Raw genomic sequence first — 144179 nt, forward strand, 5'->3', positions numbered from 1 at the left:
GCAAAAGCTCAGCAAATGATGAAGCCTGTATCTGAGAAACCATCCATGGGGATGTATGGAGTGACTGGCAGGAAAGCCCTCTCAGTCAGACCCAAGCAATGCAGTCACATCCCAAGGACTGGCCCAGCACAGGGGATGGACATGGCTGTCTCCCATCTCCTTCTCATTGTGATGCCTTAGGCATCCTTTGAGTGTGGGGTTTTCTGTTCCCAAGATGAATGATAAAGTAATTATTTGCTTCTTCAGTGCACACCTAATTTCCCTTTTCTGAACCACAGTTCAAGTCCCTTTTTGATGTACCCTTGATATCAGCACAGCAGTCTAAATACAGACAGTCCTAACTTTAAAACAAACTACATCAATACTGTAGAAGGGATAGGATTCAGTTTACATGCCAGATACATATGCAAGTATGTATGTACTTTGCAAAAAAGCACTGGAAGTTAATTAGTTTTTTTAACTCATAGGCAGATATTTCAATTATTATTTTTTTCTTAGGAGTTTGTTGCTTTTCAGTGCAGCAGTACCGTACCCTACCGTGTGAACAGTATCAGACTACTCAGGTTGTCCAGAATGCTCTGATAAGGCTCCTGTGCTGAACACGTCCCGAGGGGTCTCTCCTCCTGACAAATCCCAGGAGAGATGGATGTGCCTCAGCTCCTCAGAGGATTTGTTGTCCCATCGTGCTTTGCAGTAGGGAGACAGACTGGAGTTGCAGTTTAGTCCTTCAGATCACTAGATAAAAGTCATCTCTGAGCGTAAGTCCTGTGCACCACCTAAGGTCCTCTTCTGGACTTGAAATCAGGATGTAAGATGAATACAAATGGCACAGAGATCTGACTCTGGTTGCCTGCAGAGGGGTGAATTTCACCTACTAGGAACAGCTATAGCCAGGTTTCTGAACCCATGTGAAAGTGCTGGGAATTTGCACCATTTACTGGCTTGGCTGGGGAATGAAGATTGCTCACAGGAAATGTTTGACACTTTTGCAGGAATTTGGCTTATTTTGTACTAGAGAACAGATATGCTATACCTGAATTTCTAAACTTACTGTACTGGCATCAGAGTAACTAGAAACCACAAAACAAAACAAAAAAAAAAAGAGTAGACTATGTATAGATATATTTACATCTACATACATCTACATAGAGAAGCTTCTGTTCATGGGAATTCTATAAGCCACTGCCTGCAATAGCATCCATCCTAAGGGAATTCTAGAGATGAATCTTAAGAGACTGAGGAGATGGGGTTGTGAGGTGAGCCCATCTGTGTCAGCACCTTATCCAGCCATTGCAATGGTCCATGCAGGTGGATCTCAATCCAGCAGGGCGTGCTTGTAACATCTTGGCGATGATACTCTGCTCCCCAGCCCTATAAAAGGACCAAAAAGTGAGGTGGTTTTTTTTAAAAAAAAACACCCAAAACATTAAATCACAACTCCCGTGCTGATAGTCTAACACAACTACAGATAGTCCACCACCCGAGTTCCCAAGATTTAATGCTTTATCCTAAGGATAATTTTCTCTAGAAACTTTGCTCCTTTTTAAGGTCACTGTTATCATAATTACCAGGGACTCTATGCTATTAAATTAAAAATCTCAGTCACACTTCCAGGTGCTGAGAATAACTGGCATGGAAAGGCCTGTTTCCAAGCTTGGCTGCCTGCAAACAGCCCATGGGGAATGGTCCCTGTTGTTTGCCTCCCAGAGACATGCCCAGGAAAGTCTGGCAGACTGCTGTCTGGCACAGACAAAAAAGCAGGCCGGACTCTTTCATTAACAGGAACTGGGAATGTTCCTGGGCAGTGCTTCATGTATTGGTAGAGATTCATCCTGTGAGTCTGAGGCCTTAGAATTTCTAGATATTTATCTAAACCTCTGGAAACTTCCAGCAGTTCCTATGTACCATACTTAGCCTATGTATAAATATTTTCCATAGGTTTTCTATCCTTGAACATGTCCTCTTTCCCAACAGGAGTTCCCGGCTGTCTGCTGTGGGAAGTAATTTCTCCAGCTCTTTTGGGGAAGATAAGGGATATGAAGTATCTGAGAGAAGATGAGGATGGGGTGCTGGCAAGGAGAAAAGAAAACCTGAAGTACCCATGCCTCAAGGGGCAGGTTTAAGTTAGGAAAAGGCTTTTCTTCCAGTGGATGGTTGGGCACTGGAACAGGCTCCCCAGGGAAGTGGTCACAGCACCAGAGTGACAGAGTTCAAGAAGCATTCAGGCAATGCTTGTGGACACACAGTGCGACTCTTGGGGATGGTGCTGTGCAGGGCCAGGAGCTGGACTGGATGATCCTCATGAACCCCTTCCAACTCAGCTTATTCTATGATTCAAGCAGGCACGGTGTCTAAGCAGTGCTAAGCAGGCAGCCTGATGTCACAGCAACACAAGGCATGCGAGTCACAGCCCGCAGCCTTGCAGCTCAGCAGCTGTCTCACTGGCAGAACTGAACTCAGATTTCCATAGGGCAATGTGCAAAACATGGTCCCACTACAGGATGAGGATCTTCATTTGTGGGATGCTGATCAGACACTGAGTCGTACCTGTCATTATGATAGTCAGGCAGGTTGGTATTCTTGTTTTGAAAAAAGGACATGGATGTATATTAAGACTGATGGGCTGCCAAAGTCACCAAAATTTTAGAGTGCTGAGCAGTTCAGACAACTGAGGCTGCTAGAGGCCACTCTTTAGATGATAGCTGGAAAACTAGGATCAACACGAAAATGAGATGTCACCATAAATGGTCTGGATACAATCCATGTTAATTAATGAAGAAAAGGGGAAGGAAAGCAGAAGAGTAAGATATGGACCCACCAAAGCCCAAAGAGTACTTCCAAACAGGCAGCATTTTTCTGAACTGCACAGCATTTATCAGACTAGAAAGGGCCTGTGGTCACAGAACCTCGGATTGATGTTCTGTAAATGATTACATAAAATGCCAGCACAGTCAGACTTCTGAGATGGTGAAGTCACAAGTACTCAACTGCAGTGAAGATACAGAGCCAGGAGAGCAAATGTCAGAGAAGCTGGTGCACCTTGCTGACAGGCAGGACAGAAAATCCAGAGGAACAACAATTACAGGATTCAAGCACAACGTGCCAGATTTGGGGGAGCCTGGCAGGCAGCTGGCCATCTCCCTCTGCTGGCAACTCCCAAACACTCCCAGTGATGCTATCTCTGGCTGGAGCACCCCCAGGGGAAATGCCAGGAGGGCAAGGACCCTGGTTCTCCCTGTATATCATTCTTGGGTTACAGGTAGCCTCCTTCACCCCAAGGCTGAAAGGAGCTCGGAGCTGGAGTTCTCTTAATGAGGGAATAAAGTGAGTAAACTCACAAAGCTGCAGTGGTGTTTTGCACAGAGGGTGGGAAGAGGATACTGGTACCCCCATGGGTCCTGCTGCTCCTGCCAACACTTCCCACCTCCTGTGGGCAACAGCTCTCTCCAGCCTAGGCTCCATGTCCCAGAGTGCTGAACTTTCAAGTCTGCTGGGTATTCCCCTTAGCCTCAAGACCTGGGGGAACGAGGGAGGGATTGTGCTGGGTTCAGAACTCAGCTTGGAGAAACTCTCCATCTCTTCCCTTTGTGCTTCAGCTGCCTCAGCTGTGGAGAGGTGACAAGAGCCATCCTGCTTTGGTTATCAGCAGTGCTCAGTGGATGGAAGCTGTTCTCACTGATGATATACCCACATTTGAGCTCCTCCCAGCTGCTTGTGTGCTGGGCACAAAAAGGACATCAGAGGGGACAAGACCTTCCCCCCCCCTCTGTCCCATGCCCCGCATCCAGAAGGTGGCACGGTCCTGGCAAGTTTCTCATGTCTTGGTCCCTTACCCATCCCTACCTCCCTTGAGCTCAAGCATTGGTGGGGTCAGAGGCAGGGTCTCCAGCCCTTTGGTTCCCCTTGCCCTGTGGGCTGTAGGTGACCAGCAGTATCTGGACTCAAGTCAGCAGGGAAGCCACAGCACTGCCCTGCACCCAAGGGTTCTCTTGGAATGTGGCTCTGACAGACAAGATGGCCCTCTGGGCACTGTGTCCCTAACACCCAGGGTCACTCCTGACTCCAGACTGAAGACAGGAGGGCTCACATATTTGGAGGTAAATATTTTGGGAAGACTGAGTACAAGAAAGAGTATTTGCAGGCCAGGAAGAAAGAGCCTAGATGAGATTTGCATAGCAATTTTCCAGACGTCATGGGAAAGAGTTTAAAATAACTCCTTGCACTGGCCCTCTGGTGCCTGAGGCACTATAATAGCTACCATTATTTCAACAAAGCAAGGTGATAATATGGCAGCAGCATTATATAGTGCATCAACAGCACCATTTCTGCTGCCATGCTGGGCATGGAGGCAGATAACACATCAAAGAGCCTGACCTCGAGTTGCTGAGATAATGAAAATATTGTGTAACTGGCTACACTGCCTTTACAAACAACGTGCCCATTCATGTCTTCCATTAAAGAAAATGCTGTTTGTTGGGTTTCTTGCTTTCTTTTTTTTCCCTAATGCTTGCGTGTGAGCAAAATGTCAATTCCTTCCCAAGAACAAAGCACCAACATGGGCATGGGCATGGATATTTTGGCTTGGACTCTTGGGAGAAGTTACAGAGCACTCTTAATGCTCTCAGAGACTTAAGAAGAGGGTCCCCAAGGATGGCTAGAAAAAGTCAGACCAGAAAGATATGTGGGACTCAACTCATTGGCTCTGCAGAACATAAGGAAACTGGGCTCAAGTCTCAAGCAATTTTTTGGTGTCTTAGATGTAAATTCAATTATCTCAATTCAGTAATTTGTATAGAAACAAACCTGCAAGACAAAGGAACATACTCAAGCCATTTTTATGGTTCCTAGCAGGACCACTGGCTCCTAATGGTGCAACTGCTCTAGTCTGCAGGCTCAGCATTGCTGCCAGCTCTCCCCAGCAGCACTATAGCAAGTTGGTCTAGCATCATCTGGAAACTGTCTAGAAATACTCGTCATTCTTTGGGGGTTAGGTGCTGCAACAGGCACGTAAGTAAATCCTAAGTGCTAAAAGGAGTCGAGAGATCTCTTTCTGGTGAGAAGGCCATTCAGAAGATTTGAGAAAGTCACACAAAGACTGATAGATTTCACACAGAGCAGTCAGACTGTGGAATTCGGATATGAAGGACATCAGAACAGTAATGGCTTTGGTGGCCTCCTGTCTCTTCCAAATAACAGGGGGAAGGTCAGATGTTCTTTTGGATTTTTTATTCTGCTTGCAAGAAGCCCTTCTGGTTGTGTGGCTGGCCAGAGTGAATGTCATCAGAAAGTAAGACAATCTTTTGCCAGGGATCAGGCAGATGCCAAACAACAACAATTATCTGCAAGCTCAGTGAGGGATGAAAAGGACCCAGTGTTTCTTGATTGAGACCATATATACCAGTCGGTCGTACTGATAAGACTTAAATCAGCCTAGAGACAAAAGGGCATTCTTTTCAGATCTCTGGCTCTATCAAGCTCTATTGCACACCAGCAACAACAGGAGAGATCACAACTGCCTAAGATATGTGCTACAACATTTATATGTTGCTAACCCCTTCTGAGTTGAACTTTTTGAACAATCAGTGGGGAAACACCTGCCTATTCTCTGCCTATTTTCCACAGAGAGCCTATGAAATACCTAAATTTTGTAATCTAAGAGATTTTCAGGTTGGTCACAAAAGCTAATGATTTTGACCACCTGTAAGTTTAAGGCAATACTGGAAAACAGGCTGTCTGAATTGCCATTCAAAAGCTGGGTATCTAAATCCCCACTTGGAATGGATTTGATGGGATCTAGTTTTGCACCAAAGCTAGCAGGGATGCAAGGGAAAGCAAAGAATCCTTACTTTAACAAAGCTCATTCGAATAGTACACATCTTGGTCAGCTCATACACCACTTCAAAACCATGATTGACTGACTGGGCAAGCAGCTGGGCAAAGAGCTGGTTGTTGAAGATCTTCAGGCTGCAGCCACTGGGGATCTTGCAGACAGTGGCTGGGTGAAAACCATGCTGGTAGTTACAGTTGCGGCTTTGCACAAAAATACTGCTGTCACTGACACATTCGGCATAAACCTCCCCACCGACGTAGTAAAGATGAACACCTAGAAAAAGAGAATAAACGTGTATTATTTCTCCATTGTTCACAACACACTTTATGCCAGTAATTCATTATTTTACTGGTTTGGGCATACAAGCCCAGGATCCTTCCAGAGTCTTTGTTTCTCAGTGCAGGTTGCTTTACTTCTTTTACCCAACAGCATAGTACTTTATGGCAAGATACACATACATAAACATCAAAACCATTTCAACCATATACTAAACATCAATCAAAACTATCCAAAAATCACTGTTGCATTACACAGCTAAATGTTTTTTCGCTATTAAGCAAATGCACACTGGCCAAGACCCACTTCACTGCATGCTGTTGTTTTACTACAGGGTCCTACTGTCATACAGTTAAAACACAGTATGGTGTGTACTTAAAATAGCTTTTCTGTATTTTGCTTTATCCACCACGTCAGAACCATGTATTTGCATTTACATGATGTGATTTACTCATCAGATCCTGTTCCAAGTGACCTTTAGCAAGAAAATGACTGATGTTCTTCTGAACTTTCAGTGCCCAAGCGACTTACCAATACTAACTCAAATTTTGACTGTGACTTGGGGAAATTAAGGTAGAAGCACTTCTATCCCTTCAAAGACTCTAATCCACCAAGGATATCTGCTTGCATGAAAACATACCTAGGTTGGTGGGAAGCTTTATCTTAGCCTAACTTAGCAACCTCAAAGTTAGGGATCATCTGTAAGATGATAACTGTGTAGATGCCTTCTCTAGCTGATAGATGGGGAGAGGCACTGTGACCAGATGATTCACTCCATCTGCTACAGAGTGCAGGCTCAGAGCCAGCGTAAACCCGTGGAAGTCTGTGCAGGTGCTGAAAAGGCTCTCGCATTCCCTGCCCCTGCTGGCACACCTGCTTTCATGCTGGCAGCAACAGCTGAAGATTGGGCAGCTGTCCAGGCTGAGGAACTGAACCAGCTAATAAACTTAAAAACAAACAACCCAAAATTTATTTTCAGTGAGATCTCATGAGATCTTCATCAGCGCAAGTGTGGCAATGGGACAGTGACTGCTGGAACATGAGCATGAAGATACAACAACCTGAAAGGGGCCAAGTCATCCTGTGAAAATGCCCAGACAGTCACCCTTCCCATGGCTAGATTAGGGGAAATCAACCTTTCCCATGGCCAAGAGAGGTGGAAGAACTCAGTTCTTTGTTCTTGTGAAAACCACCACTAAATAAAAATAAAATCCTCCTCTCTAATGCCAGGTATGCCGTTCAAACACACACAGATGTTCACAGAGCCTCAGTAGACTGCCTGCAAAGCTAGTGGTAACCGTGCTTTAATAATGCAGCTGTAATTAGTTTTATTCCCAGTGTCTTTCATACAAACAAAGACTGGTTACGTATTCCAGCTCTGTTCATCATTCTGCAGTCATAACAACAAGGGGCAGCAGCACATCCTTAGGACAAAACCAGCCTCTAAACAGAAGTGGGAAAGGCACGGGGGAAAGCAAGTTTAGTGGGAAAAGAATCTGGGAAAAATACTCTCTCCTATAGTCTTTCAGGGTGACTCAGATGGGAACCTTTAAGCCTGTCTTCAAGCCATCACTTGACTTCTGTGCACCCACAAGAGCTCAAATGAGCTGTGAGTGGCAGGGGTGTGGCTCAGAGCACACTCTGGTACTGCACTGGGAACAGGAGCGACAGGAAAGCATCAGCTCCAACTGCACCAAGCACCGTGGGTGCTGCACACTGTGGCTGCTGCTAGTTGACCTTCCTTTCCATGGAAATAGACAAAAGGGAAGGACTGAAAAGACTTAAAGGAGTCCATATAACTTTCTGAAATAATCAGATGAAGTGAGAACAGAGAGCAGGGAGAGAAGAATGACATAAATGTGCACCACATTTAAATCTTCAGGTGTAGCTACTGATTTAGGGTCACCACAGGGGCTAAGGTGAAAAATTTTAAAGGCTGGGTTTTCAAAGTATATTAAGTAACCCATTTTCTGAAAAAAAAGGAGAATGCTTTCAAAGGCATTGCCCAAACATTGTGCTATAATAACAAAAACACCAATGTCACTTCTGAAAGCAGAGGTTACAAATAGTTTTTTCCTTGTGAACTTTTAAAAAACAATAAATACAGCACTAATCAGTGTGTATTCCTCTTATTCTAGTATTCATTCACCAGAGAAAAGCACCCTCAAGGAAACCAAGCAGCTAAATACATATTTGTAGAAGACCAAACCAAAGGTCCATATGTTTCAGTGGTATTTCATTGCTCCCTGCAGAAACTGAAAATTCAGCAGTCTCCAAGCTTCCACATCTTTTTGACACTGATCAAAAGTTCCTTTTTTGTCCTTGAAGTCTGACTGCTGAAACAGGTCCAATTGCTCGTAGATGTTGCATTGTGTTCTGGATTGTTTTCAGCTTTGATGTGGTATTTCCAGGAAACGGTTTCACGCTGATACACTAGATGACAATTCAATCACATATCCTTATCCTACTGAGCTAATCTTGTTTACTCACTCTTTTTTCTCCCGTGTTAACATGTGACAATTGTATCCATTTCAGCAACTTTCATCTGTCCACCATGCCTTTGAACTGCACGCTTCTGGAACTGCTCTGTGCTCTTCTGCGGGCCTGCACTGGTGACGCTTGTACTCCATTTGTATATGGTTTTTTAGGATTTGTATAAACAGGGAAGAGAAGTAAAATTAAAGATCTCTGATCTATTAAGCTCCTCTCTGGGCAACCTGCTCCTTCCCTTGAGCACATTCCTAATGTAGGACTTTAAAGGACTTTAAATCAATTAAGATGGATCTTCACATTTAAATGGATGAAGACCATTAGCATTTACCTAACTTTATTTCTGTTCTGTCTCTTCCTCTTTTTGGGGCAGAAAGTCACAGGCTGTAACATCCCCAAATGACAGCTAGGATCTTTTATCATTCTTCTTTTAGGGCCAGGCTCAGCTTTTATCTACATCTCTTTGGCAGCTTACACAGATAGGGTGTAAAGCTTTGCTTTATTTTCTAAGTAAATTAGAACTAGATGTACAACACATTTGCACTCCTCACAATGAACCACTGTGGCAGACACTTGTAGCATCTGCAACATAAATGTTTTCCATTTTGGGGAAAAGTGCAAGAGCTTAGCACTACATTCTGTGCACCAGCTTCAGGTTCACTGCTGTTTGCAAAAACTGTATCACATTTGTCTCAGAACTTCCTCGTATTCAGTCATTCAACACTAGACTATCAAGAGCCAATTAAAATATTGCTCTAGGCCTGGGAAATGAGGTGAGGTTGACAAGATAATAGGAGTGGAACAATTAGAGTTAATTAGCCCAGTGGGAAATGCATTCCCAGGCAGCTACTGGTGAGAGGCTGAGTTGGCAAGATAATGAGTCTAGACTGGATATACCAGAACCGGCAAAGCTTCATCTGCACGGAGAAGTGGCTGGCACAGGGCTTCTGACTCACCACCACAAACAACAGTAAGTTCTGGGAGAATATCAGGCCCTACAGAGCCCTAGGGAGCTGGGACAGAGTGTGTGTGGCCATGCGTGTCCAGGTGTGGTCTCCTCGTACTCGGCACCAGCAGCATGCTGAGGGTATATGTGCACCAGCGGGGAGCATACAGAGCTGCAACAGCAACCACTGCTGGGAGAATCCAAACCTTAGTTTTACTGGTGAAAAGCTGACAAAGCAGGGAATTGGACTGGTGGAGGGGGGGAAGGAAAGCTACAAACACAACTCTACCATAGTTCTTCAGCTAAGTAACTCAACTACTAAGTGTTTCATCCATCTTCCTTTGTTATTTGGTGGGAGGAGAAGCAGCCCTGAGGCACCAGCAATTATCCTTTTAGTGGCATTTCAATGGCAATATTCCCAGTTGCCAGAAGCTCTAATAAATAAAATGAAAATACATACTGCTAAATTAGAACACACAACTATAAACAACATTTTTCTCTTTGCTGGCCAAGTAAATAGCCTTTGTAAGGAGTTACTCTGCTGATTGTTATCCAGTCAGAAAAGAATCCTCTGCTTTTCTTCTATTTCAGAAGTAATGTCAGACCTTTTGTTTTAAGGCAAGCACATCTGATGAATCAGCTACGTTTGTTAATGTCATGCATGGATCTTTTGAGCTCTGAATATTATTCCTGAGGAGAGGGGATTTCCTCTTACCTTTTCCTATGTGTCTCCTGGTGTTTTCTATAGTAGAATTGCGGTTTACATTTGAGAGCAGACCCAGGCAGAACCTGTTTTTGTTATTTGAAGGATCTGTAAATCCATCTATAAGGATACTTCGCGAGGAAGCCTGGAAAGTCTCTCCTACCCGGTTGTTGAGTTCATAGTAGGCAACTGAGCACCAGTGTTGGGGCTCCTCATAACAAACAGGCCGAAAGTCTGTAGGAAATAAAGTTAAGCAGCTACTCAGGTTTCAGCAATATTTTTTAAACAATCTTTCTCTGTTTTCTTTCATTCCCTCCCACTCTCAGTCCCTCATCTCTTCATCTCAGTAGTCACTTATGTCATGCTTTATCCCAGCAGCAGCTTCCATTGCTTCTTGATTTTATGACTGAAGTCCCGAACATGCAAAAGGTTGGTGCACCAGCTTAACTCTAAGCCTCTGAGGAGCCCCACTTCTTCTTAAAAGTGGAAACTCCACTGCATTAAATCAAGCACACTGACAGTCCTTGCTGAACTGGGGCCCAAACTATACACTGAAAATAGTAAGGGATACATCTGCTCTGCACACCAGCAGGAGATAGGGATGACAGATGGGCTCAAAGCAAGCCAAAACTGAGCCAAGTTTTTGGTATTAGGCCTTCAGCCTAATACCAGACTCTGTGGTTCAGAAGTAATAAATCAGTCCAATTTTTGCAGGCTTTCAGGCTTTCTGCTTCCATGTGGGACTGTAAGCAGAAATGTCAACAAGGTCATTTCTTTTGGATCTATCCCTGCCCAGGTTTTCTAAGTCAGAGATGGAGAAAGACTCAAAAATGTAACAGAATCTCTGAGCCTCATTTGTCCTATAGGAATTAGTAGGAAACTTTATCCTGCCTGCTCACCACAGGCATGTGAGCCCTCCTGCCCCCAGAGTACCTCTGTGCATAACCTCTAATAAACCTCCAACTAATATTCACTAGGATAGTGATCAGGGATGGTAAGCTATGATAAAAAGATTAAACTAGCTTGACAATTTATTAAAAGTATTGGTGTCTGATAACTTGTTATTATCTGGCCATTCTGTATCCCCATCCGTAATTAGCACTATCCCCTCACACTCATTCTGCTCCAGTTCCATGCTACATACACACTCCTTGCTGTTTCAGAAGGCTGGCAATATTTTTTTAATGTGCATACGTGTGCAGTGCTCAGTTCTCGTTCTAGAAATGGCATCTCTTTAGGAACACGACATGATGGACTAAAAGAACAATGGGGATCTTTCCTTTGCAGCAGCAGGAATCCAAAGCAAAAGCCAGCTCCCCATTCCTACCCTGCAGCAACTGGCTGTGAATGGTGGAGACATCATCTGCCAGTACTGGCCCAAAGGTAGCAGAGGCTGTGCTGGAGAAGTCACCAAGTTGCTTTGAGGGGTGCAAGGAAGATCCCAGATCCTTTGACCATTCATGCCCCTTCCACTAAAGAATTCTTATAAGATGACAAAGAGTTTGATCTTCTGTCAAAATCTCCTTGTATTCCACTAGAACATGTCCTTTCCTTTTCTAGCCAGCCAGTAATGTAACATTAATACAAAGACGGCAGTAAAAGGTCCCTACCATGAGGCTTTAAAGTACTTGAAACCCAGAGGTGAAGGTGATAAAGAAATGAGTTCTCATATTGATAATGCTTTTGTGTGTTATATTGCCCCACCAGCCTTGGTTTGATGTGTTTATCGTTACAATGTAGATAACAGCATTTGCTTTCATTAACAGCTTTTTAACTGTAATAGTCCACGCATGCAAATAAGGTCTAAACTCTGTAACTTTGCACATGATTCATGGAAATCTTACATCAACTTATCCTGCTAGCTAATGGATGGGTCTAGCACACAGCCTTACTGAAAAACTGCCTGAAACTTATTATTACCGATCACTAAACCTTCTTGTACAAATAACATTTTTTTCTTAACATTTTTATTTAAAGAATAGTACAAATGGTTATTTACTTTCAGCTTCTCCATCGGCAGATTTACCTCCAGTGGGCAAAGACAGCACTAGTTGACTTTCAGCTATTGCATCCATTGACCGTCCATTGTGGATTCCTGGAGGTTCTCTTGCATGGTAGGGCGGAGGTGGAGTTTCCACTATAGAAAGAAAGAAAAAAGAAAGGAAGAAAGAAAGGAAGAAAGACACCTAAGTCAATATGTTGGTAAATTCCTCCTGTTTTTTCCTGGTGAATATTTTACTACTTCAGCATTTTTTGGATAGAGAGGACTAGAAACAGCACAAATATGAATCTGACCTCCATACAGTCTCTAGATTAAGACCATTGCATGTTCAGGAAAGATAGGAAGGAAAAGCTGTCCTGTTGGACATGCAGCTCTTGAAAGAGAGAGGGATGGTCACAACAATGCCTCAGGCCTAGACCCATGTCAAATCAAGTCCTCTGTTAACACCAGTTATTACCCTAAGAAAGTAATGCAGTTTCATCCTTTAGTTCCAGATTTCTCTCTTTAATTTAAAACTTGAGGAGGATGATTTAAGTGCGGAAGCTAACTTTATTTGATCCTTTGGGAGAAAGCTCTTGTTCTTCATAATCTGTAAAAAAAGCCTGCGGAAAGCTATAGAAATCAGACTTGGCAAAACTCCCTCTAGACTTGTTCTTTTTTACTCTGTCCTACAAGGGAAGTCTGTCCCTTTCCTGGTTTGCTCAGTCTCCCATCAAAGAGGAATGGATGTCATGAAAACATTGGGAGGAAAAGTATCAACTCACAATTTCCCACCTCCTGATTTGTTTCATTTACAGCAACACGAGCTAGAAAACAGAAGACGACTCTGTAATGGGATTCTCCAGAAAGGCTGGAGGCTCTAAAAAGCCAAATTAAAAAGGACTTCATTTTCATGTCATAAAATGTCAACATTCACTGCATAAGCACTAGAAGTGTGCAGTTTTGTTCATTTGAATAGAAATTCAATGGTCTTATGTGCAAATTATAGCCATATCCAAGCTTGCAGGACCAAGGGCCTCTTTAAGAAGGGTTTAGCTTGGTTCCAGGCTGAAATTCCCTCCTGTGTTTGGGGTGTGTTGGCTGCCCCTCAAAATGGAGCAGCTTGACCTGGAGTGGATAACTGTGAACTGTCTCATGAGACAACCACTGAATCTTCCAAGTAAGGAATGTTATTCTATTCTATTTAAGCACTGCTCAGGACGTAGGAATTTCATACACTGTATGAAATTTCTAACACTTAGATCACATAACCCTCCAGCAAAAAATAGTAAAACAAAATCAAGAAATAGTGTAAGAGAAAACAAGTTACAGAAAGTAATATAGTCACTGAATCACGTGGTTATATGGATATTTTTGATGTCTATGCCTAAGCTAGTCACATTTAGGTCTCCTTATACCCACTAAGGAAAAATAGGAACCTGTAGACACATATACAAGAAGATGCAATGAATCTTGTTCTAGGAGTGCCTGTTTTCCTCCACTGATTACAGGGAGAGTACAAACAATTCCATGAGATGCAAAAATTTGCATTGTTGACATCTCTCTCTGGTGACAGCAATCCCTCTGAAGGTTCTTGATGTAACTCCAGTTTGCTTTAGATAGCCGTCCATCCCTGATTGTTACACAGGCAAATTATGCTTATCAGGGTGCCATAAGCTGTGATATACTGAAGCTCAGGTTGAGCCACTTCCATTATTAAGTAGCTTTTCAAGGTCCCAAGTTCAGTTAAATGCAGGAGTCAGAGTCAATATACAGCTGGAATGGGCCTGATTTAACTGTCAGGACCAGCTCCACTGAATCCAGCTTGGTTATACAGAGGTGAAAGAAAAAATATTGGAGAAGACAAACAAGTCTTACTACTTGATGACATGTTTCAGTGTTGCTAAATATGATTTAATCAGAAATACAGATCTAGAGAAGAAATGAATGAAGGCACATTCAGTGAATGAAGAGGGAAGGAAAAACATCACACTGTGTTGGAAGTATTCAGCTTAAAAGGGAGTTCAAATGCTACAAACACCTTGTAAAACAAACATCTTTCTTGCACTCAAAATGAAATAGGCATATCATTAAGGACCCAAATTTAAATGCTTCATAGTTGAGACACTAAAATCTTAAATTAAAATATTCTGACCTGAATTCATCTTTATGAAAAAGCTGACATAACTGAAACTATTTGAAAGTTAAAGTGCTGAAGTGAATCTGAGCCATGTTTTGAGACTAAAACTAGCTCTCAGCTGTGTTGCATTAACAGCAAAAGTGCAGTTAAATTTTCAGGTAATTGGAGCTGTACTAAGTCAAGAGTTCACAACACAAACAATCTGAGTGACATAAGCCTGCTAATTTCAGAACTGTGGACAATGTTCCAAAGTCATAGGAACTTGCCTGGTGACTTCTCCAAGTGTTGGGCCAGATTGTTAAACACCTTTCTGAAATTTATGCAGTCGGTGGGATCACCATACACTTAAAAAAATTTCTGCACGCCAATTTCCCCATATTGTCCTGTCTTTTGATGGAGTTCCTAAAGGTTCCTACCCTGACCATCTTAGGTCCCTAACTTAGTTCTTGCAAGTACTCTTTTCCATTAATTGTACCAGAAGCTTGCATGGGTAGCTTAGGACAGAATTTGGCCTGGCACAACTGCTTCTCTCCTCAACTTTTACCCCACGGCAATTATGAAATCTCACCCAGGCACTTCTAGGAGTGGGATGACTACAGTTCTTAATCTCTTGAGCATCTGTCAGAAGGACTGAGAGACAATACACAAGAGACAGTCACAAGAAATCACATTCCAAGCCCATTCTGTCCAACAGTTCAAGCTGTAGTTACAGTCTGGGGGGAGCACAGAATTGTTACCTGGCCCCAGGCCTGGCAGGAACTTCAAATGCCTCAGTCAGGGTGTCTAAAAGCCCATTCTTACCTGTGAGCTGATAGGGACTTCCTGGTCCAGAAGAGCTTTCTGGTGAGTTGGGGTAGCTGATGCTGTTAGGTGACTGGGAGAACATGTGGCTGGGGGATGATGGGAAAGGGGTGCATGGAGGATGCTGGAAAGAATCGGGATAGGTGGCATTGTGCGGCATCAGTGGCTCGCTGTGCAGAGAAGTGTTTCGAAACTTGGCAAGGAGGCTGAGGTGAGGGTTAAACTCGCTGTGTCTTGGAACGAGTACAGGAGGTAGGACTGAAAACAAAAACAACAGCAGAAAAGATGGTTAAAACTGTATTCTTGAAAGTATATCTCGGTGTAAGTTAAAAAGGGGCATATTCCATGCTGCTCAAATATCACTGTCTTCATGCAAGTCATTGAAGAGCAACAAACCTGTCCATACCCAAGATCAAAAGCTGAATTCCTGGAGATTTTTCTCCAGATCTGCAGCCAGTTACAGCAGTTCTACATGCAAAATATGGAACCTTGGCTCGCACAAGGTACCATAAAATTCACAGGTACAACATGAAGAAATTCAGGTGGTACATCTCTCCCTTTCAGAATTAACTATTCCTTCCTTCTTCAGAGACTGAACATGTCAGGAGTTTTCTAAATATTATCATCAGGATGTGCCAAATGCACAGCCAAGTTTAATAGCAATTAATAGTGCAATATACTGCATAGTTTACTACCAGCATGTTACAGATGGGCAAAAGGAAGTACAGACCGGAAGCCAGACACCAGATTGAAAATGTTGTCAGGTACTGGAAAATGCTGCCAGACAGACAGTGAGATCTTTAAAAGGAAATGTAAATGGCAATTCAAGCATTGCAGCAATATCAGTTTAGCTCTTGCAATATAGTTAGAAAAGATCTAGCGTAAGAAGGCACATGTCAGTGGCTGGTATTTAAGACATGAAAAATGCAGGTCAGAAAACTGAAATCCGAATTTACCCATGTAAAAATTAGTCTAGTGGAAGATACTGCCTCTCCACAAACTCTCTTCACTTTCATCTCACACTGTCAGTGCTGTTAACAGCATTGCCCCTCTGAGAAGCCCAAAGTTGATCCAAATTATTTGGATTCTGATATATGAGGAGCAAGAGTAGAATTAAGAGTCAAAACACTTTAAAAATCCTGGCTAGTGAGATACCTGTGAAGATGCAGTTCCTAGGATAGAACACAAAGAGGCTTGCTGAATAACTTTGCATATGACAGTTCAACCTGAGGCTTTAATTGTGTCCTCCATAGTCCTTGGTGGGGAGAACAGCACCTACAATGTACCCCAAGATCTTGTACCCCAAGATCTCTCTATTAGTTACTAGCTCACATATCTAATTATCTTACTTAAGGCTTTCAACACAGCTAGGGAGAATGAATTCCCAGTTGGTACTGTGCAGATCTGAAAGCCACCAAAGAAGATAAGGAGGCAATTTGAGTTATTGTGAGAAGGATGAATTGTCCCAGCATCGGGGACAATTCAGTGATGCCTTAGGTTTTAACTTTTGATGTTTTTCAAATCCTGTACTGCTTGGTGTGTAGCTCTGGGGTTCCTTGTGGCCTGTTAGCTGCTGTTCTCCCATGCTGGTTAGACATAACAAGCCATTCTAGGTTTGCTCTCCAAGGACACCTAGATTGTCCCAGGCCCCAAAATATATAAACTAAAGCCTCTGAAGAGGGGAGCAACCCGGGGGTAGTTACATCATTAACTGGGGTTGTAATTGGAGAATTAATCCTGATGTGCAAATGGACCAAGCTTATAAAAGTGTGAAGAACTTGTGACTTGGCATCCATCTTGGGAGTATCCTGGGGACTCTCCAGGGTGTACCTTTGAAGGCCCTTCAAATAAATACCTACCTTTATTCCCTTACTCCTGTCTAGTCTCCGTTTTTTAGGTGGCCATCTCAGGCATCATCAGCAGGCTCGTATTGACTGACCTAGTGTCCAGAGTTCCTCTGGCCTAAAACCCAGCAGTGCGTCATTTTCCAGTCTATCCTTACTAGTTTATGGAAACAAATAGCAATGTGTACTCTTGGTTTTAAATGTTGATGGGAATATACAGTTTGGACATGTTTTAACATATGGCTTGGGCCCAAAAGCTTTGTCTAGGTAAGGCAAATACTTTTTAGGTAGGTTAGCTAACAACTTTTAATTAAAGCAAACTCATTTATGCAGCTTAATGAAAGAGTGGAATAATTGCTATAAAGCAAATAATGTATAGATAATGCAAAACATGTGCATGCAAAGAGGCTGCAGGAACTCTCCTTGTGATGCACATCAGTCACTCAGAGAGCTGGGGCAATTACAATGCCTGGTACCAACAATGAGTTTACAGATTCTTGCTCAATGTAGCACTATGCTGCAGTTGGGGCAGGGTCAGACCACATGTCTGCCCACCCACTGGAATATACCATTTGGGAATTTGCTAGTCACCTATGACGTGAAGAACTGAGCCCTAAAACTATGCAAAAGATTGGACTGATGGCAGGGAGATGACTGCAGAAGTTATTTCCTTACCTGCCTGGAAACACAGGCACTGGGATACACATACATGCTTCTCTGGCCCAATGCATTACTAATTAGCCTCTGGCCAAGACAAAGATGGTGCTCTGGAGACTACTTTCTTTCCTTCTGCCTCTCATATGCCCCTATTTGTGGCACAAAGATTCTGCTGCCACTTTCTTAAGTCCTTTGGTAGAGAAAGGTATTTCTGCTTCTTTACTGTTTCTTTAGCCTTAGACTTCCAGGTAGGACTCATACAGGCAATGCAAGCATTCACATCTGACATGTACTGCCCAGTCCCCTGTGGATCTCTTCATAGCCCCTGGAGAGAAATAAAGTCTTTTATTCTGCTTAAAATAATTATCATTATTTTAAACTGCTATATATTGGGACAAGACCGGTACCATCACTGCAGATGTGGTTTTGGTGAGCTGTATTCCTCCCATCCCATGCTCCTCTGAACAGCTCCAGACTGTGAGCTGTTGCTGCTTCTGGATTTTTATTTTGCTGCTTCTGGAGTTTTCCTCAGCTGCTCCATGAAACTGGTATGATGCTTGTCAGGTTTGCTGCTGATCAGCTGGCTGTGACCAGCAGCCTTCAAAAATGAGGAGCTGGTGATCCCTTTGCAGCCAGCAGAGGCGCTGAGCAAGGGACAGCTGCGTGCAGCAACGTTGGGCGGTGTTGAGAAGCTGACACCTCACTGTGGGTACCACAGCTAAGGGAGCTGCTTCCTTCAGCCCTGTGAGGACTCAACTCCTCTAAATGAAAGCTGGATGTGTGAACAGTGCTTGCCAGGGAAAGCCTTTGTTGCGTTGAGTGAGTCAGCAAGAAGAATTTTCAGGCCTTGAACTCCTTCCCAGCTCTGACCATGACACTCTTAATTTCTGCTCTGCTGTACAGTTTTTGCCACTTTACTCACTCTTTCCACTGACTGTTCTGTGACTGCCTAGAGGGCTAAAGCCTCTGAGGTGGTGAGGCATTCAGAGATTTTCTTGTTTGTGGCTTAGAGTACCCCCGAGGGCCTCGTTCTCCTTGTTCTTTTGGTAACATGTCACTCTCCAGGGCTCAACGAGTCTGAAGGAAGTGTGACCAGAGGCATAAAACTGAGTAACTGAGTGTGTTGGGACCTGTCTGTCCTGATAAATTGTTCACGTTTTCTCCACTCATTGGGGTCCTTTTCTTCTACCTGCCATTTTCCACCAAGAGCCAGAGGCGGGTTCTTCCTTCTATGTGTGCTCAAGTGTTGATGGTCTTTGTTCAACTGAAGACAAATATGGTCATGTCCCAAGTCCTGCCACTGCCTTTCATGCCTTTCTCCCATTCCCTTTAGCTTCAACAGTTATTGCTGGGAGCCTGGCTGTGCCCAGAGCCTGTGACTTCAGATGCTAGCAAGCAAACTTACCCACCTCTGTTTAATTTCAGGTACAACATCCACACTGCAATTTCTCACACATAAGTCCACCTCTGCATAGTTTACTACTTTTGGAGACCTACTCTCTGGTGAGATCCATCTGTTTTCTGTGCCCATGACCACTCCCAAACACATGGACAATGGTGAGGCCATCAGGTGGTCTTCCACCTGGAAGGCTATCACATCTTGGTCCCACTCAGGCTTGATGAAAGCAATCAGTTAGTCTAAGTCAAAAATCCTCTTGTCTACAGCACTGGTGCACCCTCAGATTTGCAATACCAACATATGAATGATCTCATTTAAAAATAATAGAGTACATGTTTAGGCAGCTTCTTCTGACAACAAACCATTCAGACTTCTGAGAACCTCTTTGAAGGCAACAATGAAGGGGGAAGCAGAGAATAACCAACATATCTGTTTCCTTCAGGCTAGGTGGCCTAAGTCCTCTCTGCAGTGGGATGTGGCACACATACAGGAAATATTTTCTGCTTTTTTTTGAAGTGGCACCTGCTACTCAGCAGATGTGAGAAGAAATCTCCTGGGGATACTTGTAGCAGCAATAACAGCCATGTGTAATCTGTGCAGTATCAGTAGCAGAGCCTAAAACGAGACTGGGCAGCCTGAGGACACAGCAGAGGTAATGAAATCCCTGAATCTCTGACCAGAGTTCAAAGCTGCACTCTAGTAACAGAGGCCTAGGGATTTGCCAGGCCATCAAAGAAAGGATGAGACCCTCGCATCTTTGACACAACTCATTCATTCTGGATCAAAGTTAGTGGATCTGGTCAAAGAGTGGTTGACTCAGCAAGAAAGACTGCAGTGATGTAAAATGATCCCCAAAAAGATGGATATTTTAATGAAAATAATACTGGTATATAGATTATAAGAAATGCAGTGCAGACTTATTTCATGGGTGGATTCTTTAGCTCCATAGGACGAGACTCAGTGAATCTCATAGAAGCCTGAGATCACCATCAGCCAAGATGCAGATGATTTCCTGCAGTTAAAAGAAGCAGACCGGTACCTAAATCAACCACTCCCAGCCTTTTCTGTGGTGATCTCACTGCTGCCACTTTCTAATGAAGCTCATTTGTTCTCTTGCCTTGCCAACACCTCCTTGCAGCACTGCTTTCTAACTGGAGCTGCATTGCATCTCTTGCAGTGGTGCAAGTTCTCTCTCCTGCTGCTGCCCCAGCACACCTGAGTGGGTTGCACTCTTTGCTATACTATACAAATATATACTATGGCTGTGAGCTTCAGCTTCAAAGTTTCCCTGTAAGAAGAGTTGTAGGGGTGAATACAACAGGCTGAGAACAATTCCTGGGTCCTGTGGAGAACTGGCACAGCACAGTTTGCATCCTCTCAGCTGCACCTCACTTTCACCTCCAAAACAAGGTGGCCAAGTCCAAAGTGCCCAAAGTCCCTTCTGTGGGCTAACTTTGCACTCGGAGAGCTGCTAGTCCACGAGTCCACATGGGTCAAAGCTATGCCTGGGATCATGCTACCAATCCAGCTGTACCCAGACCTGCACCTTTTCCCCTTCTACTTTACTAGCAGAGATACTGCCAGTCTGCTGCACAGACAAACAATACAGACATTGTTCACAGCTGAAAGCTTCTGAGTTTCAGGATCAGAACAACAAGCTTTGGCAGCCATTTAGCAGCTGCTGGACTGTTCCATTAGTAGTGTTTGTTAGCTGGCACTGAACAGATGAGAAAACCAGGGTTGAAATCAGCACTGTGCAGTGCTGTCAACTACTGCACTGAGGAGACTCCATTAGCTACTCCAAAGTCACACCAGAAAAATTGAGAAGACACTAAAGACTGCAGCCTGCAAATAAACAAATGTAATAAACACAAACCAGGATATTTTATGAGCATCTTTTCTTAAATTATTGAAGAGTTTACTTTAGCAAGGTGTGAGATCAGTTCTTTCCACTGAAAACTGTTGACAACAAGCATCACTCGGTGTAGCTGTAAAATTTAAAAGTTGTGACAATCTTTACAGCAGTTCGGATGCAACTTTGCGGTGACAGCTCTGCTGCACTGGAAGGATTATCAGAAGAGGAAGCAGGCCCTGGTGTTTAACAAATGTTAACAAATGTCTTTCCTTTATTTCATCTGTGTGAAAAGAAACATCCCACAGTTCACTTATCTGATCCTAATGTCACCTCAGAGTAAAATTCATGCCAGACAAGGAGTAATCTCAAAATAATAAGTATACACTTACCAACAGTATCCATTAGTAAATTAAATTACTATGATTTTTGGCAGCAAGGGAGAGCTAGGTTAGACATTAGAAATAATTTTGAACTGTAAGAATAGCAAAGCAATAGATTCACTTGCCTGGGGATGTTGTAGAGCCTTTATCACATGGGATTTTTAGAGCTCATTAGGAAAAGATCTATCAGGAATGTACCTGGTAATTTGGTTTGGTTTGGGAGTCTGGGCAGAGGGAAACAGGATGACTGCTCAAGACCTTTGCCAGCCCTGCTTTCTAAGATCTCTGTAGAAGTCAACACCAAACACTACAATTTTTTAACAGCTGTTTCATTGACACAAAGCCCAACTGAATGACCTTTCAGCGAGGTCATCAGTTTTTAGTGCAGTCCAAAGAGGATTAACAGTGGAAAACTTCAAAGTGGTATGGGAACTTGGTGGATTTATTTCACATAAACTCTCAATTTAGGTAAGTAAATCCCACTGCAGGCAGACCACCAGGCATTTTAGGGAAAATCAACTGACCTGGTTTCATATTCACTGCAAAACATGCCATCTTAATGCAACTCTTATCTTTAAAGAGAGAGCTAGTGTTTCCTGGGGGCTAATGAGTCAGTTGTTGGTTTGCAATGTAAATCTCACCACGGTGGTAAGGCCAGGCTGGTGCCCAGACTTCATGCAAATGGCCACCAGCTCACACGAGGAGTATTCAGCACCCAGGTCCATGGAAGGGAAGCTGCTTTCAGCACCTTGGACAAGATCCGGGTGCCCTCAGGGGTCCAATGGGATGCAGACCCCACCGGGAGAGGGGCTCCTTATTCCCTCCTTAGTCCTGGCTGCCAGACCTATGATACCACCAGGCAGGGTAAGACCCAAGATCCTCCCATCAGACGGAGCCTGCCTTTTCATGTTTCAGAGCACAACTGTAGGATGCACCAAGACTAGACCTGCCAGAGCAAGAGCTGACACAGAGATGCGAATCATTTACAGATGACATAATTACCTGGGGTTTCCACCCGCCGGTAATGGTAGGGGTTGATGCACACTTCTTTCTGTTTTGAGCCAAAAGGGAACTCACAACATTCCAATGGTTTCAACTCATGGTGAGATTGTAAATCAGGCCAGCGCCACACTCTGCAATATATGACGTGGGGAAGCCCCTTGCGGTGAGACACCTGCAGCCGCCCATCCAAGGAACGTGGGATCGTGACGCATTTACTGGGCTGACCCGGGCAGCTCAGAGCCCTCTCCAGTTCTTCCATGGCTCCTTTCTTCTTCTTTAACTTCTTCACCAAGGAATCAACAGCTTTTTCTGCCCACTTTTCTTCTTCATCTCCTTGTTTCCAGCCCAGCAGCCTTTTCACTGCAGGGCTGGTGAAGGAGAACAAGGAACTGATAGGGGTGCTGGAGTGCATAAGAAGCAGAGATTATGCACAAGCGTCAACGGAAGCACAAACTGCTCTCCTGCCTTGCAAGGCCTGCACGGAGTTTCCACAGTATTGTGATGGACACTTCCTTCAAGGAAAGGTTCTTTCACACATATGTTTTTGTAGTCTTAGGCACTGGTTACAAGCAGTCCAACAGGGTGAGTCTCAGAACTTTCCAAACATCAAGAAACTGCTGATGAGGCCTGGAACAGCAACACAATACATAGTTAGGCTTCACACACTATTTCCATTGTTCCCCCAATAAAATATTTTGAAAGAGTAATTATTCAAAATGTGTAGTTAATTTTCAGTGGTTTTCTGTTTGGTTTTTGATGTTTATTTTGGGCCCAAGCCTCTCCTCCCCACTACCCTCCCCACTCATTTTAGAGTTGGACCATGGAAATTGTTAAGTATCCAGTCACTTTAACTTGTGTTTAGAGATTAATGCACCCAGCAAATGGTTTCAGAACTAAGATTATTTTTAGTACAAAAGAAAATTTACCCTCTGTTATATATGCTGGTAGCTGTAGGTTCAGCTCAAGCATATTCTATGAAAATAAATCTGTAATACCAAATTTATGGAAACAATGAGTAGAATACTGTTCTGATTTCAACTTCCTCTCTGCCACTCCGATCTCACTGTACTGTCAAGAGTTGTACAGTATTAACTGCAAAATTAATTTAAAATTAAACTACTTGCAGATTTCATTTAAGGCCTTTCAAAGATCTACTAATATTCTCTAAACTTACTTATATTTTCTCACATGGAAGAGAAACACCTTTTTTGCCCACACAGTCTGTTTCTTTCTCTTCAACAGTTCACAGCTTTCTGGATCCAAATCACAGACTTTTGGACATGGTTTGTGCTGGATGGATCCTGAGTTATTTTTGCTAAGAGCTGCTACATCTGACAAAGTCCAACAGAAAGAGTTTCGTTCTTGAGAGCTTTTCCTTTTTTTTTTCTTCATATAACTGTAGCCAGTCTAATTTTAGCTGAAAATTACATATTTCCACTGACTGGAACTCTGAGGAAAAACATCCTCATACATCAAGCTATTTACTGCTTTAAATATATTTCATGGACCCCCTGTGCATGGCAAGTCGAAAAGTCTGAACTACACAGAGGGCACTTAAAACAGGAGATGGGGACAGCTTCCAAATGGATGTCTCTAGAAAAGCAGCTCCACAACTGGCCTAGTCCACCCTTGTGGGCTTTTTTGCCCCCACCAATGAAGGCCTGCTCACAGTCCTCAGCACCACTTATGTGCAGCCACTGAGGAGACAGATGTTGCCCAGCAGCGGGAGTGGCAGAGCTCCACAAACTGTATTTTTGTGCAATTTCCTTAAATGCACCGATCTTGTAAGAGTTCAAAGGGCACCTGGGGACACCATGTGCAGGTGCAGGTACAACACAGTGAGGCAGGAGGCCAGTCCCAAAGACTGGTTCCTTGGCATACTTGGATACCCTCAGCACCACGCAGCACCACGCAGCTCTGAAGCATGCTGCAGAGTGAGCACAGCCCAGGGCAGAACAACCTCCTGGACAGGCTGCGATGTTTACTGAGGACCAAGGACTGCCTAGAGCTGTTTTTCTCCCAGCTCTTCTGTTTTGTTCTCATGCCCATCCCTATGCCCCACTCCATCACCCTTTGAGATGCCCACCACCCTGAGAAATGCAGATACATGGAAACATAACAAGCTTTTTCTCTTCCTCCACAACAGCAGCAATGATAGGGGAAGGGGCTCAAAGTTCCAAAAGCCTTCCACTGCACTAGGAAGATGGAAGCACTCGGCCCCACAGAAGAGAAAGCATAAAAGCAACTCTTTGGCAGCAGCAGCAGCTGTTCCCCAAGACTTTCATATTCCAAGCACCATTCAAATATGCACAGAGGGACTACAAAACTGGAAGGCAGAACAGGCACACCTTGCTCCAGGCACCCACCACAAAACTGAGCTCTGGCTTATGCAGTTTCTACATTATCAATCTATGTATGTGTCCATTTGTCCTTGACTGTCAAGAGAGGCTCTTGACAGGGCATGGGAGAAACCCCCTTGCTCATGCCCTTCATCAGCCAAAGATCAGTTCCATGGAACTGCCCAAACCTGTCCCACCCTACGAAGAGAAACTCCAGATTCCAGATTTTTTCCCTGTTCTGTATTACTAGAAGTCCAGTGACCTGGAGTATTTAACTGAATAATTATTAATTCCTCTAGACAAAAACAAAGTCTATTCCAAACACTTAGAGGGTACACATGAGAATGAAGTAAAATCAGAGTGATTCATCACAGAAAAAAAACCCCTCAATCTGTTGTAAAACATAATGTGGATAAAATTTAGGCAGTCAGGCTCCAGCCTTTGCAGGAGCAGGCTCAGCCTACAGAGCCCAGCACCAGCCCCATCCAGACATCCTGTGCAGTGGAGGTGTCTGTCCCTCGCTGCCCTGGTGAGAACCTGTGGAGGATCCATCACCACACTGCTGTCATTGCCTGGCAGCACCAAACCCCATCCTCACATGAGAAAATAAAACAGTGCTGGGATCACTGTGGATCAACCCTGAAAGCAGCAACAGGAAGCAAGGAAAGCCTGGGATGAAAGCCCACTGGACCAGTAGCAATGTAGAAGTCTCTACTCTATGCTGAGAGGGAAAATGGCTCACACTTCTTATCTGAAGAGGTCTCCTGGGCAGTGGCATGCATAAACAACTGCTCCTGATAAGTTAATGCAACATTACAACCATCAGATGTGAAAATATACATGTTCATATAAAAGTATTGTCCCGAGATTTTAGTTTCCATTTTGACCAAGGTTTTAAATAAACACATTAATCTCGTTCAGTCAAATTAAATAACTCAACAGTGACATCAGTATGAGTCTGAGCACTATTGTTGCTAGTGGGAGAGTCGCCAAGACTATGTGTATAAAAGCAAAAGCCGTGCTTTGCAGACCATGTGATGTAGTCTCAGATAAGTACATTGCACAATTTCCTACCGCGCTCCCCCCAGTTTCTTCTAAAATCTTTTTCCCCCAAATTCAACTGACATATAAAATACAAATGGTGTTAAATAAACTAAACAGCTTTCAAAAAATATTATCAGAACATCCTAGTTTAATGTTATTAAATTACATAATACTGCACACTGTTCAGCAGACTAAGCCCTGTGTTGCTACGCTTAGATTCTCCATTGTGAAATAGGGAGGCAGCCACTCTGCTCCAGGACTGCAACTACAGAGATGTCAATTCAATTTCATTTTAACAGTCTTTCAGGACAGTGGTTGCTTGAGCCATATGCCTTTGGTAACAGGCAGCTTGCCTACCCAACTGGAAACTTTCAATGCCGAAATGTTTCAAAACCACACTTGATGTATTTTCTGTGCTGGTGATCCATTGTGTTTCTTGATGCTCAATGCAGTTTAGAGTGGCAGTAGGGAGGGAAGTGTTTCAGTTTTGATCCATATTCCCAACACATGTCCATCATACGATGATGGAAGTTCTGGTCTGTTCGCCTCTGTCTCCCTCAGTGACAATGTGATGTGCTATTGTGAGGATGAGTCAGGCATCATCCAGGATACATTCCTAACAAGATTCCCTCCTCTGGGACTACAAGGAAGGCTTTGTCTATCTGTCAGCTAAGTGACTGGTCAACACTAAACACAGTCAGTTTTCCATGCTGTAAATCTTTATTCCATTATTGCGTTTAGCTTAAGGTCTGAAGCTTGATTTAGGGAAGAGCCAAAAGACATATGGGATGAGTAGGTCAGATATGGGTGAGCATGGACCCACCCTTTTGTTTCTGTGGCCTGCAGGAAAGGGTAGGACTGGAAACGTGTCAGCCCAGTTCACTGGCTCCATTCTCCCTAAACATATGGTTGTCTACTACAACTGTTGCTGTGGCATAACAGTGGTGGGAAACATCTCTGGGCACAAGAACTTGATTACCTATAGCATGTTATTACCACAGCATCTGGAATGGCTTTGATCTGTGCCAGCAGCACTCCCCCAAACCACTCTTGTGTGTAGTTCAAGAGCTAGAAGGGAACATGGGTCACTCCTAATAATAAGTCAGCAAAGATCCACCATGTTTTGGAGGGTGAGACAGCCATTGCACAGGAGTAAGCCTCAAGGCCAAGAGCAGTATAAGGCATGTTTAATTTATTAGTATAGAAGCAGTCTTTTAGTAGAATTTACTTGGCCACAGAAACACATCCAAATTTTTGACACCCATATCTGACCTACTCATCCTCAAGTTCCTAAATATGTATTTGAGAAAAATACATGTGTACATGGCATGGACCACTCCACCTAAAGGTAAACATCTAGAAAAAAAAATTAGCAAAATTAGGCACTGCATTCAGCTAATGCTGTGTGAGATGAGGCACCTCAAGTCTGAATGACTGTAAGGCTAAGAGCCAGCAACATGGACATGAAGTGGAAGGGACTAGGATATTATCTCCTACTCCTATGCCCATTTTTCACCTTCCAGTGTAGAAATAGCCTGTAGGTCCTCAGGTCAGCAGGAGAAATGCGTAGCTCCAGGAGCCTCACTTCAGTAATTTCTACAGTGCTACTAAAGAGCCTGACACACCAAGAGCAGAGGAAAGCCCATCATAATTGTGGGCTTCCCATTTCCTAACCGGAGCCAGGTCCTGCTGAAGTCAGTAAGAGGGGTTCCAGAGCTCATGGAAATTAAACATGCCCTCCTCTGTGTCTCATGAGCCAACATGCTGACATCTCCACTATGGAAAGATTTTGTGAAGTTTAGATTTCACCTAATGTGAAAAGGATCCACTGTGTCAGGGGAGACTCACGTCACACCTCAGCAGGATTCCTGTGCAGTCCAACATGCTGATGAAGTTCCCTCTAATTCAGTTGCCATAGAATCACAGAATCATAGGATATTCTGAGTTGAAAGGGACCCACCTGGGTCATCAAAGCCAACTCCTGGCTCAGCACAGGACCACCCCAAGAATCACACCGTGTGCCTGAGAGCATTGTCCAAATACTTCTTGAACTCTCTCAGGGTTGGTGCTGTGACCACTTCTCTGGTGAGCCTGTTCCAGTGCCCAGCCACCCTCTGGGTGAAGAACCTTTTCCTGATATCCAGCCGAAACCTCCCCTGATACAGCTTCATACCATTCCCTCAGGCTGGGGGAATTTCTCTCCCATAGGCACAGCAGGGAAATTGTACCAGCCTTTGTTAAATTTCACTCTAAGTTTTCTGCAGAAGTCAAAAACGAAAATTACATGGATGCTAACAAAAACAGACTTAAAACACCACTGTGTAAAAGCAAAGCATACAGCCTCCCTCAGAAGCATATCTATGTATGTGTGTGTAAGCACAGGCGTGAGCAGATGTTTGCTCCTTGTCTTGGAATAAATCTTCAAGGTGCTGCCTCCACTCGAGCACTTGCCTGGGCAAACTGCACAGTGAGAGGCATGGCTATCTGTCTGGAGAATGCCTGACATCATCAGTCTCGGTGTCACTGCAACAGCTAAGTAAGGCCACAGAGGGAGATTTCTCAGAGGGTTGTCTAGACATAAGCTGTGCAGTTCTTGGAGATGCATGTGGCTGGAAAACAGAGCAGTGAGACAATTATAGCTGTAAGTCTGACACGCGGCGGCTAAATCACAACAGTACTAGAAGGGAGAAAATTGTTTCAGTCGATCAATGTGAAGAGGAATGCTGTGAACATGCTCTTGGTTAGTTATTTTTACCTAGCACTGATTCAGTTACTCCTACTTACTATGAAAGAGAGAAGCATGTGAGTTTTCTTAAATTAACTAATTCTTGGTGTGTTTTCAAATGTGCCCAGCTGGCAGCAGCCAGCACACACCCAGGGCTGGCAAGGAACCTCCCAGGTCACATCATCACTGCCACTTGCTGTGGGGATCTTCAAAACATCCGCAGAGAAAAGGGTTTTAAAACAAACAAACAAACAAACAAACAAAAGTGTGTAGAAATACTTGGGCCTCAAATGAATGACGAACCTCACCAATCTTGCCTCGGGCCTCATGCACCAACCCTTTTTGGTTTTTTTGCCTGCACAGCAACTTGGAACTGGGCAGGAGATGTTTCACATATACACCCATTCCAGAAGAGCAGTGTGAAAGCACACACCTGATTACAGTCCAGTAATCAGCTCATGGCTCAGGAACAGTGGCCACATGTTATTTTTGAAGCATGTAAATCACTTGTACTACTCATGGCACCCTCAACATCATTTGGGATCCCCCAAGGCTTCTTGTTGCACTTGGGACCCACCAGACAAGGGTGCTGTTATTAATTTATCTGAAACCACAGTCTTTCACACCCAAGAAAATATAGTGAATGAATTATTCATTACAATGTTACCAACTTGGTCCACAACCACGGAACCTGACACCTAGGGTTTTAATTTAATAAAATGCAAAGAAGGCTGATTTTTCTTTTAAATTCAGAAATGAAATTTCTTCCCAGTTTGACCCTGGACTGCTCCAACTAAAAACAGATGCAATGATAGGAGGTAGAGTGTTTGAGGCTCAAATTTATCCATGTTTCACAGAGCCCTGGCAACATCTCTTTGTTTATTCCTATAAGCTTAAATGAATAATGCAAGCTTCTGAAAATCATTTTCTTGAGTCTTTTTCAAGGTTGTTCTGAAAACCCTACTACAATAAACTTTATGTGAAGGCATCAATATCAAAGAGCAAATCTCACAGCACCTCATGCTTTTCCAGCCACCCATTCACCCTGTGGAGCCTTCACCTGAACTCATTGCTTCCCAAATAAAGTAAGAATAAAATTTGATGTTAGTGCCTAAAAATTTGTGATGTCCAAATAATTTTTCTGAGCCTGTGTAACCACTCAAATATTACCTCATCTATTCAGCAACTTTTAGCTTCTCCTATCAGGAATAATACATTCTTATTTGATATAAAGATGGAAAATTCAAATATATAAGCTGCATGCCTTAACATAGCTGCATGCACTTCTATAGGCCAAACATTGTGGAAGGGTTTCAGAGGCATAAATTCTGTCACAAAAGAAAATTAAGCACCCAGGTCATGTTTGGTATGCCCATGATGCCTGATAAGGAAGGGATGTACCAATTCCTTCTGTGGGACTGCTCTGGATGAGCACATTGACGGATGCTTCAACAAAGCTTTGTTAGTGTGACATCAGATGGAGAGAACAGAAGTGCATGAACATGGTAACAGTACCCCCATGTAGAAAGGCTGCTGCAGACAGGATAGGGGCAATCCATCTTTCATGTCCACTTGAAGAATCAGGGAGAGCTTATGAGTAGGATAGATACATGTTGGGATAGTTGCTGCTGGAAGTCTGTGAGTGCATTTTACACGGCTTGCTTCAAGAATAACTGTGCTGGCCTTGGGGAGGAAGAAGGGACTGGAAAACCCCTTGAGATGAGCCCTTAGGACCCTACATCCCCTACTACAACCAAGCAAAAGAGCCCCTCTCTTCAGGTGCAGCACTGGGCTAGCATGGCTACATTGGCTTTGGCCCCTGGGCTACTTGCATCCAGCTGCTGAGGACAGAAACCTAAACCAGAGGGCTGGATGCTCCCACCAATTTTTGCCTTTGAAAATCTCCCACAATATCTGAAGGCACCCCACAAAATTACCACAACCAAAGTCTATGTAAAAATATTAAACTGGACCAATTTATCACCATGATCTCTCTCTGACTGTACTTCCTTCCTCGGTATTAATTTTTAAAGGAAACCAGTGACTGTGATGTTTATGAAGAGTGAACTGCACTGTTCCCTGTCTGGGCCACACCGAAGTTTCTAAGATGCAATCCCACAGGGACACATCCTCTTCTCTGCCTCACACCCTGCTCCCTGCAGGCAGGAAGAAGACCCATTCACCCAGTCCCTGCCTTACCCCTTCCTGTGGCTGCCTTGCTCAGACTCAGACTGGCATCTGCAAGGAAGAGCCCCTCTCTCAGCTGCTTTCCTCCAGCAGAGCTGAAGGCTAAGGAGCACTCATGCCATGGAGGAACTCTGAGGATGTATCTGTGGGAGAAGTAGAGGCAGTGGGGTGGTGAGGAGGTGCATCAACCTGCCTTAGGAAGCCAACATGTCTTCTCATGGCTCTGGCTATCCCCATTTTATAGCCAGTCAGTCCTGCATTCCTCACATACCCACCATTCCCAGAGAAACTGTAGCAAAGCCCATTGGTGTTTCTAAAAATGGAACGGTTAGAAATACGCAAAAAATAGAATTCCTGCTTTTAAAATAAAAGCTGACTCGTCTCTAATACAAAGCATGCAGCCAAGTGCCTCCAGAACAAACACTTCACAAAGGAAGAAGGGGACTTGAAAAGAATTTCAGCTTCAATGCTGGTCTAAAGTTTATATCCACACTAATCAGATCCTGCAATCCTCATTATCAATCACTGGCATTCTTGGAGTCATTCCCAAATACCCATTTTAGGAAAAGGATTTGCTTAGATTTAGATGTTAAGAATGTTGTGACAAAGGATACATCTAAAGAACGATTTCTTCACCAAGGATGTGGCACTCTAGTCTGATGAGAACCTATTCTGGAAGTTTAGTGTCTTAAGTTGTTAGAAGAGAATATACTTTTGGAGACCTGGTTGTGCCTTTACAGTGCACTCAGGGAAAAAGGATAAAGCAAATGTTCTCCTCATATTGTATGGTAGCACATCCCACCTCAGGGAAGTCTGCCTTCTTACCTTACTCAGTTCTGGTGTTAACACAGCAGACAGTTTAGCATCTCACAGCTTGGAAAGTGAAATACAGATCAATCGATCATATGGATCATCAATAAAATACTCAAAAGGAAGAACTTTCAGAAGCGCTTCCCCCCTGACTGGCAGCAGGCCTGGAGAGGGAGCAACAGTGCTGCTGGCCATCTCTCCTTCTCTCCAGGTGAGGCAACCTGGCCAACTGCATATGGGGGATAGGTTTCACACAAAAACCCCTTTCTGTATACATCACGCTAGCAGTTTTCCATGGAATTGCATTAGCATTTCATTGTGTTCAAACCATATCACATTCAAATCTGTTTTTCCTAAAAGGCTTCCATTGTGCATCACTGTGGGAAATTGCTAATGCAATAAGATTGACATATAGGTTCTCCTGCATGAACATCCGCAGTAATCTGTGCTAATTGAGCCCTTGGTGGCTTGTGAAATGCTGCAGGGGGGAGGAAGGGTGGAGCATCCACAGGGCCTACATCTTGGAGAACTGCAGCAAATAACCATGTGGAGGACAGGTAAGCACTAGTATTAGTGTGCTTTATCCATGTAAAGATCTGATTCAGTGGCAGGGAGTGCCTTGGTCAAGGGACCAGGATATTTTCTATGAAAAATATCAGGATGTGCTTGGGCTGTCTGTGGAAGTTATTTCCCAGCGGCAGGGCTAAGAACAAAAGGAGCAAGAACTTGCCTATCTAATTCCCTTCTGTGGGGGAAAGAAGGAGATAGCTGGCCATTCCCAGTGACTTCAGCTGAAGATGTGGGTGCTCAGATTCTCTGTAAGACAGAACACTTGCTTATGAGATTAAAAAGGCTTCATATGCCTACTTTTGAGCCTGGGAGTAAATAACAAGTGCTGGATTCTCTTTAGCATGTAAGATGACATGTCATGTTAACTACCAGCCTCAGAAAATGCTGAGCAGAAGGCACAAATCAGGCCCTGAGTCTTTAAAAGAAATATTTTACTCTTCTGAAAATCCATCTCAGGATTCCAAGGAATACCCCATCTCTTCAAGGCTGTTTCTGCCCTTCCTCCCCTCTTCTAACACTTAGCTCTGACCCATGCAGCCCCTACAACCCAAGGCTCTCAAGGAGGCTACCACCAAGAAGTCTGAGGTGGTCCCGTAGGACCATGCAGCAGGACAGGCATGGGAGCTGCAGGCTGCAGCCTCCCACAGGAATGGATTTTGGTTTCTCTATTCTAGGTGTCTCTGTGAAAGCCTCATGCCCTGTGTGAAGTAATTCCAGATCTGTTGATGAGAGAGAGATAAATCAGCTACCTCATATATGCTGCAGGGTAAGAAACTGCACATTGGCAGCTGGGCCAGAGTAATTTGACAGAGACAAGTAGGTTTGGATAGGCAAGACCAGCAAGTAACCATGAGAGTCTTGAAAAGCCACATGAACTCCTTGTGCCTCCGGTCAGTTTTGTGCCTACTGAGCAGCGTGTGGGATCACTTCCTGCCACAAGGCCTCAGGGTAAATGGCTTTCCCTCAGGTGCCTCGACTTCTGCATTTGTCACACAGGTACCCTGACACAGATGGCTTTGTGAAGCATGATCAACTCTTCCGATGAGGGATGATGCAAAGGAATGCTTAAAAAAAAAAAAAAAAAAAAAAGGTTTTTTCTTTCGTTAAGGGAAGGCACAGCAAGAAAACACACATAAAAAAAAGATTAAGTATTGTTGAAATGTATTGACCTCAGCTGCAGGGTTATTCACATTATAAAGGATTCTTCATTAGGTGGAGCTTTGCTGCTTGCAGACAAGGCCTTCTGGAAAGGGCACCTCCATCACCAGCTCCTGCCTGCTGTTCTGCACAGCATGGCTGCGTGACCCAGCACACCACCAGGCAGAGCAAACACAGAACCACCGTTATCAAAAAATGGCCAATCTGGCTCCCATTGTAGCCAGGTAATGAGGGTGAAAGGAAGCCTGAAGCAGAACAAACTCTAATGACCCACGGGTCTGTTAATTTTCTTTCCTCCTCATTTCTCTCTTTTAATGGATGGTGAGTTTGAGGCCAACAGTTGTGGGGAACTCAGGTTGTGGGGACTATTTTCAAAGCCTATACAAAGGCCAGGCATATAGAGATACTCCAGAATGGGAGATATTTCAGAAGCAAAAGAACCAGGATTTTGGCAGGGGTCATGCTGACTGGGAGCAGAACGTAGGTGGGAGAAGAGAGCTTGTTGGGAAATGGGAGGTTGCAGTATCAAGCTGGAAGGTTGCCACATTGCAGACTAATGCTTTAGCAGCTGCAAACAAAAGGAAGGAGGAATGTAAGAAGTAACACGAAGAAAAAGTGTCAAGAGATATCTGGAAGTACCAAGACCTGTGAGGAAACAGAAGAGGCAAAGATGATGCTAAGTTTGGCAGAGGGAGGATGGTGATGCTACTGACAGGGAAAAAAGAGTGGGAAGGAAACAAGTTCTGGAAAGACAGATGTGGGAAAGGATAAGGCTTTGCTTCTCCCAGTCAGAAACACATCTCGATCGTAACGCTGTCTCAGAAAAACAGAGATCAACTATCAGATTTTCTTCTTCTGTTTTTTCTTGGTTTTTTTAATTAGGGGTGGCTGCATACACTGGGAAGTCTCCTTCACTCCATGTCCACTTCCACCATGTCCTTGCTGTGCCCTTGTCCAGAGGAACTGAACCTCAAAGAGAACTGCTCAACCTTACATCTGTCTAATGTGCAGAAACCTGGAAGTGGTCCTATAGAACAATCTGTGTGAAAATCACAGGTATCTGCACAAAATTTGGGCAGATAATGTTTCACCTGCTTTAATTAAAATGCAAACATGTATTAGTCAGGATCTCTCTCTGCGCTCTGATCCTGCCATCTATTAGATCCACTCATTTGCAAAAGCACAGCTGATTTTTAGCTGGTATAATAAATACACAGGGCCCAAGTCTCTTTAAGTCACCTTTCCACCTGTAAAATTCCCACAGTATTAACCATTCAAACATTGTAGACAAAATATAAGATGGGAAATAATTTGGGATATTTTTGAAAAATTAATTTTGTTGTACTGTATTCAAAGTCTAATGCTTCCTTACAGCCGTTCTCAAAGACAGTAATAAGACTGCAATGATTACCTCGAATTGTCATTGGTATTACTATTGTTTGCTGTTCATGTAGAGTAACACTAATGATTCCTTATACTGGCCTGTATCAGGAAACCAGGCAGTTTAACAGAACAACCTTTCCTATGTGTGTTTTTGCTGTGCTGTTTTCTGTTAAAATACTTATGATGCGTTGTTTGGAGTTTTTTTCTTCCCCAACCCTGTAATTATTATTTGCAAAGGGTATATATTGCACAGAAAATGGAATCTCTCTACACTATCACTGTATTTTTTGCAGCAGAAAAATGACCATTATAATATAATATAAATAATATATATTATATATATAATATATTATGGGTTTTTTTTCTGTCTGCCCTTATTCTTTTAAGTTTCTTTGATACAGGGTGCCCAGTATTGCTGATGCTGGAATTACTGTTAGGCAGTACCAGCAATGGTGATAAACTCCAGCTAGTGTTTTGGTTAGAGGTCACTTGTAATTAGTAGTCATTGTCCTTTGAATTTAACAATGGAAAAATAAAACTTTATAGCGACAGATTAGCCTGGCCATCAAAATTACAGCACTTTAGCATTCAGGAGAGAGGATTGCATGACACACTATCTCCCCGGCTGATAACAGCAGATAGCTAAGGATTCAAATGCGAGGTGCAGAAAGCCTGTAAAAGAATAAAAGGAGAGAAAGGAGGATTAACTGCCCAGATGTTATGTGATACGTTATATTGACACTTCTATGCTCCTCTTTTAGTGAACTGGGCCTCATCTTTTACCTACTGAAGGCAAGGTGGGGCACTACTGCCAGTTTCCATGAGAGTAGCTTTCTAACCCAAGGTGCTACCTAGTTCCTCTACATCATGTCCCCACCTTCTGCAGATACTTGGCACATGTGTGCATGACTTAGTGAAATACTAATTCTCAACTTTTTCACAAAGTTGTGCAGTTGACAGCTTTGTGCATATTCTTTTCAGTTGCTGCAGGTAACAAAAAGCTATCTCCACCACGTATCAGTTTACAAATACTGACATGGATTCGATGCACACAACGGGAGATGTCCCAATTTGTATATATCATATGGATATGATAAGGATTTGTGATAAAATACACTTTACCCTTATTCCAGCCATTTTTGGGGAATTACTCTTTATCAGCTTATGTGCAAGCTAATAAAGTGAAGAAGAAAAATGTTTCTAATTCCATGACAAAGGACAGACAGGAATGGGAACTACTGCCAAACCCAGTAAATACAAGATATCCTTCTTGATGCAACTGACTTTAAATGTATTTTTGGGCATGTTTATTTTAGCTACTAAGTCAAATTAACTCAATATTTAAAAAACCAACAAACAAACCACAAACATCCCCAGTCTCTGCTTTAAAATCTAACAGGAAGCAAAGATGAACCAGCCAGACACTGGTACTTATCAAATCTGAAAGAAGGGAGTTGTCTGGCTGGATTAAAACGGATGAGGTTTGTTTGAGTGATGACATTTGTCGTACTGTTGCTGAGGGGAAGAATTTTGCAGTACTTTCTTCATCTTATACTCCTGAAGATGGGAAGATTAGTCCTACCACACAAATACTTGCACATATAGAGAGGCACATTTCCACACATCAGAGATGCTGAGGAGTACTGAAACTTGTGTTATCTGCAGTGTCCTTCCCAAAGCACTGCAAACTTGAATACATTCCCAAGCCATCCACATCATTTCCCACTTCTGCCAAGGGAGAGCTTCTTCACTAAATAGTTGACCATTCTGGGCTGAAATATTTTTTTCACTAATTTATAAAATGCAAGTAATTAAGACTGCGTGCGCATGTCTGTGCGCGCGGACGTGTCCGCGTGTGTGTCATTTATTTTTATTCCCACTAATGCCTCTTTTAAAGCAGACCTGGCTACCATCAAATAAATTTACCCATAAAATCAAAGTAGGAAAACACAAAGTTACCAAACAATATCCGAATTGTTACCAATGAGCGGAGCTCCGAATTCCCCCCACTTAAGAGCTGCCTGGGTACGGAGATAAAATTACAGTGATTTATAATTTGCCGTGTCGGGCGCTATTGTTTTTGGAAATGTTGGTTACTTGCTAACATGTAACGTTCTAACTTCGGAGCCAAAAGACAAAAAGCCAATCAGAGTCACCGTTCGTAGCTGGAATAAAAACCCCGAATCACAGCAATTCTGCTCCGTTTTGCCCGGGAGCGTGTCCAGGAGCGGGATTTCTTGAACAGAAAATAACCTCTGAAAGGAAAAGTATTTCCAAACGTGTCATGTGGGGCTCTGTTGTTTCTTTTCTTTTTTTTTTTTTTTTTCTTCCCTCTCCTACTTAAACGAGAAGGAAAGAAATCCTGACAGCGGGACGACTTGTCAGCGTTTAGCCATCCATAAAAATGTTTTTCCCCGCGCTCCTCCTTTCACTCGCCGTCCTGGCGTCGGTCTGTCTCATCTCGCTGCTCCGCGGCCCCAGCCCCCGCCCGCACACCGCCCCAGCCCAGCGGGGCCGGGGCCGCCAGCCGGGGGGACACCGGCCCGGGGCGCCGCCGCGGCTGCCCCGCCGGGCGCACGGGGGGATGCTGCGGCCGCCGCCGCCGCCCAGCGACCCGCCACCGCTCCGTACCGCTTGGGGAAGGATGCGGGACAGCCCCGGCGCGAAGTTTGGGGCGACGGCAGCGGCACTGTTCCCCGTCCCCTCTCCTTCCCCCTTCCGCCCTTCCCGGGACGCGGCCGGGAGCCCCGGCTCTTACCTGCCACGGCCGCGGGCTGGGGTCTCGGCGCGCCGCGGGCGGGAGCGGGGCTGCAGCTGCGCGGCGGCGGGGCCAGGGCGCAGCGGCAGCGGCAGCAGCAGCCCCGACCGGCGTCAGTCAGGCGGGAGCCGCCAGGCTGTATTAGTGCGCCGGGCTGGAGCGCGGCCAGCAGCGCCGCGGCCGCTGGCCCGCCCCTCGCCCCCCCGCCCCCGCGCCCCCCCGGCCGCGCCGCCCCCGCCGCGCTCACACACGCTCACAGACACAGGGGCGCGCACACACCAGCGCACACGCTCACGCCCGCAGAGGCTCGCACACTTGCACCGCTCGCACACATCCGCACAGATACAGATACACGCACACGCTCAGACACTTGCACACACTGTCGCGCTCACAAACACGCGCCCACGGTGAGTTACACACACACGCACACAGACACACACACACAGACACACATACACACACTCTCACACACTCACGCAGACCCCGTGCGCTTCCCCGCACCCGCCGCACGCCGCCCCTCGCCGGGCTCACCCCTCCGCACACGCCGAGTTCTGGCCCTCCGGCACACGGGTTCCCCGTGCCAGAGCTCACCCCCAGGCACGGGCGCACGGACCGTCCCCGCGGAACCCGCCCTTGACACACACCCCGCTGCCGCTCGCCCCCAGCCCCGCGCCCCACTGGAGCGCAGCCTCCTCGGGGGCCGCCGGGCCGCCCCGGGACAGGTCTTCTGCCCGGTGCCCCCGCAGCCAGCCCTTCCCCGGGGTCCTTCTCGCCAGCCTCCGAGCCCCCGAGGATGGACACAGTGGCCAAGCGGAGCGTGAGGCGACTTCAACCCCGTCCTGAGCTGCTACGGGTGCTGCTGATCCGGCTTTTGGGCACAAGGGACAAACGCTGTCTGCGGGCAGAGACTTGGAATCAACGTCGTCCTTCTGGGACGGCTGGACAGCACAGCTGCAACGGGTTTGGGGATCAAACTGCGCCTTCCCACGCCGGGCTGTGCAGGCGTCCCGTCATTTCTCGGACTGGTCAGAGAGCAGCAAACTGTAGCTGGCACTGATGAGCAGATGCGTTTCCTGCTCCAGAGACTACCTATTAAAACCTCATATTCCCCAGAAGTAACCATCTCTAGCTTTGTAGCGCATGGCGTTAGCTGTAATAAGGAAGGACTGAAAGAAAGGAAGTCAAGTGGCTTCAAGGACACTAGACATAAAAGCTACTCATGAAATTGGGGCTCCAGGCAGTGATAGGAACAGGCACTTGTCTGAACCTGACCCTGGCTGCATTGAGGGGTTCCAGTTAAATTGCACTGTGCCTTTTGAGGTCAATCAATAAATATGATTAAAGATACCATCCTGCTGACATTTTCACCAAAATTTTTTACATTGTAAGACATGACAGCAAAGCTAATGTTGTTTGAGTAGACATCAAAAAGCCACAATGCAATTACAGCTCCTCAGCACAGTTTTATCGAAGCATGCGTGCATGATGGCTATGGTGCAATAGGGAGATATAATATAATGCCCCAAAATACCTCTGTTTCCCACTTTGGATTAAATAGTTTTAAAATACCAGTAGCTTCCCCACTGCTTGTCTGGCTTCTGCAGGAGACTTCTTGACAGATGAGTGGCAGAAGAGATGCTGTTATTTACAAATCACTGTCAACATTAATAAATTTCCGATCACAGGTTCTAATTCGGCATGCTTTCAGATTTTTATGTCCATAATGCTGTTTATTTTTAACTGGAGACATCACACTGCAAATGTATTCATGGACAGTTGTGTGGGGGGCGGTCGGCAGAGCTGTGGTGTGTAACTTACTGAGGCACAACCAAATTCTGCTGGGTCTCACTGCATCTCTTTCAGGTGTTGAAACCTCTGGTTTCTCATGCCTCTGCTCACAGTTTCTGCTACCAAAAAAGGGGTGGCGGGACAAGGTGGGTCTTTACTCTTGCCACTCTGGTGCACAGCCTGCTGTGCTATCACCAGTCCATCTTCATTGTCAGGGTACATTAAAATGCCAGTACTGCTACTAGAGTGATCCCAACCAGCAGGGAGGGGGGACAGCAGCAGAGCTGCTGCCTAGATTGAGCAGTCAGTACCTAAAACTTTACTTTGATTGAAGCATCCAGTTAAATAAGCATAAACTATTTGTGAAATGTCTTAATTGCATTCCTATTTGTGTGATGGCAGTTTTAACAGCCATATTGAAAAAAAGTCTAGCTAACAGAGGTCACATGGGTATGTATATATATATATTACTAGAGTTTGATACACTATAGATTATATAGCAGGCAGGAAACATTTTTTTTTTGTGTGTGCAGTTGTATTTCAGATCAAGTGGCATGCATGCATACGTGTTTTATTACAAGAGCTGAATATATGCTGGTGTACCTGGGATCTGCTAAACCTTTGGAATGATCAGTCTTCTCAGGATCAGTGCTCATATATCCCGCCTGTCCTTTCCACTCTCTCCACACACACTTTCAGAGCCCAAATGCCTGAGCCCAAATCTTCTGCATGGCTTTCAGAGCTGGTGTCCTCTTTGTAAGGCTCTGCTCCTCCTGTCAGGGTGACTCATCACCTGTCACTCCTCTGAACGGCCTGGGCTCTGCTAATTCCATTTCTCATTTGCCACTATCTCTCGAGTGCCTCATTTCCCATCCTGCCCTTTGCAAAAGCCCTTCCTTAGCCTGCACACGATGTAACTTTCCTTCTCAAATCCCCTCCTGTAAAACATGGACCAGCCTTCTTTACTCATAAACCAAAACCTGATCAGAGTATTCTTATCTTGGTCTGTATTTTGTCTTTTTGTACTGGATAACTCTGTAAAGAAAATAATTGGTATAAGATTATATAGAAAACAGTAAAGACTGGATGTAGCTGTAAAAGGGGTGGAAGGGTATTAATGTCTTTTTGCACTGATACTGTGTAAAACATAGAATAACATGAGTTTTCCACTTGGAGGGAACTGCAAGTTCCTGAGAACTGTAAATATACTGACTCTTTATGTACTGCTCCAGGGCTCCAGTGAAGCAGTGGCACTGTCCACTGCCAAACAAGAAATAGATGTTACAACAGCAGTGTCAAGTGCCGTGTGATGGAGATACCTCCAACAGCTCCAAGCGTGGTGCTGCGGACACTAGAAAACTCCTAGCCACAGTATCTTGGATTTACTCTGTGTGTTACATTTTCCTCAAGGGCTTTCTCCAGGCAAAGACGCAACAGGCACTTGCCTCTGGCAGCAGATTTTTGGGAACAGCAACATAGTTGTGGTTCTGTTGCCCGCTTTGCCTGTGCCAAAGCTCTGGAAAGTGAGGGCTGTTCCTGTATGTCAGGGTGGAGTCACACGTGCGGGGCAGCATTGCCAAGAAGAAGCTGACTATTCAAGCAGCAGCAGTCACCATCTCACTCCCTCAGTGGGTGCTAAACAATGAGCCGAAATTCTGCCAGGATGCCTAGCTCCACACCTTTTACTCATCATGATAGGGCTGGACCAGCCCCAGCTCCTTACCCTTGGGTTCGACTGTTTGATATTTCTTGTGCTGTCTAGAAGCTTGGAGCTTACCCTGCTTCTTATTCACAGGTGGTTTGGATATCTCAGTATCCTAACTAAGGTCTTGACAGTTTGGACACATCTTTATCAGGTTTAAAAATAAACACTTGAACCATCAGGGAGTCTTTCTTCACACATCTTCTCCAGCAAAAGCAGAATGAAACATTCGCTTTTACAAACATGTTTCGTGCTATTCACATCAATTTCCTGCATGTTTATGATTTAAGATGCTAATTCTCAGAAGAAAAACAGGTGGAAAAAGCAGCTGCAATCTTGTGCAACATGTTGGTGAATGCGGCATTGCAGAGACTGTTCTGGGCAGCTGGGTTCTCTGTTTCATCACAGAAAAGGCACTGCAATTGCTAGTCTCACTGCTCTTTGCTTCAGACTCTGCAAGTGAAGCTATAAATCCAGAGAGGCAGAAGAAGGAGATAGGCAGGCAGGTTTGGAGGTGTGTGCCTAAAGGGAGAGAAGGAAAAAAGGGAATCAGCAGTAGAGTGGATGGAAGAACAAGGACCACCTGAGAAGACTGAAAAACAATAGTTCAGAAATACTGGGAGACACAGAGATGAGCAGGCTGGGGGCCTTCATGTACTGCTGCCAGGATGGGGATTCTGTCCCTTTTGGGTCAGATGACTAGTAAGATCTGAAATTTGTCATTTAGCTTCATGGCACTTTTCATCCAGAGTTGAAATAGGTGTCAAGAAGTGAATGAGCATACTGTGGTATGGACAAATGAACTTATTCTCAGTACCTTTGTTGGGATTTTGGGAATTCCCCTTCTGTTCTCTTTTTCTCTTGAGGAATTTTTCCCATATATGTTGCTGGGGCAACAAATTGCTGGGTGTTTGGGAGAAACAAAAGACCTGGCCACAGAAGGAGGGGTCCAACGGGCTACTCGTTTTCACCTGGGTTTGTGGGGGTAGTTCAGATGGGGAGAAAGGCTGGAAGGAATTTGTCAGCACTGCAGGCTTCTGGTTTTTTTTGCTGCCTTCCTTCTACCAGAGAAATCCCGGGATTCCCAAGCCCGCCTTTCCCTGCCCACTGGGAGCCGGGCTGTGGCCGCCCTGCCCCTGCTGTTGCTTCGAGCCTTCGCTACTCTGTAGCCCTGCACGCCCTGCCTGCCCAGACCTCCGGGGGTTCCCGCTGCAGCTCCGGAGTTGGATACATCTCGTTTGCCACCCGGGACTTGTGCTCGTCCCTGCTGTTCCAGCCTGCTGCTCCCGAGGGTCCGGCCGGACACCGGGATCGGCTGCCCAGGGGTTTGTGAAGCCTTTGTTCCTTCCCTTCCCGGCATCCCAGGCCACCAGGGCCGCGTGCTCCCCGAGCTCGCTCCGGAGCGCCCCCTGCAGCCGCGGGGGAACCATCGCACCTGCCCTGCTCACCGGGAGCCGCCAGCGCCCCTGCCGGCTGCGAGCGGAACTGCACCCGAGGGGAAAGGGCCCGACAGCCGAGAAGGCTGGCACTGGGTTTGGGATTGTTTGCTGTTACTGCCATAGTTATTGTTGTTTGTTTGACTGGTTATACACATAGAGATATATAATAGTAAAGAACTGTTTGCCTGAAAGTCCCTTAATTTCAAAATTATAATAATTTGGAGAGAAAGGGGTTTGCATTTCTTTTTCATTTCAAGGGAGACTCTTGCCTTCCTTGGCAGACGTCTGTCTTTCAAACCAAGACAACCTTTCAATTACCAGTTGAAAGAGGCTCTGCTAAATATTTGGACTGGACAGGTTACCACAGTTTTCAGAAGTGGAAAGGATAATTTTCTATCCAGTACCGTAACAAGATTTTTGTTAGTGTGTGCATCTAACTACTGGCTAAAGCAACTGCACAAGAGTGAAATCATATTATTTGTGATTAAAGATTTTTGGGGCAAATTCGGCTCTGAGCTAAAACCCCATAAATTTTAAGGGATTCCAGTGAAATTTGTCATCATCTTACTCTACCAAAGTTCCACTGGGTCCTTTGACTTTTTCCTTTTCTTTGATCTACATACAGTGGCTTGGCTTTAATTCACTGAAGTTTTTAATGCACTGAGATACAGCTACCTGTCTTGTTATTCATGCTGAGTTTGTTCTCTGCTGCAGATAATAAGACTCGAGATGCTCAGAACAATATGATTGTTGGGATGTCTTTTTATTCCAAGAGATGTGAATTGACTAGCCAAGACTAGTTGGAAGAACAAGATCTTCCAGTTCACAGGGTCTGTTACTTTCTCCTCAAAGCTATGAGACCATGTGGAAGAAGAGGACAGAGACAACCTACTTGCACTTCTTGTTCCTTTAGCATAGCAATGCTGATGACTTAGAAGCAAACTCTAGAAGGATTCTGTTTCCACCCTTTTTAGCTAGCACTGGCTGACATGTGTGGTAAATCACTGCTCTGATGTTTGCTTGACCTGGATTAAATATTTATGTGCCTCTGGCTCAACTGGCATTGGTTCAACAACTGCTGTAATCCCCTCCCTTCACCTTCTGGACTTCACACCTAACATTGGGAAGAATCAGATGAACCCTAAGCCATTTTATCTATGTCCATTCTTTGTCTTACGAACCTGAGCAGTTTTCTTGTTGCTGAGGGGTTGCTTGGATGAAAAGAAGAGTATGGAAAAGAAACAATGTGCAAAGGTTCATTGGCACTAAGAACGAAGCAGTGTCCTTTGACTTCACATATATACAGAGGTCCCAGGATTTCCCTGAACTTTGACATCTGAGCCAACAGGTATGGTTGACCTAGAGCAAATCTTCTGGAAAAAGAGATTTTGAAATCTTTGGTGATGGAAAATCTATTACAAATCTTGCTAAGTTGTTCTGTGCTCAGGCTTATCCTTGGCTGTAAAGAAAAATGGTTTTCCCTACTCTGAATTTTTCTAGCTTCAGCTACTAGCATTTTAATCTTGAGTCTTTACACATGGGACTAAAAGTTCATTACTTCTACATGTCTGTTCCTTTACAGCCCATGCTTATGCTACCTTTTCCTTCATACACTTGGCAGTGGCCCTTAAATATCAGGTGATTAAATCATCTTAAGGGTTGCTGGGGCCTCCTTTGAGCCCTTTCCAAATTCTCATCAACTTTTTGAATGGTGGACATCAAGAACCCAGGCTTCTCCAGCTTTATTAGACATCAGGGGACATACACAGAGGATAGTTAACCTTGTATGTCTCTATGTCAACCTATAGAGATCACACCAGTATTTAATAATTCTGGGTCTTGCTGAGATGAAGCCCAAGATTTGTTTAGATTCCAGGTTAGACTCCCCATCCTCTCATACCTCGACCTGCAAACATTCTTCCCTCCAGCATGTCACCCTACAGACAGGAACAGTGTGCAGAAACGTGTTGTTTTCTTGAGCCAGGCTTACAAGAAAGTGCTGGAATAACTTCCCCATTGATGAGGGAAAAACTCTACCTCTGAAGATCAGATTAGGCAAAAATCTGTCAGAACAGCTGGTTCTTTTTTGGAAATGGGGAGGGATGGAATGACTTCGAGGTCCTCACCCGCCCTACTGACAATCTAACTACATATTCTCTTCAATTTTTTTTTCTCTTCCTTTTCCAACAATGCCATAATTTGTGTCATTGGCAAAGTTCTCAGTAACAACTTCATAGATTGTTCTGTATCATTATTAAAAACATAGTTAAATACTGTTAGTTCAAGAAAGTATCTCTTTAAGGCCCCATTAAAAATCCATCAAGCTGATAAAATTTTCCCCATTTATGGTGACGTTTTCAGACCTAGGAACTAGTCAGTTTTTAATCAATTTAGAATAATACGAATTCAATACAGCTTACATTAATTTCCTAATTAAAATGTCAGGTAGCGTGAAGCTGAATACCTCTGGAAAGACTGTAAGATCAAACTCATTTCCTTTACCAGCTAATCTTTTAATTCAGTTTCAATTTCACCAGATACATTTATTGAGTGGTGGTACATATGTTGTCCTCCCTTAATCTTTTACTGACCATGACCTGTGTTAACTGTTCCGTTGTATTACCTGGAATTGTTTTTAGCTCTGAAAGACCTCTAATCACCCCACCTATTCCATATATCTCAAAATGCTGACATAATATTAGCTGTCTTCTGCTTTAATGTTCCTAACCATTCAAAATCTGTTGAAGTAGCATGTGTTGGTCATACAGCTTGTTAGTGCTCACACTTAAAATCCTTGAGAAGAAGCTGTTAGATGCTGAATCTTTAAGGCCAGGGCAGCCAGTAAGCAGAACTTTTCTCAAGAAACTATTGACCTGATGGTTTCAAAATGTCTTAAGTTAGGATTTGCTTTTTAACATCACCTTCAGTTATTTTTAAAATAGAAAATATGCTATTACCTTGCAGTATAAGTAATTTAACTCTTTGTTTTCCAGATGGTTTTTGAAATCTTTTATTTATTATTCCCAGTTCTATCATTTCTACCTAGTACTGAACAAATAATTGTTTGAATTACTTTAACTTCTTGAATGCTTAACACTTTCCTACCCTTACTTTTTCTATCCATGGATTTATCCTCCTTTTTTTTCCATTATGATTTTTTTTTCCTAAAATCTCTATTTCTTTTTTGTCTCCTGTATTTTATAGAATATATTTGCATTCATACTAGTTCTGAGTCAATCTGTTCTCTGTTAACAAGCAAAGTCTCCGTTCTCAGCTGGACTGTGGTTTTGAAAGCATCTCCTAGAATGTTTGAAGCAATTCCTAATTATTATTCCCTTTCTATTTATTTTCTTTCTTTTCAGCTGATTTAGCTTCAAACTGCTTTCAGCTTTGTGAGATTGGATTTCTGAGGTTTGTTTGTGGAAGTTTTTTTTTTTTTATTTCCAAGAACATGTATAGCTGTCTGAACTATCTTCTGATCCCACATCACAAATGCAATTAAGTCATGATACCTTGCTCTTACACAATCTCTGTCAAGCAATCTCTGTATTTCAGTGATAGGCTTCTCTACCAGTCAAGACTTAGTCTAACACATACTTCTTCCATGTTAGATGCTAAGTTTTTGAGGCCAGGGAAGCCATCCTTAGTGAGCAGAACTCTTCAGAAGAAACTACTGACCTGACAGGGTATCATTCCTGACCCTATCTGGAAGGAAATTTAAAGTGAGTCTATAGAGATATTTTTTTCACTTGGCCACATTGTCAATGAAGAAGATTTTGGGAATAATGAGTGGGATCATCTTGACGTGTTAATTTTAGTTCTGATGTGCCTCCTTCTGTTTGAAACTCAGCTTGATTAGTTCCACTGCTGTCCACAAGTACCTGAAAGGAGGTTGTAGCAAGGTGGGGGTTGGCCTCTTCTCCCAGGCAAAGCTAGTGATAGAGTGGTTAAGCACTGGAATGGGTTCCCCAGGAAATGGTGGAGTCACCATACCGGGAAGTGTTCAAAACCTGAGAAAACCTGGCACATTGTGATATGCTCTAGTGGGTACAGTGGGATTCAGTTGAAGGTTGGATTTGGTGATCTTGGAAGTCTTTTTCAATCTTATTGAAAACTATGTTTTATCTTTATCTGTCACAGTGCAGCAGTTACCCCTAAAATGCCTTTGTGTGTTGTGTTTACAAGGTATGGTACTTGGATTTTCACATGCTTTTATGGTTTCTTCATAAAGGAAGGGAAAATAATGGTCACAACAACAACAGGCCAGTAACTCCTCCCTCCCCAACCTTTTGTTTTTTCTGGACTTAAAAGCTTATTAACAAATTTCTCAAAACAGAGACTGCAAAGATGTGTTTCTCTTTCTGAGAAAGCCCATCTTGGAAGGTCATTTGAAACTCTTATCACTAAATGGTGTCCTCAGCCTTCCCTCTCCAGATGAAAACATGAAAAGGTGTTCAAAATTAATGTTGATGGCAAACATCTCCTTAATAACATTTTATTTTAAAACACTCCCACGGTTTAAAGAAAGACAGTATATGTGCCTGCCAGGGGAGAAAAAAGGACATCTTTATGAACTAGACTATTTAAAACTCAAAATATAAAAAAAGGAAAAAACCCTCAGTGATATCTGACAGACAAGAACATTTTACTGATAAACGTATCTTATTTGTTCAGTGTTGGCATTGAAGCAGGATGCAGCGAGTAGAAGGGAAAATGCCATCTGTATTAGAAAACTCAATGTCTTTTTAATTAAAAACTTGATTTATAGGGATCAGATTTATCTGTGTTTTTATTATCTGGCAGAAGTAAAAAGAACCTCACAAACTTATAGTTGCTTCAAGCAATAGGGGTCAAGCAGTGCATAATTTTATCCTGAATTTGCTTTAAAACAAGTTGGGTACTGACTATTTTGCTTAGGAGTTCCAAGAAGGAGACCACTGCACTCCAATCTACTCCTTGCAAATATGTTAACAGCAGTTGTCTTGGAGATCATGAAGTTATTGCCACTCCATAGGACAAGTAGCAACAGTCTGCTTGGAAGCCTGTGCCTTTCAAAGGGAGATGCATTTGGTATTTTATGCCCTGATTTAAAGTTGACTGCAGTTCATAGGAACTACCACCACCATTTTCATTAAGTTATAGATCAAGTAGTTATTAAATAAGGATTGCAAGACTAAGCATGTGATAAATTCACTCCCCTGGGAATCACCTGGCACCAAATACCAGGCCTCACATTTAATCAAGTTATCAGAGAAGCTGAGATACATAAAGATCTGTTTTACTCAGCATCTGTTCAGTGACTATTAGACATCTGGAAAGTACAAATCCTAAAGAATATTTTATACCTACAAACATTTTTAACCCACTCAATGCCTAGGATGAAATACTTTGAGATAGTTCATTAGTCTGGCATTTTCTAGTCTTACAGTAAAAAAATCCCAAACAAACTGAAAGAGAAACAGGGGGAGAAGAAGCTATTTCTTATGGATGAAAGTAGATCAACATTTAAAGATTTGCCACTAAAGCATACCTGTAGGTATATCATTGCATGAACATCGGACAGAAAAGTGTTCCTTAAGTCATAAAGCAGCTACTTATTTTCTAGAGTCTTACCACATTTGAATTACAGAGATGATATACAGTACATGATGCATATACTTTTGCCTTTTCATGATGCCTCTTCATCTTTTTGCATGCTCCAGACCATATTCCAGAAAAATTTCATCATTCCTTTCACAGAAACATCTGTCCACCTGTAAAATGGACCCTTTTTTTTTGTTGGTTTGTGGCTTCCACCACAAGACTTAAAGGCACCATATTTTACAATCTAACACATTTAGATTCAGTGAAACTCTATGTTACTGCACACTAATGTAATAATGAGAAATGTAATTAAAGTCACTGCTATAATAACATCTTATCGGAATGCACAATGAAGATAAACTTGCTTATTCCAGAGACAGAGGGCTTATTGCATAGGAAGCAGTTTGTTCTGATGGATTCTTTGATCTACAGCTGGTATCTCTGTTAACTAGAGGGGTGGGGAAGGGCTCGGTATATATTGCCACATTTTCCTTTGGCTGCCAAAGGGAGGATAATTAAAAATAAAGGGGGCTTCAGGATCAAAGAAATGGAAAAAGTTACGCTGCCTCATCAACTGGCTGAGGAAAAAAGTTTTTAAAAAGATCTTCATTAGTAAATATTTAGAAAGCACAGATGCTGAATAAACACCTCATTTAGCTACAGACTTCAGCAGACAATGACTGTATCAAAAAAATCAAAAGATGCAAAAGAAAAATAAAACTAGGTTGGTGGCTAGTATGTAAACTGTGTATAGAAATACCACAACTATGCACAAGGTATCAGGTTTTCTTCATAAAGGGCGAGAAATTACTCTGACTCATCCCTCCATATTTTGTAAACAAATGAGATGATGGCAACTGAAAGCCTCAGAGAAGGCTCAGAAGTCAGTTCCTGGGAACTGGGTGAGATAGTTTCAGCAAACTAGCCCTTGGCACTGTGTATCTCAAACTGGGGTGCCCAACCAGCTCCAGTCTCTTCCAAAGGACGCACTAACAAGCACACGAAAAGAGAGAAGAAAAGGAGTGATTTCTTTATTCTGCTTAAGTCTTGCGAAAGCTGGAGCACGACATTAATTGTTTATTCCAAATACTTAAACATTCAGTGCAAGGGTCCATGTTTGCAGAGTCCAAGTGGAAATGACTCAGCATGCTAAAAAGAAAAAGAGCAGGCTGTCCTGTTATAGTTCACATAATTAAAATATTCTGCCTAAATGCATTACATCTCCCCACACACATCAAAGGCTTGTGTTTCCTCAAACTCTCCATTTAAATTTAGGGAGGCCAGAGTTCTTAAGCTCTTATGAGAGAGAAAATATGATGTGGTCTGAGCATCTCTGCCTTGGTGTGCATAACAAATCACAACCCTGTAAAATACCAGGTCCCAGGCAAAGATGCCTTATTTTCAATACATATTGCATACCACCAGTGCCCTGTTACCCTTTGCAGTACTAAGGGCTGTGTGTCTAATTCAGTTTGTACATCAGCCTGTATTTCCATAAGCCTGCATTTGGGTCTACTAGTAGCCCAGCACTGCAGGAAAACTAGGTTGCAGTCTTAAGGAATTGGCAGGAATTTATATGCTAGTTGGCGTATTCTTAAAGGTTTTTGGTTTACTTGCTTTTTGAAGGTATTTGGATAGGGCTGCTCTTTTCCTCTGTGGCTTTAGATAGCTTTGATGGAGACTTTCTTCATCAGCACATGTGAAGTATTTGCTCTCTTGCCTGGCAGCCTCCAGGTGGTAGAGAATGCAGGTGGAGAGGCAGCAATTTAGGGAAATAAGGACTCAGCAATGCCCATGTGGAAAGAGCAGCAGCTGTGGGCTTTGGGCCAGTAATAAAAGTGACAGTCATTGCAGATGTCTCCTGAAAGCAAGGAGAAGCCAGCAGTAATGCTTGTCTGGGCTGCTTGCACTGGGACTAACTGTTCACTGTGGGTGCAGCCTTGTGGGGCTTTGCTGGGAAGAGACATTGTCAGGGAAGATGAGGGGCAGGCACTTAGTGCTTGTTGTAGCCTCTTGTATCATGCCCTGGAGACAAGTTATGTGAGCAAGGTGAATGACCAGAAGTTTTAGAAGAAAAGGTGGTTGCTATTTTCCCTTTATAGCCCAGCTGGGCCTACAGCTGGGATGATTTCAGGTCAAGGATGATAACGTGAAGAGAGTGAGGGTAGGGGCCAGGGTGTGATGGTGTTACCCACCGTCTCTGGATGTCAGCTCAGATCTTTTCCTTGGCTTAGGGGTTGTGTTATGGCTGACTGTGATGGACAGAGTCAGGACTCTTCTGGTGGGGGCAGCCACTCCAAAAGCTGGAACCTGTCACCTGGCGCACATTCTTCTTGGCTGAAGCAACATCTCCCTTCAGGTTTCTTTAATGTAATTTGGTATTTCCAGTGGGTTCGTGCTATTTACTGGGGTATTGTACTGTGTAGCTTGTGAAGACAAGACTTAGGACTGACCACTATAAACAACTACCACGTAGTTCAGGGGATGAAGAAATGAGACCTTGGACTGAGCATATTTTGAAAAATTTCCTTGTTCAGTATTTTCCCATGATACTCTCAATCTAGTTTTCTCTAGAAGAAGTAACCAGTCATTCTGTGGCAATGCTACAAAACATTGGTTTGACAATTAATTTTCCTTCTTAGTGAAGAGTTGGGAAATAGATCTCATTTCCACAAGACGGGTGTATAATCCCTTTTTTTACAGCTTTCATGAGTTAGAGCAGTTCTCCCCGCCTGTTAGCCCCTCATTTGAAAGCTGTTGGGTGTAAAAGGTGGTGCTTGGTACTCATAGGAGAGTGAGCATCAGACCATCATCTGAGGAAGGTAGGCAGTAGGGGCTGCATCACCACAGCAAAGTAATAGTTACAGCAAAATGGAGCAGAGAGGTTTTGGATCATGCTTAGCTTAAAGGAATTTAATCTGTGGTACCTCCTTTCTGAAAGTCACTGAGCTATGGAAAGGTCCAGCACAAGGCCACTGAACTCTGTTGGGCCACTGTTCAGCAAGGAGTGAGAGACTCTTGAGGATACAGACAAAGTGGAGAGATAGACACCCTCCCTTTTAACAGAAGAATATGTCTGAGAATGGGAAGTCTTGGTTCCTGCCCATGTGCTGGAAACTGCTTTACAGCATTTGCCTGAGAAGCAATTGAATAAATTCCTCTGCGGCACTGGAAACAAGACAGAAGACTCCTTTCCCAAGGGGATATTTAAACTTCTCATTGGAAAAGATTTAAACTTGTCATTCGACATATTTTGTCAGCAATGATTTTATTACTCAGTGGCTATGAATCATGGGCCTTACTGTGGCATTCATATTTCAAGTCATTAGCCTTTTATTTTCTGGCAAAAATGTAGTAGATCTGTAAGAGTGACTGTTCCCTGCTGCTGAGAAAGCCATGGCACCATAAAACTTGAGAAGCCTTGCACTAATATAATCAATCTACTAAATGACAGCTATATTTGAAATACTGTGTGCACGTATAATGCCTCACAATGGAAAGCAAATACTGGTAGCACTGCCATGTTGAGGCTCTACACCAGCATTTGCTGAGTTTCTTGTGTGGAACTACTTCTGTGCTGCAAACACTTCTTCTTCTGGAAGGTCTGTTCCCTCAGATTTGGCAGTGCTTATCCAACACCAAATGGTGTGTTGGTTACATAACATTCTGATGTCAGGTTTGCATCCCAGCAAAATGACAACCACATCTTCTTATTTTTTTTTAATTACATTATCTCACAGATATGAAAAATAATGTTTGCCACTGACTTCACATCCAGTGAATGTTTCCCGTGAGTTTTTTACTATGTTAAGCAAAGACCTGGGAAACCTGAGTCAATTTATTTTGAAGTTCTTTATGGTGTCACTGACTACAAAGGCAACAGCCATCTTAGGAGCATTGTGTACTTTTGTCTGTCCTTTGGGAATGAAAAATTAATCTCTACAGGGCACAGTCCCATCTAGTATGGGATTCAACCCTGAGTGAATACAAATGCAGATTAAATTGGGGGGAAAATGTTGACAAGTTGGCAGCAGCAACATGGAAAGAACAAACCTTTTGTAAACCTAGGAATTTCCTAAGAAACTTTTAGGGTCCTCATAAATTATTATCTAGGCACAGCTGAGAGCAGCAGTCTACTTTCCTACTGAATTTTCCTAACTCTTAAATATCTGACTGAGTGCAGCAGTGACTTTATGAATGACCATTCTGCAAATGCTTTCCCCAAACATCTTGCTTGATGGAAAAATAAAAGCTCTTGCACATTGCTCGAACTTGTGCAGTGATACTATGCATTTAGATTTGCACTTAGTAGCAAAGACAGTATTCTCCCCAAAGTAATCACAGTGCATAATAAAGCTTCTTTAAAGCAGGGAATGTAATTGCCTGGTGTTGACTGCACACCTACAGAACTATGAGCCTAATGCTTGCATTAATAGAGAACATCTCAGGAGCAGAGGAGCTAAAACCCCAGGATTTTTAGTGCAGCCTGCAGGCAGGGTAATTGGGGTCCCAGGTAATCAACAAAATGACTTCATATTCCCTGTGAATGTTTGCTGTTCACAGAGAGGAGCTTCTATTCCAACATATTAAAATCTTTTGTCCTACCACTGGAAAATTCAGTAGGGGTTTTTTGAGGCTAATTAAATTATCATGCCCATCTTCCAAATTAGGGCTAGACTGATTTACTGTATAATCTTGAGTAAATCAGAAGTAGCCAGGAATAGAAAGAATGCTTCATTATTTTACAACCCAGAGAAATCATTACATGTGAAATTAGATTCCTCTAAACCATGCAGGTCTGTTCAAGGCACTCCTGAAATTCCTTTGCGGTGGGCAAAGGTGCACACAGTAAGATCACTCTTCCCTCACTACTTTCTCCAAAACCTCTCTGTATTGGAGGCAGAGCACCCATGGTTTCAGGGAATGGAGTGGGCCTTACACTGAATTTTCCTTCCTTCTGTTTTCTCAATATAAGATAAAACCCCATTCTCTCACCTCTGAATGATTGTTCTGGGGTACATGAGTAGTGACCCTGCATATGAGACTTTACCATGATCCTCTTCTACTTTCAGGAAAAGGGCATGTCCAGGATATGATGTTAGCTCTTCCTTGGTTCTCATGAGGCTTAGGAAGGCACTGGCAATTATGTGAAAGACACACATCACACATGTAGACAAAATGGTGAGTAACATCCTCCCTCTCCAGTATTTCTGTAGGATCAGACAAATCACAGCATTCCTTATTCTTTGTTTGATACTTAAAGATGAATGGCTCTATTAAGTTGTCTAGTTCTATTTACTCATTTTGGTAAACAGACTTTTTCAGTAGTTAATTAGTTTGATAAGTGAACTGAAAGGGTCCAGATTTCTTCTGCCATGGGATCACTATATGCGGATATGAGTGGGGGTGCAAGAATTTCAGAGGTGTCATGGAAGTTGAGGAAATACATGTAAACATGAGTAGTGCATGCAGAGGTTGCTTGAATCTAATGTATTCTTGTGCAGTCAACCATTCTTTTTTCTAGCTTTCTAGAAAATAGTGGAATGAAATTGCTTGCTGTCTCTGTTATGAGAATAATTTTTTTATTTGTCCTTTTTGTAGTCCTCTTGCAGTACTCCTGCAGAAACATGGTTATTTTTTATTCTGTTCCTGTTCTTATGAAGCATTTTATTGAGAAAATAAATGGTCAAGAATAGTAAAATTAGACATAACATCAGAAAACATTTTTGTGAGACTACAGTTTTACTGTTTGATTGAAAACCTGTAAAGGTTGCTCTAACCTCATCTGTGTTTCATCTTTCATTATCACAAAACCTTCTACCAGGGCAGAACCTAGCCAGACTTGTAAAACAACCAAAGAGAGATCTGACACAGTTGATTACAATTTCCAAAATGTATGACTTGGCTTAAAAACTGGAAGATGGCCATGAATATGGTTTTAGCTTTTTTTTTTTTTTTTTTTTTTGGTTTTTTTTTGTTTTTTTGGCACCAAGATATGGAAGTTATCAGCAGTTCTGTTGTTGAGACCTTAAATGGAAGACCTAGTCAGCCAAAAAGAGTTAGAAATTCCTTGTGGTTTTGACCTTTTTCCTAGTTTGACAGCAGATGATTGAGAGTATGCAGTGCGTAGTTTATGACAGCCTGTGCAACTGAGGTTGTAGTGTGGCTACAGGATGAAGCCTGTCCTTGACAAAATTAGCTAAACCTTTCTCTACTCTACAAAGATAGGAAGATGAGGATTAGTCTCACATGTGGAAGGCTGCTTTCCAGAGACTAGGCAAAGTGAATTTGCCAAAACTGTTTGCAGAACTCCATGATTCTTCATCATCCTGTGGTCCAAGTACCTCTTCTGATCTCCAGTCCAAAAGCTGACACTCAATATTTCCCTTTGTTTTGTAATGGGATCTTTATACAGCTCCAGAATAACCCCAGATGAAACATCAAAACATGGCAAAAACCAGATGGGAATGCCAGAGTTCATGTCACCTCATTCTTCAAGAATATTGCATAGAATGTGTCAGCAACAAAGGCTTGGATTCAGTCTAGATATTGAAGTTCATTCTGCTGAAACAACAAATTGATGAAAAGCCAATGGAGGAAAGTGGTCTTGACAGCAGAAAAAAAAGAAGCAAGGAAGGCAGAGCCTGACTGATGCAAAGGGATGGACCTGAGGGGGAGTTAAGGTCACGTAGGTGAGAAGGATCACCTGTGGCTAAGCCATTTTTGGAAGGATGTTTGTTTGGTCTGCAGCTGTTTCGTCAATACTGAAGAGTGTTCTGGTACTTGGAAGACTAAGCCCAGCAAGTGGGACTGGAAAAGTTTTGTTTGTTTTTTTTACACCAGGGAAATATCTAATTATGCAGCCAGGGCAGTTGAACAGATCCATGAACGAAAAGTTAAGTAGATTAAAAAACATCAAGGGAAATGGAGGCTAGTTAGCCCTTTCTTTTCTGATGGATCTATTAAATGAAATCATATTCTAGCACACCCCTCTCAGCTATGATCTCACAACTATTACTTAAGCTTGGTCGTATGAAAATATAATTTCTTTTCCCAGTAAGAAACAAAGGTTTGTCTGTAGCTTCTCCCCCGAGCCTCGATGACCCCTTGGGCTTGTGTGCTCGACTCCCTTATGTGCTGTTGGATAACGCAATAGGCATGACATGGTAGCATCCCATTCTTAACCTCTGAATCCCTATCCCAAAGAGGTAGATAACTTATGGTCCAGCTGGCAAGGTGCAGCACTCCAACAGTGCTGGAACACTACTTTAATTCATGCCCCTTGAGCTATTACAGACATGCTACTGCATCTCTAAGAAACACACACAGATCATAAATAAGGTTAGATGTTATTTTAAGTAATAAACACTAAGATACAGAAATTTCATTGCAGCCTTCTGTCTTGTCTGTCTCTCCATTTTGACTATTTTTAGCATGCAGTCAGCATTATGACTATGAACTCAACGAACACTTGGACAATAGGTACATAAATAATTATGGATAGGTTTCCAGAGCCTTAAACATTAGCAGAGAATTCAAGTTAAATGCTGGCTGGGACTATTCCATGGCTTGGAAACACAAGCTGTATTTATACATATTGCAATAATTTTATTTCCCATGGTGAAAAACTAACCTGGACATTGGTGGTGGTTGAAGAGTCTGCACAGAAGCTTTGAGAATTGCAAATTGATGTATTACTGAACACAATTCTGCAGAACTAACTGGAGCCATCTTCTATGTTTGTCTGCTTATACTTCACAGCAGTGAACTCTGAGTACTTTACATAGATTAAGACTGATTAAACCTGTGTGATTACTCATTTAAGAGTTACCCTGCCTTGTGACAATGCTGCAGTGTTGCTGAAACCTGTTAAAAGATATTAGCTGCTAGAGCTGTCACAGGAAACATACTGCACATCTGCAGACATGCCTGAGAGTAAAAAGAGAGATTTTTACTGTTTTTCCAATTGGTATTTAAAACACAAGTTAAAAATGTAGCTTATAAGGATAAAAGCTATGTGTGTATCAAGGGATATTGCATTGCTATTGCTTTGGGTTGTGATAAAAAATAGTAACAGTAAAGAAAACTTGTGTAAACTGAACATATTCTACTAACTTGATTTTTTTTAGCATGTGTTTTTAAAGAGGACTCTTTGATATTAAGTCACTTTTTGAAAAAATCTCTTGTGAAGTATTAGTAAAGTGGTGCAGAAAAGTAAGGGTTTTATGCAGAGATATAAAAATATTTTTTAAAAAAACCCTGAAATCTAAATTTATGAAAGCACTACCTATGCAGACACTGATGTCAGTAGTCATCAAAAACATTAATGTTACAGAATTACCATGTAGATTTTCTCTATTTGTTTTTATTTCCTTTTCACAGTCTGTGAGAATTCTTTGTCTTGAGTCTTTGGAGAGCTGGGTCATGCAGGACAGTGAGTAACACAGAAGACTTTCACCTCCTGCAGGTCACCCCTGCAAATGTAAGTCGAGGAAGAAATAGTAAAAGTGAAGAGTCCACTGAAATACAAATAAATGTATTTCTGCAATTTTACAAAGAGAAGCATGAGGACAAGCTAGGCAGAGCACTGGTTTGAGTGATAGCCTTGGTGATCAGGGAGGTTCTTTGTTTATATCCAAGGCACTTGGTTCTCTACACAATCTCTGCAATTAAGCAGGCCTGCATCAAATGGGAATCAACCAGCTTTTTTTCCTAGTAATGACAGAAACATTCTACTCAAACCTCCCATTTCATGCTGTATCACTTTGTAAAATCAAGTGGGGTCTCTGGAACATATCAAGAGCCAGAGTCAGACCTTTCTTGATAGATTTCAGTAATTAAAGGTCTTATTTTGAGAGGGCAACAAGACCTCAGGTCTTGTGTAGGCTTAAAGGAGGAATTTTCGTTCTCTGCCCTTGGAAAGTGTACTAGCCTACAGGTGACAAGTCAGCCTACAAACTTGTGTTGAGTTCACAGCTATTAAAAGGGGAAGCCCTCCTTTTGCTGTTGCACTCTGTGCCTGCTGGACCACTCAGGGAGTCATTTTAGATCACTGAAATGGTACAAAACTATCTCAGAAGATAGGGGGGAAAAAAGCAAACATGTAGAAGGCGGCATCTTGCCATTCTAGTGAGCTGAACTGGCTTGAGGGAGACTCTAAGCGGCTGCAGAACAGGTGTAGAGGGAGCAGGAATACTCCTCTTTATGGCTCTGTGCAATTAAACCAGTACATCTGCTTCTGAAATTGTACCCAGGAGAATCTTTCCGTGATTCTGGGATCGCTGTGCAACAATTGAGGTGAGCTGGGCCTGAAGGAACACAGAGGAGAGCAGAGCAAAAATCTAAACCCAAGTGTGAGTCTAAAACATGCTTCTGTTGGAACCTGTGTGTGGTGAGTCCTGGTCTGCTGTTACAGTCTGTGTGTCTTGTATTTTATAATCTGCAAACAACTGCATAGGAGCTGAATATGCTACCCAGAAGACTTGTGATTGCCACATGAGTGACAGAAGGCAAAGCCAACTGTCCTTCTCAGCTAAAGTAAATCTTCGGTTTCTCTCTGGCTTTCAACCTCAGCTCCAGGTCATTCTCATTTTCTATTTCTCCCTACTCTCCTTTGATCCCAGTTGGCTCAATTTTTTATTCCAGTTCATCTTTTATCCCCACTGCAATGTGTTAAGCTACACCTATAGAAGCAACACTTTGTAGATCCCTTCCAACTCAGAATATTCTGTGATTCTGTGAATCCACACCATAGCAGGTGTCCTGAGAAGCTGATATTTGATTCTAGTAATGGCAATGAGGAGTCGTGATTGATTCTGCAGAAGTAACAGAGATATATCTGGACAAGGTAAGAGAATAAAGCTTCTGAAGTCAAACTGAATATATTTTTTGAGAATTTATTCCAGCACTTTATAGAAAACTGAGGTAACCCTAACAGAAGCAAAACTCAAGTCAGTATTACAGAAAAGTAAGAAAAATCACCAGTGAATTCACATGTGAAAGTACAACCATACACCGTTCATTCTTTAAAGTTCTTCAAATTTGTACAAGTTTCAGAGAGACAGATTGGCTTAGTTTGTTGGCAATTCACAGCTACTTTGAAAGCACAAATGAAACTGTTCTGTACTGTACCACAGACTGACATTAGTATGAAAGTGCCAAGACCCCTCCCTCCATCTCTGATCTCATTTGAAGTGTGACAACACCAGAGTGGCATTACTAATGCACAGGTCCCCAGCATACACTGGGTCTCACTTCTGGATGCTCTGAGCTTTCCATACCCTTTTCACTACAGATCTGTAGATGTCAAAGACTCCTAGCCTTGAGCACACAGTAATAAGTATGTATGAACAAAACATATTTACAAAAGACATTTTAAAATTGTATGTGCTTTCTTCTCGGACCTTCTACAGTCTGGAAAAGATCTGCAGTTTTATATCACGAAAACTATTTCAGCTTCAGACAAAAACGTTTGGAATGTCAAGGGACTACTGAAAGTCCTGAGAACAACTCTATGAACATTACTGTTACAACTCAGTAAAATCCATTAATGTTTTCCATAACATTGAATCTAAACATGCAGCAGTGTGAACCCTGAATGGTAACTCCAAGTTGCAATATGGCCTAAAATTTCCAGATATAACAGAAACAAATGGTTATGGTCATTCACAACAAAACAATGCACAATGTAGAACAGAGTGCCTCTTTTTAATATGCAAAAGGAGATTCCAGATGTATGATGAGACAAAAGCAGATATATTTATTTGAATGAATTTATAAGACATGTTAAAGCTAGTATTTAATAAAATAAAAGCCTGATTACCATGTAAGAAAATCTTTTTGGAAATGCTTTCTTTTTTCAAAATGTAAAAATTCTCTGCTGACAATCTTATAAAACACATACATGCTGCAAAAATGAAACATACAACAGAAGCAATGAAGAATTACCTCAGCTTTCACCACCACTTCACTTGATTGAAACTGTTCTCGTGTTCCATTAAGCATAATAATATATTTGGAAAATGTAAATAACCTAATTACATTTTTTTGCTTCAAGCTTCCAGGCACCAGTCATATATCGCAGTCGTATAAAAAGAAGATCCCTGCCCATCTGCAGCCAGCTCCAAAAGGGAACTAACTTAGAACCTGTGATTAATGAAGAAGAAAATCAGAATGACATTGTTAGAAAAAAATGAGCACGGGCAAGACACACATTTAAGCAGTCATGAACCTCTGCATTCTCAGCACACTCAGCCCCACAACCTAGATCTCAACATTAATAAAAAACTTATATTTTGAAAGCTCTTGCTTTATAGAAATTACATTATGCCATAGGTGGGAGACTCTAGATTGCAAGCAGCACAGTAATTCCATGTATGTGACAAAATGCACAGTGTTCTCTGTGACAAGGCTTTGTTCAAGTAAATAGGAACCTGAACACCAACAATTAAGCAAATGATTTATCTAGCAACTTTGGAGAAGAGGACTGCCACCTTGTCTTACAACAATAATATGAAGGTGCCAATCTTCAGGCAAGGCAAGGAACCCACACTACAAAAGCAAGCCTTCTATAATCTAATTTGGGTTAGGTGCAAAGTACATGTGGAACTGCACTGAAAGGAAACATTGCAAGTGAAGTTGGCTCAGGACATTCTCTGATTCTACCTTTCATCATCACTGCAGTTCATTATCATTTCTGTTGTTCGGGGGTTGTGCTCAGGAGGAGAGATTTCGATTAAAAAAAAGATAAAGACATGAAAAGGGAAAAAAACAGAGGAACTGCATTTGATGGGGGGTAAGTGAGGCGAAGCAAGCAGTAACCAGTAACTATTAAGCTGGCTCTGCACTGAAGAAATATGCATGGAGCTATACTTCCCAGTAACTCAGTGGCAGAGACCTCCCTACAGGTATGAAAGAGTATCACATCTTAAGACTTTGGAAGACAAGACATGGTGAAATGGAATTGAACCAATAAGTGATGATGGTTAGACTCCCTGCACCGGGTTTTACAATTGCACTAATTTATTAACACATCACAGCAAGAGGACATACCAAAGCAGTTTTTGTCCTAGCAGTGTAATTCCCTACTTTTGTCTCCAGTGGGACCACAGAGTTTCTCTCCTGTGCTACCCCTTCACCTAGTCTTTCTGTACCAAGCCATGGCAGAAGGCTGGCAAGGACATGAAATTCAAAATTTTTATGGAAAAAAGGCTGTATGCTGTCAAAACTGGATAAGTATGGCAATAACCTTGGATCTGTTATTCTGGATTGACATGTAAGGAACCTTATAAGAACATGAACAATTTCCCTACCTTCTATTTCAGTCCAGTTGACAGCAACTTCTGCTATAGGTATTTTCAAGCGCTGGGCTATATAAAGAAGTTCCACGTCAAACGCCCTGAAGAAGAACAGGAAATACCAAATATAGTCACACATACTCCCAGAAGAAAGACAGTGCAAAAGTTAATTAAATGATTGTTCAGTTATGCAGTTGATACCATTGCTCTATGGGTCAGATACACATGGAAGGGAAATTAATTTTCCTGACTAAACATCTCAGAACACAGCCCACATACAGACAACAATAACAATACTTCACTGTGCTCTGTTTTTGAAGGTATAGATCACTCTGTGTTCAGCCCACTGCTTGCTTTTCATTCTGCCACAATTTAAACATTTTTGAAGACCATAAACACCAAGCAGTCAAATGTACAGTGTCACTCCACATCTCTAGTAGTTCCATCAAAGGGGACATCTACTTGCTGTGGCTTTATGCTGATCTGATGGGTTCTCCTTTTACTTTCTCAGTCAAGGAACTCAAGGTAGCAGCATAGAAGTGAGACATTATTTATGTTACCATGCACAACAGAATCCAAACAACAGCTGTACTTTAGTGACCCCTTAATGCAAAACACAAAACCTCTCTTGAGACTTGTCTTTTCTGTTGGCTCAATTTTTTGCAGGTTGTACAGCAAAATGAATTGGGGCAGTGATCCTACTGTCAGGTGCTCCTCCCTGCTCAGTTTGTCCAGAACACACCTTAATCCTCTCAGTTCTCTGCACAGAGAACTGTCTGTGTATTTCATTCCTGCAACTGCATTCTCAGGTGGGCCTTCTACCTGTGACACACCGGACTTTTGATATTCAACCAGTAGTTCAGCAGCTTTTAATGGTTGCTTAGAAATCAGCACACGAAGCTGCTGGTAGCTACTATTGACAGGGTTGAACATAAATCACAATTAAGAAGATTCTGGTGATTTGCCTTAAATTCTCATTGGTAAGTCCAAGATAGTTTTCTTTTGAAATGAAAGAAAATCTTTTGCCACTGGAGAAAATGTAAACAATAAAAAAAAGAAAATTCATGCTTAAAGCGTTGCTTGAATTCACGTCTTTGGTAATTCCATTTAACACCAGAGAAAAGATGGAAAGGAACAGACAAGGTGATCAAGAGCAGGAAGAAGACACACTTTAGCAGGTTGCTTGCTAAGTTCAGATGTTATTTCCTTCTACTCCAAGCCATCCTCTCCTTTTAAGCAGTGCATTTCTGTAAAAGTATGAATGAGTGCAACAACAACAGCAGCCCACTTTGAAATGTGCCCGTAGGTCTGACAGACACAGGTAAGTTCCCACTGGAGTACAGACCACAGCACGCTGGCTTGCTGCTGGAATCACAGACACACATGCACCAACCTGAACTCACGCTGTGTTTGTGACAGGAGAGCCACTGATTCCACACGGGACAGCATTAAAATAAGCAAAGGCAGCACAGACAGATGTTATCTACAGAGACTACAGCTATTGTGTATAGGGAATGTAGAGCTACTTTGTAAATCTGATTTTGATTAGGACACGGGCCTTCTCACTGTCAGCAAAAAAGTTACAAGAATAAATTATTTTTTACCTCAGTGAACTAAGTCTGCTCCAAGGAGCCTTGTCATTTCACTGCTTTCTTTACATGACAGTTAAATATTATTTTATTAATCACTCCATGGTCTCTTCTACTGAAGAGATATTATTTAATTTTTTTGCTGACATTTTACGTTTGTAAGCCAAAACCCCAATGTATTCACCTTTGATTGTTTATGAATCATGTGTATTAAGACGAAATCTAATTTTGTAATACTTACTATTTAAATGACTAAAAATCTTAAGAGACGCAGAATAATTGTCTGATGAATTAGACTATATGAGCTGCTCTAAAAATATTACATAAACTATTAACCTAGTGAACTAATAGTTATTTGCAGTAATTCCTGTGGACAACTGATTACTGGAATGTCAGCACATACATCACAGAACAACAACATTAAATAGTTCTGTGAACTACAGGGCTCAAAGAAAAAGATTAAAAGCACAGGAATTAATCAGGTTGAACACTAATATTGTTACATGTGGTTGCCATTTGGGTAACAGTGAACATATCCTGAAATTAAAACCAAAAAACTATTCAAAGCTGAAAGGAGAATGACTTCAGTAGAATACCACTGGGTTATCATTTTTCTTCCCTTTTCCCCACCACCTTTCAGTATACCAGAATAGTTAGGGAATACAGACCACAGTATGTTCAATACACTGACAGCATTACACTACACCCATACTGCAGACCACCAGATCCAGATGGTACAGGAGAACCATACAGAAGCTTCCACAGCCAGGATTAAGCATGGGTATGTTAGATGGAGCCTACCCTAGAGGAGATCGAAGCCACACCTGTGGATGAGCTGGTAAGCACAATTCATGCAATTTGCCACAAAGCCATTTGTGAGTAGTCAACATGTGACAGAACCACTCCTAGAAACAGCAAGGTATTATTCACACCATGTACTGAATTCTGCTGCCTCTTGGCAGCTCAGAATACCAAGTTTGGCTCCAGCCTGAAAGAATTCAGGCTCCAATCTAAGTACCCAGAGTTAGATACCCAAAAATATATAGTGTGAATGATTTCCCCATCTATTTCTAATAGTAGCTCCATGATGTGTTAATTACCACAAACATGGAATGCAAAGTAAAGAAAAAATTCTCCACATGGTTGTGTTTTGGTTAAGTTACAATTTAAGACAATGCTGGCTAAAATTCTTTTGAACACCAAGTTGTAGGGGTTTAATTGAATTCAGTGCTTTTAAACTGAATCCGTAAGATGCCTGAGTTTATAAAATATCTATCCTGAAAAATTATTCTGTATTTTAAAATTGCACTAGGACTCTTTTTTTCTGGTCCAGTATTATGTGTTTCAAAAAACAAAAATCAGGCCTTCAGTTATAACATTTTAATTGGAATTTACGACTTTTGTACACCCAAGATATGTTTTTCCAGTGAACTCCTACAGGCAACGAAGACTGCCAGTGGTCAGAGGTCTAACAATGAAACATGATGCCAAGTGGGCTAGACTGCCAGCACTGCCCTAGCTAAACTGGGGCTTTTGAAAGTCCACATGTCAGCCGAGAGCAGGACTTTTAACAAGACAAAACAGACACAGTTAAAACAGCAAAAATATTTTTGCATTGACTAGACACTCATAAACAATTCTACTTGCTCTGAACAAAACCAGGAAAAAAACATTTCATTCCACTGCTTGTGTTGGTCTATAATGGCACAGAAGTGGAAAAAAATCCCTGTAGCAATATGAATGCTTATTTTTCTGAATTTTTATATAGAAACTCATATTTAGAGATTAGTGACAAACTGGAGAAACAAACATTTTTTTATATTGCTCTTTACAGTTTTAAATGTGAAACAGCATGGCTTGTTCAGCGCACAAGGCAATTTTTATAGATAAAAGTAATAGCCACAATTTGATCTGTTCAGTGATCTGCTGGCTTGTACAATGCCATTATAAATTGCCACTTCACAAAAATATGTCAACCAAACCAGGACTAGAACTACATTTTGAATTTCCCCTCCTTTTATCATTAAGGACAATATTTGCTATGTCTAGTTCTCCTAGGGATAGACATTTTCTGTCTGGAAGAAAATGTATCATTTTATTTGTTGTCAGAAGAAATCAATGACCAAATTTAGGATAGGAAAACTTGGCCAGTGAGACCATTTAATTTTCCAGTATTTCTCCTACGCATCAAAACTTAACACGAACAGCTACATTTCTCAGGTCAAGACTGTAGATGCAGAACTAGACCTTCTTTTGTAGCCTAAAGTAATTCCAGCTGTCTCTGTTACGTTTTTATAATATCTCTTTTAATTTTCTTTTAAGTTTTAAATTAAAAAATGTGCTCCATCCATTTCTGCAAAACAGATTAGTTGTGTAATCAGATTCAGAATCTAAAACACAAAGCATATGCTCTCTGTTCAAAAGGTTGCTCTCATTTCAAACTAATGTCAAAACTCTGCTATTTAGAAAGTAAATTTCAAGAATGTTTCGTTTATATTCATATATACAGAGCCAAAGGATAGTTAAACAAAAAAGACAATGAGAACACTCACAAAAAAAAGCTAGTTTAGGATGTAAGCATTATTTCCTAGTATCAAATACATAAACAGTTCGCAGAATCTATTAATTTTCAAATGCTTTCTAAAATTCAGGGTTAGATTAAAAAAAAAATTCTAGGAAGTATCTTGGTCTCTCTTTAAAAAGTGTTACGTGATCCTTATTGCCATAATGATAAAACTGTACTTTTCCCTTGTATGCTTCAGTTTCAAGATTTTCTAAATATAAGCATCTATAAATCAAATTCAGCACAGTAAGAAGAAAAATCTGGTCTGTTTTCTAGTATTTTTAATATTAAAAAGGTGATATTCACATCAATATCCACTGGAATGGGAAAAACATGGAGAAAGCATAAAGAAGTGAGGGTCTAAACAGGCGGGAATTATTAGATAGCTGATTTGATAATAATTTTATATTGACTTCATGAGTAAACATGTCATGCATAAATTTTAATCTAAATAATTTGTCATGTGCTCCATAAGAATTCACCTAGCATTGTAGCACCCCCACAAATCCAAGTCTGACTAAGCTTGAGCAGACAGGACAGATGATTGGGTTTTTGCAGAAGCCTGGTGTTCATTCCCTTCAGCAGCTCACCACGTGTTCCAGTGCAGCAGCTGGGGAGCCCTTGGCAGACTCAAGGACCAGGGTGCTTAGCTCAGATGGTTTTTATCCTATTAAATGCTGCTTGTTCCTTGAATATTCTCCAGCACTCTCCTCCATTATTCCCAGAACATCTGAGCACAGACCACACTGCACTGAACACTCCAGTACCTAACAGAGCTGCACCCCACTTGTGGCATTTTAAGATTCAAAGAGAATCAAATAACTTCCTTGGATGTCAAGTAGCCCCACTGCAGTGATGCAGAAGCAGAAATAAACCCACATTTCAGAGCCTCTAATCCAGTGCCAAGATAGTGGTGTCTCTGCTACCCCTTGCTGATGGTCTCAATATGAACAAGTTGCTGTGACCCAGCTGGGGACTCCACATTGTTCCAGGTCAGCAGAAATACAATACCAACTACTATTTCTTACTCTTCTGTCTCTGTACTCATGATATGTACAGAACCTCCATGGCACAATGTCTAACCGGTTTTTATTTGCCTTTTTACACACGTTACACAATGGAAAGATATCAGGGGCCAGATTTGTTTAAAATAAGAAGTTTCCAGTATTGAGTTGTTTCAGATTCTTACAAAATTGTATACAAAGAAATCTAATGGGAGGTCTATGGGATGAATGTTTGATATCCCTATATAATTTCCAACTGCAATTATCGCAATTGTTTGTACAACACTGACATTTCACTTAGGACTATCATTTCCCTGAATATATGCACTCTCCCCACATACTTATACCTCCCCATCTCCCAGTTTATTTCCAGATCTTATAAATATTAACTGGGAAAGGGACAGTACTTTGTTTTGTGCACTGACACGCTATCTTCTAGTTACATATGCTCAATGACTAGCTGTGGAACTGGTAAGTAACTTTCTAGACCTTATTATAGGGTTTTTTTCTTCAGCAGTGACAATAATCTGAGTTTCTCTCTCTAAGAGGGTTTCATTTTCCACAAACTTTGCCAAAGCTTTTCATTTTGAAATCTCTACTGTTCTCTCAGAATTGGTTTAAATTAGCCAATAAATATGGAAATGAAGAGACTGTTGATTGACAGATGAGCATAAAACCAGAAAATATATTGCCAGTTTGAGCAGAATTAAACCAAATTTTAAAACCCCCAAAAACCTATAGCTGTTTTTAGGCAAACTTGTGACTCGGAATTATTGGAAGAACTTCTTTCTTGGAAGAATTTGAGTTGTTCTTTTCTTTACACAAAACAAGCATTCTTCATCACTAACCAGGACATTTCAGATAAATAAGAAAACAGACAGGGGATTAGTTTATGGATTACTGTAAATAGAAGAGCAAGAATAGTAGGCTCATTTTCTAGAGGCATATACAAGGCACATGGAACTAAGACATGAAGATCTGGTATGTTCCACACCAACAATATAATTACTGTAAAATGTTAGCAATATCCCTTTTTCATTGCTTCTACTGCTGGGTAATGGGGTACAGCACAATTACTTTTACTCTTTCATTTCTTTAGTGCTAGATAATTGAAGCAGCAGAAGAAAGCTTGTTAAGATTTTATCTATAAAACACTTTATATAACCAATAAGTGCAATTACAAAAACCAATAAAATTTAAGATTGCATTTTTACAGCTGAAACTGATTATCCTCATTTATTTCTTTCAGTTTTCTTCTTTAAGTGCTTAATTTATAAAGTGAAGTTAAATAAGGCAATTTGGAGACGTGCACTTCTGGGCCTCACATATATTTTTAACCTTGTATTTAGAAAATCCCTGAAATTTACAGAATTTTATAGATCAAGACTGGGTTTGGAGGTAGCAGCTCAAATCATACTTCTGGCTCAGCTACAGTTTCCTTTAGAGCAACAAGCAAACCACTTGGGTGGGAAAGTGATTTTCTGTCTGTTTCTCCTCAGTTACAGATTCAATGCAACAGTAGCTCTACATTCCACACCAGATTCGTGTGCCCAAACATGACCTTTGCAATTCCAGTCTGGAGGAGAAGTATAGCTGTCAAAGGTCAACCTAAAACTGTACACATTGGAATTGACTAGGACTGTAGGATTGCACATGTTTGTGTACGGGAACATTGTTCAAGAGTTCTGCTCCCTGTCAAGCAAGCGGTAGCCCGTGTGCGATTTTCTTGATTGAAGACAACAGTTTGAAAAGGTTTGATTATACCTAATTAAACTATCCCTTTTAGCAACAACTGAGGCATAGATAATTTACAGAAATTATGGTATTTGTGTGAAAACAGTGTTTCAGTCCCATAACAGCAGTCATGGCTGTATCACTCACATATGGGAACTGTTCTAGCTAAATTACAACTAAAGCAGCTCTAAACTAATTAAAAGACTATGCAAAAATTTTTATTGTCTTAAATTAATCTATCAGTAGTCCTCTTATAAAATACTTTAGCTAGAAAATAAGTAAAGAATAGGCATTTGCTTTCACTTTAGAGTCCTCAGCAATTCTAAATATCTATCAGATATTGATTTTACTTAAAATATTTTGGTTAAGCAGTACTGAATTATAACGTATAAAAAATAAGACAGATAAAAGTTTTGAATAGGATTAGTAACTCTCAACTTCCCTTATCACAATAACAGCTTTTCTCCATTTCTTACACTGCTTGCATGGCTCATTTCTGCAAAAGGAGAGAGGACTCTCAGAAACAGGGAGTGGATTACAGCACAATGAAAAATTGTCTGTTTGAAATTTTTTCTGGAGCTGAATAAGGAAGAATTACTAGGATTTTCTGTTGCTTGAGGCCTTTTTCCTCTTTTTTTTTTCCTCTCTTCCTTCCTAATCAATTACTATTTCCTCTGACAACACAAAACCAAAATATCCTACCTAGGATTACATAACTCTTTTAAGAAAAGAGAATAAAATTAAATAAAGAATGAAATTAAATACCCAACTATTTTCCTAAAATATATCTTAATAGGAATATAGAATTTCTAGTGATTACCAGGATACTTTAACGTAACAAGAAATCGAAGCTACCATGCAGGCAGTACTATAATGGCTAAACTCAGCAGCTGGGATTTATACCCAGACATCACATGCTTCGCTGTAGCTGCAATACTGAAATTACTTTTTCAAACCCATGTTCAATTATAAAAAAAACCTAGCAACCAAAAAAGGAACAATTTACCAGCGTTCTATGTGAAGGTTTGAGAAAGTCTGCAAGGCAGCTTCTCTGGTTAGAAGCTTAAATCCGCACTGTGTATCCCGGATCTCTTTGACACAGAGAAACCACACCAGGAAGTGGAAGCCATACATGAGGAGAGTTCGAAAGTAAGAGCGCTGTGGACAAAGACAAGATGTTAGATGGTTTCATTGGAGTGATGAGTGAAGTGCTTGAAGAGAGCTGTCTTACACAACAGTAACCCTGTTTTGTGATAGCTTTCAAAGTTTGTAAACTGGCTGTATTTTGCACTGGAATGAAAACAGAACTTACCAGTTGTTACAGTCAAACAAAATTTTAGCTGAAAGGGAAAGATTTTGATCTAGGGAAAGACTTGCCAGGCATGTGTATGGTCTAGGATAGGAGGAATCCAAGTCCCTTTTTCTGCTCTCCCCAGTTCAGAGCAGTTTTTCACTCTGGATTATGCTTTACTAACTAGAGCAGGAACCTGCACCTGGATTTTAAATAACTAGTGGAACAGCCATAGTATCTACTGCATGATTCTTTGGAAGTATACAATGGACCAAGTGCAAACTAGGTCTAAAGTAAAGGCTGCTGTGCAAGATCTCATTTTATATTTCCAGCAATGTTACAGTCATGTCTTTTGTTCTTTTGCTTTCACAGATGTATTTTATATTTTTGATGAACGTTCCCAAACTACTCTTTGGTTACACTTGTGTTCTTGGCATGATAATCATACAGGTAAGTTTGTCCACAGACTCCAGAGGCTGGAGCCTGGATTTGCAGAGGTACCCCTTAGTCTTTTATTCAAGACAGTTCCTAAACAACTAGAACTCTGAGCCACAAATTACTTCTGAACTCACTGCCATTCTCAAGCTCTGTTTAAGTGATTGTATCTATGACTGCAAGCCACATATCATGTAAAATCTTTAGGAGCCAACAATTCAACTGTTAAGTATCTCTGGGTGATAAGAGATGCCTTTAAAGCCAACAACTTAGAATCTCACTTGAAAAATGAGAAAATACTTGGCTTATTACATAATAGCCTTTGATTAAGGAAAACCAAATTAATCACTTCTGCCTTCTGAAAAATGATCCTGCCCCAGGTTTATGGTGGATCTGGTGTAGCTTCTTTGGCTCTTTTGGCTCTGTGACCAAGAACATAAGGCTCACACTAGTACCAAAAGGGAAGTGCTAGGAGGCTGCATGACTGTCAGACAGTCAAACTGTGCACTTACTACACAAAGAGGAGTTCCTGGGTTATGTTTATCACTCCTAAGACTATTTATGCAAGTCATAGTATAGATTCATTAAAGGACATTAACAATTCTGGAAGCAGACCAGAATTCTTGATGTATTGAGACTGAACACAAAGGTGAAATTCTGGTGTTAATAAATTCAATACAGCTGCTTATCACAGCTTCATACTACAGTTTTAGATGCCAATAAGTCCAGAGAGAAATCCTAACATCTAAAAGATTGCTCTGCAATTTTTTTATACCTACTGCACTATACAACAGTCTTTTTCCACTATAGTAAATGTAGTCTTTCTATTCCAGTCTAGGGACAGCTGGGTGATGAAACAAAATGGGCTACACAGTTCAAGCAAATCAGTACTACCTAACCAGTTTGTGATTCCTCTATTAAAAAATCAGAACTATGGGGAAAAACAGGAAGCAAAGGATGGACATGTCCTAAAAATTGTACTTTTGTATTAAAAGATGAAAGTCCTGTTCCAATTCCTCTCCTTAATGTAGCAAGAGCTTCAAAGATGAAAAGAAGTACGAATGCACTGAAAAAAGTGTCCACATTCAGTACTTGACCATGCAATGAAATACTTTTTCTAGGCTCCCCTGTAGTAGTTCCCAGTTTCTGATACTGATGAAGGGTTTTTTTTTTGTTTGTTTCTTTTTTTTTGTTTGGATGCTAATATACATGCAGCAGTATTTGCAAGATCTCTTTCCAGTGAAACACTCCAATACTATCTGATAAACCAGGAGAAAAAACTACAGATCTACCAGAGGCTGGACATTACCAGTGTAACCTCTTTTGAGCTTCTGTAACTATTTTAGTAGTTGTGTATGTATTTTTGAATAATTTCAAGTACTAAACATCAGTATAAACAAAGCTTATTCTTGCAAACATTCACCATGATGAGCACATCCAATGACACCGAAAAAAACGAGCCCAGCAATGTGTCTGCTGCAATACAAGTTCCATGCCTGTGCTTTGTCAATTACTGCCTGCCAAGACATCAGAAAATCAGATGCAAGATAAGGCCATGTGCCTGTGCATCACTGTTTATTACACAAGAGTCACACACAGAACAGTACTGTGTGTGTGTTCAAAACTCAAAAATTTTACTAGGAGTAATACCGAAAACTGAAACCACTTTTCCATGAAAAGAGGTACTCTTCAAACAGCTGGCTGCTAATTATCCCTAACTCATTTTACACAGGTTTCAAGATCTGCAGGCCAAGTTCTTGCACTGGAAGGAAATCAGTAATAATGAACTCATCAGCTGCCTTCCATTCCAGCCCCAGTACTAGTTACTAGCTAGTAATTCTTTCAGGGTTTAGAAGCTCTGCTTGTGAGATGTTCTTAACAATAAAAAATAAATCCATAAATTGGAACACTAACTGAAATGAGTTCAAAGTGCCTGAAATCTAGAACACATCCTTTGTATATGATGGAGCACATCCTGCACTTATGATAAGCTTTTTCTTATTTTTAGCTTCCATTCTTTTACAAATATTGATTATCTGTTTGCAAAATCTGTAGAGCAGAAACAAGTAATGGAAATATTTGGGTATTAGTACACAGCAGGAAATGGAAACAAACCTTTGCTATTGAGTCCTTCTCCAGATGAGCTCTAGAACCACAGGAAATCGCCATCTCCTTCTGTACAGGAATTCAAAGAGTTACTACTTACACAAATTTTTTTTGAATCAGTGGAACCTTGTGTTGACAACTGTAAAATAAAAAACTTCTAAGCAGTATACTTTTCTGCTTCCTGTAGCTGCATTTCTTGTACTGCTAGGTTTTGAGTGTAAATCAGTCTTCTACAATAAAGAGACAATATGAAGTTTATTACAATTTGCACATGGTGCATACAAATTGCCTCAATTTATTCAAGTCTGGTTTAGCTTACATTGTTTACTGAACACATATGGCAAATGTGTTTAACAGCACAGATAAGCACACAGAATTCCTAAGAACTAAATTCTGTTAAAATGTACATTTTCCTTAAATATTGCACAATGGAAGGGATAACAGAATAAGGTATTTGTTGCACCGATGTATCTTCAAACAAATCAAATGCCATGGTATCAGCCAAAAATATAATCTCAAATTAAATCAACATGATCAGAACAAAAAGTTTAACATTATTCTTGCACTACTATTTCTCACATGAAATCTCTCAAATCTACTCTATTTGAGAGTGTGGGGCCAATGCTGGAGAACCAGCAGCTGCTGCCACCCTGGTAGAGAAAAGCATCAGGGCCACACGCTGCGCATCGGGTCCCGCACTTGTGCTCCTGCACTTGCAGACTGTGACCCCTTCCACAGCTACATCCCCTGCAGCTCTGGCTGGAAGGCTGCATATCCCTTCTGGCACTCTGGGAAACCTGCTACAAGTACTTCACTCATCTGCCTTTAAGCAGAAAATAAACCTCGGTTCTTTCAAGTCAAGCTCACAAAAGAGAATGACTATGCAGGGAGGTGTTCTTGTTCCACAGGTTTCTGAATTTTTGTTTACAATAAAAGTTCTTCCAAATACTGTCATTAAACTAAGGACCCTGAGAAAAGAAAACCTGTATAAAAGAGGGTGGAATTAAGATGCACCCTTAAAGGTATATAGGATGACATCAGATAAAATGAAAAAACAAAACAGTTAACAAAGAAAACTAAGTAGGCACCACATGGTATTTATACAGAACAGAACAACTTCAAACAATTTGAAGGAAGCATAAACAGCAAATAGAACATTCTGTACTGCCTTGAAGTAGACACAATAGATGCAAAGGAGGTCAGAACTCCATTGGAAGCTCCTTCTGACAGCCCATTCTTGAGGTTTCTAACCTTACACTTAAGTTTTCAGACTTACAACTACATCTTCACCTGGATCTCAAAAAAGTTGAAGAGAATTACAAAAGCCAATCTTGTGTATTAAAGTATGCATGAGAATTTATACTCACAGGCCATGGCTGGAGATTGTTTAGACCTTCTTCTACTTTTTCAATATCTGCAAATTTTGTAGCTCCATCTGCATCAGCCATAAGAATCTTTTTCCCCCGAGAACTAAAGACACCCTGCAATGAAAATAGTCAATAAAAAAATCAACACATTTGAAATCAATTACTTGTTGAAAGCTAGGTGCAAGACACTGCAAAAACCTAATGTAGTAACAAGACAGTGATATCTCACAGATTCTACACAACAGGTATATTAATATTCTGCTACTAACAATAAATTACTTATTTATAGTCTAATAACATCTAGGGACTTCACACTGAGGTGTCCACAGTGACAGACAATGCATGAACATGAAAGGCTAACAATCCCTCTCAGGAAAAGCTTGCAAACTAAAAGCTTTACAAACCTAAATCTAAAAGTCAGTAAGCTGCTACTAAAAATCTAAATCTAAAAGTCAGCTCTAGAGGGGAGCACTAAGAAGCAGTGATTAGCAGCTGCCACTGCACTGGATGGCTTTTCTTTGTCATGTGAGCAAAGGAAAGCAGGATGTAGTGCGAGTTTTTCCTAACACTGTTTCAAGAAAATTCAAGAGCTATTTCTCAAAACTAATTTAAGATTAAGTCTCAAGTTACAGTATCACTGAAAAACAATTAGCAGTGGGTTTGACAAAAGTACTGTCACAACCAAGCATGTGAGCATTTGGAAAAGCCTGTCAAGGAAGTAGTTGTACACACATTCACTCTATACTATGCATTGCAGAAGTGTATCACACAGAAAATTGTTCTCCTTCTCTTGGTATAACCTCAAAACAGTCCCATATGTTCTCTCCATTTCCTATAGTTACTCATTTTTCTTAAAAAATAAATTGACATATTAAAGATAGAGCTGAAAATACAGATAAAGACACATCACTGACAAGCCACAGATGATACCACCCTTTTTCAGAAAAGCAAAGTGTCATTCATCACAGGAATAAAATGTTCCTTCTAAATGTGTAACGGCTATTTTATTTTTAGAACAAGTTCATTTTATAATAATGTCTATGTGAAAGCATAAATTGTGCTGTTTTGACTATTGAGTGTGGGTGATAGCAGTGGGCTGCAGTAAACATAAACTTTGCTGGATGAGTGCTTGTTTATCAGCAATCTTAAAAACCACAGCTATGACCTGGAGAGCAAAGTTTGCAACTTTGGCTCTATTTTGTCTACAAAACCTGAAATTTCATCTGTAACAGTTTTGGTTGGTTTATTTTGGTTGGCTGTTATAAATGCAAGCCTATTTCTAAGTAGAACATGAATATGAAATTCAAGCATTTTTTTCCACTTTGAATTCTCATATTAAAAAAATGTCTTTGCTGTTGATCTTTCTGGAAAGACAACACTGCTACCAAGACCTAAAATAAACTTATTTTGAAAAAAGTTTTTGCTTTAATTTATAGAATCTGTACTCAGTTTTCTCATAATCATTTTGTTAATGCGTTAAATTCAAAATGTCAGCACAGCTCTATCTTCTGTATATTTGGGCACAGGTAGTTCAAACAGAGAAGGAGATGAAAGTATTAATTACCGTCCTGACTGCTCCCCCTTTCCCTCGATTTTTTTCCAAAGATATCACTCGCACTTTGTCACTTCCATATTTCTTGCAGTACTCCTTTGCAACCTGACAGATACACAAAAAGCCAGCATAAAACAAAACCAGGAGCCAAGGGAGAAGTTTACATTTGCTCACCCTCCAAAAGAAAATAAATTAATAGCACAGAGCTATAACCACTTCAGTTGGCACAATACATTGCCAGTGTTCGCTGCAGTCTGTTTGGGAAAATAAAAAACAGTTCACAGTCAAAACAAGAAGACTGAAGAAACTAACTAATGTTCAATAAGAACAGGATATTTCCCTAAGCAATTTCAATCCCCATCCTCCCACCTCCAAAAAACTCAATCCTAATTTAATTTCTATCATACTATTACAGACCTTTTCTATTAACACCAATAGTTAATAAAAGAAATAGAATTTTCTGTGACAGCTACCTATTTCTCACTTGTCTTGCTGCTATTTGTGGTTTTGAAGAAAAATTCACATTGATCTAAAATCCCATTCACACTGTAAGGATCTGCACATTTTAGTGCATGTTGTGGGAAAAGAAAGCTTGAGTTTTCTCCTAATTTTTTCTAAAGGTTGTCTTGAGTCCTTTCAAGTCCAGAGGCCAGCAGCCATTGTATGCTCAGTTGAAAGAAATGGCAGAAAGAATGCACAGAAGTCACATATACATATGAACAATCCTTAATGGACAAACTTAAGGACAGAAAATCAAAAAGCAATATGCATTTTAGTAGCTACCTCAAACACCTTCCAAGCAGTAGGAAAAAACCACTGCAAGTTGGCTGGCCTTCCTTGCCAGTGACATGCACCAAAGTTGAAGCAGAAGAATACAGAACTATTTTGAAAATACTACTACTGGCACGTCGATTTTTAAATGAACAATCCCATGAAGGGTGTGGGAAAGAACTGTGTCAGCTGTTTTGTCAATCACAGTATGAATGGGATATTTAAAAAGACTTTTTAGCTTCCTCGAATTCATATTCACATCATCGCTATGCACATGTGGAGTATTTAATGCAAAATTTCTTGAAGTTAGGATTAGAATTCTTAGAATCTCAGCTGCAGGAAAATGGCTATCACAGTTGCCAATCAAGAAAACTAGAACTTACAAAAGAATTATATGTGTATTCATGTGCATATGTGACATCCACGATGCATATAGGAAAATGACAGAAAATAATCAGAAATGTGAACTTCAATTGTCAACTGCTTCAAGCACCAAAATATAAACGTGAAACATTGTTATATCCCACAAATAAACAAAAAAGCCAAACAAAAATCCATGCCTCTGATTGCTTGGGAAGACACTTCTTTTTCTTACCTTTGCAGTTTGATCTTTACTACCATCATTAACCACTATCACTTCATAAGTGAATGAAGGATCTCGTTTCTTGAAAATAAAAGCAGAAAAAATGCATTTCATCCAATTTCTTAAGTAGGCAGTAGGACTTTCAAACATCATTACTCTTTTCTCCCTAGCAGTCGTTCATGGCTGCCAACAGACACTAATATAATGCAGAAAATTTGTTAAGATGGGATAATTAAAGAATTTTGTTGCATTTGATGCATGTACAATTACATTGGTTTGTCATGCTACCATCTAGAACTGAGAAATCAATTTATTGTAGAAGATGAAAGCTCAGAAGAACATCACTGTTAAGAAAAACAAACCAAAACAAAATCCACAAACTTTCACAACGAGCTTCTTACGCAGAGAACAAACCCTAATGCAGAACAGATGCTTAAGAAACTCATTGGAACAAACCAGGGTTTAGTTTAGAAAGTTAAATGCATGGTTAATCCTTAGCTCTGTCTTGGACAGATTTCATGCATATGAAGATTTTTTCATCCTATAATAGTATATTAAATTTTTACTTAATTTAAAAATCCTTTCTGGCACTTGATCTAAAAATAACTGATAAGAAACAGAAGCATTACTTATAAGCGGCCAGGTATTACTGTTCTATGTACACTAACATAACAAAGTGACTTGATCACTGACTTGTTATACACAATACACAGAAAAAAAAAAGAATTCTGAATGCAAGAATACCTGTCTTTTTTCTAGATAATCCAAAGCTTCGTCCATCATAAGAGGTACTAGAGAAAAGGTGGAGGAGGTCAGGTTAGTAGATTATAACAGGAAGAGCACCACAAGCACCTGCACAAGCAAGCTGAAAACAACCACAAAGCGAAGCTGAGCAAATCAACTCTTTCATACAACACTACCTTCAGTAAAAAAGCTTAGCAGCTGCAACTCTAAGTGCTGTCCTTTATGACTGCAGAAAAAACACTGATGAAAATCACACACGTGATAAAAAGACAGGATAAAAACATTTTTTCTGAGGAACCAACTTTTCATTTTGAAGTATGTAATTCTCTATACAACATTGAAGGAAAAAAAAATCGGTCTTCATGACTGACCCTGCAAACCAGCACTGACTTTACTTAAGGAACCTGTTGGAATGTGTACTGCCACATCAGCTTTAGAGCTTGATTACTTCTATCACATCTAAAAGCCTTCACTCAGTATCAGGTACTCCTATCTATGGCCAAGTCAAACACAAACCTGTGAGACCATCCATTTTTCTGCTTGTCTGAAGCTGCTGCTGTTGTTTAAAGAGTGGGAAGCTCTCAAATCAATTTTAAAAGTATTTTTCTACTTCTTGACTTGCAGCATTTACAGGGGAAATGAACAGCCATTCTTCTGGGGATCATTAAAATAAAGAGGATTCTTACAAGTGCTATTTTTAGCAGTAGAAATCAAGTTACACAATTCCTTAATTTTGAAATTCAATGGACTTGGACTGTTTTCTGGAAACTGTGTCCAAAATCTGATACATAATCTGGCCTGCCAGAATCTACTGCTAACACAACTGACCTCTGCATTATTACAGTAACAACAGATAGATTTTCTTCTTTTCCTCAAAACAAGAAAAATCTTACACCGGTCTTCCTCATTGTATGAAGGCACAACGACAGAGAGTTCTCTTGTAGCAGGATCACGTATATTTGGTGCAGAACCTTTCCTGCATTCAGTGTCTTCGTGTGGCATTGTTTTGGCAGTTACATGAGCAATTGCACAAGTCTGTGATGAAAAAGAAACGAGAAAAATTGTGGAGTATTTTATTAGAAGTTTACCTAGCTGTTAAATGTGCTACCTCATTACTGAAATATACTTGATTACCCTGGTAACCAAGTATATTTCAGTAACAGGTGGGTCAATGGTGGAATTTCATCCACTGACTAAATCACACAGGTCCAAAAACCTCTCATGAATGGCATGGTTACTCCTACTCTGATCACTGTCAGCATCATTGGCTTCTTGCTGTTTTTGACTGCCAAGCATCCAGATGCCTCCAAAGTTGTCGTCCAAGTCCCTTCCCCAAGTAACCCTGAGCACACAAGCAGGTGCCACCTCTGATCCCCCACCAAGCCACTGAAATCAATGGCATTGCTCATGACCAGCCAGACATACGTGCATGCAAAACCGAGGCTCTGATTGCTTTATGCATGGCTAACATAAAGTGGTAGAACTTGGGCTCTGGAGCACTTTTACTTGGTGGCACCTTACACAGAACCACTGTATCAATTAGGTTGGAAAAAACCTTTGATATCACCGAGACCAATCCATGCCCCACCACCACTATGTTAACTAGACCACGGCACTGAGTGCACACGTACGTCCAGTCTCTCCTCAAACACCTCCTGGGACGGTGGCTCCACCACCTCCCTGGGCAGGATGCATACGTGGCACTGTGGACAGGCAGCAGAATTTCGCTTTCCCGGGGGTCGAACTTCTCAGTCTCGCACGGCATTTTAGATACACAGAAACACAGCCGCTTCCCAAATGGTTAACGCGAAGGCGTTACCAGGACATTTCCCAAGACGTGCTGCAAGGCTGAAATGCCCCGTCTCGGTCCCCTTTGCCGGGCGCGGCTGCCCACGCCTTGCCCCAACGCGTCTCCCGCACAACCCCCGCACGAGCGCAGCCCTGCCGGCTGCTGCCGCCCAGCCCGGGCCGGCCCTGCCGCCTGCGGGGCGCGGCGGGACCGCGAGAGCCCTGGGCAGGGCCGGGACCCCGGGCAGCGCCTCTGCCCCGCACCGGGGGGCGGGCACAGGGCGGCCTCGCGCACCGCCGCCGCCACGGAGCCCCCCGGGCCCGCCGTGCCCGCGGTGCGCGGCTCTCACCAGGACGAAGAGGAAGGCGGCGAGGGCCGCCAGCGCCAGCGCGGCTGCGGGCAGGGACAGGGGCAGGGACGGGAGCGGCGGCAGCGCCATCGCCCGCGGCAGCCGCGGGGCCCCAGCGCTCCGCGACAGGGACGCGGAAGCGGCCGCGCCGCCCGCCGGGTGCCGCTGGGAGCCGCGGGCGCCCCCCGGCGGTCAGGGCCCGGCAGCGCCGCCGCTCCGATCGCCGCCCCTGCCGCTGCCGCCGCCGGTCCGCCCGCGGAGCCGGCCGGGAGGGCGGGCCGCCAGGGGGCGCCGCATCCGGGGCGGGGACGGCGCCGCCATGGCCGCGGCTTTCAAGTAAGTGCTGGGCCCGGCGGCCGCGGTCCCGCCGGAGCCGCGCAGCGCGTCCTGCCCGCGCCCCCGCCGCCCCTGCCCGCGCCCCTGCCCGCGCCCGAGGCCCCGCAGGGACCCCCGAGGGCATTATCCTGTTCTGCCGCGGCGGCGCGCGAGGGGAGCGGGATCGGCGCGTCTTGTGGGGATGGGGTCGGTGGTGCGGGGGCCTCGGAGCCCCGACGTGTGCGGCAAAGGCTGAGCGAGCGGGGTTTGGCCAGCCGGAAAAAGGCCCGGCAAAAAGCGGAGCTCAGTGAGGCCCGGAGCTACCTGGGATCAGAATCGCAGAGTATCCCGAGTTGGATCCTTGGAGATCACCGAGTCCAACTCGTGGCCCTGTGCAGGACAGCGCCAGGAGTCACAGCGTGTGCCTTAGAGCGTTGTCCAAGCACTTCTTGGACTCTGGCAATTTTGGTGCTGTGACCTATGCCCTGGGGAAGTTCCAGTTTCAGTGCCCAAACACCCTCTAGGTGACAAACCTTTTCCTACTACCCAACCTAAACTTCCCCTGACACAGCTGATAGCATTATAAGGAAGTTCAGACTGTAGGGAATTCAATGGCTTCCCATTTATAGCTACTCGTTTTAGAATAATAAAATTGTTTGGGTCAGAGGGGATTTTCACACATCATCCAGTTCCAACCACTCTGCCGTGGGCAGGGACACCTTTCACTAGACCAGGTTGCTCAGAGACCCATCCAGCCTGGCCTTGAACATTTCCAGGCACGGACCATCCACAACTTCTTTGGGTAGTCTATCTCAGCATCCTTGATTCCTCTGTATTTATGTCTTAAATGTGTCAAACAAGGTTTAGCAAGTCCTGTTACATGAATTGGAAGACAACAGACCTTGCATTGGGCTTACAATCCAGCAGTACAGGACCAACATATGTGGAGCCAACAGGAGCCAGTTCTTGCTTGCCATTATGTTTGTGATGCCTGTGTATGCTAGTTTGCATTTGGAAAACTTGCCTGTTTCCTTTATCTGTTTTCCACCTCCCCCCTCCCCCGAAGCACTCTTATAACAAAACTGTGAATGCTTTGTTTAAATATTAGCAAGACTTTTTATAAAAGCTTTTGTTTACTTTATTGATTCCTGCTTAAAATGCTAATACACAAATACTGTTAGTAATGTATATTTAATAAGCAATAATTATTTCTCATCTGAAGTACTGCATGAAGCATATTTTGTAATTTTATATTTTCTCAAATGTTCTAAGAAAAACTGAATAATTAAAAGTTTTTATACCATTTTCTACATCTGAATGCAGTCCTCGAACTAACAGATATTTCACACACTGTAGTAAGATTTTCCTTTCTGCATTCCTTGAAAGACATTCTACACCCTTCTGTCACTGAACACTTCTTTAGATTTAAAGCTAATAGGATTACTGAAGTGAAAGCTAGCAGTTTTTGTTAAGTGTATGTGCAGGCAGGTTCCTTGTATGGAAGAAGCATTTTGGAACTGAATGTAGGAAAACATCTTTGTTTTCTATTAGTTTAGAGTTTCCTCATTGTTCTGCAACTATATTGCTAAGCAGTTTTGTCAGGCATCTTGATTCCAAGATTATTTATTGTTGTGGGTTTGTGCTTGCTGATTTTTTTTTTTTTTGCTGTCTCTTGCCTACTCAGGAGCTTGCATTTGAATTTCTCTTTCTATTTGTTCTAGAACTGTGGAACCATTGGAATATTACAGGAGGTTTTTGGTGAGTGAAACATGAGATGCCTGTATAAATTCCTTGTAGTGAATTTTTTCTTGCTTGCTTCCACTCCTCTAACTTGTCTGTATGGAAATCTGAAACTATGGAAATGGAAACTGAAAAAAAACCCCAAGAAACTCTCTGAGCAAGTGAGAAACAGTTGTTCTCTTCAGAACATGTTTTTCTTTCCATCTTTGGTGTTGGTGCTGTTCATCTTGATGGGTAAATGCTTCTGTTGGTCTTGAAAGGAGTTCAGTTTAAATTTGACCAAGATGGTGATGCAGGTTTTTGTCTAGTACAAAATTATGTCAAACCAGGCTTTTAGATGCTACAGAAATTAATAATAGAGACTATTGCTGCTCGCCATGCACACTGTAATTGTGGAGGAAAAACACTGACTTTTGTCACCTTAAATTAGTTCCTCTATTACTGAAGTTGTATTGACTTAGAAATGGGTCCAGTATTATTGCAGTGTCATAGGTTAGCAATTCTTATCTCACAGAAGATAAACAGTAATGAGTATTTTGGACCAAACCGCTACATGCAGTCAGTTTGGGTTCTCATAATTCAACCAAAAGTCTGCTTTTGCTTCTCATAATTCAACCAAAAGCTTGAAATTGTGGTAACAATTCAGATCTATGATGGAATATTGTTTCAATTTCTAACACAAGGGTTATGTATTGTACAGCTTCTGACTGATGGTATTTGAATGTTGGGTTTTCTTTGGGTGCAGGGTTTTTCTTTCGCTTTCCTTTAGTTCAGTCTAATTTTAAGAGCTCCACTAAACAATGCAGACAGGTAGAATCTCTAAGTTACCAGTTCATTCTTGGATGATATTCTGAATCTAGCCTCTTGTAGTACCTACCCTTGAGACAATCAGTCTATTGTTATATTGTCAAAATAAATTAAAATGGATTTTAAAAATCAGGGGTTTTCTTTTGCAGGTCTACAACCACAAACTATGTATCAGTTGATGAAAAGCTAGCTAAAGGGTGACCGAGATTTCCCCAGCATGTTTGAGGCTGTATAATTCTGCTAAAAAGAAGAGAATATTATTTTTTATGAACTTCTGTAGCATAAATATTATTGTGTTATTTGATAAAATATGTTTTCTAATTTGAACTTTGTGATTTTTCTTTAGAAAGAGAATTGTCGGCCTGATGGAAGAGAGTTAGGTGAATTTCGGACAACCACTGTCAACATAGGCAAGTGCTTGTGTGGAATAATAATAATGGGGGAGCTATTATTAATATCAGGTTATAGTAGTGACCTTAATGACTTGCTAATTGGTTTTCTTGATTCTTGCATTTGGAAACCAGGAAGAGGAAGGATTTTTCTTTACAGTTTCAACAAGCATGAAAGAGAATCCGTGGTACGATAGTATCCCTGAGCATTGTTTTCAGTCCTGTTCCTGGGCCAATGTGCACAATGTAATTAATCAGTTCTGCTCCTGTATGCGCAGCACAATTTAGGTGCCCTCACAAGTTTGCAGATGACACCGAACTGGGAGGAGTGGCTGATATGCCAGAGGGTTGTGCTGCCATGCAGAGAGGCCTCAGCAGGCTGGAGAACCTCAGCCATTCTGTGTGACTGACTGTTTAATACTGAGATTCTGTCCCACTCTGGATTTGAGACTTTGCTTAGCCTGTGTTTAGTATAAAATGATGGAAAGTAAACACTTTGTGAAGGTTGGACATTATTTACCGCCATTTGAATGGAAAATAGATTTTATTGAACAGTACTTTTTCTCTTCAGGTTCAATTACAACTGCAGATGGTTCTGCCCTGGTGAAGTTAGGAAATACCACGGTGATTTGTGGAGTAAAAGCGGTATGGTTGGTTTTTATCTTTATTTTTCTGTTAGCTGACTTCATGCATTTGTGTTTAGAATTTATCACCCTCGGAGTTACAATGATGTGCCAGTCAGATGCAATTACAGTCTTTCACCTGAGTTACTTCCAGACCTGAAAGTTAATATATAATGTAATTGTATAATCCTACCTGTATAGTCTGAGAACATGTATTTTTGTGATGCCCATTGTGTATGGGGAAAGATGTGTGCAAAACTAAAGTCTTTTTTATTTCTAGATAAAAGCTCTGTAATTGAAAAGTTACTGAATATCGATCAGTAAGGGCACTGGGAATGAGCTGGCTGGACTATTAAATGCCTTGTAGCCTCAACTGTACTGCTGGCCTGCCATGACCTACAAGACAAATGAATGCTCATTCCTATACTGAGTTTTTCCATAGGAAATTTACAGACAAGGACTGATTAAAAATGGCTTTTGTAAATCTCATTGTCATGGTAACTGGAAGAAAACAACCATTTGTATATAGAACAGCTGGAAAATATTTTGTACAAAATTCTGGTCTTCATTTTTCTTTTCTGTTTCTCCAGGAACTTGCTGCACCAGCAGTGGATTCTGCTGATAAGGGATATATTGGTAAGTGTTTCAGTATGGATCTTATTCAGGTTTTGTATTGCTTCAGCTAAAAGGTTGTAAGATTCTGTTGTGAAGATTTCTTAAAAGAATGAATTTGGACCAAATTGTATTACATCCCTTGAAATTAATTTCAAAATTGACATCCAGGAATCTAGAATTCCCTTTGCTCTGCTTGTGAGTTTTCCATATACAGCTATGTTTTTATTGCTGATTCCAGGCTGGGCATGGAAAGAAACCTGCAGCAGTGTGTATATTAAGAGGGAGAAAGGTAATCTATAAAAGATAGTGGCATGCAAGGTTGTGCAAAGGCATGTTAACTTCTGTTTCAAAGTCCCAGTAGGCAAAAAATGTAACTCCTAAAAACAGTGAAATAAAAAACTGTTTATTTTGCAGAGAACTGTAAGTTCTGGTGGTACCTCCTCACTCCTGTTTGGAGTTTCTTTGGAAATAAAATAATTCTATGGAACTGAGAGCTTAGATGAAATCCCCTTTTTCTAAGGCATCTCCCAAGTTTGTTGTTTTCAGTGAACTTGACTATGGTTAGAGCTTTTTCATGAATGTTTATGCATATTTTTGCTTCAAGTCTAAAGGCTCAGGTTTTAATGGTTGATGAAAAGCAGACAGCATACCAGTAAAGTCAGGCAGTGGGATGGAAATGCTGCTGTTTCTTGATCTGCTGAAGAGCACTTAACACATAAAGAAGAGTTTTTGTGGGGTCATGATAGTCAGAGAAGGATTATAAACAGAAAGTGGTAGCTAGGAGTATGTGCTTTTCCATGGAATATATAGTTTCTGAGTACAGAGAGTACTACAAGTTCTTTAATACAAACTCATGCATAACTTTTATTTTTGAGGGGAGAAGTAGGAAGGCTCGACTGAAAAATTCTTGGTCTTGCCTTTCATTTGAAGTACGTAAAATGGTACTAAGAGCGTCTGTTGTTTATTTATCTATTTTTGATTACCCATTGCCTGCTTTCTTCAGTTAATGACTAATGATTCTTGCTGCCTAGTTCCAAATGTAGAGCTGCCATCCCTCTGTGCAGAGAGGTTTCGCTCTGGACCACCGGGTGAAGAGGCTCAAGCAGCGAGCCAGTTCATTGCAGATGTGATTGAAAAGTAAGAACCATCTTAGTGCTTTTAAAATACAAGCAACTCTGCAAGACAGTTTTCTATTTCCTTGCTTACTCTCATTTTATTTTAGTTCACAGATGATAGTGAAAGAAGATCTGTGTATTGCCAATGGCAAGGTAAGTTGTATCTCAGAATGAAGAGGGAGATAGTAACAAGATCACAGTACTTGTACACAAGTACAAATACAAGAGTATTTGGGGTTATAGGGGGTTTTATTGTTGTTTTTGCTTTTCAGTCTTCATGGCTTGGTTTACATGTTAAGTGCAAAAATTAAATGATAGAAATAAGTATCTGTATTTAATGTGGCCAGAATTTTCTTATATATTGCACCATTTGCTTAGCTGATGTAGTATCTCACATGTGCAAACCTTTTCTGATAGCTTGCTTGGGTGTTATACTGTGACATCATATGTCTGGACTATGATGGAAACCTTCTGGATGCCAGTGTCTTTGCTTTGTTGGCAGCATTAAAAAATGGTAAGTCTTCCTTACAGCAAGAGACGTTCTGATTAGTGTTGCTTGGAGAAGTCCATTAGTTTTGAACCCTGGTAAGTAGGTAACTGGTTCATGGGACTGTTTGTTTCCTGTCATTTGAATGCAAACACAAGGTGGAGATGATGGTGGGGTGCCATAGGTGTGTAACACCTGGAAAACAGGATCTTTTTGTATGCTTATTATTGCTTTCTTAAAAGACTAACAGCTATGCTGCCATGTGTTCTTTGGTGTCGGATACCTGAGCCTTTCAGCAGTGGCCACGAACAAGTTTAACATCTAAATCAGGGTATTACTTTGATAATGTATTTTGTGTAGGCAGAATGAGCAGTTGGAGGCTTTGCTTACACAAATACTTTGTCACAACAGAATATTCCTTTCCTAGCTTAATGGCTTATAGTTCGTAAAAAACTGTATGGACTGACTGTTCACAGGCGTGTGGCTTGTAGATGCATGAAGGCAGCAGTTTAAAGGGAAGCTGATGGCAACGCCTCCCTTTCTAACTGAATTGCCAGCCTTGGAATTCCCCTAGCTACTTTGCTCTTTTCCTCCTTGTCTCCAACAATGTATGGGTTGTCACAGCAAGAGTTAGCTGAAGGTCAGATTGTACTGTTTCTACAGATATATAAAGCTCATGACATGAGACTATATTCCTAATTTTTTATGTCCAGTAGACATTACTGGGGAAAAAATGCTTTTCATTAAATATGACTCCAAAGTATTCTAATTGTGTGGCATTTTAGAAGTAGAAAAAACTTCTGTGTAAGGAGAAAAGCTTCTGTTACCTTAGGTACAAAAAGCAAATAACTTCCTTGAACAGGTAGTTCCAAGCTAAATAGTTTCTTGAATTTTTTTTTTGTAGAGTACCATTAATGTAGGCAAAACTCTATTCTGATTGATTTTCAGTGGCTTAGAAGAACAGCTTCAATATTTCAGTAGTTGTCAACATCTCTAGGCCTGCTAAACCCAGCAATGTTTAATTTTAGACCATTGTATTTGTTTCATCTCTTCAGTACAATTGCCATCAGTTACCATAAATGAAGAAACTGGTCTATCAGAAGTTAACTTAAAACAGAAGAATCCTTTGATTATCAGAAAACATCCGGTTGCCACATCATTTGCTGTATTTGATGAGTAAGTTCTAAACTGTTTTGTACTTTATGGAAACAACAGTGTCTATAAAACAAATGAAAGACAGAGGATGCCACCAGTGATGTTTCTGCACTTCTGCCTGTGACCAGTGTGGAGCCTCAGGCAGCGCTGCTCCATCCATCTTAAATCCATGGCCTCTCTCATTGAACAGGCCTGTAGTTCCGTGATGTAATGAGTGTGCAGAACACAGTGCAGTCTGTACAGCTTCTTCCTGTGGCTTAAAGCAGAAGTAGTTCCCAACCTAAAGGATAAGCTTAAAAGTACAGGGATAGGTACTGTTTTAGGTTTTTGAAGTATCTTTTGAGATGAAAACGTTACCAATGCAATTAATGTTTTAGAAGCCTGTGTAAGTAACTGATATAAAAGATGGTAGTTTTTGAACAGCTTATTCCAAGGATGTAGTCAACAAAGGAAGCAAGAAGTAACAGTCCAGTCAGAACAATAGAACCCGTGGATAACTGAAAACGTAATTACCCAAGGTGAAGTGTAACCAGCACACTTAAGTCATTGTTCATGTAGGAAAAGCATCTGATTATGAAAATTCAAAGTAATCACATCTGATAACTTCATCTGAAATTGTTTACTGGCTCTTCATTAGGTCAATAATGTTAAGAATGTGTTCTGCTGCTATTTATATGATGTGCAGTCTGGTGAGATCCATTTGCAAAGTATAAAGTGACAATAGTGCTCACTGTGCTATTCAAGATTTAAATCTCTTCTGTGCAGGGTTATGGCACATTAATCTGTATTCACAGAAATCAGTAGTAGGGCCTTTCATCCAAGTAACAAATGGGGTGGAGAGAGCAATCATCTCAAATGTTGACCAAGTGATTACCAAAATGCATCAGAGCAGGACATTACTGGTACTTTAGAGTGCCCTGTTAATTGCTTTAATACCATTTCTGGTGGGTCTGAAGTTTGATGTACACTGAGCATTGGGGTAACGTACCAGACAGACAGCTGTCAGTAGGATATTATTTACACACAAATCACACATACTTACACATAGACCAAAAAGGTGCATGTGGAAGGCAGCTTTCCACAAGTGTCTGTTGGGGTTTGGTTTCCTTCCCTGAAACCAGCTGTTGCATCAAACAAATTATTTAAGTCTCCTTTTAGCTCCTAAAACTACAGATTGAGGAGGCATGTGCTTGTGATGTGTGGTTTGAGGTTTTTTTTTTTTTTAATTCTGGTTTATTAGTTTTTCTAGAGTTGTTGACACAGCCCTTAAAATAAAATGCTTTACATACTCTGGCTTCCAGAGGCATTTTTCTTTTACATAAAAGGCCTCCTTGAAAAAATGAAAGTGGTAGATAGCTGGTTAGTGTGGCTGTGGCTGAGGACTGCTGGTGCAGAGCTGCTCCTGTACATCAGCAACAGCCATGCACTGAGCTGCTCATGTGAGGTATGACAGCCAAAATGAGCTGTGCTAAGCAACCCAGTGAATCTGGGTTTGAACTATTCCCCGTCTTGAGTGATGTTAGAGTTCACTGACAAGAAACTGAGAACTACTTAGGTGAACTTAACCACTGGAAATTAGTTTTGCTTTAAGGTGTCTGGTAGAAATTAGTGCAGCCTATGCCTAAAACCAATGCCAGTCTTTTGTGGAACTACAAAATAATGACTGCAATATTTCATATTGCTTACTGCAAATGGCAGGTGAGTGGCATTTTCCTGCAATTCACTGGTGTCACAAATTTATGAAACCTACAGCTTTTATGCCTGTTTTCCACAGTCATTCCACACTTGATTATGTGGAATCTCCCACAGTTTTTGGCTTTTTTTATTTTTTTTTTTAAATTGGTGCATTTTGATAGGAAAACAGAAAAGCTTGAGCACTAAATTAATCTACAAGTATTTTGTAAGACTACAGTAGTATTTTGCAATAACATTAATGGAGCAATGTATACCAACATATCTGCATGCATTTTTCTTTCACAAGCACGTTACTCATTGTTGATCCAACTGCTGAAGAAGAAGATTTAGCAACTGGAACAGTAACCATTGTAACCGATGAAGAAGGCAGACTGTGTTCTGTCCATAAACCAGGTACTTCTAAATTCACTACAAAGAAACCTAATGTTAGGTCAAGAAAAGATTATGTACCTGCCTTGCTTTGTGAGATGCAGGTGCTTTATGGAAATAGAGTGCTTGAACAGTCATTAAATTACTTGCTCTTGAAAGGAGTTTTAAGATGGTGGCACGACTGAAGTTCAAAAACCAGTCACAGCTTGACCTTCATATAGCAGAGGACAAATTTTGTCTCCTGTTACAGCTCTAGTTTGTTTCCATTATCTTTGCCTGAAGCTAGGGCTGGGAAAGCTGTATGCTCCCCAGGTGAAAGGTGCTGGTCATGACAATTACTGCATTTATACTCATGTTTGGAAATCAGTTAGATACACGTAACTGAAGTATAAGTAGAAAATCATATTGTTCCCTTCAATGTTTAGGTGGAAGTCCTCTTACAGGAGCCAAGCTTCAGGACTGTATCACCAGAGCAATTACAAGACACAAAGAAGTAAAGAAGCTGATAGACAAAGTAATAAAAAGTATAACACCCAAGTGAACAAAAAGAGAGCTCTTTTCAAAAATGGATTTGTAAAAATTGTATTTGTTACAGTGTTCACAAACCTTTTATACTAAATAAACAAATACCAATACTACATTTACAAAGTTCATTTTTTCTAAAATGTTTTTCACCCTTATTCTATGTACAATGCTGTTGAGTGGTAAAAAATACAAGATAAAACATTCTGTTAAAAAATTATGTGACTTGAGGAAACCAGACTCTAGCCACTTTATAGATGAATTTTTTAAGTTCTGTAAGGTTGGCTTCCAAAATCAGTTCATTTCTTTTAGTGTAATGTCAAAAGTTCATTTTCCCACAAGTAATATAAAACACTAATTTAATTTTAAGCCTTCTCCTTAATAATCTGAAAAAAACCCCCCTTTGAATCAATTTTTTTGGGGGGAGGCAAGTCTCATGATTTTGGAGGGGCCGGTGTGCCTCTTTTCCTTTTACTTTTTGAGTGGCTGCCTGAATGCTGTTGATGATGCAGGTGAGCTGCTTGTGCTGCTGCCGCTGCCATAGCCATTTGATGCTGCAAGAATCGCAACTGCTGCCATGAAGGAGAAGGGAGAAAAAGCTTGTTAGTGTTGACTATAAAGCTTTCACATCAGGAAGAATGAAGGGGGAGGGACAAGAAAGAAAAAAATGAGGAAGCACCAGGTTGACAAAAGGAACACACCATGTACTGGGGCAATGGGTACAGTCAAGCAGCACCAGTGGCACAGAAGCCTGCTGAGGGCACAAGCTAACATTTTACATGTGTATGTGCACAGCTTTGTTTCTTTGCCCTTTCTCTTCATTGCAGTAACTGCAGTAACTCAGCAACTTCACTGAGTGTTTGGGTTGCACAGTACATTTTTAATGTAATACCTTCTCAGTGTATGCATCGTTTGAATTTTCTGAATGTATTACAAAGATGAGACTGTGTGCTAAAAAAATACTAAAATGTTTTCATGAAGCATCTGAATGCTAAAGGAATGCTTTGCAGAGCTCTTGCTTCCATGTACTGACTGCAGCAGTGCCACATTTGAATTTCCAGGTGCTTTCGTCCATGCCATTTTGAAATCTGTTGGCACCTGGCATAGTATTTAGATTTGTGCCACAAGCACCCCTTGAATGTTTGCAAATCAGGAAGGTGGAGGGCTTAAATGAGTAAAAATAAATTCAGTGCTCCAAGCTGAGAGAACCACAGATTTCAGGTCTTGCATGACAGTTTGCCAAATACATGTTGGTTTTGTTGGGTTTTTTTTTTTTATTTCAGTTTGTGAAACCATAAGTGCATTAGTTAAAAAGAGAGCCAAAAGGGCAATATTTTTGATTTTGGAGCCAAGAATTGTATTTTTAATTTTGTTTTTTTAAACACAGTCAGACTGAAGTTGCTGGATTACTTGTATCTGTTGCTGCTGCTGCTGCAAGGCTTGTTGTTGTTGCTGTTGCAAGGCAGAAGAGAGCTGGAGTCTCTGCTGAGGAAGGCTTTGCCCAGGTCTGTTCACGGCAGAGCCAAGCTGAGACAACACTGAGAAAGGAGAAGGGGAAAGCAGGCAGGTCAAAGAAGTCAGGTTGAGTTGGTCAGGGGAGGAAGATGTAGGAATACAGTGTAACAGGAAAGGGGGATCAATAGAATTAGGTTCAGAGTCACATTGGAAACACTGCAGAAAAAAGTATACATGATATACATACTCTGTTAGTTAGAACATAATTAGATTATGAAGTGCTTGTGGAGACAGAAAGGTTTCTCACACTGGATGTTAAGCACACAGTTAAGGAAACATTCCTTAATGAAGTCTGGCATGAAGTTCCCTGCATTTTCATTTCAGGTGTAACTTACTTTCATGTGATACTACCAATTGATGGCACTTAACTGCCAAACAAAGCAGAGAAGTGCATGCTTTAGAAGTCAAGTATTTCTCATATAATTCATGTGCTGATAATAAACAGTAAATCATTCTGATCTAACATAAGACTTCCCTAAGACCAAACTTCATTTCAGTGTGAATTCATCAACATAAACACTTAGCTACCAAAAGGAGGCTCAGCAAGCACATACCTGTGGCTTGAGGTTGCATAAAATTCCCTACTCCAGTCAGGTTAATTACAGCAGCTTGTTGGGCAGATAATGCCTGATCTTGATTGGATGGACCTTGGTCAGACCCCTAGCAAAAATGAAAAGCTTGATCCTTATTACAAAACTTCCGTATCAACGAATAAGCAAATAAAGCCAGTGCGAAGGCAAACTTCTGAAGTGCCATTTAAAAACATTTAATGCTATGTCATCCAGTGCGTGTAGGTACAGGCTATAATGTAGTGACTAACAGCAGAACAAACAGATACTGAACACCCAAAACAGCTTTGTTTTGGCAGAAATGGTATTGCTCCTGTTACCCAACAGAAGTCCCATGTAGTTGTCAATTTCTCTGCAGTCTAGCAGAGACTACACTTTTTGGTTGTAATCTTACAACAATTTCCTGTCCCACTCCCAGCCCCAAAGTCTTCAGGGGCCCCTGAAATCATCCACGTGCAAAGGTCCTAATCAATCAAACTGTGCAAAGCTTGACACACTCCCATGTTCATACTGTGACACACACTCCTTAATTTCATAAAAATACAAAACCTGCTTTTAAAACTACATTTTCAGGACAGAATAGTTTTCACGGTAATCACTTTAAATCACATTAAAAGGAATTACTGTAGTCTCACCTAGTGTGCCCTGAAGTCAAAGGGTGCTAAATTACGACCTCTTCTAGAACTTAAATTATGCATTGATTTATAACACAGGGAAATAAAGCATTATATGCACAAACCAAGAAAACTTGACTTATCAGTCAGAAAAAAGCTGGTGCAGTCCAGGAGTTGCAATGCTTCTTTACCATTACATTATAATACCACTAAGATCTAGGAAAACCAGACCAAAAGAGAGCTCATTGAGACATCATCACCTCCATGATGACTAAGAGTCATAGAACCACCGTGGGGGAAAACCCCTAAGTATGAGATGAGAATGCATATTTATATTATGTTGGTAGCACAGAAAATTGTTGTTCTTTTTGGGCCTAGGTTTTTTCCACTAAGCACTGTGAGCACATACGTTCTTATCCCTATAAAAGCTAAGGCATCTAGTGTTCCTAATAGCTCATTTTACTCAATGACTTCCTACTCTATAATGCAAGGTATGAGAGAAGTTCCCTAGGGCAATTTAACCAATGCGCAGATTGATTTTCTCCAGAAGAACTTTCTGCCGCAAGGACTATGCTTACATCAGCTGTTTTGTAAACACCCTTGATGTTCAATGTCCAGAAAATAAAACCCAACAGTACAAGGTCACATGATTTTTTTTTTTTAGTAACTCAACTACTAAATGGCATTCAGAGATCTGGATGCTGAAAACAAATCTGAAACTTTCCCATTAAACTGTCCCACAATCCAGAACAAGGCCTGTGGCACAGGAGGCTATATACCATAAAACATTTGAAAGAGGCATCTTATTTATGAAGTGTACAGTAGCACAAGTGAAATTATGACAAACTTGAGTATCCAGTAAAGAGTCTTATGTCTGGGAAGAAGAACACAAAGACAGAGCAGCTAGTTTTCCCAAATTGCTGCATCAGCTTTGGTTAGGATTTTTAAGTACTGACCTGGTACCTGCACCTTAGGATTTTTAAGGTGCAACTGACCACTCAAAATTTGTCATTTTGAGGACAGATTGGTCTCTATCAAGACTTTAGACTTCCTCAGTGATTAAAGCCTTTAACACTAATTGCAGGCAGCAGTAGAGCTAATGTCTTAGATTACAGCTTTAAAGACAACTGGTATTTCCTTTGGTGCAAAGAAAATTCTGTTGAACTACAGCAGTGAGGGTTGTAAGCCAACTCACAGTAGTGTAAGTAACAAATTCTAGTTACTCTGTAATAACCCTGACTGCATTTTTTCTCTGTTCATCTGATGTATCCATTAGTTATGATAAACATAGCACTAAGCTGATTTTACACTACTCATACAGTGGGGCTGGGTCTCTTCATGACACAGTTAGACAATGCTCAGCCAGTTGGTTTGTTACAGCTTTTCTGTGTGGGATATAAATAAAGGAGTATAACCCAGCTCCAGCCATAGCAACAGAGCCACTGTAGTCAGTCTTTGCTGCTTGAGAAGGTTTAGGAGGAAGGCTTTTCTCCCCCTCTGCTTCAGATCTATTGGGTAATGGCTCATTTACTGGTGGAGATGGGGAGAATAAGAGAAACTTTCATCCGTGCACCCCAGACTAAGGGCTGTTAGCACACACCTGTTCTCCCTGTTGCTGAGGGCTACAGGTTGTAGGCTGCTGGGATTGTTGCTATGGGGAAAACTGTGACAGCTGCTGCTGGAGTGGGTTAAAAATAACTGAACCACCTGGAAGCTGTTAAAGATTTAAAACAAAAGGCATAATTTAATCAAACTGCTGAGTTTCCCACTGTTCTAGGATGAACACAGTATTGATAGTGATGTATTTCCTAGAGGCTTGGTTTTTGTTTTAAAGTTCCTTTAAAATCAGTTTACAATTGTTGCTGTTTGTGAAAAAGCCTCATGCTCTGAAAACAAACTTCCATGAACTTATAGCAAGATACTTCCATAGAAAAATACATTTAAATTATTTTAATTAAAATGGCAGATACTATACTGATATTTGAAAGGTAAATGCCAGTCTTCAAAAGCACTGTATATAATTTCCACTTTCAAAACATTCCACTGAATTTTAATAGATAGTGAAATGGCCTTGATTCCTCTCCCTTACCCCAGCTTCAGTTGCACTTATTTCAGCCAAATTGTCCTTGGTTTATATGAGTGGCAGAGCTAGTTTGAAAGGATGTCCTTCAACGTGGAATCACTTGAATACAAGCATTTAATTCTACAGAAGAGCTCTAGTCTGATGTAATTGCCTCCTGTGCCTGCCCTTTTCCATGTTTCTGGAGTGTGTACAGGAGTGGGAAGAGGAAGTAGCAAAGCTGGTAATAATTTTTTGAAGCATGGTGCAACATATGTGGAACACTGAAGCTGCAATTGTGCACCTGCATCTGGCAGCTGACTTCAAAGTCTGGGAACTCCACCCAGTTCCACAAACAGTCCCTGTTCTGCTTTTAAATGCAACTCTGACACAACAAACAACATCTGCTCATGTTTGTATGTATTTCTTTGCTTAGTGCAAAGAAAGCATTTACAGACCTTCTAAACTCCCTATCTTACGTGAACTTCCATTTCCTAGACCAGAAGCTCTTTAAACCTGTTACTGCAGCTATCTGTGCATGCTGAGCTTGGCTTTCAGGCATTCTGTGTGTAACCTCTGAGTGATTCTACTACACTATTTTGTACATTATAATGGTAACTTTAGTATAAAGAATGATCTGCAATGAAAGCTTAGGCAAATCTTGAAAGATTCTATTTTAGGATTAATCTTTTGAATCCAAATGTCAGCATCTATTGTTACTGAGAATTATCTGCATTGTTCTGAGCTAGCAATATAACTTCCACGTGGTATCTCTATGGAAGTAGTCTTTTGTCTTATTCTAAGCCTCTTAAATAAGCAATTACGATTTGCAGTAAATGGTCTGACCAACTGGCTCCAAAGATCTGTGTGGGGCAGCACAGTAAGCAGCACTAAGCAGGTCTCTACAGAAAGGTATGAAATTATTATTATTGTGTCCAAGTATATCAATTACCTGTAGAAGATTTAAGGGCCGAAGATTTGATGTATTTTTCAAACCAAATGGGCTGCCTGTTAAAGAAAACATCTTTTTATTAGTAGTGAGTCTTTACTCAGTTGTATTTGTGCTTTGCAGTACACCTTTTCACTGGGACTATTTCTAAACATTTTGAAGTTGGAAAACTGGCAAGTGTAAATTTCATACTTAATACAATGCTGCATTTTCCATAATGCAGTTCACAGTTATTCAGGCTCAAAGCACAAAAGAGCTGACTAAATGAAAAGAAATCTGTACCACTACTAACCACTGCACCCTGGGACCTATAACCTGTTAATGCATTTAAATGAAGGCGATTGTGGAGAACACCACAGCAGTTATTTGTCAGTGATCCTTCTTCCTTTAAAAAGTTTTACTGTTGGTACAGTAAATCCAAAAAAATCCAAGGGCTCAATCAAGCAATATACTCTTATTAACCTTTAACAGGAAACAATCCCACCCCAAATCTGAGCAATGCTCCCCTAAGACAGCAGCTATCAAACAGAAGCCCAGGAGGTCTTGCACAGACCCAGATCAGATCACTACTCTCATCTGTTGTGTGGGTGACAGCACAGCATGTAAAAATCTGTGACACCAAACTGGTAGAGGCTGATGGTGCTTGAAAGGACAGAACTAGACTAAAAGTGATCTTTGTGAATTGAAGAAATGGTCCAAAACTCACTAACATTGAATTAAAAAAAGACAAATGACCAAGTACAAAATTGTAACTAGCTTTGTGTCTTTACGGCAAGGAAGGACATGAGAAGTTACAGTAAGTCACAAACATACCCAAATCATCCATATCACAAACTACAGAGCACACAAAAGAAAAGAACCTCTTCACACAGTTTACATTTATAAAATTCACTGTCACAAGATGCCTTAGAGATTCCAAAAATTTAATGGATTCAAAAACCAATTAGAAAGTCCACAGACTAGAAATCTAGCACAGGATTTTAAGCACAAAGATCCATGTGGATATTCTTCAGCTGAGAAAGTCTCAAAGCTGTAGATTGCCAGAAGAGGTACAGTTGTAGACAAGGGATGTTTCACTTCACACTTTTGCCTCATCTTATACCCTCTCCTCAGTATCCTCTAATGGCAACTGTCAGAGACAGAATATGGACTGGATGGATTTTTGGCCTAAACCAGTAAAGCCATTCTTACGTTAAGGTAATGCTGTTGCAAAAAATACAGATAAAAAATAGGCAGACCTCATTTGGGGAAATGTTAACAGGAATGTTGTGAAAGAGATGAGATGCATTTATTCTGCTGTGCTCCACAGTGGTAAATCAGCCAAGCTCAGGCTTGTGTCCAGTTTTGGTTATCACATTTTAAGAAGGATGTAAGCAAATTGGACAGTCTAGAAAAGAGTGACAGGATTATGAAAGGTTTGAAAAATACAACCTATCAGAAAGAGAAGACAAATGTGGGACATGACAGCATGTTTGATACTTAGAAGGTAAAGAGAAAGAGTGAACAACTATTTTTCACGTCTGAAAGGTATAGGAGAAAAAAAAATTGCAATTCAGGAGATGCACTGTAATTAGAAGGAAACATTTTGCATGGATAATGAACTACTCCAAAGAGCTACTGAGAAAGATTGGAATCTTCTTTAGTGAAGGTATTTAAAGACAGTTTAGATAAACATTGGTTCAGTATGGCTTAGACAGATTTGACTATCTTAGCAAAAGGGACAGATATCTTGAAGTCTTTTACTCTTCTCTTTCTATAATCATACATTAGATTTTTTCTTTATTATATGTTCAGAAAAAATAAACTGATATTTTAAATTGTGCTTTTAAGATTTATATAGTTGCATTTGAAGGCAATGAGGAACTACTTAACTGTAGTACAAGAATAAAGCAGTACCAGAATAAAATGCCCCATACATTTAAAAAGTGAAGCCTCTTTCTAGAGTTCAATCATGCCTTTTTTTTTTTTTTTTGGCAAAAAATTCAATTCCATTTTTTTGGCAAATGCAATTCAAAAATTGCATTTGAATTTGAAGTTTCTTTCAAAGTTCTTACTGAGCACACCAAACAATCCAGGTTTTGACTATGTATCCCCAGCCTAGCTCACCAAAAACCATCTTCAAACAATCTCCAACACAGCCTACACCTCGAATGCAAAAGCAAGTTTGTTGTTCCTGAGCTCCAGCCATCAAATACACAACCCTCTTCACACAATGGCCACTTCAGTCCATTTTTCTCACAAAATGTTTTTACACTGTCCCTGTCTGAAGGGCAGCTTTTCCACTCAGTCACACTGACCTGCTTGAGAGGCAGACTGCATTGCAGCGGGCAGCGCACTTGGTACCAGACCTCCTGGGGGTAAAATGCCACTCAGATTTATACCTGCAGGGGCTATGGCACCAGTGTTGCACCCCAACATAGAGTTTGAACCACTCATCAGTGACTGTGCTCCACTGTAGAAGAGGAAAGACAACACATCAAACCCAAGTGGCACAAGTAAACCTGAATAACTAAATTTTTGCCCTCTGTCTTACGGCAAGTAAAACAGTTGCTTGCTGTAAATTATGCAATTATGGATAAAGCAGCACTGCAGCTTAAAAAAAAATTGTTTTGCCCAGAGCGTAACAAATACATTCCATATTATTGGCATATACAGGTTTTTTTCTTCTTTGCTATCAACTGAGGAAGATAAACCACAAGTGGTCCTTTTATTCTAGAAATACTAAAAGGTTTTCAAAATGGTTGTACTATCATAAAAGGAACAGGTTTGCATTCTCTTTTTCCCCTATTAAAAATATCTCTAACTTATCAACAGTGACCAACTGCTGAACACCTTAGCTGCATAAATGTCTGATACCTGCATTGAAGCACACTATGTGTCTTACACTGACCATTGTAATTGTAGAATTTTCCTTAGTCTAAAAAGCAGTTCATGTTATACCATACAATCTGTTCTTGACAGCATTTATCATTTTCTTCAAACCACAGAATGAGTTTTAAGGATCAAAGACTGTTTAACCTCAATGCTTTTCTAAGTTGATAGAAACAAATCTGTTCCCATTTTTCATTTAGATTAGTCTCCATATGATATTCTACCTCCTCTCTGGTTAATAAAAAGATGTTCTCAAACTTATAGAGCAAAACTTCAGAAACCACTTAAATTGAGATAAAGCCTGAAGAAATGAACCTATATGACTCCAAAAAGATGAAAGCAATGAAGGCCTTTCTTAATAGATCTTTTCAGTATTCTAATAGTAGGTGACTTCTATTTGGGAAATGCAAATAGTTTCTAGTGGCTCTTCACTTTGTAATTAGATGGTGAATGATCTGTTTTGTATTGCACATCCTGAAAAATATTTACCCTAATGGATGGTGGACAGTCCTGGACCACACCCCCTCCCACCAGCCAACCAACCCCCATGGTAAATTTAGAAACCATCATAACAAAAGACTTACCACACAGAGCCCACTACATTGATGAAGTTAAGTCCTGCAGGGTTTGCCATGACCTGGGTGGAGGTTGTTCCTGTAGTAATGGATGTTACCATGGTGGAAAGAGGAATGGTCATTACAGGCAGTGCCTGGCTCAGAGACATTTGCTGCTGAGCAAACGGGGTTAACAAAGTGGGCTGAGGGGTGAAGCCTGAATCTTGGGGAGTAGGGGTGGCAGAAGGGGTAATAGGAGTTGAGCTCTGAGCATCAGGAGGGTGTGGGGTCGATGAAGGGGTGTTGGTTGGAGTAGGAGTAGATGGTTTAGGAGTTCCAGACCCTGCTCATTGAGAAAAATAAAAAGTGCTAGTTTGTTATAAAAGGCCAATCCTTTTTGTATAATAAGGTTAATGGAATCTTACTTAGCACTGACAATTTCTTCTGTTTTTTAGACTGCAAGTGTTAATTTCTACACGACACAAGTGTTGCAGCACACACTCATTGTTAAGGATGCAGTATATCACAAAGAAAACCCATTTGCCATGCTTCATTCCTTGTGGCATACACCAATTTCTATTTTCCTTTAAGGCTGCCATAATTTTTTGTACATTAAGTCGTAATTCCATTCAGGAATACTTAAAATAATTTCTTAGTGACCATTTTAACCTAATTAATGTTTGTCCTAAACTGTTAAACAAATAGTATCCATGTACTGCCTGCACAATAGCATGGTGTTAAAAAGATATGGAAAACAAGAGAGTCAGCAGGAACATGTACTATTTCAACAATCCTGGGGCTGATCTAAATTTCATCAGACAGTCAAACTGCCATTTGCCAAATATTGACCAAATAAAAAGCAATTAATTAATATTTAAGAATCAGAGGATAATACTGCATCTTTAAAATCTACTGTGTAATTCCCTCTGCTTAAATGCAGCACATACAGCTGTATTTGTTGTGGATGCAGTAGGCAAAGTCTATAAATCGAAAAACAAAACAAAACCCCTAAAAAGCTTGAGCTGGTTTTTTTTGTTTTCTTTTTTTTTTTTTTTTAGCTTTCGTGTCCTGCAGAAAGAAAGGAAATAAATATGAATGGTGACCAGAGCCTTAAAGTAACAACTGTGTGCAGCAGATTTACACAATTCATAATACTAACATAAAACCAGACTCAGTATTTTGGAAGAAAACTTTCATAAGTTTCCTTTTTTATCTTGTGCAAAACAAGAAGGCAGAGAAGTTACACCTTTTGAGCTACCCAGATTTTAAATTATTTAATGCAAAAAGCATATTATAAGACCATGCAGGATACTGGAATGTGCAGTATACAATTATTCATAAAAAACCTGAGAAGCTGCAGCTATGGTTTTCCTCTTTGTACAGATCTGTTCACGAAATGGCTCAAGACGCATACATGTTTTAGAAAATGTTTATGATCTACAGCTATGATTACAATGATTCTGTCAGTGTTAATGAAAATACTTTAACTAGGATGTCACTTCTGATTGAAATTTGCATTTTAACACCTGAGAATATGGTGCTATCATCAGCAGCATCACCACCACACTTGCAATCAGCAATGATTTGTAAAACAGTGTAGGAGTGTTTTTAAAAAATCATCTTATTGTTTATTGTATCATCACCTTGGGACTGATCAGATTATATACATACATAGATACACAACTGCACCAGCTCCTATAACATTTAAAAAACCAGATGCTTAAATTACGTAAAGGCAAATTGATCTAACATACTGTTTTTACACTGGAGGAAAAAAAATCTACACTTTGGAATTTTATCTCATCACATCATCTACCAGCCTTTTCATATATGAGGAGATCATGCTAATTGCATAAAATGTATTAAAACGTATACACAGAGGGTGCATACATATATATACAGAAAACGAACACAGTTACAATAAACATAAAATACATACAGTGAACAAGAGACCTGCCTAAAGCTGCACAACTTATACAATTTAGGGTACACTGTACACTTAAATTTCATCATTCCACAGGTTAAGAAGTTTATCTCAGGAAGCATTTATGCAAAAGCCTAAGATTTAATGGAGAATTTAGGTCGTGACTCACTTTGTGAAGAGCTCGCAGGAGACATGGCAGCTGGAGAGAGCATGCTAACTTGATTAAGATCCATAGATTGTTTCCGAGAAAGACCAGGAGGCTTAGAAGGAGGAGGTGGAGTTGGGGATTTTAGATGGCCACTTGACTGTTGTGAACTAAAAATATTACCTGAAAAAGCATAATTAAAATACATTACTATTCTGTGAGTACATGTTAACTTGAATATTAGGATAAAATTTTCTGAATAATATAATCAGAAATTAAAAAAAAAACCAAAAACAAAACACAAAAAACCATGCTCTTCTCACAGATAAGATGCTGGTATTTTTTTATTAGATCTTTACTAAAGGGATATCCTGTCATTTTACAACAGGCAGAACATGTTAAAATGAGACACTTGAGTCAAAAAATAATTACCTGAAGAGCTACTTCCTGAACTTGAAGGTAATTTGATAGGAGGAGGTCGGTGTTTTACACCTTTCCCCAGTACTGAAGACTGAACAGAGCCTGATACACTTTCTGGCTGCTGGGAGGAAAGAGAAATTAACACTACCAGAGCAATGATAAGAGCTTCCACATAGCTGGCAGAAAAGACAATTCGACTGATTTGTATTAAGGCTTCTCAGAACAACGACAAAATTCCTTTCAGACATTTCAGATGAACTCTCTTTAGATAAAGTGTTTACCATCAAGAAGCAGCATGAAAATGCTGGTAAAAATTTAAACTGAGCAAAGAAGCAAGTAAAATAATTAAAGAGTTTCATTTACTCCATAATTCTGAAATTCTTTTAGTAATTTTCACAAATGCAAAAGTGACAAATACACTTGAAGTAACAGAACATTTAGGTTTTAATTGAAAAATTACCTAATTTCATTCATTCATTCATATATACCTGCCATTTTCAACCAAGACAGACTTAAAGAACAGGATCAGAATTCTTCATTCTGGGAGCAGGATTTGAAATAAGTTCAGGAAAATCCTGAATGCAGAGAAATCAAAACACATTTCCCCACTGGCTTCAGTGGGACAAGAACTTCATATTTTTAGAGAGAAGATGCAGCCTTTTTGTTTGTTCTTATAACCTGATTATTAGGTTGTCTGAACATAAATCTACTTCAGCTACTCGAGTCTGTAGTTCTCATTCACAACAGACCCTAAATCCATTATTCCAATAGCTGACACTGTCAAAAGACTCAGCAGTGAAACACATTCACAGTTACAGTCTATGTGTTTGTACCTATAAAGCAGGTATCCATAAATGAAAATAACGTCTACACAAACATACAGTTCACAAACTGCTGAAACTAGGAACTGAGGCTGGCAATATAGTGAACAGAGTACTTCATTACTGGAGTCTCAATCAGATGTGCATGAGCTAAGAAATCAGAGCATTGTGCAGAATCACCCATTTTGGTGAGCTTAGCTTCCACTGATTCTCAGTATTAAGAGACAATCCCTCTAATTTTCTAATTGCTTGCTTATAAAAACGAATCTTTTGAGGAAAATTCTGAGGACTACCTTTCTCTTCTTCTATTAAAATCTGCTTCTTGCTTTCTTGATTTTGAAAATAAAGACCAACGCCCCATTCCAATGATGATTAAATACAGTAACCTGAGTAACTCTGGTCCAGCTTTTGGTGGAGGCTTGGAAAGGCAGGCAAGTTGACTTCCACAAGTACCCTTCCACCCCAATCACTGTATGATTTTAATGTATATACACACACGTGCATGTACATGCCTGTATGTGTGCACTCATACAGAGAAACATTCATATCCCTTTCTGCAACTGCTGGCCTTGGAATGCTGCTGGTCTGGCTGACACCAGGAACTACCTCTTTCAGAGACACATTGTTGGGAGTTCATAAATAGATATTTAGGGGAAATTTAATTCATAGGAAGGTATTTAGGGAATACCCCAGTGGATACAAATCTCATTTACTAGGTGGAGCGTAACATACAGCTCACTGCTAAAGCACTGACTCTGACCAAAAAAGGCCAGAAGCAGCAAGTAAAACACAAGGCAATGCCAACAGGCAGGAAAATTAGGGAATGCAAGAATTTATACTGGAAATGTAGAAATGCGTGTGCATGTAAACATGCACACTTTAAAGTTGTTGGGGCTTGTGTTTTGGAGGTTTTTTTGTTGGTTTTTTTTGTCTGTTTGGGTTTATTTTTTTGCCATTTTTGTTTGAAGGTTTTTTTGCCTTTGCTTTTTTGTCTTTTTTTTAAGTTTTCCTCCTCAAATTGAAGAGAAAATAATTTGAATTTCTAAAAGGTAAAGGAAGTTCAGCTACTCCATCTGCTTCTGTGTTTACTGACCTGCAAAACAAGACACACAGCTGCATTTTACTATACTGCTCTATGAAAGTTTCATCTGAACAGGGGAAAATGCTAAAACAAAACTTTGGAGCTAACTACATGATACACAGCAAACCCCCCACCCCTCAAAACAGCTAAAAGACAACATTTGAACATTGGAAATATAAATGCTTCCCACTAACTTTTCCAATATACTCACATTGAATGATCATGACCATAACACATTTAAAAATTCATTCAGGATGACATTTTTAGGTTATTTTACTGTTAAATGTGGATAGCAAAAATTATTCTACTAATTCAATAATTAAGGACAAATAAAAGAAATGCGTAACTTGATAAACTCACTTCCATTTCCTTCCCTGGAGAAAGATGACTGACTGATCCACTTGAATTATGAAACATTTTCACAGTACATTTAGCTTCATTTTGCACTAACTCCTGGTACTGGTTCACCACCCTGAAACAAACAATGAGGACATAAAAAGATTCACAACTTTGAACTTCTAAAGTAGATAAGTATAGATTAAACACATAATTGTGAATGTTATAGTCATATATTTTATATATTATGTGAGCATATCTCTACATAACACAGAGATTCACATATAAAAAACATATTTATACCTCTTTGTATCTTTCTACATTATATTCCTGGTCTCTTAGGTTTATTCCATTTTAACTTTTAATCTCTTTTTTTTCTAATGCAAAGTACAGTGTGAGAAGCACTCTATTGGAGGAATATGGGAAACAATAGACAGAACAGTTCCATTCCCAAAAGCAACTGCAGATCTTTCGGATGTCAGTCAACGGGGATCCCATTCCCCCTTTATTACAGAGGTCCAGAATCTTTTCATAGAAGTGTCTCTTCTGCCTGTGGAACAGCTGACCCTCCTTTAGCTTGAGCTCTATGTCAGGTGAGGAGTCTAAATGCAAGGGCTGAACAATCACTCCTCTATGAACATTATGACAAACATTTGATAAAGCATCAGGCAAACAAGTTTAAAATACTGTTCTATCAAAATGAATCATACAGCTCTACTAATCTGAAACAAGTTGAGGGAATACTGTTTCACAAAGATGAGCAGAATATACAAAGTGACCTTGAAATATCAAGCTGAAGTGCTGTGGTCACTTAACATTCTGGCAGACTAGACCTCAGTGAAAACCTGCTGGAATATTTCCATTACCTCACACCTAAATGTGACAAACTACACTTTATTTTGATATAGCCCTGCTTCTGTCATATGCTGTTACCTGACTACTGCAGACATAAGCAAAGGTCCCAACACACACAACAGAGGAAAGGGGGGAGTGTACCTTTTTTAGCAATTAGATTTTAGACTGACTCAAAATTACAGTGGAATCAGGGTAGTAAAATGCCATGTACTTGAAAAGGTCATCCTGCCCCCCCCTACTGTTTCTAGTTGTCCTTGTCCCTGAAACCCTGATTCTGACAAAAGGACTTGCACAACCCAGTGATAAACATGATCAGGAAATCAATCCCAGTTAAAACTAAGCTCTTGTAACATTGTTTTACTTTTCAGCCAACCAATTCCCCCCCAGTTCAGCTTACAGAACAAGCAGCAAAAGTATCAGCACAAAGGAGGCAGGAGAGAATATAAGCAAAGAGTTTCTTAATCAAAATTACCTATTTAAAAAAAGAATATTATTACTGGTTTTTGATCAAATAGAAGACTCATTTGCCTGCCAGGCACATAAGGGGTGCAGGGGGATAAGAGCTATGGCATGTACATCAGCTGGAGGTATCCGATGGGGGCACAAAAACACAACTGGCTCTGACAGAGGTTGCTTTTTAATGGTTCTGTGCTCATATGCACAGGCAATCTAGGGTGATGCATGCTGAAAAACACTTAAAAACCACTTATTTTGCTGCCTCAGATATCCCTGAATTGCTACTCCTACTCATTCTACAACTAAAATATGCTGAAAAACTGTTTTATTACTTGCTTCCCTAGGAAGGCTGAATCAAGACATGCACAGTGCACAAAACTAAGACATATAAATCTTAAATCCTAGATTACACTTCAAATGACAAGTTCAAATGAACCATTTCCATCACTGTTAATTTACCATACCAAATGGCAATGCTCTCAGAGTTCAGGTAGCATGACAAGCTGTACTCACGTATTTGATGTCCTCTATTCTTCCTTGCTTGGTAAATACAGAAACTACACACTATCCTACTTCTTGTTATGATGATTAGTTCCTCTTATTTTTCCTCATTTGTTCTGCATCTGTTTCCACAAACCATAACACTGGCAGCCATAACTGCCAAAAAGGAACAAAGCTTATTATTTGTCATCAATCCAAATAGATGCACAAACTATATTAATTTACCTTTCAGCATCAGTCTTCGAACCAATAAGGAACCTAAAATGTAAAGTACATTTTCAGTCATGACTTGGACTAAAAGAACATATTTTTATTATCACAAGGCTTCAAACAAATGACAGTGCTGTGTTTTTTTCATACCTGCTCAAAATACAAACAATAACGTATCCATTCAATGGACTGGGTATTATTCAGTACTTGAAACACACACTTGACTTCCTATCTATAATATATACACACATGATCTAATATGGTTTCCTTTAACAGTAAATCACCTACAAAGCAAAAGGCAGACTATAGAAATTTTGGATTTTATATATTAAAAAAAATGGGAGTGAGTAACTGCTACAGAATTATTAGTGTAAAAAGTACAAAGGAAGAGTTATGTATAAATTAACAGCATACCAGTACACTCAGACTGAAATACAAGTGTCCTGAGGGGATGTCAAAAACAGCCTTAGGCATAATATTTTAAGAAACGTTCAGTTTGCATTGTTTGATTTTACTTATGCCAATTGCAATTCCCTGTAGTCTTCCAGACCTCCTAAATAAGTATCTCTCTTTTGTGTAACAGTTATGGCTTGCAAACTTATTACTATGCTTTTTAACTTCACAGAACTTTCTCTAGCTCCAAAAAGAAAAAGCTATTAAAAAACCCTTTTATTTTATTGAACAACAAAAATGCTTACTTCTTCTTTCATTTCATATGGCAGTTTGCTAATGAGGAGTTATCCAAGTTTTGATGAACTTTAATTGTCAGTGTCTTACCAGTTATTTCCAAAACCCTCCAGGCATCTAAAACCTCTAAACTAATTTAATTCTCAGCCTTATTACAGAACTCTAAGCTAGCACTGCTGTTCAGGGAACATCAGTACTAAGTATGTGTGCTGGTTTTGGCTGGGATAGAGTCAATTTTCTCCATAGTAGCTGATACAGGGCTGTTTTGGATTTGTGCTGAAACCAGTGTTAGTAATACATAGGTGTTTTAGCAATTCTTAAGCAGTACCTACACAGGCCTTTTCTGTCTCTTATGAGCAAAAGGGCTGGGGTGTACAAGAAGTTGGGAAGTGATGCTGCAAGGACAGCTGACCCCAAATGACTAAAGGAGGGGATATTCCATACCATACGGCATCATGCTCAGCATATAAAGCCAGGGCAAGAAGGAAGAGAGGGGTGGGGGGAGCATTTAGAGAAAAAGCATCTGTCTTTCCAAGTAACCACCAGGTGTGATGGGGCCCTGCCCTCCTGGAGACAGGAAAACACCTATCTGCCCATGGGAAGTGGTGAATGAATTCCTTGTTTTGTTTTGCTTCCATGTGTGGGTTTTCCTTTACCTACTAAACTGTATTTAATCTCAACCCACATGGTTCCTCACTTTTACCCTTGCTATTCCTTCCCCCATCCCACCACGGAGGCCGGGGGAGGAGGGAGTGAGTGCTTGCATGGTGCTTAGTTGCCAGCTGGGGTTAAACCACAACAGTATGGAAACAAATAATAAGTAAATAGCTCAAGTCTAGGGATAAAATATTCTTAATACTTAATACTTTTAAGATTTTCATAAAAATAAGAGAATGATTACATACTAGATGATAAAAGTAACTTTCATTAGCAGAACTAAAAAGTTTGCTCAGTCTCACTGCTCCTTGCCTTACTGAAATTTATGGGCTCTACTCTGCTGCACAGGTTCCTCTACACAAATAATCTGGTACATACAACAAAAAGAGCCAAGAACAGAGGATCTTTGTAGAATCACAGCCAAAACCAGCATATTCCAAACAATTCAAAATTATGCAGCTTCTTAGAAGCTCATGTTTTTCTTCATTTATTTAGTTTAACTGGATCTAAGAGTAAACAGAATATAGTCAAGTCTTATGCTTTCACAGCATCAAGCAAATTTTGAGAACAATTAAAATTCTGAGTATCACCAAAAAAAGAGTGCAGCAATAATCTCTTATGGTGTCTCCACAATCTGCATGATTGGATTTGCTGGTAGTCTTATTTTCCCCTCTATGTATCTTTAATGTAAAAGAATGCACCAATTTAACAAGAAAGCACATTTGAAATATGATGGTTGCTTGTACACATTTTGTTTTGGTTTGAGTTTTTTCGTGTTAAAAAATCTTAAATCAGACATCTAGCTCTAGAGTATTTTTATGACTGAAAATGATAAATAATGTTTGTTTTCCTTCACCTATTGGATCGCAGCATTGTTTAAAAAAGAACATGTAACTTACTGTGATGGAGTTAATAGGTTGTCATTTTCCTCATCACCTTTGAGTGTCTGAATTTTACCATAGTACAAGGGATTGCCAAGAGACTGAAAAATGGTCAGTTTTGTTTTTTGAAGCTGATTACCAACTTCACATTCAAACACATAATCATCCTTCATTTCCTAAAAAGACAGAATGAACTAGTAAGTCTTGAACAAGCATTAGCTGAAACAGTGAGTAAAACAGAGCAGCTCTATATACAATATCGAGTAAGAAACATTGTATAAGTAACTCTGAACATAAGTAACACTCTCTAGGAAGGGGTGCATTATCTAAAATGAAACTGATTCCAGAAGTTATATTAACAGGATGAGAGGAAAAAGAGTTTATTGTCTCTTAAAAATACAAAGATTCTCTTAAAAATACAAAGATATTGCAAACCCCAAACAATCATGTTAGACACGGAAAGGCAGACTGGGTAAACATATATAGAAACAGTTTTATATGAATTATGAAAATGCGAAAAGCGTTCAGAGTAAAATACTGGAGCTGAACATTAAGTTATATGGGAAAGTATTACTTTTTTCCAATATGCAACTACAAAGATATCATGATACATGCTGTTAATAAAGATAGGATCTTGCCTCTGAAATTATAAAAATTAATCAATTATTTATGTCTGATTATATTAAATTACTACTTCTGATCAAATCACATAGTTTGTGTCAAAAATCTTAAGATTCAACTTAAACATTGCAGAAAGAGTTTTTTGTAAGAGGCATTTAATATTAATCACTTCCAAAATTTAACATTTTGATTTCAATAAAGCTCTTTTTCATCAGCCTTTGAGTGTCCGAGTAAAGAAAGCAATTTGTTGTGCAAAGTACTGCTCCATGTAAATTATTATCCTTTCTTTTGTACAAACTGCTAATCCTTGTATTTCTGGAAAATTCGAGGAAATCAGACTGATTACATGCTTGCTTACTGTATAAAATTACAAGTATCTTTGGTAATCTTCCCATGTCTCTGTAACACATGGAAGATTAATTAAATTGCGGGAGGGAAGATTATTCCACATTACATTGATTTTGTTGAAATAAGAAGCATTTTAACTAGAGACAGTGAAGTTTGGCCAAAGGTCTAAACTACTCACGTGTGCTGGCCAGACAGTTGGTTGTGAGTCATCAGACTTGATAGACTTTTCCACTTTGGCATATTTTTCCACCTTATAGAAAATAGAGAGATCAGAAAAGAAAGAATTCCCTATGTTATGAATTCAGAGAAACTTAACTGAAGAACCTTCGGAACTTTACATTTTTAGCGTTACACCATATTTGCTATGTTAAACTTAACAAAAGAGTGAAACATGGTTTCAGACTACAGATTGAAATCATTGCCTGCAATGTGGAATGGTTAAGTAACTTCACAGTAACAGTAATTCCTAAAGCCTCTGATTATGTCAAGTACAACACAGTTGAAGTGAAAAGAGAGGTTTGTTTGTAAAACTTACACTGTCATTTCATGTGTAATTCGCATTCTTGCCAGCCCTATGTCCAAAGCTACAGTCTTGTCTAGTCTACAGTCTTTTAAAAAAATCTCAGAACCTCAGTATACTAGAGAAGACTTGTGGGAAGGGACCTGGGGGTCCTGGTTAGTGGCAAGTCAAATCTGAGTCAGCAGTGCCCTGGCAGCCAGGAGCATGGGAGCCTGGAGCCATGTTCTGGGGTGCATCAGGCACAGCATCGCCAGCTGGGCAAGGGAGGGGATTGTCCTGCTCTGCTCTGCACTGGGGTGGCCTCACCTCGAGTGCTGGGGGCAGTTTTGGGTGCCACAACGTAAGAAAGATATAAAGTTACGAGAGAGTGCTCTAAGGAGGGCCACAAGGATAGTGAAGGTTGCGGAGGGGAAGCCATATGAGGAAATCACTTGGTCTGCTCAGCCTGGAGGAGACTGAGGGGAGACCTCACTGCAGTTATACCTTCCTCGTGAGGGGAAGAGGAGGGGCAGGCACTGATCTCTTCTCTGTGGTGACCAGTGACAGGAACTGAGGGAATGGCCTGCAGCTGTGTCAGGGGAGGTTTAGGCTGGATATTAGGACAAGGTTCTTCAACCAGAGGGTGGCTGGCACTGGAACAGGCCCCCCAGCATCAAGCAGGGCACAGCATCAAGCCTGAGTGCAAGAAGCGTTTGGACAAAACACATGGTATGATTTTGGGGTTGTCCTGTCCTGCAGGACTACGAGTTGGACTTGATGACCCTTGTAGGTCCCTTCCAACTCAGGATATTCTGTCAGTCCCTTCTGTACACTAGTAGTATGTGTTTTAGCAGTGCTAGCAACTAAGAATGCGAATGTGCCTGGGAGAAAAATGCACACAGAGTGAACAAAAGAACTCTCAACCAGAATTCTCTGCATAAGATTTAAAACTTTTCAAAAGATTAATGTCCCATAGTATAATACAGGAAAAGAGAGGAATTTCTACCAGGATGAAAAGTGACTAATTTTAAAATAACCTACAGACCTCATTTGTTTTTCTGGCTTTTGTACTCTCAGACAACTTCAAATAGACATGTGCTCATTGAGCCCACAGAAGAACAATACTAACAATTTGTTTGCACTGATTACTTCATCCAAACTATTCTGTTACAATTGCAATACATTGCAGTATGGCATAACTTGTGTTTATACCTTATGGTACAGAAAAGTAATTGTAAATGTTAAAGTCACTCCCCTTTTTTAAAAGTCATTCTTTGATACTGGTTACTTCTTAGATACTTATTCATATAATACAATTTCTAATAATTGCTAATTATACATAATTGGTGGTCTTACATCTACTTCAGATGGAGCAGTCAAGTAGCAAGGGTTCTGTTTCCACATATCCACGCACTGGAAGATGAAAAAGCAGGATTAATATATTAAATACTTTAATTAAATAGTTAGAAGTGTATTACATTACTTTTCAGAACACGTACATTTCCAGCTTTTGAAATTTTGAGGTCATACTGCTGGGCTGCTTTCCTCTCCTTCCTTTTCTGTAAGTAGTCAAGTAGTCTGAGCTGAGGTGGAGTTGAATAATGAGCTACTTCTTGCTGTCTGTTCAGAGAGGACCTTGAGTACCTTTTGAAGCACCTATGGTGAAATGACACTTAATGTTGTGAAACCATAAACATTAAATTCTCCACTGTCTTGTGTACAAACACAGAAATATGCAGTGCACTGCTACGTACATTGAGACTAGAAAGTTTTTAAATACCAGTTTGAAATTGCTTTTCTGGATTACACTGCACAACCTCAAAACTTGATTATATTCATAAAACATACTTGTATTCTGTTCATCTGTTTCAGCACTAAGAATGGGGTTATTTTTAAAATGCATAATTTAAGTACATCATCAAAATGAGTAAATAAGAAGTTGCCAAGCTTAAAATATTTGTGTATTGTCATAGATTTCCGTTGCAGCAAAAGATCTGTGTAATACTTATGTAACTATAAAGTCATAAAGACAGTAACTACCCTGTAGTCTTTGTTTCATGACAAACTCATAGGTACAGTAATGCCATTCTGTACATTCATTTAAGCACTTTTCCTATTTTTTTAATGGAGTATTTGTTGACCACCAAGTCTTAATTTCAAGGATAGTTTGATCAATTTCATTACTTAAATTTTTTTAGAAATTATCACTGGTTTGGCACTAGCACAGTATTTCAATGCAAGTCCAGTTTTAAGTATTTCAGTAATTGTGACAGACCATTAATATCTTTCCTTTTTACAGACTGAATGCAACTCTTGCAGAAGAACAAACATGTTGAATAAATGTTTCAGGCTTCTGTGGAAATAAAAAAGGGCCCAACCATACACAAAAGTGAAACAATTTCAACATTTTGTACATAGTACATACCACATTATTTTAAATTTTTCCATGTTTTTTATATGCTTACACTTCTTTTTTGGCCCCAACATCAAATAGACAAATAATTCCTTTCATTTGTTCATTCAGGATTAAACTTATACATAACTTTTAACAAATTAGAGACCAATATGCAATAAAATATTTATGTATTTTACATTACTGAGCTGCCATCTGACTCTGCTTACACAAAATCTATGCAAAAAAACCCCCAAATCCAAACTGCAAATATAACAGATCATGTTAAGAAAATAAATATACACACTTTCCTTTGATACAAAAATTAGCATACTAAAGCATCTACTAGTAACTGAAATATAATACAATATTAAGCACTTAAAAATATGATATAATTTCTTACTGTTTCTGACACATTCTTATTTAAGCAGGTATTACATAGGAGGAGCTAAATTTTCACATAAAGCATTACTTATATTTTTCTTTGAAAACGTGTTTCGTACTGAAAACTACCGTTTCATGGGGCGAGTGTTCATCTTCTGTTTGTTGTACAGGAGTCTGTTTGTAGTACAGGTCACTGCTATTGAAGGATCAAGACACAAAGGCTCTGCTGTAGCCAAAATAAGTTGGCTCTCAAGTAGGAGTTTGTCCTCCTGTAATATACACAGCTATTAATAAATATGAAAATACGACAACTTTTACGCTAGTTAAGTTCCTATATACCTATGCATGTGGATATTATCTTAGAAAAACAGAAAAAAAATGTTAAGCAAACAAAAAATTTTAATAAATTTTTATTTTGTTGTGTATTTATAACATCACTGTAAAGTTTTTAAATAACCTCTAACCTACCTGTGTCCATTTGTGGTTGTCACTTGTTATAGAATGCACATCACAAATTAAAGTCTGTGGAAAAAGACATAATGGTAATTAGCTTTCAACTGAATAACAGGATTTCTTAATATATGTTCAGTAACAATGCATATCCAGTCTAGGAACTACAGTAACACTGAGAAATTACTCGAGGCTCTTCTTTACCTGCATTGTAGGTCGCAAAAGAATGTGCTTGCTTTGGTACGTTGGAGATTTCATGTTACCAGACTGCCTATAGTCACGTATTTCTGCTATGACACATCCACAATGGAAAATATTAACCTGGTTGAAAGAAAAACACCAACTTTTGAATAAACAAATATTTACCAATCTGCCCCTGCCTCTACAAAGAAGTTTGTTACATAACATATAAAATTCAGTGAAACTATGAATAAAACTATTGACTGTGTTTTTCAGAGCAATGGTCTTTCCTGTGTACCTAGACATACCAAAAATACAAGCTTCAAATGCAGTGTTTTCATATACCAGCAATGCAGTTGTAAGGAATTCCCATGCCAAATGGGAATTATCCATAATGATAAAGAACAAAGGAAATTTTGCTAGAGCAGAGTTGATGATGTTCCACAGCCCTAATCATAGCAATCTCTCTTTTATCTCCTTCTCTTCAGTGTTTACTACTTTTTTTTCCCCTATATATCGATAAAGTGTTTATTTGGAGCATTAAATACTACAGTTTCAAATGCATAAGTGTTTTATGTCTTCTGCTTACAATCACCTATGTGAAGCACTCAAAAAAAATCAAGGTCTATCTGGGTACCATACGTAAGTTCTTTTTGAAAACAAAGCTTTCAAACCTGAGATTTTTCCAAAAGATCAACCAAAATAGGTGGTAGTTCCTCTGCATCCAAATATTCAAGCAGCTCTCCTTCCTCATAAGGCAGACGAATGGTCTCAGAATCTGAATTTAAACAAAACATACTACCTTTGTGTTTCAAGTTCAAACATTACCAATGAGAAACCTAAAACTTGCCACAGAAAAAAGCAAGGTTGGCAGAAACCTACCCACACAGACCATTTTTTTGCATAGTATTAATTTTTACATCCATTTCTGTTCCCAGAGCTTTAAGTTGCTCTGACTGTGCTGGTTTTTGCTTCCAAACGACATAATGTATGCTCTTATTGCACGACAGTACAAATGGCATGAACGTGTCACCAAACTGGAACACAAATGCCTTTAGACAGACCTAGACATGGGAAGCAGTGAAAGAAACAATGCAACAGAAGGAACCTGAAGTGAGATAAACTCGGACATGCAGCTCCAGAAACTAAGGGGAAATAAGAGAATGGAAGGCTATCAAAAAGACTCCTATCTACAGATTTACACTGTAGATAAACAGCTTAGAGCTTTTTAGTTCAAGTACAGTTGTTTGTTCTCCCTGCCCCATCCACCCCCAGAACTATGTTGGAAGTGAAACAGTTAAATGTAAGCAACAACACATCCTAACAATTTATATAGCATTCTGAGTATTTTTAAAAATTCATGAGAAGAATATTACCTGAACCATTTTTTCCCCTGAGCATCAGTGAATAACCCTCGTTTCCTGGATAGAGGTTCACCACTAAACATGACAACGTCTCCTGCATAACCAGCTTCTCAAGTAAATTCACATTTCGCCTCAGCTTCTGCTTTAAAAGTAAACATTGCTCATGAACATAATACTATGAAATAATTAGCAGAAATAAAAGCAATTGCTAGAACATGATTTAGATTAATGACAAATTATACATGAAAACAAGCCCAGTTAAATTTAATTGTACTGTGTTCAACAGAGAGAACATATTATACATTATCACACATCCTTATACACACAGATTTTTGTAAAAAATCCCACTTCTAAATTACAAACCCTAAAACTGTAAGTCCACAGACAACAGTTAATAAGAAAAACCCTATGCTACAATGTTGTAACTCTAGCGTGCACCATTATTTGTATCACTTCTATGAAGATCATCAATCCAGTACAACTTGTTTGATAACAACAACAAAATATTTAGTACTTTCAGACATTCCTAACAGGAGAAGATATTTCTCTCCAGGATTAAAATAATGAACTGGAGCATTTGGAAGCTTTCTTAATTGCATTTTCTTGTCTGTATTTGCTGAAATCTCATCCAGCAGCTGCAGACATTATTCCCTTATTTAACTGTAAAACTACTTTTTTGATGCACATATAGCAGATTTTTATAATTTAACTTAGTGTGTTTCAGAGACCACATATACATCCTACAAATTGAAACATTTGAAATCCCCTTACAACTTAAGACAATGAATTCTAAACCTCAGAAAATTTTACAACTTCATCCCTGAATACCAGCTCTGGGTACAACCATTAATTAGGAGTTAACCTGAGTGCTCATTTGTCTTCTCATTCATTTTTACTTCGTTGAAAGCAGCAATACAGCAGATTCCACAGCTTGTACTTCTTGTTCCACTTGACATTCAGAGTTTAGCAAAGCAATTTGTGCCTTTTACACTATATATTTAGCATTGATAAGCCTGTTTGAGCCTCTTTGCCAATATTACGAAAAATTTTCACAAAATTTCTTAGTTTACCAGCAGCTGGAGAAATAAATCTGAATTTACAACAAAATTACAGGGTCTAAAAAATTATCCACATTTTTCCCATGGCAGTCATGCTAAGCAGCTGATTGTGAAACAGTGATAACGACAACAATGCACATGGCATTGACAAGGACCCTGAACTTGAACATAAGTGCCTTTGGTGACGCAGGATTAAGACAGAATGAACAGGTCACTCAAGCCAGTCTAGGCCTTACTATTCATATTATGTAGTCTTATCTTTAGGTAACTACTACAGTAAGAAGAGTTTATACTTCTTTTAACAAAGAAATTAAAACCAAAGTATTTTCTCAACTTGCCTGTTTAGACAGAAATGAAAAGCTTCTCAGCAATTTCCACTTACCTTTATCTCAGGCTCTTTTTCACATTCTTCAATATATAAATCATAAAGTTTTTGAAATACAGATTTTCTGAAATTAAAAAAACTCAACATGTAACCAAAATTAAATCAAAGAAATGCTATTAAAAAACTAAATACTGAAACTCTTAGTACCTTCCACTGGATAAATATTTTCTTTTGGGAGGTCTCTGACGGGCACTTTCAATGATATACTAGAAGAGAAAAGTAAACCAAAAAACCAGCGTATATTATAAAGGAATTTAATTCTAGTTATCACACAACTTGAGATCACTACCAGACAGCGTTCCATGTATACAGAAAGCAATTAAAAGTTATGGTACATGACTGTTCCAAAAGTGTACTAAACACCATCTGGTTTATGTTACAGTCATCAATAAGAACACAGCTCTACTCAGCTGTCAAACACAGCATTTCATGGCTTTGCATCAGTTCCATGCAAGGTCTTGATTCTACACTCACATCTTGTAATTACAATAGCAACTAACACTACAACACTACTGTACTTAGTTACCACTACTGAAATTAGTGTGGTTAACATGCTAAGGTACAACCAAGTTTATGCATACTGGCTTGACAACATTTACAAATCAAGTACTCTTCAACATGATAATTTCAGGAAGTTCTCACTTTGTCTTTTGCATTTACATTATTTTTCTCTATAGAGCTTTACATTATAAATACGATTCACGTAGATTAAACATTTGGATTAAAAAAGAACAAGAGAAATATCATCCTCCAGTAAATGTGACTTATATTCTAACAAAGTTTTTTCAAATCTCTATTGTTCGAAGTATTTTGATTAACAGCTTAGTTCAGAATTTATGTGAAGAGAGGTTCTCCCACAGGAACATGTATTTCCCATAACAGGGTTCAAGATAACTGTTATACCAGATGCCAGCATGAAAGAATATGAATGTAAAGGCACTTGCCTCTTCATTTTCACTGGGCTACTCCTAAAAACACAAACAGGATTTTACCATATATTTCTGCCAGGTGTCTCTGTAGAGCCCTGCTTATTTCACAACACACAGATTTGCTGGTTTAAAAGGGGAAAGCTCAAGTCTATCACTTGCACAGTCTATCACCATTGCACTTGATGTTCTCAGTACAGTAAGTAAGAGAAAAATACATGACAGCAATTTCAGTGAGAATTTCGCAAATTCAGTGTTACATATACAGGTGGTTACATTCGTATATATTTATATAACGTGGTTTTCCACTGCTTTTCAAAAGAAATAAAAAACAGCTGTTGTATTTTTATAACTGTGAGAGCCATATATTATGTGCAAATAAGTAATTTAGCTGCTTCTTACCTCAGCACGATCCAATGCCAGTTCTAAAGCTTGTTGCTGCAAGAATCACAAAGGGATTTTTAGAAATTACATGACTAGTTTAAACATCCTCATACATTAAAAACACCCCAAAAACTCTACTACTCCTGATAGGAATTTATAATTAGAAGATGGGCTCAAAAATTCTTTGGCACATACTAAACTTAGCAGCTAAAAACTCATGTAACTGTATCGCAAGGCTTGGCTAAACTATGAAGCCTTAGAACAATGAAAGGCAATTAGAATTAAAAGTAAGAATGGAAATTACACCTAATAAAAGCAGTAGCAAATACTAACCAAATTAGTGATGACAAGTAGCAAACCTGACCTCCTTTGTTAAGCTGGTCACTAACTCAACATAAAGAACAGGCCAAAATATCCCTGAACAGACATCCAGGAAGAAAACATTTAACTTTTAGATACTGGTGCCCAAGTATTGGTCAAGTTATTTTTCACAAAATGGAAACAAAGATCTTGTGCTCAGAACATTATTTTGGCACGTAATACGATTTGACAAGTGTTCCTTATGAACATACTGTTAGGTGGCTAGGAAACAAAACCAGCTCCCACTACAGACTTCCTCCGAGGCATGCTAAAAGTCTGCCCAACCCTATGAAACACAGCAAAACCTGCAAAAGCTTCTCAATATCCCAGAGCATAGTATACTCAATACCATTTATTTTAATGAATTTAGCTCCCTTGGAATGTCTGTTACTTCAGTTCACCTGCAGTTGATATACCTCTATTTCAAAAAGAGCAAACAGCTTCATAGATCAGAATTATGAGTTCTTGGACTAAAATTTGACAAGTATTTCAAACCAGAATAAACAAGTTTTTAGACAACAGTGTCAAAAAAAACCAAGAAAGTCTTCCTTGGCTCCTAATGTTCCTTCTCTGGCACTCACTTAAGCTTTGACACTTCCTTTGTGTGGGAATAATGTGCAGCTGCTAAATGAACCAGACAATGAAACTGATTTGGGGCAGGGAGGAAAGAGAGGACAATATTAAGAATCAAAGTGTTGTAGAAGAATGCCATAGTCTTGATTCATGTCCAGGTAAGTCCAGAGAAGCAATGCATTAACTTCAGTGGCAGGTGGACAAAGTCCTTAGGAATGTACATATGACAAGCTCTAATATTCAGTAAAGCTTAGGAACATTTGTAATAGGTACCTCTTCCCAAACGTGTGTTTGCCCTATTTCCTCAGTTTAAACCATCCCTATCAGCTGCTCCTTAAAGCAAACACCTCTACTCAAGCCTCAAGGAACTGAAGACACATGAGCCATGTCCAATCCAAGACAGCAGCAGTTATTACAGAGATAATATTAGAATAGGATGCAGTGAAGAAAACCATACTACACAGCAACAAAAGAACAACAAAGAAATATACAACAAAACCACTCATGTAATGTACCTAAACCAAAATTTCTTACCTGTTCATGAAAATCCCCCCACCTACTTACTGTGCTATTGTGTGGTAGAATCTGCCATGACAGAACATTTAAGTTTTCAAATGTCTAGGTGTTTTTAAGAAAATGTCTAATACTGATGCTTTCTATGTAAGTGGATATATCTAGTAGAAACACCTACAGTGCTTATGTCTAATGGGTTACAGCATGATTTCAAATATTCAATTCACTGACTGCTTAGCATTAGGTAAAAACCCATGGCAACATTAGCATCTGTGAATACAAGACTACTATGTAGAAGCAGGATTTATATGTACCCAAATTTCTGCCAACACTCCTGACTGAAAAGACACCACTAGCTTGGTAAGGCAATTCCTATGCTGCACTGTCCAGTAAGTGTTTAGTAATATTCAAAAACTATGAAAGAAGACACCCCTGAAGAAGGAAATATCAGAATTCAGCAGTGACAAGCAAACTAGGTTTTTTTAAACAAAAAGTCAAATATTAATGGCATCCTTCTCATCAGCCAGACAGCTAGCAGACTAGAGGAAAAAGATCTGAAAATATATCATCTGAATCTTAACTTACCATTGTAGTTGAAGCCATGTGGCCGAATGGCAAAAGAAGTACTTAAGGAGTTTCATGCAGCAGGCAAAGAATCATATTTGATGGTCAGACTTGGGGTACTGTAAAGAAAAAAAATCAAGGAAAAAAAATACCACTGAGAAACTAAATGGGCATTTTATTTAAATACAACATTTTTAGTGGTTAATTGTACTTAAATCTCATTTGCATAGTTTCCTTTCCTCCAAAAGTAGGAACAAGAGCTCCATTCGCTGCTAGTGCAGAGGTTCAGTCCAATGACTACTACTGCTTTTCACAATCACCTTACAGTGGTTTTATTCAATTGTAAAGCAAAAAGCCTATAAGTGCATATATACTTTTCTCTACTGCAGCCGTCTACCTAGACTATCCCAAATGTCACATCCTCAGATGCACACAAGGCTGAAACGTTTAATGACAAGCAGAGCGTTTAGCACACCCCATCAGCTCTTTTGTTTTGCTTTTGAGAAGGTGTTATTCCATAGCCAACACCTCCACTAGCGGTGTCTTGTGGCATTGTTTGGTTTAATACTGACTCACAGCAAGCTGTCAATCAGGAAATGAAAATAATTTGCTGCGGCCGCCTCCGCGGAGCCGCCGGGGCAGAGAGCGAGCGGCGCAGCCACCGACGGCAGCGGCCGGCCGGGAAGGGCCGGGCCGGCCCAAGCCAAGGGCGCAGGCCGGGCCCCCCCGTCCCGCCCGGCCCAGCCCCGGCCCCGACCCCGTGCCCGCCGCCCCCTCCCCGGCTGGTGCGGGGCTCCCCGTGCCCGCCGAGCGCCGGTACCTGGCGGCCTCTCCCGCGGAGCCCCCGGCACAGCGGCCCCGCCGCCCGCCCGCGCATCCGCCCCCGCCGCGGCGCCCCGGCCGCTTCCGCCCGGCCGCTTCCGAGCCGCGGCCGGAAGGGGCGGGCAGGTCGCCGTGGAGACCGCGAGGGGCGGGGCAGCAGCGGGAGCGGCCGCGGCGCCGCTGTGGGGGCGGGAGGGTGCGTGCCTGAGGGACGCGGAGGGGGGCCGAGGAGTTCGGAGCGTTTGGTGGTAGTGAAGAGCGCTGCAAGCCAAAGGTTTAATGCCCTGTGAAGGTCAGGATAGGCTTCTGTGTGTGTCAGGGGTGCTGTGAGGATATTTGAAGGGTTTTGGTATGTCCATCTACTGGCCCTGCACGGGACCGTCCCCAAGAGTCACACGATGTGCGTGAGAGCATTGTCCAAAGACTTCTTGATGTCTGTCAAGCTGGTACTGTGACCACTTGCCTGGGGAGCCCATGGGCATATGGAGTCTATGGGCATCCATACTCTTTAAGTATTTCCAAGCTCTACCAGGGACATCTACACCATACATTGTACGTATGTCCATGGGCAGAGCACTTTTATGACTTGTAGCATGTTTTTCCCAGTCGTTTCTAGCACTTCTGGCTGAGTCATAATTTATTTGTTCACAGCAATGAGCAAATGTGTTATCCTGTGAACCAGTAGCCAGTCCTGTAGGAAAAGCCATACCTAACACCACTCTTGAATGCCTTTGTTAACCTTGTGATGCAGACATGTCCTAGCAAGGGGTGACTTGAAAACCCGAGAAAATTCAGACATTGGGAGCTCAGGTAGCTCTGGATAGAGTGAAATGCTTCTTGTAGAACTACCCAGGTACTCTGTCTTGGTGCTGACACTGCTTTGGTTTCCGCACTGGATTCTTAGTAGCCCTTCTGTGTCTCACAGGATAACCGAAACGTTGGGAATCAATTACCAGTGGTGCCTGGAGTCTCTTGGATGTTCTCAGTGCATAGAATAAAACATCTGATGAGATCACTGTTCTTCAGCTCTGGGCATAAATAAGTCGGACACCTAATTTCAGCAACTGGAAGGCTACTTTATTGATTTTTTTTAGGAGCCCATGTTGTTCCTGAACACCAGAGAAAAGATGACCAGGATCCTGTCTTGGTCCAGGAGCAGGTGGCAGTTCTTCCTTGACTCATCTAGGTACTAAATAGGTACATGGTCCAACAGTTCAGCAGCTGCATTTGGTCCAACTTTGAAGCTCCTTTGAGGATGCAGTTGTGCCATCCTTTGACCTAAATTTTCTAAAGTTCTGTGTTGTGTGCCTGGGAATACCAGAATTCTGTAGCCATATAGATAAACTTGTCCCAGTACTAAATTGCAAAGCTGTTTTTCATTTTCCTGTGCTGTTTCAAAATTAAATGGCTTGCAGGCCTATGAATCTGAGTCAGATATATATGCTGAGGCTGAGACAGTGGTTCAAGTACGGTCTCTCTCATTTGAGTACAAACATTAAAAAGAAATGACAGCATGCTGTGAGTAGAAAGTGCTTCATTCAAGTGAGACAGACTGTGGGCATGTGGATGATACTTAGGTCAAACAGATGCGAACTCCTGAATTCTGACTCAGTTATGTCATTGACTTTCTGTGTGGGCAGTTATAAATCCCTGTGGTATCATTTCCTACCCTGGTTATGTGCATCTGTATTTAGGACATAAATGATTTGCAGACATGCAGAAGCCCCACAGCTTCCATTTACTTTTAAGGTCAGATACACCTTGTCAGGTATAACCATCCAGTCTTTCGTAGGCATGTATTTCTTATTTGGCTGTTTAAATAGAATTTTAGAGGACTGGCAAATGTAGCACAGAACTTGAGGGAGATCTGTGTTCTTCAGCTGGAGACGTTGCCCCTGTCTTAGTCAGCCTCCTGCTGGTCAACTAAGTCACTCCCTTGGGACTTCTTGGCTGCATTAAAGGGTTCCTCTGACTATGGGAGCATTAACACATAGAGACACCTAGAATTATCTGTCTCCATCTCAAACTGGGCCTTTCTGCAAGAGTTGTTCATGCCTCAGTTTTGAGATGCTTAGTAGAGACACCTTAAAACAGCCTTGATTTTCAGAATTGTCTGACTTACACTTAGTGACTTGGGCATCTTTTTTGGTTGTCTGGACCTATTACTAAAGAAATTGATTTATGATTGCAAATTATCTATGATTTCTATGAGACAAATATAACACTTGAAGCTACTCTCTTCCAATCATGTATTATTTTGAAAGTTTTCTTCTGATGGAAGTTGCAGTGAAGGTCCTAAAGCTGGACTATCCTATAGACATTGCAGGACATTGTGAAACCTTAGGAGGATGATCAGGGAATTCACACTACAGATATATGGAACACATGGAGACAATCTCTATTCTGTGAGTTCTTCAACATCTCCATTTTTCTCTACCCTGAACTTATTTGCACCTCTAACACTTTACTCCCCAGTCCTACATAAAAGATTGTCTCACTCCTACCAGCATGTAGGAGACATAAAAGAGGAGCAGGATAGGCAACCTGGCCCAGAATATTTAATTCCCATCCCTTCTTCCATTGTTCCCCACTTGTTTGAACTTGATGGCTCCTAATGGACACAACAAAAACTGTTCAGTAGGAGATGAGGTGCGTAAAGACTTGCTTGGATTTCTGTACGCAGAAATGGGGATGTCAGGGAATGAATTTAGGAACTAATAGTCCTTTTCAGGATAGCAAATAAAGCAAGGAGATTTAACAGAGATGATAAATCTGAAATGTTGTGAACCACAGAGAGTAAGCCAGAGGATGAGGTTCCTAGGACTGACTTTTGGATGCAGTTTTTCTGTTTTCTTGAGAAAGGTGGGGAGAAGGAAGTAAGAACTGAGAAGATGGACAGTGGTCAGGGTAGATCGGCTCCCTGATGATCTGGAGGCAGGCAAGGCAGTGTTAGCTTGGGCCTGAGGAGGTTATGCAATCCAGGTTGTACTTTATGTAGGAAGGCTGCTCTGGCTGGTCCTTTTCTTGCTGTGGGCTTACACAGAAACCATTATGAGAATGTTAAAGCATGCCTATACTAATTAATGTCTCATGGTGCTAGGTCAGTCTGTTGTTTGCATTTGGATTTGGAATAAGTGTCATATTCTTTCCAAGAGCCAGGGAGGTTGGAGGAGTTTGGCACTGAAGGCACATTAAGGAGAACTTAGGGCAGTACAGATACAGCCAGAAAATCCAAGTATGAATCTATGATGCCAAACTTACCTAGGTTGCTAGCATATAAAGGAAGGCTTACAACGAAGCCATTATACTTAGAGTATTTCAGGGAAGAGAATTTTGTCCACTACCAGTTGATCCAGCATGACCAATCAAAGCAGTCAACTGAACAGTGAGGTTGCCATGGCAAACCATAGTGGAACAATAAAACAAGGTCCTCTAATTAAGACAATGATGTCTGAATGCAAGAATCTCAGTGTCACAAAGTTAAGGGCAGCCTCAGGATCCCTAGAAATTTTTGTAACATTATTCTTATTTGGCAAAATATAAAATATGTGCTTTGATTATGAACAAAATTAATGTAGATATTGAATTAATTAATCTGTAGTAAGGATAGAAATAGGATATTTTCTTCTCCTTGAAAGAATAAAAAGTGCATCTTTATTGAGCTGCTTCTGTAATGAATAAGCAAAGAAATGTACTATTTCTACATAATTAATTTTTGGTTGGCTGCTCTGACTGAGTATTCCAGACTTCACGAGTAAAAGATTTGTTGGCCTTCTCTTGCAGAACTCAGAATCTGGAAAACATATCTGCGTATTTGCATTTTTAACTTTTACAGATGATGTGAAAGTGCAGCACATTTGTCACTCTTTGGAAGAGGTATCTTTGTTTAATTTATTATTATTATTATTAATAATAATAATTCCAATGTTCTCTCTGTCTAGTTTGGTCTGATTCCCATTTGCTTAGTTCACAGCAAATCAGAACAACATTATATACGTGAATGTAGGTACATAATGTGACTAAGAGAATCAACTATATGAGTGTTTTCATGAGGACTTCCGTGCTGGAGACACATGTAGGACATGTAGGGAGGAGCATGGCAGGGTATCTGTGGCTATCCTGTTAAGGCTGTCCATGCATCGTTTACCCTGTGTCAGGAATTTGAAAGAGGCAGACCACATTTCTATCACTTTGTGTCTTTCTTTGACCTTCTAGATGAAGGCAGCTGAATTTAATGTTGTCTCTTGCATATTTTCTGCAGTCTTTATGTGGAAGCCTCCCATATTTAATTGGAAAATCATTGCAGTAATCTTTTCAGAGCTCTGGGTTTAATTTTCACTGTGGTACAAAAATAACAGGAAACCTAAGATCCTCAGTCTTTGAGTAACTGGACTGTATCATGCAAGTGTTAATTTTTTACTGAATGTAATAGAGGTTCATAAGCCTTTGCAGCAATTAGGTCTTAATCTACTTCTTAGATGATAGAAAAATGGGAATGTACTTAACCTGTCTTACTTGTTTTTCTGAATCCAATAATAGGTATTTCTTGGTCTGAAGGTAAGTTAGCAAAAAAAAAAAAAAAGATAAGTCAAGCAAACTATGTGGATAACTAAGAGACTAATAATGGGGTTTACCTAATACAGAGTTCCCAATGGGAATGAGCAGTCATCTGCTTAGAATCAAAACACCTCATCAACCAGATGGATGTTGGCATAAGACAAACACAGTACTGCTGTTAGCCTGCAATTAATTTTCATCTGTTTAATAAAACAGCTATTCCTTGGCTGATTGCATGGCTTTGCTGGAAATTCTACATTTTCCAGGTTTATATGATACTGTTTATGAAACCAAGTTAGCATGTTATTCTGCCTGCAGTAGTGTGCACTGAACCCACTAGAGGTCAGGGCTGTACTGCTAAGGTAAACGATTAAAAATCAACTAGAGAGAAATCTCTTAGGAGGTTGCCAGAAGTGAGAATTTTTTGAGAAATTATGGAAAATTATGGAAATTTAGAATATGTTACATTACTCAGCCAATACTAAATAATCCATTGTATTTACTACTGCTGAAGTAGGTCAGTTTGGCAGGTCCATGGTTATTATAAAATTATAGAGCAGTGACAAAAAATACCTAATCTGTTTTTTAATTCATATATCTCTAAAATTCTATTAAATTGCTATTGCCGTTTTAGTTCCAGCTTTGTGATTGCATTTTATACACTGGTTATCTAAGTGTCTACTTGAAGAAGATCAGAGACAGGTATAAGGAATTTTTCTTAGTTCCGTAGAACAAGGGTTTCTTCAAGTCCTGTAACCTTCTCAGCAACATTTTAAAGGAAGGGGTTACAATACTAATGGTTTGTAACCCAAAGCATGGGCAAGGTCTTTGACACAGCATTTCACACACGGTCCTGGGCCTTCTGCATTTTACTTGGTGATAGTAAGAACTGATTTAATCTTGTTATGAGTAGCTAAAATACAGCACATGATCAGTACTTTGTTCATATTTTATTCTGGTCTTTAGTAGTTTCCCTTTTGTAAAATCCATGCATGCTAAAGCAAAGAGAGCCACAAGGCTCATGGCAAACCTTTACAAAGCCTTAACACTCTGACTACAGCAGTGCATGTCAAGGCCAAGGGACAGCAGATGAGGAGCTTCAAATTGCTTCTGGTGTAAGAAAGGAAACATTCTTTTTTCTCCTGTATTGACTGTAAGCCTGAGATGACCAGCTCCATCTTGTGACAAGAACAGGCAACCTGAAGAGATAAGAAATAAGTATTTATCCAGACTGGAAGTGATGCTCATTTCTTTGCCATTGTTTGTTACGAGATCAGTGTCTAACATATCTGAGACATCTCTCTCAAGTGACCAGACTTTAAAAACACAGCATTCATTTGTCATTTTGATGTCTATGTGCATTATGGTTGTGTGCCTGCAAGTGGGGGTGAGAACAGCAGCACCAGCTCCTTGCTGTGCCCGTGGCATTGCAGGACGGATGCACGCCTGCCTGTGGAGTAGGTGTGCTCCAGGTGAGTGCTGGGAGTGCAGCAGGGGAGGGCTGTGGCTGCTATAGAGGCACATGCAGTGGGATTGTGCTCCTGGCTTTGCTGGCATTCTACCAGCCCAGTAGCCATATTACGTGACCAGTAGTCAACAAATCCCAGATCAGGTTGACATGTGACATCTGCCATGTGTGGCTCTGGAGTAGTGAAGCTGCAAAACCACAGCTTGAAGGGACTGTGGGAGAGCCAGAAGATTGAACATTAAACTGAGAGCAAGATGTTTGAAAGATCTGATAGTGTTTTATTTTTATCATTTTTCCCTCCTTTCCTAATTTTTTGAAAAAATCAATGATTTAAAATTTCACATATGCAGTTGTGTTTTTATCCAGATTAACTAAGATTCTTTCCATGATAATTGGTTTAATTATTCTTTTAAAATCTCACACTGACAGATTTGATTGAATTTGGACAATGGAAGTTGTTGTTATGTTTCTGAGCAGGTCTGATACCAGTATTTGCAGGAGAATGCAATGTGATGTGTTTGTGCATTTTAAATACTCCCTAGCAAAGGAAATCCTTTTGGCTGTGTGCTGGGATTTGTTTTCAACTTGTCTTAGTGAACCAAAATTAGGAAAAGAAATGTGAACTCTTCTAAATTTTTCACAATATTGTAAGATGGTGCAGAACAAACTCACTTATCTCTGTCAGCAGGAAGGGTGGTACATGTTGTGATTATTTGTTACTGTAGACTTGATTGAACTTTTGCTGTAGCGCACTGACAGTCCGGGATGGTTTGTTTTTTTGCCAGACCTGGCTGATCCACCCCATGTCGCGGTATGAACAAACCGTGGTTTTGAAGCCTCAGTTGTTTAAGTCTTTTGACTCTCACATTTTACTTTTCCCATGATACTGTCGTTCAGGACACTCAATTTAAAAAGAGTTACTTGTTCAGTGCATCTCTGTCCTACTACTTATGCCAAAAATAATAATCAAGCGTTGCTGCTATGTAGTAGTCATGTGTAGATGGTGTAGTTGGTTGCTTCAGCAATCTCATACACCTTCCTGCATGCCAGAAACTTTCTGAAACTAATTTGGTTACCCAGAATTTGGCAAAAGTTGGGGTAATGAAATGAAGAGTAAAGAATGACAATCTTTTTCTCCATTGTGATGGTGACTTGTCATGGTCTCAAGGTGGATATCCGGGGCCAGTTCTCCACAGAGAACTCCAAAGTTGGCCCTCTGTATGGGGAAATTCTTCAGCTATTGTTGGTCATCCCAGTTGTAGCACAGTGTAGTCTTGCCAGTGGGTGTTAGTCTTTCAGGCCTTAGACCTTTCCTCTCTTAAGAGGCAATGCATAGCAAACTTAGACCCTCCTTATTACAATTGGCCTTAGCAAGGAATTCTGGGCCTCAGTAGCACTTTTTTGTATTGCTGAGTCCCAAGACAAGGTGTGGGTTAAGTGTGTCATGGATTCTTTGCTGACTAACAATTTTGTTGTCTCCAACCAAGAAGGCAAGCCTCAGAGAGCATGGAAGGCTGTCTGACATGGATGTAAGTAATAAAAAATCAAAGCAGTTGGAGCTTTGGGAATACGAGCATGCAGAGGCAGCATGTTAAGACACAGTGCGTTCAGCAAGTGCCCATGTGTGAGCATGTGCCCATCTGTGTGTCTGAAGTTATTCAATGCCTGTGGCCTATCAGACACGCAGAGAGGTGTGTGGGCCACTTCCAAGCTCTGGGAGATGGATTCCATGTGCAAGTCTCTGCCATCAAACTGGCATCTGGCCCAAGGTCACTCTGTTTTGGAAGGTGGTGAGTTTACCAGGCTGCCTGCACACCGTGCTATGTCAGGTTGCTGAAGGGGCAGAGCAAGTGCTTTGGCATGCTCCTTTTTCTGGTGGAAACATACTATAATTATGTTAGGCAGAGCTAAGTACCTGTGGATATTTCATGAGTGCCAACATGCTGATTGGGAAATCATATACACTGCACTGTTGAAATTGTTATAAACAGCACTGTTGTTAATCATAACGTTTCCCAGCTTTCTCTGCAGCAGGATCATTACACAGGAATTCCTTTGAAGGTAAAGCCATAGTAACAAAACTAAGGCAACATCAGTCCTTGCTCTCAAAAGATGATCAAAGATTAGATCCACATTTATCAGTCCTTTCTCTGAAGTTTTTTCTCACTGTCTTCCATGTTCTTTCTCCCTATCTAGTTTGAAGAACCTTTTCTTAACAATGAAAAATGGCCCAATTTGAATGGAGCTAACAAGAATAACTCCCATTTTCTCCATTCTTCCCTCACCCTGTCTTATGCTAGAAACATACATTTTTCTGAACATCCTAGAGCTGTGGGGAGGGGATTCCCTGGGACAGCAGGAGCAATATCTTTAATCACCCAAGAAAGGAGTGGACTTAAATAGCCATCGTACAAAATCTTTGCTAGTCACACTAATCATTGTGCAATGATGGAAAGACGGACACTTCAATCTCCCTTATGGAGAGATTGATACACTGCATGTGCTCTGAACATGCCTCAAGAATTGAGCTCTTAATGTAACAGGCCTGGGCCTGGAGGAACACTTTACCTGGTTTATTATGCATGAAATAGGTGCTGAGTTTTCAGAGCTATCAGGAGCACATTTCTTCTGACAAGCCGCAGGTACAGCACTCTAGGCATCAGGTGAGTTCTGGTATCAGAAACGTAGCCAGCTGCAGAGTTTCTGTACGAATCGAAGAGATACCAAACAGTGATTTTGCTGAGCTATGCTTCCAGTTAACACACCTGAAATGGCAGCTGGGACTCCTCTGTGGTGAGACTCTTAAAGGAAGTCTGGATTAAGTTATTTAATACTAATTTTAACTGTAGTAAAATTAATAAATGATGAATGAAATAGCTGAAAGCAGGACCCTTTATTTTTTTTCTCTCAAGCCCAGAAAGAATGTCATTGTGTTATATTTTTGTGCCTCAAAATTTAAAATTTTTCAGTATGCCTCTGTTTTAGGTCGATTTAAAATGGTGTTCAGTATAAATAATAGTCTTTTTTATGAATAAGTAGTTCTGAAAAGAAGTCAGATTAAATGTTGCTAAGCTGACAGAGCATGGAAAAAATCACATGGTTAGCAGGCCAAGTATCCTTATGATGTAACTTTGTCTTATATATCAGGTCATAATTTTGTTTGAGAATATATGTTTCTTTCCAGCTGTTGGCAGCCTCTGCTATTCAGCTTTATGAGCCTCAAGTGTGTCTGTTAAGAACATTGACTCAAAGCCATTTTCTTTTTGTTGCTTTCCAGATAGAGTCAGATAGAATCTTTTTGTTTAGAGAATCCAGAAAGCTCTCCTATGAGAATTTGCTTGCTTTTTGTTTTGGCTTTTTATTTTCTTTCTTTCATGAATTATTACTTGTTTACATATGCTGTAAATGATAAATAAATCCAAAGCTTTGAACTGATACTGAAATCTAAAGTATCTGGGCTTTTCTTACATGAACACAGCCAATTTATTCCATATGTTACTGAAAAGTTGGCTTTTAAATTCTGTTTATGTGTTAAAATAAATGTCTTATCGAAACAAACATCTACTCCTCATGATTTTAAGGACTTTTTGCCTATGGATTTCATTTCAGTCCTGGAAGAAGGTGTAGGAAGAGACCGGCCAGCCCAAAACCTGTGGCTTTTAAAGAAGCATAGTGCACCTTTCACTGACCTGGGTCCCTCCACAATCTGAGGTCTCTTTTGTTTTGTCTTTGTTTTGTTTTGCTAAAAGTGTTAATACTATGCCCAGGACAAACTGCTGCTTCGGAAATAACATATTTTTTGACTTTGCAGGTCACATATATTTGCATATTCTCCAGTCAGTGATGCTTTTAGGTATTGTCTAAACTCTTGATGTGGCAAGGGCTGTTTTTTGGTGCTACTGTTTTTTTGTATTAAGAATACCACATTTGGTATGGGAAATAAAGTGTGTCATGGCTTCTGGTGTGTGTGAAGGTGAGGAAAGGACATTTCTTACTTTGGACTTGCCATTCTACAGCTGTGGAAAAATAGACTTGATACTTGAGGACATCCCATTTGTTTCTATTTGTTCCTATACATTTGTAATCGCTAAAGAACTCCAGACAGGCTATGCTATTTCTGGTTTAAATTCCTATTTATATTTACAGGTATCTTTCAAGTATGTGTATCTTTGAGAACTCAAGGGGGGGGGAGTCATGCCCAGAGTACAGTCACCTAAGCTTCTGTGTCTCAAAAAGAAGTTTCTACATTCATGTGAGGTGCCTCAGATGCTGATACAGTAGAGATCAGTACAGGGAACAGAGTGGGATTCACTTGCATTAATTCAACCCAATACTCTTCAAAGATTATTTGGCTGATCACTTGTAGATGTCTCTTTTAGGATAAACTGGATCAGTTTGTTATATAGGTGGGAAGAAGATTTTGTTTCCTATGCATGGGAGCTTAATGCCTTTTTTGGTGGTAGGGGTACATTCCTGGAATTCAGCTGCTCCACATTTTTCCTGCAAGTCCTGTGACATGGCTGTCAGCTCTGTGCAGGTGTTCTGGTCCATGAAACTGGAAATCTCTAAGGTCACTGGATTCCTCTCTAGGTCTGATGACATCAAAATGTCATCTTCAAAGTCTGACACTGATTCAAGCCTTTGTCCTTTACTGTTCTGCTAATCATGTCTCTGTTAATCTACCTTAGATTTTTGTCTCATGCCCAAAGTGTTGGACAGTGGTCCTGCATTTATGTTTTAAACTTTATGTCATATGAGTAATCCAGTCCTGGTTTTAAGTTCGCAGTGCTACTCAGACAGTTAAAATATCCTGATAAATTTTTTAATTAGAAATTTAAATCAGAAATTATGTAACTGTATGTTGTCTTTACAAAAGGCCTTCTGAATAGTATTACTATTATACTATAATAAATAGTAATTTTTCAAGTACAGCTGTATTTCAGTTATTTGTGAAGTAATTCTTAATGGCAATTTTGGGATCCTTCAGAAGTAATGTAATTGGTGTAATTGTTATTTTCTTTAAAGAAGAGTTTTACTACAAATTTAATGATGTGGGTTATAAATACTGTATGTTCTTTCTCTTGACTTCATAACCTTGTCTTTTAAGCAGCTCAAGCATTATTCTGATGTAGACAGCAACTCTCCAATTCTGCAGATGCTATGAACAGGCTTAATTAAAAAACCTTACCCTTCTATTCTGAATGGCTAGACAAAAAAATGAGATTTTGAAGTTGATCCAGCTGTAAGCTGGAGAAGTCTCTGGCATTGCCTTTTGCTATTTCTGTCTGAAACTAATGCCTTCTGCAATGACTACTTGTATATCATTTCAGACAGCTACCTCTTTCAAATGCAGCATTTACTCTACCATATATCAAAAAGTAGATAACATTTCATGACAATAAATGAGTAAGAATTCATAGTAAAGAATAAATAGAAATGCCTCAAATGGAGTTTTTCCAACTATTAGGGTAGCCTTTCTGAACTTCAGAGACTTTCAAGGAGTAATCAGAGTATGTGTGGCTTATGTTTGTGTTTCTCTCTAAAGAAGAGACAACTTTAGATTCAGAATTTATTTTAACATTTTGCTGAAGGTTTAGTTCAGTACTGATTACTCAAATAACACTCAAATAATGTCACAGTCTAAGATGTAGGAAGACTCCTGGCACAGCAGGAAGACTGAGGAGACACAGTTCTTGTGGTCACAAGAAGTAAAGGTTTATTCACTAGCTGTGAGAGTTTACAGGCTGTATACTCCTCACCTTCCAGTGCCTTCCTGTCCTGCTGGGCCATGAGGTGCCCAGCAAGCTGCTCTATTGCTCTCTCTCCATCAAAAGGACAGGGGAAGAAAATGCAATGAAAAGCTTGTAGGTGGGTTAAGGACAGAAAGATCACTTTTCAACTGCCACCATGGGCAAAACACGCTCAACTTGACAAAATTAAATTAATTTAATTTATTATTTTCCAATAATGAGAAATAAGAATTAATCTTAAAATACCTTCCCACACCCCTCCCTTCTTCCTGGGCTCAGCTTCATTACCAACTTCTCCATCTCCTCCTACCCTCATCAGCACAGGGGGATGGGGAATGGGGGCTGTGATCAGTTCATCACATGTTGTCTCTGCCACTCCTTCCTCCCTGTTTTCTTCCCATGTTTCAATGTGGGATCCTTACCCATAGGCTACAGTCCTTTGTGACCTTCTCCCTCGTGAGTCCTTCCCATTGGCTGCAATTCTTCACAAACTTCCACATGGTGGAAGAGTCCTTCGGGAATGGATTGCTTCAGTGTGGTCCGTCATGGGCTCCCAAATCCTGCCAGAAAACTCGCACCACTCTGGGCTCTTCTCCACAGGCTGCAGCTGCTGCCAGGATCCTGCACCTGTGTGGGATGCCCATGGGCTGCAGCTTTGTTTGGGGCACACCCATCTGCTCTGGCGTGCCCTGCCATGGGCTGCAGGTGGATATCTGATCCACTGTGATCCTCGGGACTTCAGGGAAACAACCTGGCTCATCATCTGCATCACGGGCTGCAGGAGAATCTCTGCTCTGGTACCTGGAGCATCTCCTCCCTCTGCTTCTTCAGTGTCCTTGGTGTCTGCAGACCTGCTTCTCTCACGTTTTCTTACTCCTCTCTCCCAGATGCTGCTGTGCAGCATTTTTGACAGAGACATTACCTGTGTCTCTCTGATGGGCTCAGCTTTGGCCAGTGGTGCATTCATCATGAAGGTGGGTGGAACTGTCCCAGTCCAATGTGGGGGCAGCTTCTGTTGTCTTCTCACAGAAGACAGAAGTCTGCTCTCCAGATATCAGCAAGCCAGCATCACTTAGGTACCAGGTTTCTCTTGGATGTAACCAAGTAATTTTTTTTTGTGCAGATGCTCTTCCACAGATTTTTTTAAAGTATTTTTATTTTTTGGTATATAAAATTTTATTTCCAGATTTCCTCATATTTTCTTTAATTTGGTACTCTATCATCAGTTTTATCATCATTAATTATTACAGGAAAAATTGCCCATGTGACTATATGAGAGAAATTTTAGCTAACATTAATACGTCTCTCAAAGTTTGGGGTTTTTCAGCCTAATTTTTCCTTCTACGTGTCTTGACCAGTGTCACACATCATTCCCCTCATACACTGTCTGCCTAGTTCTGACATAGCTAGTCCTGTGTGACAAACACGTTGCATAGAGAGGGGCTGTTTTTATTAGCCAAAAGTATTCTATTTTTACAGCTGAACAGTACTGAAATTCACTGAAATACAAGGTAAAAGAAATATGATTGCTGCAACAAATTGATGGCACATAAAATACATAATTTCATTGACCAGTAAGCTTCACCTCTTAATTTCATTGCTTCAGAGTTGTTCTAATTATCCAAAGAAAAAGCAGTTGAAAGTGTACCCAGTAAGATATTTGCTTCAAGTTTCCTGTTGTGATTTTAGAAAAAATCCCACTCTTTTCAATCAGTCCCACTTTGAGAAAAAGAGCAACTTCTGTAAACGTGGAGAAAGTTACCCAAGCACTCAAGTGGAAAGCTCAAGATTGCATGAAAGGGTGTGCAAAGTTTCACTAAAAAATGGATTATGTCATCTCCTCATTATGTGTCTGATTTGTCACTGATGGATTTTCCTTTTCTGCAGCCACCTCACGCCCCCAGCACAGTGCAAATAACACGTGGCTTGCATAGCAGATATAGTAGATATTCTTTGGACAGATAAATGTGAAAACCACATAGCTTGGAGTATTGTCTAGCTAAGGTTTCCAGCTGGAGTTTTCTTGCAAACCCAGAAAGAGCTGGACTAAATGGTGTAAGGTTTTTTGTTTCACAACTACTCTTTCCTTGTTCCTTTTCCGCTTAGAATGAAATAGAATAACATTTAAGATTTGTGCTATGTTCTTTATTTTTTCCCCTCTTCTCTGTAAGTTTGTAGCCTCTTCATTGGAAAAAATGGTAATATGGCAAAAAAGAAAAGGAAGAAAACTGTCCACATATGGGGGAAGCTTTTCAACTTTACTTATGCATTTGTATTCAGTGATACAAAGAGGAAAAGGCATTTGCAGTCAATTTTTGTACTTTCTGAATACCTTTTGGCAGAGAAGTTGAGTAAGAGAATGACTTTATACAATCTCTCGTTACACAAATAGAGGAAAAAAAAGGGTATTTTTGGTTAGTCAAAGGGGTAAAAGATGTTCTGCATAATTCAGTAGTGGTGGTCTAGATACAAAACAAAATCTTGCTCAGCATGTCCCCGGACTGGAAATTGAGAGAAATGAAAAAAATATTAAAAGAAGATCTCTCTATACTTATATTTTTATTCTCTTTCCTTAAATCAAATGTTGGAGGGCACTGTTCAATTAAATGAACCTCTTTTTGTAGCTGGGAAGGCAGTTCTTATGTTCTTAAGGTACAGCATTGTCCTTATGTTTTGAGTATTTTATGTGCTAACATACTTTTCAAATCCACACAGATTGCCATAAGAATGAAGGGTTGTTCTTCATTTTAGATTTTCTGTTTTGAGAGTCATATGTTTCAGAGCCCATTGTTTGACATCTCTCTCCTGGGGAGATGCACAGCAGTCGATAAACTCTGTGTCTCTGACTAGGATTCTGTCTATGTCCTACATGTTTCCTGCTGAGTCACTGTATGACTTTCTCACTGACTTTTAGTGTTCTCATTTTTGAGTGGGAAATTATTTTGGCAGAAAGCCCACTTTACTGTATTTCTATGTATTACATGTGATGAAGAAACTTGATTTGAAAAGCTGAGAAAAACAGCCATGAGTTGATCACAATAAAGTGTTTTTTGAATGAAACAGGTCATTCATTTAAAAATGAAGAGAAAACTGTAAACTAGTCTTCTTTCCATTGACTAGCCACATCTTCTTGTAGCAGCTGTAAGCAAGTGACCAGGGAAGTCAATCTGCAAATTTTCATTTGGACAGAGGGGATTTCCATGCTCACCACACTGATTTACAGAGAAGTAACTGAGCTGTTAGTTCTGTGCTTGTAATTCTACTGCACCCATATCGCCAAGACTACCTGCAAGAAATCTGAAAACCTGGAGAGTGAACCAGGTGTAGCTGAGATGAAGAACTTTATATGAAAACTATGGATTATACTTAAAAAAAATGTTTCTCTTTGTGGTTTTTCTGTGCTTCCACCTTCTTCACAGTTGCACATCTAAAATAATCTGCTGTCATAACTCAGCTAAATTAAATGGGGAAATGAAATCAGTCCAGATAAATTTGTAAGAACGGTTTTAAACTTCTAAGTAACTTCTAACAGTTATAAACTTGTAAGAACATCTTAATGTTCATGTGGATGACTCAGCATATATTTGTACCTCTAGAGTAATAGTTGGAGGCTAATAATTAATAAAAATTAAATAGGCTTAAAACTGGGGTCTAATTTTCTTTTGGTCTTCTGTGGCAAGAGAAATATTACGGACTTACAGAACAATGCATCGTTCCCTCTTCCTTTACCTTCCAGGCTTTCCACTTCATTACCTGGGTTCTTCTGCTCTTTTTTCAGTTTCTTTTTCGTTCAAGGAGAAGTTTTAGCAAATGAAAAGGTTTTGTATTCTTAGTAAAGCATTTGAAAATTGTGGCTTAATATGTGTTAGCCTGTTACCAAGGATCCTCTGTCCTGCAGTCTTCCTGCTGGTCTTTTTCTGTATGCACTACTTCAGATTATCTGAGTAGCTCTGAACTGTCCAAGTCTCTCAGGTCCCAGCACTGTAGGGGCTTTAAATTAGCATTACTACTTTGGCTTTGAGGCAGAAGAGAGAGGTAGGGAAGCTGACTGCATGGAGGTGGTGTAGCAATGTTTGTTTTGTCACGAAGTAAGCTGGAGACACCAAAGTCCGTAGTTGATTAGAAAGGTTGAGAACAAAACGAAATATTGTAATGAATTGGTGATTTCCGTATTCAAAAAGTTATTGTATAGCTTCTGCAGCTTTCTTCACTTATGTGAATGCAAATGATTATATTTCTGGTAGGATTGTTTTAAGCTCACTTTTTTTCCCTGCTCTTTGAAAAAGAATGAACTTTGTATAGAAAGTTTTTAAAACCTGGAGATGCTTAGTTTTCCATGTCCCCTGGATTAGACTGTGTATGTGCAACAGATTTGTACATGTGCCTCTGGCACTTCTCAAGGGCTTTTGGACATGCAACAATAAGTAGGTGATTGCTGGGAGCAGTAGGATGGCAGGGTATTGCTGTGTAACACTTCAGGCAAAGCCAGAGAAGTTGCTTGAATAGCCACAAACAGTCTATTTCTCCTTTGAGTCATAGCCCCAGAGGTTCCAACATCAGTTATGTTGCTTTAATCCAGGCTATGAATCTAGGCAGCTGTTTCTTGTGACTGATTCCTAGTACTTCTTTTATAGTATCTTATTTTTTGTGCCACAGTGATTCAGTTTTGGGAGAAGCTTAGCAAGATTCATTGGCACCCTCATCCCTTTTCTGTGTTTACTAGAATGAAGTAATTGACATATGGGAGCATTTATAGCATTGTGTCAGACAAGCTAGACTGAAAGCAATGGACAGATGTCCAGTGAGTTAAATATGCAAATCTTGAATGTAAATGATGAATTAGATTAATGAACAGATGAAAAATGACCATATTAAAAATGACTGGAATCTGATCTCATTCCTTCTGGGAGAGTTTTTGTGGATCACGTTATTATCACAAAGACAGCATGTTTCTGTGTTAGTGTTATTCTGGATAATTGGCACATTCTTTGCTATTATCATGCTATGTTTGAATGTGTTTTGCTGTGCCTAAGTGGAACTTCTCAGTAGGTACTTTCTGGATATTTGTCATTCACATTCACTTTTATCTGGACATAGCACTAGGTAGTAACAGGAATCTTGATTCCTACTCTCAGTAAGTTTAAAATTCTAACAATTGATGTAAAGGTGTCTGATCAAAGTAACAAAAACAAAATTCTACCTTTCTTTTCTTGCATATATTTTCATCACTGGGAACTGCATGCAGACACACAAGACTTGATTTTGAACCACTGAAGATTGTAGGGTTTTGCTGGGACACAGTTGAACTGATCAGATTTAATATGAAATGTCTTTAATTACTGCAGAAGAGATTAATTTCTTTCTAGCAGACAGGCCAGTGTGAGCTATTTTTTTAAACCTCCTCTAAGCCAGTGGAGAAAAGTAGAGTGAGGTCATGGCCAGAAGCCCACTCTAAGTCAGCATGCCTCTGGCTCCATTCATCTCATTGCTCCTTCTGTGTCTCTTTTAGCAGCTGCTGAAATGAGCAGGATCAGGTTCCAGTGTACTGTCTCTTTCCCTGGAGGGATGCAAGAGCTTGGGGAATGTGGAAACGTCCCTTTTGGTAACAGTTCAGGTTTCTGTTGCATAAAAATGCCCATTTAACCACAGTTAACAATGCCTGTAATGAACTGTAGTGCTTGCATAATGAACTGTAGTGCTTGCAGCAGGAGCCCAGACAAATGAGTTACTTAGTTACTTAGGTAAACAGAGTTAAGGAAGATAAACCCTGGCCTTAGTCTACTAAACATTTACAGTCAACAAAAAATGAAGTGTTTACATGACAGGCTGTGTGAGGGTGTGGTGCGGTAAGTCTTTTCTGCATTTCATTTTTTACAACTACTTTATAAAATGTGAAGTAAGAAAAGAAAGAAAAGATGAAATAAGTTAAAGATGAGCATGCACTTGTAAATATTGAAATAACTGCTTATTTTCACAGAAACACAGAATAATTGATTGGAAATGACCTCTGGAAGTTGTCTGGGCTAATGTTCCTACTTAAGCAGGGCCACCTAAAGCCAGTTGCCTAGGACTGTGCCCAGTTGGGTTTTGAGTGTCTCCAAGGGTAGGGACTTCACAAGCTCCCTGGGCCAGGTGTGCCAGCACTTGGTCACCCTCACAGCAAGAAAAAATGTTTCCTGATGTTCAGATGATACGTCATGTGTTTGAGTGTTTGCCCATTTTCTGGTGTCCTTTCCCTGGGCACCACTGAAGAGCCCAGCTCTGTCCTCTTTAAACACTCCCTTCAGGTGTTTGTATACATGGATGTGATCCACCTGAGCCTTCTTTTCTGAAGTCTGAACAGTCCCAGCTCTCTCAACCTCTCTTCATAGGGGAGATGTTCCAGTTCTTGTATCATCTTTGTGGCCATTTGTTGCACTCTCTACAATATGTCCATATCTCTGTTGCACACTGTTATGATCTGGTTTTAAGGTTCTTAGAAATGCCTCTGCCCAAATTAAGATGCAAACAAAACCACATGCTAGTGACAATAGTAAGGGTTTTATTCCATGAGAGAGTCAGAAAGAGAGAAAGAAAGAAAGAAGTAGAAAATAAGTGGGGGGGACAGAAAGAGTGACAGGGACAGAATAAGGAAAATATCACCACTCCATGGATCCCACTGGTGCCTTGACGATCCTCTCCAGCTGGTCTCTTGGTGGTGAAGGTCCCCCAGAAGGCACAGAGTCCCATGGGTGTACATGCTCAGGCTGGGTGGGCATGTCTGGCCATGTCCCCCTGGGGTGGGGGTCAGTCTCTCACAGCAGACTCTGGGTCTGTTGCACCACGTGCAGCCCTGTGGGGCCAAGCCTCTCATGTGAAAGCCCCGTGGATGTGCCCTGTGGGGCTGGGGGTTCCACAGCTGGGCCAGTTTGTGTAATCAGAGAATGGGTGTTCATTGCCTCTCACCAGAGGTTGCACCCAAAACCTCCTCCTCCCCCCTCGGTTGGGGGCAGTCTGTGTAAACCTGGCTTCTGTGAGCTGTGTTCTCCCCCACCCCAAACTCAGCCGGGGACAGCTGCAGCTGGTGGCTTTGGCCTTTTGTGGATGCACACCTTTCCCTCAGCCTGAGATGACTGAACAATGCATTACCCTTTATCTCATCATCAGTTTGACTTTCAGTTCAAAGTCCCACTCTTCAGGGAAGCTTCTTTGGTTGTGGCTTCTTTATAATGCGCAGAACTTTATATCAATGTTTGAGGCATGAACTGTTTTCAGTCTCTGACACACACATGAGCCCAGCATGGACACAACTCTCCAGGAGTAGCCTCACCAGTGTCAGAGGGGCAGGATCCCTCTTTTGACCTGCTGACAATGCTGTGCCTAATGCAGCCCAGGTTAACCTTGGCTTCTTTGCAACAAGGGCACATTGCTGGCTCATGTTTGACTTGCTGTTCACAAGAAACCCCAGGTCATTTTCTGTCGAGCCGCTTTTCACCTGGTTTATGTGTGTGCTTTTCACATATACCTCTGCCTAATGCTGTTCATCCCCTCATGTAGGACTTTGCTCTTTATCTTGTTGAACAAAGAAATTATTAAAATTATTTAGAAAAATAAAGTCTCTTAAACTGTTGTAACCACAGGGGTGTTCCTTCTTGAGATGCAGGGCTTTCTTTACCCAGTCAGATTTTCTCCTACTGGTTTTGTTTAGTTTGCCTGTGGGGTTTTTTGTACAGTGTTTTGGGGAAAAGGCAATACAACATTGAGTTGAAGAGTGTAGTTAAAGTATTTTGTGGTCAACCCTGAGATGTCACTCTAAAAATCTGGGTTCGGAATATTGTTTGCAACCATTGTGGGTCTGTGGGAAAACTACTTGCCCTCAAAGTCTCATCAGTGTATTCTGCCTTAAGCCTCAATTCATGTGAAATAGAACAGAAAGTGAGGTTAATGCCTCCCTCTCCTTTCACCCCTCTCATGTGAGGGCAGCTGAACTCACTATTTATCAACTAATGAAGTGGCAAACTGCAGTGTCATGATTTAAAGTAAAGTGTCACTAGCTTTCATCTCCTTACATTCCATAATCTTTACTAGAGCAGTTCAGAGGGTGATTTGTAAGTGGTTTAAGGCATTTTGTTTCCTTCCACTGGAGACAAGGTGGACTTCTGGGGTGGAAGTTTCATCAATAGCCCTGTTTTGTTATGTCTCCATTCAGGAATCAGAGCACTTTAATACTAAATTAGCTCTCCAGAGCAGGGGTTTTGACTCAGTACATTTTTGTGTGTCATTTACCATAAGAGTCCCTGAGACTTCCAGTCACTATGACAATACAAATCATAACAAACTAGTGAACATCTGAAAGAGATTATGAAAAGGCAATATGTAGCCGGCTAGTTCTTAAGAGATTTCATTAACCTATTTTCAGAACATGCAGAAGTTCAGGGCTTGGGAGTGTCCCTGCTCTGGGAAGCTGAGTCATATTTGACTACCTTCACTGTCAAAACTTGAGCTCGGTTTATGCCCCAGTGATGGGATGTCTTCCAAATGCTCAACTTCCACTAGTGAATGAGGTGGAACAATGTGGTTTTGGATATGACCTGTTGTAGACAATGTCACCTGGTTTTGGCCATTCCCAGAAGACCCACTGGGAGGTGCTGATTTACTTTTGTGGGAAAAGTGGTACTAAAGAGGCAGAGAATACAGCTGCATATATGTGTATTGAGCAGTGGGAGCTACATCCCAGGTGTAGGCATCAATATGGACTGGTGCTTTGATTTACACACTTCGTTTTCCACCTTGCTTTCATCGTGTGAGCAAAGGTTGTATACATGCTGTGATCTGCTTTTTTCTGACAGTCTACCAGTATGTGCTTCTGCTTGAAGTGTTTATGTTTATTTTCTCAGCAGAGAAGAAAATATTAATTTTGTATAAATTTAACAGACATTTGTAGCAACTAATTCGTCTCAAATTCTGAGTATTTCCAGGTTAAATATGTTGTAACTAAGAAATACTTATGGCTCACAGAGATACTTGGACTTTATTATGACAGACAAGTGAAGTATGCTGCAAAATATTTCTCTGTGAGGAACAGTGAGGTTTGATGACTTCCGAGACATTTCCAAATTAATGTGAATCATCCTTACCATGTATTTATTTTCTTGCATGTGGAAACATAATCAACACTTTTCATTGAAATTGGTTTTTTTTACAGCTAAAAAACTTTGCTTATTTGTGGTGGTAAGACATCAGTCTGACTACATGACTAATTCAGGCAGTAAAGAAGGTCCTGTGGGGAAGGAAGGTGGGAGTGAACTACTTACGTGAGAATTGGTCATTGTTTGTCAGATGTCAGAATCAACCCAGATTCCAATTCTTATGAACAGAAGCCCACATCTTCCAGTAAAACATGAAGCTCTGACTAAGAAGTTTGATTCTTAATTGTAAAGTTATTGTCAGTCTCCTTTGGTATTACAGAAACTTCTTTGGGGCCTACCCAGACAATGGCAGTGAACCCAAAACCAGTTAACCTTTTAACTAAGGCATCTGAACTACCACTGCTCAAGACATTGAAAACACCATTAAGATAGTCTATTAGAAAGCCTTAGAAAATAGACGGAATCTGTAATAGTAAAATTTTATAGTCCTTTAAAATCCTATACTAACTCATTTAGGTAAGTTTTTAACAATATTTTATTGTGTGAACAAATGAAATAAGGGTAAGCAAAGAACCTGGTTTGTGCTAGAATTTGAGTAAGTCTTCAAGTGGGTGGCTGCATTTCACCTTCCTTGGAAATGAAGGCATGTATGTGAGTCCCATGTGAATGGGTTTAAGTATCTTGTCTTGAGGTCAAAACATAGTCAGAAGCAGAAGCTTTGATGTTCTGATCCTCACTTCAGGCATAGGCATCACTATGAGCTTTGAGTTATGTGCTTCCTTTTCCAGTTTGCTTTCCAGTTTGTGTGAGCAAAGGCTGTAAGTATGCTGTGATCTACTATTTCTGACAGTCTACCAGTATGTGCTTCTGTTTGAAGGATTTATGTTTATTTTCTCAACAGAGAAGAAAATAATAGTTTCATATAAATTTAAGGGAATCTGTAGCAAGTAATTTGTCTCTTTTATCTCTAATATATTCTGTGTAGTTCTATGTAAAGTTTTAGCTTTATTATAAAGAACTTATTTCCCTATTTTTTTGCATATCCATGTGCATTCTCTATATGGGTGTTCATGTGATGAATAAAGCCTGTATTGCTGTACTTGCCTTACATCACTATGACAGCTACTTCCAGCTCAGCATATTCTATCTCATTTGCATGTAAAATTGCTCCTGGGTACTTTTTTCCTAATTTATCTACTCTGGACTTATGAAAGTTACAAGTTAAATTCTGTTGACCAGTTTTCCAACAGAAAATCTCCATCCTGAAATTTAGGCAATCTTTTAGTTATTTCAAGTATCCAAGAGCTGTATATACTACACTAAGTCTAACCTGAAAAGTGTAGTCTGTAGCTTCTTAAATTATAGCTGGTTCAGAATTAAGGCAAGAATTCATGGAGGAAGATTTCAGTTTCCAAAAGCATAAAGAATTTGTAAAGGGAGAAGCAGGGTAAAAAGAAGACAAGCAATAAAATAAAATAAAAATGTTAAAGATATTTGCAAACCTGACGTGTCTACAGCTATTGGCTTAGAATGATTATGAGTTGTGCCAGGGACAAATATAAAACAAGTTCATTGCTTGCATATGAATCTTTAAAGGACATGTGTTAAGTTAATGTGCTAATGATAACTTATCACGTTTTATGTCTAGACATCCAAGCTAATGTGAATGGGAATACTTTCATGTGATTTTTCCCTCTGGTGTTTTTTCCCCCACAACAGTGCTCTTTTTCTGTTTCTGTGCTGCTAAGAATAATAATGGAAACTTTCTTTTGAAAAAGACAGGGAGACAGACACACACTCCCCCCCACACCCCCTTACCTTTTTATGATGTAATGTGGAGTATGGAGCTTTGGGCCTTGAAACTATGTGTTTCAATTTGAATGTGGTCATTTCTTCCTTACTTAGAATACGTGATAAACTGTTCATCTAGACTGATCCTTGAGGGGGTTAGAATATTTAGGTCTTGTTTTGCGTCTGCTGTAGTACACCTGGATTATAGATGGGTTATCAGATAAGAAAGAAAATTCTCCTGGTCATACACTTGATTTTTACACTAGTGTAGAACTATTCACTTAGATAAGGTTCTATATCAGGAGGAAGGTTCTTGAATTCATGGTGATTTATCTACTCTGGCAAGTGGTTTTCCTTTAACTTTGCATAAAAACTCCTTTAAAAGCTCTTCAATTAGTAAGGTTCCCCTACTGAAAGATTAAAAAGTGACAGGACTGGGAATTGTCTTAAAAACACTATGGAAACATACTTAAGTTATGTAAGTTCTAGCCATCTGACAATCTTTATAACATCCTTTGTTCTTCAGCAGATTTACAGACCATCTGCCTAAATGCCATTTACATGTCCATGTAATATTTGTTTATATTTTACCCCATCACCCATTTGGCTCACAGAATTGATTCCATCTTATTGTCATTAAAATTAGGATAAATTTTCCTAACAATGAGCAATGTATAATTACCCATGCTTATCTGTCAGGTCTCTTAGAAGCTTTCAGCAGTACAGATTATGAGATATCTTGCCTCAAGGAGAAGTAATATCCAGGTTAGCTTACTAGAAGAATTCCTTGAGGAATGTGTCTTCTGAGTAGTGAAAGAGGCTTGTATCTCCAACATAGTGTCTTTCGACATTTTCAGGCCTGTCAGGGTGTAGTGGTTGCTGGGCTGCTCTGGAAAGAAAAAAGAGCCTGTATTGAAGGGTAGAGACCCTTGGACAAGAGCCCTGTCCCATGGTACCCAAACAAGAGAAGCAGAGCAGGTCTGGGGGGTTATCAGGGCAGTCAGTGACCCTCATTTCTAGACCAGGTTGTGGTGACAGACTTGGTCTGAAGCCATGCTGGGAAGGCAAGGCAGCAGATGGGCGCAGCACAAGGCCAGGCACCCGCATCCCTGAGTGCTGCTCAGACAAGGACTGTGGGCGAGGATTCTGGCCAAAAGCAGATCCCAAGCTGGGAAGAGGTCCCCAGCCAGGCATCTCTTAGATCTTTCTCACACAGTTCTGTCCCAGCAGCTGCACCCAAGGTTCAGCCACACTATGCCAGAACTGGTCATGAGCACCCGAAGACAAAGTGCTGGCAGTCAGAAAAAGCTGCAGAACCTGCTGATTGACTCAGCAGGTTGGAGCTGGGGAGAAATGAGTCTAAATAGGGGAATTTGATAACAATCTGCAAAAGACTGTTAGAGCAGGTGAACAAAGCATGATTCTTAAAAACTTGGAACAATTCATTTCAATAATGAGCTTTTTTTTTTTCTTTTTAAGAGATAGTTGCTGATAACCTGAAGATAAAATAAACAAAATGAATTATCTTCTACATAATGATTTGCTATATCATGAAACACTTGTGGCAGCAGAAGTCTAATTCAGAAGTAGGCAAAAGTACTGCATCTTCTTTGTGGAATATAGATCCCCAGATGACAAGTAAACTTCATAATCTGGATGTGACCTTTGGTTCGGGGACACCCTAAACCACTGGCTGACAGCCGTTGGGAAGATGTGCCAGGGAAAAAATATCTCTGCATCAGACATATTTGTTACATAAAGTAATTAAGCTGAGATAGTTAATCATGCCTTTGTAATATTTTCATTCACTATTATAATGTAACTTAGCTGGACATAAGTCCTTTAACTCTCAGGATATTTGAAATAATGCAGTTTACTACTGCATGTGTTCTCAGTTTTACAGGTACTAACATCAAACTTGTCTTTCAGACAAACTCTGGCTTCCTGTGGCTGTTTTAAGTTTCAAGAGCTCATCAAAACACTCAGTGCCTCAGGCCAAGGATATCTAAAATCTGTTCTAAATCTCTTGGTTGATGATTTTCATCTCTGTACAATGCAGTACTCATGAAGTTTTCCTGGCAAAGTCTGACAATTTGAAAAGAAGTCACTGGGGAACTAAGAATCATTGCAAATGCCAGCATATTTTTTTTCTTTTAATCTGGCTTTTTCTAAGAAAAGTATATGTGACTCTGAATTTTAATACAATGGTGAAATAAACAACTCCTTCAGAAAACCCAAACCTCAAACCAAATAAAGCCTGAATTGCAACAGAACAAAGCTGTCCTATTTCTGTTTCTTTTGCTGTCTTCTTCTCCTGGGGAACTGATGGGAAAAAGACACAACATTGCATAGTCTTCTGTTCCCTTTTTTCCAAATGAAAGTAGCTCAGATTGTATTGTAATAATCAGAGAGAAGAATAAATATAAAACAGGACATTTGTCCCAGTTATGCCCAAACTAGTCATATTACACCGTGTTCAATCAGTGAAACAAACTAACAGCTTTTTTTCATTTCCTTCCCTTCCACACAAGAGTATGCATAGAGATTTGGAAGTCCACTTTAGACTCAAAATGCAAATGGGGTATTTCCTTATGCCATTTAACTTTTATTTATGGTAACTCATAAGCTGTCTTTACATTCTTAGTATGTTTTTCATGAGTATAGATCTCAAGATTTTGTACTGGAGAACTTATGCATCAAGCCTCGATTTTACTCTTCCAGTCCTCTTTGTAGAAATAGTGGTCTTAATATTATCTCTCCAGACAGTAAAGTAAAATAACTTGACATGATGTCAAATGACCCTGCTCTGAGGATATAAGTATATAGTCCACTGCTGGTACATGAAAAGAAAGGCAGCAATCCACGTAATTTCAGCTTCTTCTGAGGATAAATTTTCTTTAGATTTGACTCCTTCTAGCACTAAACACCTGACATCTCTTGGAAGGAGAACTGGAGCCTGCAGAAACTCCTGAATTAGCTACAGAATTCTCGCCTACCCTCATAATGTCTAGCCATGCTGCATGAACCTGAATTAATGCAGCCAGGCACAGTTGTTTGCATTTGTGCTAGGAAAAAAATACTTTCATACATTCAGTATGCACTCATTGTGCTTGGCCCAATAGTCATGAACCATGTGATGCTATTTTACAATAGTTGTCTCAGAGGAGGCACAGTAAATTGCCAGCTGGAGCTCCTTTTACACCTTATCTTCTACTACCTCATGGATAGTTTGCAATGGAAAGAGTTCATGCTGAGGAGTACTGTGGCAGCGTCATTACTATTTCTCCATGAGGTATTTGGATTGGGGTTTAAGCCTATGCTTTAGATTGATACTTAGGCCACATTCCACTGATACTCTTTACTCCTTGGCTTTAATTTTCTCATCTTCAAGGTGTCAATAAAAATTTTATTGTTGGGTTTCAATAAGATACACTTTTGAAACATTGGTTTTGCCTGGAGAATTCTGCTGTTTACTTCTCTGTATGTATTTCAGTGAGAAAGAACTTTTAATAAAAAATTGTTAATAAGAAAAAGGAAACTATGTATTTTATAAGCTTTTGAAATCCTATTTTATGTTGAAAAAATCTGAGACACAATTAATTAAACTTAAAATAAACAACACCGTGCTCTAAGTATCTGAAGTGTAACCTCAGGTGGCGATTCAGGCTTTTAATACTTTGGTTAAAATGTATAGTAACTTTGCTAAGGCATTACATACTCCCAAGGCACAAATGATCAGCAGAAAGGACTGATCGAAGACCT

The 144179-nt window shown here is 40.4% G+C and overlaps 4 protein-coding genes across 13 annotated transcripts; 1 reads left to right on the top strand and 3 right to left on the bottom strand.

Annotated features, from left to right (window-relative positions):
* Positions 1 to 383: 383 nt before the first annotated feature.
* SMAD9 (SMAD family member 9) lies at positions 384 to 37382 on the bottom strand. The gene is made up of 7 exons (XM_082279428.1): positions 37279 to 37382; positions 22305 to 22931; positions 15168 to 15425; positions 12245 to 12382; positions 10258 to 10479; positions 5847 to 6103; positions 384 to 1371 (listed from the first exon to the last, which is right to left on the bottom strand). The coding sequence occupies exons 2-7, from the start codon at positions 22714 to 22716 to the stop codon at positions 1228 to 1230; spliced, it is 1431 nt and encodes a 476-aa protein (XP_082135554.1). The 5' UTR covers positions 22717 to 22931; positions 37279 to 37382; the 3' UTR covers positions 384 to 1227.
* A 20316-nt stretch (positions 37383 to 57698) lies between these two features.
* Positions 57699 to 78708, bottom strand: ALG5 (ALG5 dolichyl-phosphate beta-glucosyltransferase). Of its 3 annotated transcripts, none has more exons than XM_082279107.1 (10): positions 78603 to 78708; positions 76719 to 76860; positions 75826 to 75872; positions 75094 to 75162; positions 73740 to 73832; positions 72176 to 72289; positions 70818 to 70877; positions 67983 to 68134; positions 60102 to 60187; positions 57699 to 58935 (listed from the first exon to the last, which is right to left on the bottom strand). In XM_082279107.1, the coding sequence occupies exons 2-10, from the start codon at positions 76825 to 76827 to the stop codon at positions 58823 to 58825; spliced, it is 843 nt and encodes a 280-aa protein (XP_082135233.1). In that variant the 5' UTR covers positions 76828 to 76860; positions 78603 to 78708; the 3' UTR covers positions 57699 to 58822. The 3 variants fall into 3 exon arrangements, with proteins under 3 accessions (XP_082135233.1, XP_082135232.1, XP_082135234.1); XM_082279106.1 differs by lacking the exon at positions 78603 to 78708 and adding an exon at positions 77964 to 78081; XM_082279108.1 differs by lacking the exon at positions 78603 to 78708 and adding an exon at positions 77457 to 77595.
* Positions 78237 to 87829, top strand: EXOSC8 (exosome component 8). 2 transcript variants are annotated; one of them, XM_082279110.1, is made up of 11 exons: positions 78237 to 78299; positions 80000 to 80036; positions 81172 to 81235; positions 81786 to 81859; positions 82428 to 82473; positions 83484 to 83589; positions 83675 to 83720; positions 83985 to 84081; positions 85110 to 85230; positions 87191 to 87297; positions 87699 to 87829. In XM_082279110.1, the coding sequence occupies exons 1-11, from the start codon at positions 78283 to 78285 to the stop codon at positions 87812 to 87814; spliced, it is 831 nt and encodes a 276-aa protein (XP_082135236.1). In that variant the 5' UTR covers positions 78237 to 78282; the 3' UTR covers positions 87815 to 87829. The 2 variants fall into 2 exon arrangements, with proteins under 2 accessions (XP_082135236.1, XP_082135235.1); XM_082279109.1 differs by lacking the exon at positions 78237 to 78299 and adding an exon at positions 78719 to 78802.
* A 10-nt stretch (positions 87830 to 87839) lies between these two features.
* SUPT20H (SPT20 homolog, SAGA complex component) lies at positions 87840 to 117840 on the bottom strand. Of its 7 annotated transcripts, none has more exons than XM_082279105.1 (23): positions 117722 to 117840; positions 116923 to 117020; positions 114910 to 114945; positions 113729 to 113787; positions 113579 to 113645; positions 112151 to 112277; positions 111449 to 111552; positions 110799 to 110915; positions 110613 to 110666; positions 110274 to 110413; positions 108868 to 109024; positions 108725 to 108781; positions 107048 to 107119; positions 105919 to 106076; positions 103691 to 103723; positions 101678 to 101789; positions 99428 to 99533; positions 99020 to 99178; positions 96957 to 97026; positions 95799 to 95953; positions 93505 to 93560; positions 89865 to 89970; positions 87840 to 88367 (listed from the first exon to the last, which is right to left on the bottom strand). In XM_082279105.1, exons 2-23 carry the CDS (start codon positions 116938 to 116940, stop codon positions 88267 to 88269), a joined length of 2064 nt encoding a protein of 687 aa, XP_082135231.1. In that variant the 5' UTR covers positions 116941 to 117020; positions 117722 to 117840; the 3' UTR covers positions 87840 to 88266. The 7 variants fall into 7 exon arrangements, with proteins under 7 accessions (XP_082135231.1, XP_082135230.1, XP_082135226.1 ...); XM_082279104.1 differs by having other exon boundaries at positions 99428 to 99536; XM_082279100.1 differs by having other exon boundaries at positions 96957 to 97269; positions 99428 to 99536.
* Between the last annotated feature and the right edge of the window lie 26339 nt (positions 117841 to 144179).

The sequence above is a fragment of the Coloeus monedula genome, assembly GCF_965178545.1.
Source record: "Coloeus monedula genome assembly, chromosome: 3".
NCBI classification, from domain to species: Eukaryota; Metazoa; Chordata; class Aves; order Passeriformes; family Corvidae; genus Coloeus; species Coloeus monedula.

What these genes read in the sequence shown, in the direction of transcription:
- SMAD9 (XM_082279428.1), bottom strand. Translation starts at nt 22,716, where the DNA reads ATGCACTCCAGCACCCCTATCAGTTCCTTGTTCTCCTTCACCAGCCCT. An exon ending in CCGGCGGGTGGAAACCCCAG is followed by an intron (nt 15,426 to 22,304) that starts GTAATTATGTCA and finishes TTTTGTTTTCAG; the next exon opens with TCCTACCTCCTGTACTCGTT. An exon ending in AAGTCCCTATCAGCTCACAG is followed by an intron (nt 12,383 to 15,167) that starts GTAAGAATGGGC and finishes TTCTTTCTATAG; the next exon opens with TGGAAACTCCACCTCCGCCC.
- ALG5 (XM_082279106.1), bottom strand. Translation starts at nt 78,053, where the DNA reads ATGGCGCTGCCGCCGCTCCCGTCCCTGCCCCTGTCCCTGCCCGCAGCC. An exon ending in ATACAATGAGGAAGACCGGT is followed by an intron (nt 75,873 to 76,718) that starts GTAAGATTTTTC and finishes CCTTTTCTCTAG; the next exon opens with TACCTCTTATGATGGACGAA. An exon ending in AGAAGGACTCAATAGCAAAG is followed by an intron (nt 68,135 to 70,817) that starts GTTTGTTTCCAT and finishes CTTTGTCCACAG; the next exon opens with CGCTCTTACTTTCGAACTCT.
- EXOSC8 (XM_082279109.1), top strand. Translation starts at nt 78,759, where the DNA reads ATGCCCTGGGGAAGTTCCAGTTTCAGTGCCCAAACACCCTCTAG. An exon ending in TGTGTATTGCCAATGGCAAG is followed by an intron (nt 83,721 to 83,984) that starts GTAAGTTGTATC and finishes CTTTTCTGATAG; the next exon opens with CTTGCTTGGGTGTTATACTG. An exon ending in TCATTTGCTGTATTTGATGA is followed by an intron (nt 85,231 to 87,190) that starts GTAAGTTCTAAA and finishes TTCTTTCACAAG; the next exon opens with CACGTTACTCATTGTTGATC.
- SUPT20H (XM_082279099.1), bottom strand. An exon ending in CTCCAGGGAAGGAAATGGAA is followed by an intron (nt 99,537 to 101,677) that starts GTGAGTTTATCA and finishes CTTTCCTCCCAG; the next exon opens with CAGCCAGAAAGTGTATCAGG. An exon ending in AATGTAGTGGGCTCTGTGTG is followed by an intron (nt 95,954 to 96,956) that starts GTAAGTCTTTTG and finishes CCTCTTCTACAG; the next exon opens with TGGAGCACAGTCACTGATGA.